General features: G+C 39.8%; 1 protein-coding gene and 1 pseudogene across 1 annotated transcript; both read left to right on the forward strand.

Annotated features, from left to right (window-relative positions):
• Positions 1–887: 887 nt before the first annotated feature.
• Positions 888–2,666, forward strand: LOC113092603 (uncharacterized; annotated as a pseudogene).
• Positions 2,667–31,885: 29,219 nt separating this feature from the next.
• On the forward strand, positions 31,886–107,312 carry LOC113092605 (NACHT, LRR and PYD domains-containing protein 12-like). Its single transcript, XM_026258269.1, has 12 exons — positions 31,886–32,012; positions 33,609–33,687; positions 33,888–34,001; positions 34,165–34,278; positions 38,057–38,170; positions 38,274–40,058; positions 66,430–66,606; positions 67,758–67,934; positions 68,038–68,214; positions 70,833–71,006; positions 104,926–104,972; positions 105,048–107,312. The coding sequence occupies exons 2-12, from the start codon at positions 33,638–33,640 to the stop codon at positions 105,599–105,601; spliced, it is 3,483 nt and encodes a 1,160-aa protein (XP_026114054.1). The 5' UTR covers positions 31,886–32,012; positions 33,609–33,637; the 3' UTR covers positions 105,602–107,312.
• The last annotated feature ends 24,343 nt before the right edge of the window (positions 107,313–131,655 follow it).

Here is a 131,655-nt window from a genome sequence, read left to right on the forward strand (position 1 = left end):
AAGCAACAAGTGTTTGCACATGTGAGGAGCTAGTGTGAGGCACTGATGAATTAGTGTGACTTTTTATAAAAGGAAATCAAGAAACTTCCTGTCAGATTGTTGTGTGTTGAATGGAAAATTGTGTTATGTTTTGCAAAAAGTGTTTAACGAAATTGAAAACTGAGTAAAAGGCCAAAAATGTGTGTATGGTTTTGCAGATTTAGTGTGTGGTTCTGGTGTTTGAGTGTCAGGTTTTAGAAATTGTGTGACAAGTAATAATTTTGTGTGTAAACAGTTGAAAAAAACTGTAAACACACTAATTACATAAAGAGCGGAATCGCACGGGATATACCCCGTATACCCCGTATAGCTATATTTCTCTCACCGAGTTAGACTCGGGAGTTTTAGTATAACTACTAGAGAGGAGAAGGCTACTAGCATTTTGACCAAAGGAGGTAGCAGAACGGTCTTCATTATTTATGTAACACACACACACACACACACACATGTTGCGTGATATCTCTGTGCCGAAGTAGCAGTGCTTCGCCTAAGCAGCAGTGCTTCGCCTGTGCTTCCCCATAATATAGTCCCAAGTCAATATCTGCCTAGGAAATTGCCTAGTGTTAATCTGGATCGCTATTTGTACTCGCTGTGAATACGCAGGCCACAAGAAGTAATTAGGTGGGGTTTTTTTTATTTTTTTGATCACTTTTACTCAGGCCATGCTAGCTGGCAACAAAGGATTCCTTTCATTGTGCTAAGCTAAGCTAACGCCGACCAGGTCAAACTAAAACAATGCATGCACTGACACAAAAATGCATTTGCCCACCTTTCTAAATGTAGGAAATAATGTGAATAAGCCCTATTTCAAAAAACGGTGGAGTGTTCCTTTAACAAAGCGGCGTTGGATGGCCTGGTTAGTGGCAGTAAGAAGGAAAACTATCACCTTCAACAATATTTCCCGAAACACGCTTGTTTGTTCACGCCATTTTCACAAAGGTAAGTTATAAACAAAACACGTTTAACCTTTGTTGTTGTATTTTTTATTTTTTTTACCACTACCAATGGAGTTGTTGTTACACCGCAAACTTTATTAGCTTGACTTTATTATTGTGAGGGTTGTCACTTTGGTCTGGTTTATTCTTGGTTATGTGACAGAGCCCTGACACTGGTGTATATTGTTTCTGTGTGAAAGTGCGTGCGCTCTCCTCTGTGTGTTGATTTTTCATTTCCTCAACCATACGCTCTTGTCTCGTTTTCGTTGGTTGTGTTCTCGTGTCTGCTGTTTTATTTGTTTTTGTTTTGCTTTGCTTTATTATTCAATAAAGCCCCTTGCTTTCTGTTTGAGTCCTTGCCTCATCTTTACCCACATTCTTGACAATCACTGATAACTGGCTGAATAACTACATAACCAATAAAATAATTGTATCTTTTATTTTTAGGAAAACCAGCCTATGAAATGCTGGAGTGTGATCCTGACTGGGTGCCATCGTTGCATCTCGGGCACAAAGAAGTTAAAGCAACGCACTCTGTGCGGTTTAACCGGAGGACAAGGAGACTGCAAGCTGTCACAGGGGATCATGCTGCACCTGCACCACTACATGTAGCTGGACGGATGGATGAAGCTGCAACAGCAGATGATGCCTCACAAATGGACGACACAGGCTCAAATAACAACTTTGCAGAACAGCAAGAATGCCATCTTTGTAGCTGCAGGCGTGGTGAAATTAACAGTTTGTTGGAGGAGAACAGGAGACTGAAGGAAGAGCTCGCCCAAAAGAGAATGGATGAGGATTCTTTTAAAGATGATGATGCAAAGGTGAAGTACTACACTGGGCTTACATGTCTTGCGCTTCTGATGGGTGTGCTGACACAGCTTCTTCCCTGCCTGCCACAGACTGGCCGAAAACTCTCACCTTTTCAAATGCTCCTTTCAACACTTATGCGCCTCAGGCTGAATCTCCCAATTCAGCACATTGTATACCTCTTCTCGTGGATCGAAAGACTGTGTCCACTACATTCAGAGATACCATAGGTACAATGTTTAGACATCTCAAACCCTTGGTGCACTGGCCAGAGAGACATTGCTTACAGGCCACCATGCCACATCAGTTTGTAGAGGCTTTTGGCAATCGAGTAGCAGTTATTGTGGATTACTTTGAAATTCGCATTGAAAGAGCAGCAAATCTCAAAGCTAGAGCACAGACATTTTCCCACTACAAACACCAGCACACCCAAAAGTATCTCATTGGCATTACACCACGAGGCTCTATCTCCTTCATTTCCCAAGGTTGGGAAGGTCGTGTCAGTGACAAACATGTGACTGAGAATAGTGGCCTTCTTAATAAACTATTACCTGGAGACTTGGTGTTGGCAGATCGTGGATGTGACATCAGAGACAGTGTTGGACTCGTGTGTGCAGAAGTGAAAATACCTGCATTCACAAGAGGACGCAGCCAGCTGGATTCAGAAGATGTGGAGGAAACACGGCGGATAGCTCACCTCAGGGTTCATGTGGAGAGGGTGATCGGATGTGTACGCACAAAGTACACCATACTGAATGGAGTTGTACCAGTCAGAATGGTACTCCCATGTCAAGGTGAAGACATGACGTTCCTGGACAAGATATAGTGACTGTATGCTGTGCACTGACTAATATGTGCCCCAGCGTTTTTATGAAACCATAAACTATGGCTGTCAAATTATTTGATCACAATTAATCACATCCAAAAAAATCTAAGTTTGTGTTTATCAATGTTTGTGTACTGTGTATATCTAAGTGTATATATATAAATACACATGCATGCTTGTATAAATAAGAAATATTAACATATATATACTGTATACACACACATGTAAATATGTACACACGCATATCCTGCATTATTAGTGTTATGCATATTGCTTAACACCTGTTACAATAATAAACAGCAAAATTGATCAATTTTGTATCGCTTTATTTGTGCTTCATTACACACTGACATAAATGTGTACAGTTTACAGTAACGCATATAAAACAGGTAAAGGGGCAGTGTAAAACAAAAGATAATTAGGTAAACATGTATCAAGACCACATGTAAGGCAATAAGTAAAAAATTAAACAGAAAAACAATTATGTAATTTATACGTTCAGTGCACTTGTAGTGCTCATAAAAAAGGACTAACGTGTAACAACAGTCTTAACCTTCAAGTATCAAGAACAGATAATGTGATAAGTTAAAGTTAAATGGAAAAACAATTAAATGTAGAGGTTCAGTGCAAGTGTAGTGCAAATACAACAGGTGTAAAATTTAAGTATAACCTTAAAGTATAAAGAACATTGATAGTAAAAAGTTAAATAGAAAAACAATTAAAGTAAGAAGTTCAGTGTAACTGTTGTGCAAATACAACAGGTGTAACATGTAATAGTATAACCTTTAATTATCAAGAACATAAATAATGCAATAGTAGAGATCGACCGATATGGGTTTTTCTATAGCCAATGCCGATGCCTATGTTTAGAGGTCAGGGTCAGCCGATGGCCGATATGTGCTGCGATTTTTAGGGCTGATATCTTGGAGTTTTCCCCTTGATTTGCATGCTAAAATGTCACACTAATAATAAGTGGATGCACAACCTTTCTAAACTTATCATTTATTGAGCACTGACTTGAACCATCTCTCGAATCTTAATGTAGTGCACTGCACGGTATTAAAATAAAAAATGTGTCCAAAGTTAACCAAACAAATCAATAAACTGACCAAGTATTGCATATATAAAACAGGTAATATATATATATATATATATATATATATATATATATATATATATATATATATTAGGGCTGTCTATAGATTAAATTTTTTAATCGCGATTAATCGCACCCTTTTTGTGCGATTAATCGCACTCTTATTGTGAAATTAAACATACACTATTTATCAGTGTTTAAAACATGTTTATTTTTGTCAATTCACAAAATTGCTATATCTAGCAAAGAGAACCATCAGAACAGTTTCAATCTCAATTCAATTTTAAAAGTTTTCTGAAGACATTTAAAATTGTAAACTAGTCTGCCTAGAGACCAAATTCAGAATTAAGTCACTTTAATATGAACAATTAACATTAAATTAAAAAGCAAATGACCTGAACATACATTTGGACAGGAAACACACTGAGATTTTACAGATATCATCTCAGTTGATTCTAGACAGAAATTAACTTAACAAAAAAAGGCACAGAAACCGCAGTATTTCATCAACTTATTCTAAAATCAAATGATCTGAACTGAAGAACAAAATTCATATCTCTGTAGGACAACCATTTTTATGTCTTTCTTTCAGAAGTATCTTGTGCAAAGTTAATACTTCACTATTCCTGAGCAATGACAGAGAAACCTTTGAGCAAATCATATTACATTTGCAATACAAATATCTCTGTTTTGAATGTGGTGTTTTTTGTATGTGTGTGTGTTTATTTCATGGACGTAGAATGTTTTTTAACACATCTAGCAAATCTGGTTCCCCATTCCATGTCTGTGTGCATGTCTTTCTCTCAAATATCTCACTTTTCTCCATTTAACCCATAATCCAGAAAATCTCACCAGATTCTCTTTTTTCTACTCTCAAAATTAAATTTTTGTCCTGAAGTGGTGCTTATTTTTCTAGTCAGCATTCAACCAACTGCTAAGGCATACAAGTTTGTTAACATTCTCAGGTGCCAGAGCAGCCCTCTTCTTGTGCACTATGTGCCCTTCAAGTGAAAATGGTCAGTTACGATGTTGAATGGACAGCAGTCCTTAGCAATCCACTTTGCTATGGAAGTAGTAAGCCTGGCTGACGTTTGAGTATTCACACGCCGTGGTATACACTGATCCAGTGTGGGTTGTTGCACAAGACACATCAGATTGCTAGTAACTTTAGAACCTGTTAGATGTTTTGCTTTTAAATGATATTTTAAACTCGATGAGCTTCGATGGTAGGCCAGTTCTTCCTTACAGTTTATGCACACAACTTTGCATTTATCCAGAGTGCCATCCAATTTTCTTTTAAAAGAGAAATGTCCGCCTACCAGAGTTACTGCTTTCGCCATTATAGATGCTGATTAGACTTCTGCCCTCGCCCAATATCATCAACTGTGTGACGCAAATTACGTTAATGACGCACGTTTGTGTATTTCTGTTTTTTTTTCCGTTAATTTATTTGCGTTAAATTATTTTAACGCGATAAGAATTTTTTATTAAATCGCATTTTATTAAATCGTTGACAGCCCTAATATATATATATATATATATATATATATATATATATGTGTGTGTGTGTGTGTGTGTGTGTATCAATCATTTACATAAAAGTTTTAGAGCATTTACATTTATCAAGTACAATTTTTAAAGTTTGTTGGAACATAAACTTAAATATACATTTAAATAAATAAAATGTTAGAAATAAAAATCAATTAAACTGAAAAATAAAAAAAATAAATATATAAAAAATAAATAACAGTAGTGCTTTAAACACCCTAGCAACTAGCAACATTTGTGTTTGGTATAAATGGCACAGAACATCTAAAGTGCATTCTAATTTCAAACTTACATTGCAGTCTGTTCATTATTAAAATAATGTCCAGTCAACCAAACATTTAAAAGGTTACACTGGTCAGTTTAAATACACCATATACCGGTCCACTCTGCTGTTATGCCAAGGACGTTTTTGCTCATGTGAAGAGGATGATTTTTCCGTCTAGTTTACATTGAAAAAATATATATATATATATATTATAGTTTAACATTCAGATACATTGCGAATATAGAAACATTTGGATATGTGCAGACAAGACGTAAGCAATAACCTCCAAATACATCTCGTCAAACCTGCGCTCGCTCATCCTCGTATGGATCAGATCATTTTTCGGATCAGCAAAAAAAAAAAAAGGGCAAGACAAATAAACATACATTTTGTCTTTTTTTAATTAACATTACATTATTAAATTAAAATATATGAAATCAACTTATTGCACATGGCATACTATCTTCTTTTTAACATAATACCCCGACTTCTCATCTCCCAGTCTGCTGTGATGAAGTGAGCAGTTATCGTCACATAGCCCTCAATCCCCTGAAGCGCAACAGGGGATGCTCGGGATAGTTCCTCCACAACTTTTTTCTTCTCCTGTTCATAAAGATCTGGCACAATCTTTTCACTCTGACCTCTTTCCTTCATCATTATATCTGACAGGGAAGCCAAAATGCGTGGGGCGTTCAAGCTCCTCCGCTCCGCATTACCACTGAGTGTGGACTGAACATGCGCAACTCTTTTTTTTTTTTTTTTATAATTCAATCCACGGGTCACGTGTGTGCTGAACCGAAGATATTGAACCGATCAATGATGATCCGTTGCACCACTACTATAGTGTCATTTGAAAACACTGCATTTTAAAATACATGAAAAACGAGCACCACGAAACCATTTAAATATGCGCATTCAGCGGTCTCCTTGACGGGAAACGGTCAACAAAGTAAAATAATCTTAAACGTATGGCACGCTCTCTTCAATTTATCAAATGATCATAATCACATTTATTCATTTTACAGTCCTGCTACTAGCATTTTATTCAGACTAAAAGCCCTTTAATTCGTGTGAGAAAGCTTTTTTTCCAAGTGGCTTTTGCACATAATAATAATGAAACTGCTGCAGACGCATTTTGCAGAATTAAGGTTATTACTTGATCGTTAATTTAAAAGACGATCGATCATGGAAATGTTGACATCCCTAAATACAAATGAGTTGGATGGAAAACTGGTTATTGTCTGCATCAAACCATGCTTCCAAACAAATGCTATTCACCGTTCTGGGCAGCTCCAGGACAGCTGTCTCTCCGAGCACAGTGCTGTTTGTGAGTGGGGCGGAGTAACGGAACCCTCAATAACGCTGCAGTGTTTGTGAGAGCTGCCAACTTATCCACCCCATTTACAGAGTGAAATTCTCTGACTACCTTTATCTCCCAGGTCTGTTGTTGAATCTTCCAAAAGTTTTGGGGTATATAATAACACGGGGTTGCCCGCCGACGTGCCTGACTTTAAATCGGTGCTACTAAACACTGATATCGGCCGATGCTGATATGTTAAAAAATGACAAATATCGGCCCGATATATCGGTCAACCGATAGCAATAAGTGGAAAAAAGGTAAATAGACAATTATTAAAACTAATTAATTCAAGACAACTATAAGTACAAAAGCACACTCCAATGTGTCAGTGTGTCCAGGAGGTACAAAGCCATGACTCAGTTTCTGAAGGTGCCTGACTGAGTCCCACACAGCTGAGGTGGAACCACTGGACTACACAATTCTCATTGTCACAAGTCATCCAGATCAGACTCTTTGCATATTCTCACATGTATGTGTTCTTGTTCTTTTTGTGCGAGATGGCTGTAACTCAGATGAAACAGGTGTCTTTGTGGAGGCTTGTTGAGTATAGTAACAAGACACAAGCTCAGGTAGAGAAACTTGGTGGAAGAACTCCTGTGCCCTCTTTAGAAGTGTTGTCCAGTAGTCTGCATCTGGTAAGACCCGAACCACAACACAGTCTTTCTCTGTCCACACAACAGAGTCACAAAACTGTGATCCAGTAATGAAGATCTGTGTTTGTAATTGGCTGTACTACATGTGTGTCTGTTTCAATTGTAACTTCCCATCAGTTACCTGGACAGAAAGTGCTGTCATCTGCACAAGCCTGCAGGATGGAGTTGCTGTTTTTTTTTTGGATGGCACACCCTTGTCACAGTTGATGTGGCTGGTTTCTCAACACTAGCAGATATAACAGCATGCATATCTGAAGCTGTTATTCTTCCTGCTCTTGATGTGTACCAGACAGATGATCGATGATGCAGTCTCGTCTGAGCTTCAATTGCAGCTCCCTGTGTCTCTGTTACTGCTACCATTTGTGTGAGGGTGTTGCAATGCTGGAACAGGATGGGTAGATCGCATCCATCCTTTCCTAGGTCACGAAGATGCTGTAGGGACTTTGGCACTACTTGTGGCTTAACTGGGTCGATATAATGATGCTAATACTCCTCCATCTCAGAAAGACCAACGGCCTTGCTTCGAGTGTGCAAAATCTGAAGCAGGGGTGACAGGTCTGAAAGTGTGGGCTCATGTGCACAATGACTCATGGAGCCTAAACGAGTTTGTATCCCTGACATTCCCCTCTCTCCACTGATGCACTTGTCAAGTGCCACTCTCTTAGCTGCACCAGTGGTGAAGTCGATCTTGTGGCCCACTTCTGCTTGGACCTTATCAACATTAGCAGGCATCATCCAGTAGGCTGGAACATAAGTGACAGTCTTGGTCCCCCGTATTCGAACAGCTGCTTCGATTTTAAAAAGGAGAGCCCCAACATGTGTGCAAGACTCTGCTATGCCAGCCATGCATGTGCAGTGTGTACACTCTACTTGGCCAATGGAGCTGAGGATTACCCATGGCTTGAGCGGAGGTTCATTAAGGCGTTGAGAGTGCAAAACCTATGATACATAGAAAATACTAAGGTAAGTACAAAATGAAATGATTAATAAGACAAATATCTCAAATCATGTTATATGAATAGGCCTCACACTAGAGACACACACAGTGAACACACCCACCAGTGCTGTGCAATTAATCACATGTCCCATGTGCATCTCATCAGTAAAGCCGGCTCCATGATTAGTAGTAAATCTTCATCAACTGCTTTCAGAGGGAGCGGCATTTACTACACAGAGCCGCAGTTCCCTGACAATAAGGCATTATTGCGTTCATTACTGCAGATTGATTCGCATGCGATTTATTGCATAGCCCCGTGAACACACACACCCCGTGGGCAGCCAGCCAGCAAATCAAACTCAAGACTAACATGTGCTGCTGATGTTAATTTCTAGCTGGATGAATGACCATCACCTTCAGCTTAACCTTACAAAGACTGAACTACTGGTGATTCCAGCTAACCCATTGATTCATCACAACTTCTCTATATAGCTGGGCTCGTCAACCATAACTCCTTCGAGGACAGCCAGAAACCTAGGAGTTGTGATGGATCATCAGTTAAGCTTCACTGACCACATTGCTACAACGACCCGGTCCTGCAGGTTTGCCTTATACAACATTAGGAAGATTAGACCCTTCCTGTCAGAGCAAGCAACCCAACTTCTTGTCCAAGCTCTTGTTCTCTCCAGACTGGACTATTGTAATGCTCTCCTGGCTCTTCCTGCATGTACTGTCAAGCCTCTGCAAATGATCCAGAATGCAGCAGCGAGGGTTGTCTTCAATGAGCCAAAAAAGCTCACGTTACTCCTCTCATCATCAGGTTACACTGGCTACCAGTAGCTGCTCGCATCAAATCAAAGTACAAAGGTACTGATGCTTGCCTACAAGACGACCACTGGCACGGCACCAACTTACCTAAACTCACTGGTTAAATCTTATGTGCCCTCCAGAAGTTTGCGCTCTGCAAGTGAACAACGCCTTGTGGTGCCATCCCAAAGAAATTCATAATCACTCTCACGGACCTTTTCCTGGACTGTGCCCAGCTGGTGGAATGACCTCCCAATCTCAATTCATACAGCCGAGTCTTTAGTCATTTTCAAGAAACATCTAAAGACTCATATTTTTCGCCTGCACTTAACCTACTAACACCAGTACTTTTCCTTTTCTTGTCTTTTTCATTTAATAATAATAATAATAAAAAAAAATATATATATATATATATATACATAACGTACCTTTGTGCGAACAACCGTTTTCTGCTCGTTGACGCAGAAAATCTGAAGGTCCTGCACCCATCCATTTGTAAATTGCAGGTGGGCCTCGAGAGATTTATGATTTTTAAATTGATCAGATGTGTACGCACTGACACTACTAACAAGGTATGAAAATACATCGGGGAACGTTACTTGCGGCAGCTCGTTAAGATCATCAGACCATTCTTTGTGTTCGTACGGATCGAGTTCGTGTATTGTCTTGATTTTTTCTAAGTACCGCAACTTTGCTTCCTTCTTGAGTTTTTCTTTATATGTGATCTTACACTTGTTCATTGTTCAGTCCATTGTTCTTCCTATTTATTATCGCTGTGTACTGATATAATGACAGCTGACGAGCGTGTCCCCAAACATGGCCGCGACTACCCAGAATGCAATGCGCAGTGACGTAGTTTCCAAAGCTCTATATTCACCTTATTGAATGAGTGAATGAGTGAGCGATTTCAGACACATCACAAGAAACGGTCATCCTCGGTGGGAAAGCGCAGACGACGTGAGAGAAGAGGGAGAACAAAATAAGGAGGAAGCCGACGTCCAGCCGCAGCCCGAAAGAAAAAAAAAAATCTGCAAGCACTGTTAATAAATGCCAAATTAAATGTTTTTATTTTTATTTTTTTTGAGTGCTGACTTCTCATTTATGTAGGCTAAGCTCATTTTGGAAGTTTTGTACACATTAGAATTATTGCGCTTCTATTTCACTGAGCTCTGTCTGTTTGGCACGCATGCGCACTCGTTCGTCTGTGGAGATTAGCAGAGAATCGCTAAAGCAAAAGCTCATGCACTTCTGACAGCAAAATGCGAATATTTCCATTGTTTTTTTAGCATTTAAAGATGGAGAATGTACCTGTGAAATGTAAGTTATGCATTAAGGAAATCAGCACATCTCAAACACATGCAGAGACCTATTGAGAGTGAGGAGTCACTTGCCGATTTGGGAGGGGTCTGAGCCGATCGACCATTATGGCAGGATACGCTATCGGTTGCCAGGGGCAATGCCTTCAGAACTTTACAGAGGCGCAACTAAACATTTCAGAGATCTTTAATTTTTGCGCATTTATTTTGTTGGCGGAACAGATCGAGACGGATCTACGAATACGAGAAATAAAAGGGAGAAAGTAAAGCAATGAAAAAACATAAGGCGAAAGAAAGGGGACCTTACAGGAACAAGCTCACATCAAGCGCAAAACAGCGGTGTTTGGAGAAGCTCTAGGGCATCCAAAATATTGACCCATACGAGCTCCCTGCAGCGGCACAGAGACCTGAACAATTTACCTCAGTGCTCACATATGGACATTGGGAATTATATTGTTTACGATGTAAGTCACCTTGCATTCACGCTGTTAATGGCTTTAATCTAACCAGGACATTTACATCTCGCAATCACACATTTAACTACCCTAGCTAACCCAGAACTGGTTTATCCACTTTGCAGCCCCCAACACAAACACCTGGTACAGTATATGTCATCTGGTTAAAATCAAATCATAACTAAACATACACAGCTTTAGCCTATATCAAAACATGTTGGAAACGTTCATATACATTGAACATCTTGTTACAATCTAGTGTTTACGAAACAGTCGCAGTTAATTACTTTGTCATTTTGGTCAAGAAGTGCATTCTAAATGCAATGTAATTACAATACACTAAAACGCATTTGAATAAACTTACTTTAGCCAGTACAACACTGTTTTCTTCACCTGCTGTAGATGGACCCAGCCACAGCAGAAAGCCTCGTAACTTTCCAAAGACTTGTGACTTTTAAACTCCTGCATTGTGTAGTAACTTAAACCAAAAACAATATAATTCCCAATGTCCATATGTGTGCGTAGATGTAAATGGTCCAGGTCTCTGTGCTGCTGCAGGGAGCTCGTATGGGTATATTTTGGATGCTTGAGAGCTTCTCCAAATACCGCTGTTTTGCGCTTGGTGTAACCTAAAAAAAACTGTATTCCATTGTTCCTATGTTTTCCATATGTATCGTGAGAGGTACTGGAGCAGTTTTTAACACAGCAGTAACTTCAAGGCATGGTTAAACAGTGCAGAATTGCGAGGACCTCCTCTACTACCGAGTTAACAACACATGTAAACAATCCTGTTTCGCTGCCGGTATCCTGCCAACATGGCGGAGACCATGATTTCGAGGGAGGGGCTTTGTGCTATGACGACAACTTTTCATTCTCAATACTTATGCGTCACTGTCAGCCTCACATGCAGCCTTTCTGTCAGTGCATCTGACTGGGCGAGCACGAGCCGCTTTGAACTAAAACTATAGAAACTATAGGCTACTAGGAGAGAAATAAAACGCAGAAATTATTTAAATGCAAAACAAACACCACAAGCAGCTATTGACTGACCACGAACAGGAAATAGAACTTATTTGCTTAATTTTTTATTTGTTTCTGTCTTGCTGGTTTTTTCTTTTCTTTTCTTTTAGAAAATTACATTTTGGGCAAAAAGTGTGTTGTAAAGCAAGCGTTACTGAACATGTACCGAATAAAATATTACTGAAAAATTGATTAGTAATGCCTTACATTACTGCGTTAAAGCAAAAAGTAAACTGTTACTGTAATGCATTACTTTTGTAATGCGTTACTCCCAACACTGTTCAAAAGTGAAAGTATAACGCGTACACATTTAGAAGCTATTTAAAAGCAAGGAAGCTAGGAAAAGAGGACATTATTAAGTACTTTGATAATGAACAGACTGCAATGTACGTTTGAATCGCTAGAATATACATGCACCAGTCTCCAGGGCGATCGAAAAAGCGGAGACAGTTTATATATATATTTAAAAAAAAAAAAGTTAGATCGTGACTTTGCCTCTGAATGCCGTGTGAGATATAGACTTTATTAATGTGTCTTTGTTCTGGTTTGATGGTTTCTTTTCTTAAATCTTTTAATTTCGCAGGTTTTTTTAAAAATCATCTTTCACTTTTAATCGCATCTCTTACCCTGTGTGGTAAACATTGTTTCAACGTCGTACCTTGCACCTTGTATAAATACAAAATTGTATGTTCAATTAGATCCTAGTTTGCATTTAGATCAACACGTTACAGGCAAGGCTAAAAATCAAATGACTGGCAGCAAGGGCTTTACAATCAACTTAAAAAAAACTACCACATGCTCAAAATTGTAAAACAGCAGTTATATTTTGGAAAAATACTGTATAAAACAGATGAAAGTAATCCCAAACTTTATTATGCAGAGTATGCATGAATGTACTGTTTAAAACATAGTAGATCAATCCTAATACAATAATATTTAAGGGTTTTTGTAAAATGTTTTTGCATATAAATGCATATTTTTGCAGCACTTGCAAGACAAACCCTTGTACCTTTATGACTGAATCCAGTGGATCTTTTATCTTGGTGGAAAACTACAGTTTCTGTCAAAAACATGTTTGAGTAATGTGTCTCATTTCAAGTTGTGCACATTTGTGCAGTGAAAATGTGTTGCACAGTACGAGCAGGGAACCTTCCACCAGTTGATTTCTAATGGGAACCCCCCCGGACTGTGTCTTCTTTACCGTGGGGAATGCAGAATGAGATTTCTACCGAAGGGGACTCTAAAATGTTAGAACCAGCAGCCTCGTGTATACAGTGTGGTTGTGCTTCGGGTGATCCTTGAAAGTGTCCCAGCGCTAGGTCCATTCTGATGCCATCCCCTCCAATCTCTCCCACTTGTGCACTTTCTGTACCGTCCTGTATAAACATTTACATTTAATCATTTAACAGACGATTTTATCCAAAGCGACTTAAAAATTACAACAATAGAAACAGTCAGGTCAACAAGAAAACAACAACAGTATACAAGTGCCATGACAAGTCTCAGTTAGTCTAGTATAGAACGCAGAGGTTTTTTTTTATGAAAGACAAGAAAATAAGGAAAAGTGCTACTATTAGTTGGTTAAGTTCTGTTGAAAAAGATGAATCTTTAAATGTTTCTTGAAAATGAGTAAAGACTGAGATTGGGAGGTCATTCCACCAGCTGGGCACAGTCCAGGAAAAGGACCGTGAGAGTGATTTCGAACTTCTTTGGGATGGCACCACAAGGCGTCACTTGCAGAGCGCAAACTTCTGGAGGGCACATAAGATTTAATCAGTGAGTTTAGGTATGTTTGATATTGTGAAATATATTTAACTGAAAACTGAATGCAAAATAAATCACAATATTTTCACTTTACAGTTCGGTAACAGTGAGGTTGGAAACAAAGTGGACAACACTATTCATTAAACACTTATTTAATGTATTCAGATGAAAATGTACAATATTAACAAATTATTCACAAGCAGTGTTTTCAGAGCCCCCAGTTACACTGTTTTAATCAGAACACTAGCAATACAGTGTAGTAAAATAAGTCAAATCTAATTCAGTACATTTTTATTAAACTAAGTACATTTAAAACCTATCACAAAAGGTCAAAGCATCTCTAGCAGAAGTGACAGTGCAATGTAGCAGAAGAACAATTTCTTACCAATGTTTCAAGAACAAGCTGGATCCTTGATGACTCTACAAGGGGAAAGAAGAAATGGTTTACTGAAAAGTTCTTAAAAAGCAGGATTTCATATTATACCATTTCTTTAAACCACTGGTTCTCAAACTTTTTATACCAAGTACCACTTCAGAAAATATTTGTTATTAAATATTAAGTTGCACCATAATGACCAACATTACATTTCAGCAGCGTAGTAGGCCAAACTATTCAGCTACAGGTCTACAGTTAAAAAATGAGGCAGTTTTATTCTAATAAGAATATTAATTGTTGTCAGACACTTTACCATGGTAAATACAGTTTAAACATTAACACTACAACTGTGCTTACATACACAGGTAAATGAAAAAAAAAAAAAAAAAAAAAAAAAAAAGTTGTGTCTGCTCAATTGAGCACCTTCCTGCATAAAAATGATTTGTATGAAGAATTTCAGTCAGGTTTTAGGCCCCACCATAGCACAGAAACTGCACTTGTTAAAATTACAAATGACCTGCTCCTTGCGTCAGACCAAGGCTGCATCTCATTTCTAGTCTTACTTGAAAAAAAAGTTTAAATTAAAATGTAATTTTAAATGTAATTATGTAACAAAAGTTACAAAACTGTACTGTACATTAAATGTAACATACTTAAATGTGCACAAAAAAAACCTTACTCAAAGATTAAATTAAATATTAACATTAATTAGTTTAATTTATTGATTCCCCTGTGTAACCACTAGAAGGGGGCCTGACACTTTGAGAACCATGGCTTTAAACAATCCTTTTTTTTTTCATTCATTTTCATGAATTCATTCAAATTGTACTGACATTTGCACTTATATGTTTCAGAAAACACTTTGAAACTATTATAAGAATACAAACATATATAACACACCTAATGCATGGGATTCATATCAGGAAAATATGGGAAAATCTCTAAAAGACAGACATTAACACATAACTTACCAGCAACACATTAGGTGAGCATCTAACTTGATCAGCTGTGATAAAGCAACGCAAAAATACACACACGGGTATTTATTTATCTGCAGGTTACATATCCTTTAAGCTACCCATTTGTAAACTCTGGTTATACTTTTACTATTTTCAAAAGATACTAAAGATAGCGATTTTCTTACCTCATTTTGCCAGTATGTTTTCAGGACCTCGCAGAACACCTGACCCTTCTTGTGTTCACAGTTTTTGTTCTTCATTGACATGTCACGACTCAAATTCGCTCAAAAAAAAATAAAAAATGTACAGGCAAATATGAAATAATTCGGGACCGACCGAGCAGTCAGTTATAACGAGCAGCAGCTCACAGTTAGCCGCCTCACTCACAGAAAGACGACAATAACGGTCATATTTTTAAATGTAGAAAGGCGCGAACCGATTCATTGTCCAGTTTCCTGAATGACAGCCAGATTAACCAATCATGATAGAAGTAATAAAATAAAACTACCAATGGGAGTTGTTTCAGTGTGATAAAGCAGCGAAATGTATATAGTTTTATTGTTGTTAATGATGATAATATTTAACATATACCTTTAGATTTTAGAATAGGTATCATGACTAATATTTTAAAATGCTATAACAATAATAATAATAATCTTAAATAATTTTATATAAATAATGTAAAAGCTCCTTAACCTTTTTCAACAATTTAGCATTAAACATTATTTCAACCATATTTCAACGTTGAAAGTTGGTCATGTGCTGGAAGTTTGTCAACCGTTCATCTTTAAACATTGAACAACGTTGTTTCAACGTTGAAACCAAAACTGACCTTATTTCAACTATATTTCAACGTTGAAGGTCGGTCATGTGCCGGCTGGGATGAGGCAATGCCATTAAAGAAAACTTAAAAGTGATTGTCGAGTTTTAAAAGGGTTAGTTTATTTGTAATTCAGTCAATATAATTTCTAGTTGAGTGAACAGAGTTTAAAATTCATGATGCTGTTAAACATGTGAAGTGTAATCTTGATAGATTTCCTAGGCTTAGCTGGACAATGTGCTATATTGAGTTTAGTCAATCCATCCTGTTTATATGGAAAAGTTGAAAGATAAAATTATAAAATGGTGATTTTCTGTAGAATTTGCACTGGTAATGCTTAAAAGACATCATACCTGCATCAGTTAAGACTGTTTATTCTTATTAATTGTTTATTCCATCAAATATTTAGTGCTGTTGCATTGTAATGAATCAGATTTATCTTTGTGTAGAACTTAATTAGATCTAAATTAGACAAAATTAATCATTCAAGTAAAATTTAAGTGTTGAGTGAACTCATATGGAGATGGTAAGACACACAACAAGTTTTTAGTTGTATCCAGATTTTTATTGTTGCTTAAAAATGTACAATAAAAGATAAGAGTACAAGTCTACTACTTTTGCGGGCTAAATGGACAAATTAAAATGCTGTGAAATTGATTGTCCTGAAAGCATGTACTGAAAAGGAATATTGTTAATAGTTATCATTTCTGATGTCTTATACTTGCCTGCTATTTGCAAGAAAAATAAAAATAAATAATAATAATAAGTAAAAAACCCATTAAATAAAGCGCCAGAATGCTGCAGATTCTAATCTGTGTGTTTATCATAATTTCCTACAGTTTCTAATTCTCATCCTTCCCTGTTTGGGACAGGTAACATAATTGTTGTGGTAATTGTGCATTTTACTATGCATAACAAGGTTAAACTACAGTTACTGGGACCCACTTTATATTAAGTGGCCTTAACTACTATGTACTTACATTTTAATTAATAATTTAGTACAGTGTACTTAGTGTGTACATACATGTTTTTACATTGTACTTATATTTTTTAAAAAAACTACATATAATTACATCTATATTTAATTTCTGTAATTACATTTATAATTACACTGTTGACCCATACTTTACACCTTAACCCACCCTTAAACTTACGCATACCTCCAAACCTCTCCCTAACCATACCCATATCCCACCTCAATAGCAGCAAGAGTGTTTTACAATACAATATGAACACAATAAGTACATTGCACTTATTTTTTATGTAAGTACATAGTAGTTAAGGCCACCTAATATAAAGTGGGACCAGTTACTGTGATAAGAGCATAAGGGGTGCAGTTTCTGTGCTATAACTACAAAATACAGTAGTAGAACTATGGTTACTGTGGTGAAGTGTAGCAAGGGTTGTGAAATATTTGTCAGCCAAATACTTGACCAAATCAGTCTCGTCTCTCAAGACCAAACTTTAAAAACTGCTGTCATGGTGAGGTGTTATTATTATTATTTTTTCAATCAGGTTTGGCAACCTTTCTGACAAAATGAAAGTGAATGCAGATTGTTTTACAGGGCATGTTTACACTTGCTTGTAAGAATTATTTTTTTTCATTTTCCATTTTGAAAAACTGTCCTTTTTTATTTGCTCATGTTGGAATTGACTTGTACATAATGCGAGCCCGAGGACATTCTGAAAACTTATTGAGGCCGAAGATTTTGATCAAACCAAATCTTCAGGCGTGGAGCACTAAGCGACGTCCTTATTAATGTATGTAAGCATGAAATACTAATTTAATTATGAAGCACTCAAGAAATATGATTAAGTATGGACATATGTAATGTAATGTAAACATGTCTTCAAACGTAATATAATTATCAGTGTAAATGAAAGTAGCTACAGTAGTTAAGACCTAACCTATAGTTTTGTAAAGGTTGAACAAGGTTGTTTTACACTACGTAATATGAAATGTAATAAATGTATTTCACTCTTATATATTACTCATGCATTTTCTTTCTTAATTAAAATAAGGAGAATATCTCACCTTTTATGTTCTCTTTGTAATCTTAAGCCAGAATCTCTTCTACCATCATTCTTCTTTTGTAACTACTGAAAATAAATATCTGCATCCAGAAGATTTTAATAACATTGTATGTTTCATATACAGTAAGTAGTCATTCAAAAGGCCCTTTTTAGTGCCGCGCTGTTTGTAAAGTACATTTGCAGCCTTTGACTGCAGAGTGGCGCTTTAACCACAAGTTATCAAACAAGCGCATCAAAGCACATTTTCGCAAATAGACGTCAGTTTTGCCTCGCTGATGTGTTACACTTGACTGCTTCAGTCACGGAAAATGAAAGAAAAACACTATAGTTTAAATATTTAATATATTTCATATCCACAGACGAAAGTTTGGTACTTATGAAGTTATGTGCATTTCTTAGAACTAATTGTTGCATGTTTAAACATGAAGCACTGTATAATTTCATTCCCATTATTTAGGCCTAATTTGCCTAAAACAAAAAACGAATAAAATTAAACCTGCACGATTAAATCTTTGAAACTCTAATAAATGGACGGATTAATAAAATGTCCTCACGATTAAACTCAAGTTCTCTCATTATAATCAACAAAATACACACAATGTAAAAAAGAGCTTTAATAATTGACAACTGAAGTGATTTTAAAAGGAGCCTTCTTTACTTGCTTTTAAAGTTGGGCAATAGCATATGGCCTAAAAAAAATGTTTTAAACCTATTTTTAAATCAATATTCAAATGACAAAGACATTTTACAAAACACATTTTAATATAGTTCTTTATCATTAATTTAGATTGCAAAAAAAACAAACAGTAATTTTATTACCTTATTGCTGGAAAGACATTTATTTTTATTTATTTATTTATTTAATACTAGCCCATCATGCATCTAACCATCCACTCAGCTTTAAGAGCTGTTCAGATTAAAACTGGCAGCTCAGCAGTGAGTCAGTGTCATGGATGGAGGACCTGTTAATATATTTTCTAGTTTATATTTCCATCTCGTTATGCCGCTGGTTTAGATTATTATTCAATTTAATTTTATTTTATAGAACTTGTTTGTAAATAGAACAGAAACTTTCTGTGTGTCTACACTGGACGCGAAAGTTGTCATCTGTGTCCCACAGCGAAAAGTGTGTCTAAACTTGATGACATCACACTATAGTGTCAAATCATCTGAACGCAGTGTCAGAACATTTCATCATAAACAGAACGAGCAACAGTTCACTGATGGGGATCGTGTCCAGTCAGTGTATCCATCACTGGGTTCTGCTGTCTTTTGTTGGATCGCTCCACTTGTGTCCAGTGTAGATCTGGCGTGCGTTTTTATTGTTTTATTTTACAGCCCTGCTTGTTTTAATGTTTTTATTAAATATCTGTATTGTCTGCATGGTCATATTATCGAATTGCTGTGCGACCTACATAAGTAAAGCTTGGCGAGTCGATGAACGAGCATTACTGCAGGTTGATTTTTGGCTGATGTTCCTTTCGTCAGCTGAAACATCTCTCTCACTCGCAGCAGAGTCTGTGAGCAACAACAACTTCCCCTCCGCGCGAACTGATACCAGAAACACGCTCCGCCTTCACCCAGTGAATAAAGTATTTCAGTATGTTTGAAATTTCATGTTCATAACGTAGCATATAAAATAATAATAACAATAATAATAATAGTAATAAATAAAAGGAGAGTTTCAAAGTGGTTTAAGCTATTTTGTGTTAACTTTTTTCCCTATATCACATGCCAAACCAATAACATTGTAAGCATTAAATCTTTAATTGCTGCTTTCTGCTGTGAACAATTTTGTTTGTGATAAAAATAACAGTACATTTTTGTCAGTTATTTTATCTAAACAGATCGATTAACTTCTTCAAGATTTCAAAATCAGATAGCATGCTGATAATGTAGTAGCACTGTAAGATTACATTTGTTTGAACGCATTATTTCAAAAGCGATTGAGTGTGAATCTGTTTGTATCATGCTTTAACCCGAAAAGCAGTAATCAGTAAAAGAAACAGACAAACTCTTAACATCCCGCTCGACTCTTGCAGTCATTATAACCTTCTGATCAAGCTATAGCTAAACATGAATTCTTGCTGAATATGCAGTTATATTATGGGTTGTTGGCATGAATTGTACTCATGATGGAGCGCTCTTGGAGCGGGTGAAAACCACAACGCTCATATTGAAGTGTTTGTGCAAAAATTATTAATGCGCATTAATGCGAGGGAGGCACCGTCTCATCACTTTAATTTTTTCCTGGTAATGAATTTATATTAAAAATATATCTACAGAAAGCTAGAAATGTATACCGAAATGTTTAAACGAAAACGAATCTGTGAATGTTGCATTTCTCTCGTTGGAGAGAGCCAGCACTGTGAATTTCATCCTGCAGCCGACAAGAAAACGTTTGTTTATTAATAAATAATTAAAATGTCTAATTTTTCACAATTATTAGGCTACTTCTGCATGTGCTTTGTTGCAAACTTAATGCATGTGCTTGAGCGCGGAATATTAAGATTTGCCAGAGGCAGCCCATCGTTAAAATACGCTACAAGTAAATGGGCCAGCAGATGTTAAATATTTTCTCATATTCCTCTGTTTTGCTATTTAAAGCATGTAATTTGATAAGTATGTCGTTTGAAGTTGTGTATCATATGGTGGCACAAACTTGCTCACTGTTTTGTAAAACTGTAAGGTGAGAAATAAAGAACGATATAAAAACTCTTATGAAGTAACAACTATTTAACTTTTTTTTTTCTCCTTAAAAAAGGCGTCACATGGAAGTGCAGCCTACAGTTCATGTGGAGAAGCTTACAGTTTCTCATGTTATATATGAGGCATCTATTGCACACATACATAAAGACATGGGAAAACGTTCTCACAATTAACGTTTGGTTTTTTATCTGATGAAGGGGATGGTGGATGATGAGCAACAGAATGTGTACTTTAGTGTAATAGTTAAATTATATGCAAAATAAAAAATTGTAAAGCCTACAATTTGATACAAATGTTGTTTTATTTGACCAGTTATAAAGCCTTACTCCATTTTGTTCCTGAAATCCACACTTTTGAAATCAAGATATCCAAAGGTAATCAAACCAAGCACAACTCAAACCAAGCACAACCTAATGAAATAAGTTTCATGGAAAAAGAGTTTTGGCAAAAATATCATGTTGGTGGATATTCTACTAATATTAAAAACATGTGGGTCATTCTTGAATGGCTTAAGGCGGGCATTCACTGTGCGATTTTGGCAAGGTGCGAACTCACACTGTGCGGGTAGATCGCATACGATGTAAAGCCAAAGCTCGCGATTTTTGTGTGCTCACTGTACGGTCCGATCGTCGAGTTGCGATTTGACTGCTCACACTATACGTGAGGAATCAACCGAATCAACACGTAGGATCCCTCAGAACCTGGATATTTGTGGCTGTTTCAGAATAAACATGCTTTCCCGTGATAAACGCACTGCTCTGGTGATATGCGCAATTCTGTGTGCTGAAACGTCAAAAGAAAAAAAAAAGGCATAGGTATATCTAGACGCGCAGGTGGCTCGGAGGCTGTGGCCAATATGGTTTATCCATTTTGCAACGTGAACTGGAGGTAAGCAGGTGTTTTCTTCTCTCTTTTTTTATTTTTCTTTGTCACAACTCCACAAGTTTTCCCTCCATCATTTCAGTCCATGTCACATGCCCTGTCAGCATGGGAAACGTGAAAAAACGGTTCGTAGCCCTGCTTCAATAGTGCGATACCTCACGAGAGGCGACCAAAATTTCTAACATGTCTGAAATCCATCCGCCCAACCGGTTGCCGGTTGGGAGATGTTAATCGCCTCTCGTTTCCCCTTGTACACTGCACGAACACTGCATGACAAATGACGCACGAAATTGCTGAAAATTGTCCCGACCCAAAAAAGAGTCGCACGAGTCAGAATTCGGCTCAAAATCGGATGAAAATCGCACAGTGTATGCCCGGCCTTATTCTGCAGTGTGTATCAACAATCTGGTCCCATTGATTTGGAAGCATGTTTCTTCTCCCATCATTTAGACTGATTTATTTGAGTTTGTTCATGGTGTTTAAATTTCTGTTTGCCATTTGTTGTTCACAATGTAACAATGTATTTAATAATTTACTTGCAACAGAAATCTTATAACATGTGCTTGCTTGTGTTGATCAGTAGGTCTATCCCAAAACACGAGTAAACCCTTGTGTAGCTTTCAGCAGTTTTTTTTTTAAACATGTATTTTATATTTATGCAGGTATGTAGTAAATGATGTTTTTATTAACAAGATTTGGGAGGAGCCCGTCAGATACTTAGCCTAATCAACACAGGTGGGCCATAATGAAGTAATCAATCCCATAGTATAAATATCGCTGACTTACCTCTATCCATTGACGGTTTATAAGCATGCTACCTCGCTTCGTCTGTCACTTTATCATAGACCCAATTTTCCTACCAACGAAGAGAGATATACCAGGGATTTATCAGATCTGCTGCTCTTGCCGGACCTGTGATTATTCCCACCCAGCCAAACACGGCCGTTAAGTACCATTAAGTGTCATCGCGACAGCTGCTCTCCTCGTCAAGCCACATGTCGTGGCAAATAGACCGTGCAAGCCCCGAGCTCGACACAGCGATCGTGCCGCGCAAGACAGATCTCTCCTCGAGCGCTGGATTGCAGCAGCAGTAGCAGCCATTCAACAAGATTTGGAAGACAGACAAAAAAAAACAAAAAACGCTAGCGCGAATGCACTGTAAGTCGCTTTGGATAAAAGCGTCTGCTAAATGAATACATTTTTACATTTTAATTTCCTTGCAAGTATACTGGACCAATTTATTTAGGGACCTATTTCACCATTTACTGGTGTGATCACTCAAAATTCATCCAAAGCGCAACTGCCCTCGTGTTTTGATGCAGGAGAGCAAGTGTGAGTAAAATATGTGTTGCCTTTTTAGGACCATAATACAAAAACAGGCAAATAAATATCTTTAGAAACTACTTGGAAGCGAATAGCACACAACTGTTATTAACCCATTTGCTCGTAAACATCGCCAACGGCCCCAGTTTATCATCATTTCACTTTCACAGCTCGTTTAACATCACTCTCTTACTTGATCTGGACTAACCGTGCATAAATTGAAAGTCTAAAGACTCTGGCTTCGATATTTGACCAATGTTTTGATAAAACATCGTTTCAGTGACAGTTATTTAGTCATTTATGTCAGGAAAATGATTCAGATTCCTGAATGGTAAACGTCGAAGTGTCAGCTCATGAACAAATGTTGATCATGTATCTAGTCAGAAAGAATCATGAGCAGAAACATTTTTATTTTGGGTATGTAATTTATGTCTCCATGCCAAAAAATGGGGGGTGATTGGTAAAGGGCTAAAGTTACTGCTATAATCATGTCTTTCGGTACAACGTCTTACAAGACTAAACATGCTTCATCGTTTCCAAAAGCCTCTGTTTCCACAGTCCATACTACAATATGAAAACAACATACCAAATGTATCGCTCTGGAGACCGTCTAAAAAGGCCGGAGAACAAATGAGAGGAAAGATGCTTTTCCAACAGGAAAATAATAATGTGGAAAAGGCTTGAGGAATTATAAAATCAGGCAACCAATTTCTAAGCTGGCAACACAGTAGGCTACCCATTCATTTTTAGCTTGCCCCATCAAATGTTACTATCCCTTTTTACTCTTCCCACAGCCAACATCTACAGCAGCCGAAGCAGCTATCTCTCCTCCGCTCCGCTTCTCATGCTCCCCTTTACTTCTCTGTTCTTAGCATCTCCCCACTGCTGCTGCAGTGTCTGCTCCCACAGGAGCCTTTTCCATATGTCCCTATCTCAGTTCAACCGAACTCACTCCAAATATATGAACTTACCTGTTTTTTTAATACCTTATATTTAAAGTATTCATTTACGTCCATATTAGTGTTAAATTGTTGGATTTTAAATGAAATCTACTATTGTTTTTGCACCGTTGACTGATTTTGCAGAACATTTAGACTGATAACTTCCGTGCGCAGATGCGGAAAATTTGTCACAGGACAAGTGAGATGACAGTGGTGCCAACTACATGAACTAGCTGTTTTAAATATAGTATTTTATATTTAATACCAGTTTATCAGTATGTCTAAAAGTATATTTTCAATTATTGGTGATTCCATAGGCTCTTTTTCGTGCACCTGCATGGTTAAATAGCAAATAGTAAGCTCTGACAAGAATAAAGAATCTTTTCTCTTACTCCACCCATGCACGATTACATCGTCGACATGTACCATCGATCTCACATGCTGACAATTTGAAGATTTGACAGTGACCACATCGCTGATTCATGGCACCTATTCGGGGTACACTGGTACAGGAAATTCAATTTATTTTTTGCATGCTTAATTTCAAATACAAAGACTGCACCAAGATTTTTCTGACTCATTATCAGAAGCAGCTCATCGGATTTGCTAAGCAATTATTCAAGTAAGCCTCATGGAGTCTACCCTCGTAGACAACCAAATCGTCCTTAGTATTGAACTCCCTGTCAGGCGGTGCAAGAGTGCTCCTGGTTGAGCCAACCTTTGCCTTCTCCGTTCAACTATCAGCAAAGCTTACTCGTATGAAATCGCGAGTATTAAACTCCTGTCAGATGCTGCATGAGCTTTCCCGCTTAAGCAATCTTGGACTTTCCATCCGAACACCAGCAAAGTTTACATGATTAAAAAAAAAAAAAATATATATATATATATATATATATATTCTTCAATTTGCGACACGTACCTATCGAACACCAAGTACATCTCAGCTAAAACAAATTTTCCCTCCGATGGCAAGACGTACCCATCCAATACTACAAATTAAGCTTTTGCCAAACACCAACTGGTGCTTCCGGTGTCTCAAATAAAAAAAAACAAAAAAAAACACTGGATGCTGTCCATAGCCTCCCGGCCAGATAACCTTAACTTTTCTATCCTATGGTCGGCGAGGTTTCTCTCTTCGATGCCAGGAGCTCGAGCTCCCATCGGATGCTGACGAGAGCCTCTCGGCCAGACAACCTCACCTTTTCCATTCTGCGGCCAGCAAGGCTTACCCGTTTGTTGCCAGGAGCCACACTCCCTTCGGACGTAGGTGAAAGCCCCCGGCTACCTCTCTTGCCTTTCTGTCTTACGTACGGAGAGGTTTACCCATCCAATGCATGGAGTCGGGGCTCCCATTGGATGTAGGTGAGAGCCTCCTGGCAAGACAACCTTACCTTTTCCGTCTTTTGGCTAGCGAGGCTTAACTATTCGATTCCGGGAGCTAAGCTCCTGTTGGACGAAGGTAAGAGCCTCCCGGCTAGACAACCTTTTCCGTCCTTCAGCCAGAGAGGTTTACCCATTTGATTCCTGGAGCTAAGCTCCTATCGAATGTTGGTCAGAGCCTCCCGGCTAGACAACCTGATCTTTTCCATCCTTTGGCCAGCGAGGCTTACCCGTTCGATGTGAGTGCTTCCATCGGACGATGGTGAGAGCCTCCTGGCCAGACAACCACTACCATTCAACGTGGTCTAAGTCGCTAAACCCAATAAGCAAGCCGTCCAATGTCGCAAGTACCAAACACACAATTAAACCCTCCTTCCTTCCTACAGTCGTCAAGGCTTACCCGTCTCATGCCGTGAGTAGCAAACTCCCATAAGATGTCGACGAGAGCCTCACGACCACACAAACTTACCTTTTCCATCATACGGCCTGCGGGGCTCACCCAGTTGTTTCCGGGAACAGGAAGTCACTGTTGGTTGCTGGTGAGAGCCTCCTGGCCACATAAAGTTACCTTTTCTGTCCCACATCCAGAGAGGCTTATCCGTTCGATGCGTGTGCTCCCTTTGGACGCCGGCAAGAACCTCACGGTTAGACAACCTTACCTTTCCACTCTACGGTCGACGAGACTTAACCCGTTCGATGCGTGTGCTCCCTTCAGGCGTCGTTAAGAGTCTCTCGGCCACGCAACTTAACTTTCCATTTGACAGTAGACGAGGCTTAACTGTCTGACGCTACGAGTTTTGACCTCTCGTCAAATCCTGCAAAAAAAAGAAGAAAAAAATAAAAAACTTCTCAGCTACCCTCATATCTTTTTACCCCGCCTGGCGAGGCTTACCCGTTCGATGTTCTGAGTTTAATGCCCCATCATATGCCGCGAGAGTCCTCCCAGTGGGTTTTCCTTTCCACTCTCCCCATCCGGCGAGGCTTACCCGTCTGATGCGTATGCTCCCTTCAGACGTCTGGAGAGAGTTCTCCCGGTCGGGCTTATGCTTGCCGGCCGCAAAAGAGTCTCATCCATCCGATTCCGTGAGTTGGGATCTCCCTTCGGATGTCGCCAGAGTCCTCCTTGTTGGCCAGCCCAAAGCTTTTTATCTGCTAAACCGAGAGGACCCAGACGTCCGTCATCCTGAGTCTCAATCTCCCCTGTCAGAGGCTTCATGGGCCCTCTCGGTCAGCATTAGGCCCTTAGCCCACTGAATAGCAGGGGCTATCAGCCAGTAGTACGCCGACACTGTGACCTATTCCGGGTGAGGCAACTCGGGTCCTCCCGGTCGGGCACCACAACCATGCTGCTCCTCCTCATCGGCCGGTGGGGCTCACCGTTCCAACGCTACAAGCTCCCGTTGAGCATCGGCTCAACCAACCGGGGGCCAACAACCACATAGTTCACTACCTGCAGCCGGTAGGGCCTACTCTTCCAACGCTTAAGTCGCTCCCACCGGAGTACGTAGGCCCTTCCGGCCTGCCAACGAGACGACTTCTCAGAAAATCAAATCAGCGCCCACCAGTACTGTCCTCTTGTACATTTGCTTTTTGGGGGGTACTCTAGGTACGGAGCCCTTACCTGGACAGCACGCCAAATACACATGCCATACCTCAGCTAATTATATGTAAGCGTGAACTTGTGAAATTATGTTTTTATTAACAAGATTAGGGAGGAAATGTACAAATATACTCATTTAGCCATTTGTTATTAAACTACAAAACATTTATTTGTTATAAGTCTGTAGAAAATAAGCAAAACATTGTTAAAGTACTGCAAGGTTGTGGATTTCAAAACTTGACCAATACACATTTGAGTCAAAATGATTTTCAAGTGCACCACAATACAGTATATGATTAAATACAAAAATAAAGTGTATCAAGAAATGTGTACATTTATTTTAATTATATAGAGTATTTTTATCTACAAAATTTCAAATTTTCTGGGCAAATAAAAAAAAAATACAGAGATTAAGAATGTTTATGTTCCAGTTCATGTGTGCACTTTCGTTGTTAAAAACATTTTTTGAATGATTGAGCAAACGTTTTGGAATGACAGAATATTCATCACACATTTTATTATGGCACAACAGATATATTTTGGCAAAGTTATTAAACGACACATTTTATGTCAAATAAGGATAATATAAAAACTGCTTCATTGTAGGCTCATTTGGAGCATAGCCTACCTCAGGTAAATCATTACGAAAATCACTAACCATGACACAATCTTTAAAGTATAAAATATAAAAGTATTTAGCATATTATGAATAGTAGTAAAAACAACAATAAACTAAGCATAATGTCATAATGTCTAAAACATACCTTTTTGAAAATCGTTTATGTTTCAGTGACAACGTACAAATATTTTCTGAGTCACTTTAACACAAAACAGGAAACTCATGAATGAATCATTGGATGTGACCGGATCTTTTTGAACCAGTTCACCAAATCGAACTGAATCGTTTTAAACGGTTCGCATCTCTAATACGCATTAATCCGCAAATGACTTAAGCTGTTAACTTTTTTAATGTGGCTGACACTCCCTCTGAGTTCAAACAAACCAATATCCCGGAGTAATTAATTTACTCAAACTGTACACTGACTGAACTGCTGTGAAGAGAGAACTAAAGATTAACACCGAGCCGAGCCAGATAAAGACTCGTTCACGAGTCAAGAACCGGTTGCATTGGTTTTCGGATCACCAGTAGTTCTTTCTGACAGTTTGATTAAATAAACCCGTTGAAGAAAACGGTTCACCGGTTCTTTTGGGCTCAACATAATGGCGTCATTGGCGACGATTGCCCTTCATTCAAGCCTTCGGTTTACCTGGGCTCATAACATTAGCACAGAATCAGTTTAGAATCATTAATCAAAAAAATCAGTTCAGTTCAGATGCTCTGTGTGTCAGTCTGCTTCACGTTTAATCACACATGCGCAGTATTATCAGCTCCTCAGTTCTCGAATCAGACGCGTCTGATAGAAATGGTTCTTGACTCGTGAACAAGTCATTATCTGGCTCGGCTCGGTGTTCATCTTCAGTTCTCTCTTCACAGCAGTTCAGTCAGTGTACTGTTTGAGTACATGAATTACTCAGGGATGTCAGCCACATTATATAAGTTAAGAGCTTAAGTCATTTGTGGATTAATGCGTATTGGAGACGCAAACCTTTTATAACGATTCAGTTCGATTTGGTGAACTGGTTCAAAAAGAACCGGCTACATCGAATGATTCGTTCGTGAACCGGATATCACAAACTGCTTTGTTTTGAACTCTCTCACAACAGACACAGAAGAGAAGACAATGCTGAATAAAGTCATAGTTTTTGCTATTTTTGGACCAAAATTTATTTTTGATGCTTCATAATATTCTAACTGACCCTCTGATGTCACATGGACTACTTTGATGATGTTTTTCTTACCTTTCTGGACATGGACAGTAGACCGTACACACAGTTTCAGTGGAGGGACTGAGAGCTCTCGGACTAAATCTAAAATATCTTAAATTGTGTTCCAAAGATAAACGGAGGTCTTACGTGTTTGGAACAACATGAGGGTAAGTTACTAATGACATAATTTTGCTAATTGTGCGAACTAACCCTTTAAAGTGGGGGTGAAATGCTATTTCATGCATACTGAGTTTTTACACTGTTAAAGAGTTGGATTCCCATGCTAAACATGGACAAAGTTTCAAAAATTAAGTTGTACGTTTGAAGGAGTATTTCTGTTCCAAAAATACTCCTTCCAGTTTGTCACAAGTTTCGGAAAGTTTTTTTCGAGTATGGCTCTGTGTGACGTTAGATGGAGTGGAATTTCCTTATATGGGTCCTGAGGCACTTCTGCCGGAAGAGCGCGCGCTCCCGTATAGCAGAGCACTGAGAGCACAACAGACTTCACTGATCAGAGCGAGAGCGTCGCGAAATGTCACAAAAGGAGTGTGTTTTTGGTTGCCAGGGCAAGACAACCCTGCACAGGTTACCAAAGAAAAAACAGCATTAAGGGACCAGTGGATGGAGTTTATTTTTACAGAGCATCAACGGAGTTGTGCAAGTGTTTGTGTTTGTTCCCTGCATTTCTAAAATGCTTGTTTTGCAAACAAAGCCCAGTTTGACGACGGATTTGCGTATCGTTTATTTCGTAAGGATGATGCAATCCCAACGAAAAAGGGTCACGATCGTGTGTTGGAACCGCAGGCGGTGAGTAAAACTGCTTCAAATATCTCTGCCTCCTTGTTAGTGCGTCGGTACAGACTATCTTTCTCTTATGAATATAATAAAACTAAAGACTTTTTGGAGTTATGAAGGATGCAGTACTACTCTATAGGTACTCAAGATCAACATGATATTGAGTGAAAACGAGCATTTCACCCCCCCTTTAAGACCAAGCAGAGTCCTCTGTTTCCGCCTCACAGCGCGTGGAACTCGCTCTCAGTGACGCAGCTTCACTGTCTGTGGTTTGACTTTACTAAATCAGATTGAGGCGAATACAACTTATTAATCATGAGCCCAACATTTAGCAAACAGGAAAACATTCATTCTAACGGAAGGATTGAGCTAATGCTGTTAGAGAGAGAGAGAAAAGTGAATGTGATGAACGAAGTCATTTTCAGATGCAATGAAAAAAAACCTGGATAGCCTAGATCAGGCCCAGTCTCTGTACTGAAGTATAAAATAATTATAATTACTGTTAACCCACAGTAACAAATTTTAACGGATTAATCGCCTATTTTCGTTTGCTGGATGTTTTATTAATTTTTTATTTTTTAAAAACGCTAAAAAATTAAGTTTGTCAGAGGAAAAAAATATATGAGTCATGTAAAGTTTTCATTTTAACGGATTAATCACCTATATTCGTTTGCTGCAATTTTTTTTTTTTTTTTTTTTTAACATGCTAAAAAATAAACCAGAGTTTGTGAGAGGAAAAAATATAAGTCAGTTGCATTATATTACATTTAGAAGTAATAACGGCTGGCCTAATAATGTTATAATGTACCAACAGGATATTTTTAGTTCCCTTCACTTTACAACAAATCCTTTAAATTTAACAAATTTATCAGAACAAAACAAGAGTTAAAAATATATAATTCTAATGGATAAATATAATTGCAGTATATAATAATATAGGCTTATTAATAATAATAAAAAATATAATAATAATTTAAAGCTAAGCATAAGATATGGTTGGGCTTTCTCATTCTGGAGTAATCCAAACGTTTCCATATATGCTCTGTCAAAATGTTGACATTCCCTTTAGCACAGCTCCATCTAGTGGATGCATAACCCAAACCCAGTCAAACGTTTGACTGCAGTATCTTCTATTCTATGCGCCTTATAATCCAGTGCACCCTTTGTATGAAAACAGTTCTAAATAATAATCCTGTGTGAATAGGGCTTTACTCTGACAAACGCTGCTCTCCTCGGAGTAGTTGTGTGTTCTGCGTCTATACCGGTATATCGTTACACCCCTAATAAATAATTACAATTAATTATGATTAATTACAAGCATTTATATCCGCTGCCAGTAGTAATTGTAGCAGAATTAATATTACCATCAGGTAATCTGTTCGTCCAGCAAACATTCAGTGTCATTTCACATCAACTCTAAGAAATGTTATTTTCGAGGCCACAGAAAAAAATCCTACTGCATTAGAACATGTAGCAAGATAAGGAATTGATCAGTGACAGAATCAGAAACTCGTGTAATTTGTGCACAAAAGTTTTATTAACTAAACACTAACACGTAACTAGTCTAACAAACATACACTCACTCACGCACAGTGGTCAAAATGTTAAATTCAGGGGGGGGGGACTCTTTTTTCTTTTTTTTTCTGTGGTCTGAATGGGGAATTTGGGTCAATACTGCTAATTAAACAATTTTTGGCTGAATGTGTTTATCTGTGCTGACACCTTGGCTGGTTTAGGACCGTCATGGATAAATAAAGATGATAATAAAACCGCCCGTAGATGGCAGCAAATCCCTGTTTGAATCAATTATTTATTGAATCATTAAAATCAGACAATTTGTTTAAAACTACTTGATTCCTTCAAAAACAGATTCAAAGAATGAAACACAGGGTTGCTCTACACTGTTGTATAAACTGAGTAGTATATTATATAATATCCAGAAAAGTACATTGCTTGTGCAATGAATATAAAAACATAAAAAACTCATACATAGGTGTTTTTTTTTTTCATTGCTTGAATTATTGGGGCATTCTAACTGCATTCTAATGGACTTCATCATGAAGTGAATGCTTCTCAAGATGTATTTTTGTTTGTTTTTTTTTAGTCAGTGACATACTCGTCAGCTCTCCTATCTATCGTCTCTCAGTCACACATACAGCACAATGACATTGTCACTCAGGGGAATGTCTTTAAAAAGAAGAGAAAAGAAGGTGTGATTTTTCCTTGATTAGAATTGAAAGAACATCAAAAGTTGAGCTTGAACCATTTTGCATGAAAAATTATGGTAAACTTGACAGATGTTAAACATTCAAACCATGTTCACAAACTTGTATAGCAACTTCTGAGTTCAGCAGCGTTTCCTGACAATCAACCTTTAATCTGAACTGACTGAATAACAACAGATGAGAGTTTAAATGACTGACTGTCATTCTTCTCATTCTCACGTCTCTTCCTGACAGAAGTGACAGAAATCTCAGAGCTGCTGTTCAACACGACACTTCAGAGGAAGACAAAGACAGAAGTACAAACATTCAGGTGAGTGTTTAATCTTTCTCTAGTTGTTTTCGTGTTTTAATGTCATCTTATATGTGTCTTTGGTCACTTTGTGATTCTTTATTGCTGTGCTGAAGTTGTTTTGATGGTTTTATTTAAAGCTCTTCATGTTATGATCAAACAGATTATCAAGGTTGTCTTTGTCAGAGACTCACAGAAAGCTACAGATTCTGATATTTTTGTCACATGGTGTGAAATCACTGTTTCTCCTTTTATCATCAGTTTGTGATTCTCATACAGTATTTGTCATATGCTCTAAACTCTTTGAGAGAGATACTATCACTATCACAGACATCTTTGATTAAACATTGAGGTAAACTCTATAACCGGCTCATTCAATGAAATCAGCAGCATTTCTGCTTCATTAACTTCAGCATTTCTGCTTCATTAACTTTTTTTTTACTTTAGTTCATGCTATAGTAAGTGTTAAACAGCAGTTTCTGAAGGAAAGTAACCCTGAAACATGATTCAGAGACTGCTTTCTGGAAACATTGTTTGAGTATAGAGTCAAACCGGTTTCATTTGTTTTCCTGAAATGATCCTGGTTTAACTGGTTCTGAAGATAAACATCATTCTGCAGTGATTTCAAAGTCACCAGCTATTGGCTATTACAGCAAAAAAAAAAAAAAAAATCCCGCACAAATTAAGTAAATAGAAATATCAGAAGCAGTAAGAACATATTTTAATGGATAATTTCTGCTCATTCTTTCCATGTTTTACTGTTGAGCTGCTGTACTTCACAATTAAAACAAGTGCTCTTAAACTGCAGAAAAGCTTCATATGTGTGAAGTACACTAGTGTTCAGCTGCAGGTCATAATGATCTTACACTTCACACAGACACACAAAAAAGAAAATGTCTCCTTTCAGGTCAGTCTCCAGTGAACAGGTTGACAAGATAAGGACTAAGGATAAGGATTTTCAGCATCTCTTCTGCTGAAAAAAAAAAATAATATAGCAGTGTTATGATTTATGCTGACATTATGTATTGTGTTATCATTAGTTATTATTTACAACATATGTTTTTTTGTTCCAGCTCATGAAAAAAAGTATAGCATTCAAGCCCATTCCACTCCAAAACATCATAAATATGCTAAAAGTCATACAAAAAAGATTCATCTGTAAATATATATATAAAACTTTGCATAGATTTCATCCTTAAAGTGTGTTTGTGCAAAGAAAGGAGATTTTGCACAAGCACAAACAAATGCTGCAGAAGATTGTTTACATTCATCCGCACCCCATCTCCTCCCTGAAACATCTAAATATGGAGCTTATAACGCCTAGTTTTTTATGCATTACCTCCTTTGAATACAATTTACATATGCATATTCCCACCTCACACTTCAGCATTAGGGATAGACTGTAATGTCACATCACATTTGCTGAAGATCATTTAGTTGTGATGAGAATGGTATAAAAGTGACTGTAAATGAACAATGAGGCCATTTTAAACATACAGAATTAGTTATTTACAATACTGGATATGTTTAAATGTTTAATAAAATAATTTACAATAATATAAGGCTGTTTAGTTACTGTATTTTTTGTGATTGTTTGTCTCTTAACTTGTTTGTCAGTGTTGGAGATCAAACTGTTCAGATCCATCATGGATGAACCACAAACATCTGGAGATGACTGTTCTTTCCCAAGACACAGGTACTTTGAGTGACAAATTAAATAACCTTTTATGTTTCAAAAACATTTTTTTTATAAGTGTAATATTCCTTTGAAACAATAAGACCATAAAGCCTCCAAAAGTATTTTTCATAAAAATATCCTTTGAAGTTTATTAGGATGATTATATTATTTTATTAAGTTTATTCTCACAATAAAGGGCTAAATATGTTTTGTTTTAGTTCAGTTCATCAGAAGAGATCAGAAGCAGAGTTCAGCTGTGTGTCTGTGAAGAGTGACGTGTCTATGATTCAGCCATTAAAGTTTAACAGTGGAGATTCACAGCCTGATCTCAGGTATAACATTTGTGTGAAAATATGATTTTAACATGACATTCAACATGATATTATAACAGTTCAGTTCACTATTTTTGCATAAATTGATTACAAAATGCTGTTTACATACAATCATTTGCATATAGTTATTTTAAGGATTACATTTAATCTCTCTCTGTTTTAGTTCAGTTCATCAGAAGAGATCAGAAGCAGAGTTCAGCTGTGTGTCTGTGAAGAGTGACGTGTCTATGATTCAGCCATTAAAGTTTAACAGTGGAGATTCACAGCCTGATCTCAGGTATAATATTTGTATGAAAATATGATTATAACATGACATTTTACATCATCATATTATAACGGTTCAGTTCACTATTTTTATATATACTATATAAATTGATTACAAAGGGCTGTTTACATACAATCATTTGCATACAGTAATTTAAAGGATTTGTCAGGGATCTGCAAGAAATGGGATCCAAATGCAGAATGAGCAGACAAGGGTATTTTATTAACAAAACTTAGACTGGAACAGCTGTGGGAATTTGCAGTGAAGCAGTTTAAACAGATGGGCAGGGCAGACAACATCATGGGCAGGAGGGATGACCACCGAGACAGTCCGAGAAGACCACGGTCTCAAGCACAGAGGAGGCAGCTCCAGAGGAAGGGCCAGGCAGACACAGGAAACCCGTAGCTTCAAGTGAAAATCTCACCTGTCTAGTCGCCAGGTAGAGACCAGAGACTTGAGAGGTGAGCTGCTTCCAGGCAGTGGGGTTCAGTGGCCAGGAAATCTGAGTGTGGGCAACACGGGACAATAAACGAAAACAAGACTAAACTCAAAATGTCACACAGACAAATAGAAAACAAATAGTGAACAGAAAAGCAAGATAAATAACCAAAACTATCCAAAGAAATGTGTAAAACAAAAAGCCAGGATCCAAAAAGGAACTGCAATCTCAAAAACCGAGTAAATGAAAACCTAAACCAAAAAGAAAAAACAAAAACTAGAGTAAGATGCGCACAATCAAAAAACAAGAACTAGATAGAACTAGAAGGCCAAAAAGGAACCAAGGATATAGAATGACTAGACAAGAGATCAAAAAATAACTTGAGCAAGATCAAAAAGATAAATTCTGGGCCAAGAAACAGGTAAACACCAAAAACGAACCAGCCCAGACACAAGGAAAGGGAACCCAGTATTTAGAGCAGTTCCCTTTCGAAAGCTTCAGTCGATGCTGCGCTGCTCAGTGCACTGGGAAATGTCTTAGTCGTGACCAGCTGTGAATAATTTGTGTAACACGTCGATAGACTTGACCCGGTGGCAATATAGCCTCGGTTGATGACGTCATCGGGGCGTGCGCCCCTAACACAGGGCTATAAACAGATATGCCACAGGTGCATCAACAGGTCTTTTGTCTTCAGATCATTCTGTACATGTGTGCGTCAGGAAGATTCTTCTCATCGGCTACAGATCTTCGTAGGATGAGTCAATGAAATGGTAAGTGTTGTGTTTCTCCATGCTCTCGTCCTATGTATGAGCTGGATACACATGTTTACTGTTTTATTTGTTTGGGGGAAGAGCACGCAGTTCTGGCTTTAGAGACAGGTGAGTGCGAGCATTGTGTGCTGCTCTAAGTAAAGATGCTTAGTGGTTGTCAGAACTATTTTCAGACTGCACCCACCTTTTCATCTGAGGACTCTCGTGCAGATTTGCATGACGAACGAGCAACGGGCTCGTCCCTTCAAAGCGCGCTCCGGTGCTTCTTCGGTTCACAAGGAGGATGAGATATCTCTTGGGTCTTCAGGCCATGAGCAGCCCGCATCTGTTATGGCAGTGTTACAGGTGTAACAGGCTGATCTATTGAGAACTTGAGTGTGGGCGGTACAATCGACGAGAAAGCATGGTTTACAGCTAGGTATTAGATTAAAACATCTCTCAGTTACCGCCTGGAAACTAGCGGTGCTAAGAGGCTCAATACCTCTACGGAGGTCTCTAGAGCAGCTAGTACGGTTGTCCCCTGCCGGTCCGCCGATTCAGGGCACTGAGCTAGTGGCTCTAGGCGCACAAGGGAGTGTTCGCCCCTTCCTGTTACCCTCACAAAACCCCTCCATCCCCGCCACTTCTTGTGCTTCGTGGGGCGGTGGTTTTCCAGCAAGATGTTAAATGTTCCAGTGTTTCCTTCCATCATTCAGGACACGGAACATCTAACATCCCCTTAAAAGGAAGTGTTAAAATTGGTACCACTCTCAGAGTGTCTGGCATTTATGCGTGGGTATTGAGCAAAGTACAGATAGGATACAGGATTCTATTTATTCGTCAGCCTCCACGTTTCAACCGCGTGGTCTCCACTTCCGTGAAACCAGAGCTGATGCGCAGGTACTGTCTCGAGATCTACAGACTCTTTTGGGGAAAGAGGCCATAGAACATGTTCCTTGTCCAAGGAGAGAGTCGGGCTATTACAGCAGATACTTCCTGGTTCCCAGAAAGGGTGGGGGAGTGCGCCCAATCTTGGGTCTTTGAGCAGATGCCTCCTTGATGGGCTGGGGAGCGATCTTGGATGGCCACCCAGCTCAAGGGGAATGGGGGGGTCATCAGCTTGATTGGCACATCAATTGCCTCGAGCTGATGGCCGTATTTCTGGCTATGAAATAGTTCCTCCATCATTTGAGGCACTTTCATGTCCTAGTACGGGTGGACAACACCAGGTTACATTCCAGGGCGTTCGAGACACTACCCATGGGGGAATGGAAACTCCATCCAGAGGTAGTGAAACAGATTTTGAAAAAAAAATTATGGAGCAGAGGTGGACCTCTTCACCTCCCATCAGACAGCGCAATGTCCCCTCTACTTCTCTCTAAGTCACCCAGCCCCCCTTGGGTCTGGATGCGATAACGCACACATGGCCCAAAATGTGCCTGTATGCGTTTTCTCCAGTTTCCCTGCTCCTGGGAGTCCTAGCCAGAGTTCGCCAACAAAAGTCTTGCCTCTGATAGAACCACGTTGGCCGAATAGGCCATAGGCGATTCCGGAGAGGAGAGACTTTCTGTCTCAGGTAGGGGGCACGATATTCCATCCCAGGTCAACCTGTGGAATCTTCATGATTGGCCCCTGAAGGGTAGCAACTGAGGAACACAGGGCTTTTGCCGGATGTTATTAATACCATTCTTAGTGCTAGGGCTTCCTCAACCAGACAGAGTTCTCGAGGGTCTGGTTGAAACCCCATTTGAAAGGTCAGAATCAGCGTCTGATAAGACTTCTGACTCTAAAATGGTTTTTCTCATGGCAATAATCCTTACAACAGGTTTGTGATGCAGCAGGTTGGTCCTCTCCACACATATTCATAAGATTTTATAGTTTGGATGTCCATGCTACTCTGGGCTCTCATGTCCTTGAGTCAACATCACAAGCTAATGTCTGAGGCCTTCTTGTGGTTTGATAGCAGACCTGCACAACCTTAGGGGTCCAGACATTTTTCAAGCACGGCGGCCCGGGTATTCTCATTCCTAGTGCGCTGAGCAGCGCAGCATCGACTGAAGCTTTCAAAAGGGAACGTTCCCGGTTACTTAAACTTATTCCCTGAGAAAGTGGAATGAGATGCTGCGCTACATTGCCGTACTCAATATGTCCCAGGACTGCTCTTCAGACAAAAATTCCTGTTGATGCACCTGTGGCATATCTATTTAAACCCCTGTGTTGCGGGTACATGCCTGATGACATCATCAACCGAGGCTATATTACCACCAGGTCAATTCTATCGATGTGTTACACACATTATTCACAGCTGGTCACAAATAGATGTTTCCCAATGCGCTGAGCAGCGCAGCATCTCGTTACACTTTCTCAGGGAACGTACACATGAGGATCAGGTGAAAAAAAAATCAAGTCGACAAAGGCTAAACAAGGGGACGTGACCAGGGGTAACGAGGTGGGACAAGAGGAGCACGTGGCAGACACGAACAAAGACAGAACCATGTGCTTAGACACAAAACAAACAAAGAAACATGGAACAGAGACAATATGGACAGGACTGTCAGGGCAGGATCCTGAGAGGATTAAATTTAGGCTCTCTCTGTTTTAGTTCAGTTCATCAAAAGAGATCAGAAGAAGAGTCCAGCTGTGTGTCTGTAAAGATTGATGTGTCTATGGTTTGTCAAGAACAATTCAAGAGTGGAGATACACGGCCTGCTCTCAGGTATAATATATCTGTAAAATGTAAGATTTGAAAATATGATACAGAACATATGATACTTTGTGTTTTTTAATTTGTGTAATAATGTGGAATTTCTATTTTACAGCCATGAAGTCCTCAAAACCTTTAGATCAAATCTGCTGAAGAAGTTTGCGTGTCTGTATGAGGGAACAGCGATGCAGGGAACCCCAACACTGCTGAATGAGATCTACACAGAGCTCTACATCACAGAGAGTGAGAGAGGAGAGATCAGTAATGAACATGAGGTGAGACAGATTGAGACACAATCCAGGAGAGAAGCAACAAAGGACACAGCCATCAAATGCACTGACATCTTTAGACCTTTACCTGGACAAGACAAAGCCATCAGAACTGTGCTGACAAAGGGAGTCGCTGGCATTGGAAAAACAGTCTCTGTGCAGAAGTTCATCCTGGACTGGGCTGAAGGGAAAGAGAATCAGGATGTCCAGCTCATATTTCCACTTCCTTTCAGAGAAATCAACCTGATGAAGGACAAAACGCTCAGTCTTTCAAGTCTTCTTAATTTATTTTTCAAAGAAACTAAAGAAATGGAGATATTCAGTGATGAATATAAAGTGTTGTTCATCTTTGATGGTCTGGATGAGTGTCGTCTGTCTCTGGACTTTAAGAGTAAAGTGAAACTGTGTAATATATCTGAATCAGCATCAGTGGATGTGCTGCTGATCAACCTCATTGTAGGGAATCTGCTTCCCTCTGCTCTCATCTGGATCACCTCCAGACCAGCAGCAGTTGATCTCGTCCCCTCTGAGTGTGTCCATCGAGTGACAGAGGTACGAGGCTTCAATGAGCCACAGAAGGAGGAATACTTCAGGAAGAGAATCAGTGATCAGAGTCTGGCCGAGAGGATCATCTCACACCTGAAGTCTTCAAGGAGCCTCTTCATCATGTGCCACATCCCTGTCTTCTGCTGGATCTCAGCCACTGTTCTGGAGAAGATGTTGAGTGAAGCAGAGAGTGGAGAGATTCCCAAGACTCTCACTCAGATGTACACACACTTCCTGATCCTTCAGACCAACATCAAACATCAGAAGGACTATGAGAAGAAGGTGACAGATGAAGAAATTATCCTCAAACTGGGGAAACTGGCTTTCCAGCAGCTTGTGAAAGGGAACCTGATCTTCTATGATGAAGACCTGAGAGAGTGTGGCATTGATGAGACAGAAGCATCAGTTTACTCAGGATTGTGCACTCAGATCTTCAGAGAAGAGTTGGGCTTGTATCAGGGGAAAGTCTTCTGCTTTGTTCATCTGAGCCTTCAGGAACATCTAGCAGCTCTATATGTGCACCTCTCCTTTACAATGAAGAGGAGAAATGTGTTTGACCAAACCAAACAGAGTCTTGTGTCTAAGATTTTTAACCAGAAGAAATATAATTCATTATATGAGCTGCATCAGAAAGGTTTAATAAAGGCCTTAAAGAGTAAGAATGGTGAGCTGGATCTTTTCTTGCGTTTTCTTCTGGGTCTCTCAGTGGAGTCCAATCAGACTCTCTTACGAAAATTACTGACACAGACAGGAAGCTGCTCCTTCAAAAAAGATGAAACAGTTCAGTTCATCAAGCAGAAGATCAGAGAGAATCACTCTCCACAAAAATCCATCAATCTGTTTCACTGTCTGAATGAACTGGGTGATGATTCACTGATGCAGGAGATCCAATTTTATCTGAAATCTGGAGAAATAAGAGAAACCAAACTCTCCTCTTCACAGTGGTCAGCTCTGGTTTATGTATTGCTGTCATCAGAGAAGAAGATTGATGTGTTTGATCTCAAACAGTTTATTGGAGCACAACACACAGCAGATGAAGTTCTTCAGAATCTGTTTCCTGTGGTTAAAGAATCCAGATCAGTTCGGTGAGTAACACTGAAAACAATCACTGCACTTTCAAAACATCATCACATTTATGATTTTAGCATGTGCTTTTTTTTACCAAAGCAACAAATTGCGGAAAATCTCAGATAATCACATATCTGTCAGTGAGCAGGATATGTGTAAGATACTAGTTGTAAGAAAGTTAATAAAATTTATAGCCTGGGACAACATTTGAAAGAAAAAATTAATAAAATTAATAATATACAATTTACATATATTATGACAAGTACACAGAATTCAGCAACTCTGCCCATAAGCCCTGTGCCGGATCTGTCAGAAGACAGTCCATAAATATGTGCCAGTTACATCAACAGTCCAGCTTTACAGCCTGATGTAAGCATGTTTTAAAGGCTCTTTTCCCTTCAGAGACGGCCTTTATTTTAATGGGGAGGGTTTTTATTTCCTTGTATTTCTTTACTTTTTTTTTTACAGTGCCAAATCATACTAGAGTGGCCTACTAAGCAACCCAGGGGAGCATAATCTACTTCTTCTTAAACCCCAAGAACCTAAGAGTAGAAAACATTAAGTTTTTATCATTTAGCAGACACTTTTATCTAAAGTGACTTAAAAATTAGTTCAATAGAAGCATTCAAACCAACAAAACAATATTATTTTTTAATACTAAATAATAAGAATGAAAACTTTTTTGTGTATTATAAAAAACAACAACAAGTTGACAGAATAGAAATAAAATAGAGTGCTAGTATTAAGGAACACTGCTTAAGCCAAGTTCAGACTGCACGATTTTCAAAGTATTCGGGTCACTGTTCTTTTCACACTGCATGACTATCTTTGCCAGCATTCAGTCACTGCTGTGTTCACACTGCACGATGGATCAGCGACCGAAGGTTTCACACTGCATGACTTTACAATAGGAAGAATCGCCGACATAGGACAACTCTGTCTGGCACGCAAACTACTTTTCACAACCCAACATATGCAAGATGTGACAAGAAAACAACGCGATATCACGCGTGCAAGACCGGAGTTCTCACGTAAGACTGTGATTATTATAAAAAATGGTAGCTCGCAAGAAGCTTGCAGTAAGAATTGCCTGTGCGCTGATTTGCAGCGAAAACAAGAAAAAGAAAAGTAGATTATTGAAGGAGGAAATGGTTGAGGGGACGCGAGGAACAAGGATTGTGTGTTCTTATATCATGCATGCTTGCTGATATTGTGGTCTATAACTCCTCCCCGAACTCCCCGCTGCTCTGTATCTTGCTCTCTCATCGGCTGTCGGTCATCGCCTATGTAGTTTTCAGTCAGAACACTTTTCAGACAGCATGATTTTGAATCGACTCGTCAGTGATTCTCTCAGATCGCGTCTTTGCTCATTCACACTGAGTGATTGTCACGTGCGTGGACGAGCACCGATTTGCCGGTGATTTTGGCATTTGTCGGCGATTTCTCAAAACCCGTCGGCGTCCTGCTTTGCATATGTCTTGCAAAAAATCTGAAGGTGTTCAGCAGAAGTGTTCTACTCAGCCCACCTAGAAGCCCAGAACAGAAGCTGCTTTGTTATTTTTAGCAGTAATTATTATTATTATTAATGTTCTTATTATCTCATCACACTGGATAGAATAAAGCAAGAACAGAGTTTACCATGTGTAAAAAAGCCCATGTTCATACTCAACCTTGTAGAACAAGAAGTTAGTTTTCCACAGAAACAGCTCACGTTCAAAGATCAACAATCCGATATGCTCAATTGTATACATGAAATGATGGAGGAAAATAGGAAAATGAGACAAAATTTGCAACGCCTCTCTGATATAGTTGCTTACTCTCCTGTGTTAGCTTCAGAGGCTTCAGTCTCCAGCTTCAGGCTTCAGTCTCAAGCTTCAGGCTTCAGGCTGCAGCAGCCTTTGGAAGAAAGAGCTGGGGTGTCATCTACACCAAAGTCTACTTGTATGCAGGCATCATTAGAGGATGATTGGAATCCTAGCCGGGCTGAACATACTCCTTTGTTGCAACCTAGTTATGAATCTTTACTATTGCCACTCAAGCGATAGAGTATGTTCCTTACAGGAAGATGCTATGATTGATTGCTTTGGTCATTCTCCAGGTGATTGGAGTCAAGAGTGCAGTTGAGATAATAGACAGTTTTGTACACCTGATCATTCTTACCATTTTTTGGGTCATTTTGAGAGTTATTGCCCTTTGCATCCTCCACCAATGCAATATCGAGTGCCCACTCCTGCAATCCAACATTTCAGTTGTGATGATCCCCAAGGATTTGCTCGGCTTAAGTTGTTCTTTCTGATGACGCTTCTTTAAGTTCCAAATAATTTTGGATCATCTTAAGTTGGAAGATGCATTGCTTGTCATGACTCCTATAGTCACAATTCTACTCCATTAAATGAAACACTGATTCAAGATTTTTATGTGTCACATATATTGTTATATGGAGAGCATATGACTAGCAGTAAAATGTAAGTCAGGTCAGCCCCATGGACAGTGCAATTATTAAAGAATACAAACACAAGAAAATTATACAAAATACTTGTCTCCCCTTTCTTGCCTCTTCTACCCCAGGCACCACAGATCTATGACCCCCCCCCCAAATCCCATATACCCAGGTCCTTTCACTCCCCCCTCCCACTAACATGCGATGGCATGCACCAGTCACTTTGTTCAGCATTGGTCTGCTCACTACCTCATTCAGCATAGAACTGATGTCATTCTACTACCTCATCAGTCAGTTTAAATAAAATAACTGCTTTTTGAGCATTGTTTGTTCACTTCACTGGTTTGCACTCTAACTGCCATGTGCCTTGCACTGCTTTATTTAACTTTATTTTTATTTATTTATTTATTTTACATGCTCCCATTGTATAGTGTACTGTATAGTTGTATTTTATATTTGATCTAGATTTTTATGCTCTACTGTAATCTGTATGCACCGTGGGTCTGAGAGTAACACAATTTCAATTCTCTGTATTTATGTACTGTACATATGGAAGAACGGACAATAAAACAAACTTGACTTGACTTGAGATGTGCTCAGCTAAGCATACAACTCTCTGCAGGGCTTTGCAGTCTTGACTGGAGCTGTTCCCATACCACACTGAGATACACTGAGTCAATACACTTTCTATGGCCTCTGAATAGAAAGTTTTCAGGATTGCTGGTGAGATCCTGAATTTTCTCAGCTGACGCAGATGGTACCTTCTTTGCCTGGCTTACTTAACCTGAGTTTGAATGTGAGTAGTCCAAGTCAGGGCCTTGGAGATGTTTACACCAAGGTACTTGAAGCTGCTCACCATCTCCACAGGTCTCCCGCTGAACATAAGAGGACTATAGGGCTGCAGCTGTCTCTTCCTGAAGTCCACAATGAGCTATTTAGTTTTACTCACATTAATAGAGAGACAATTGTCCTGGCACCATGATGTGAGTTTCTCTACCTCATCCAAGTATGTGGCTTCACTGTTGATGGAAATGAGGCCCAGAACCACAGTAACATCAGCAAATTTGATTATAGATGTGGAGCTGTGCAAAGACACACAGTCATGTGTGTAGAGAGAGTAGAGCAGGGGACTCAGGACACAGCCCTGTGGGGCTCCTACGTTCAGGGTGATGGAGCTGGAGGTGTAATGGTCAGTACTTGTCTTTCGAATATCTAGAGATTGTGATGAAAGGTGCTCCACACATTCCGTTTATTATTATTTACAGGCCTCCAAAATACTCTCCAGCCTTTGTTGAAGAGGTCACAGAAATGTTATCAATAATTTCTTCAGAGTTTGACTGTTTTGCAATTGCAGGGGATTTTAATATTCACATAGATAATGCAGAAAACAAAACTACAAAAGAAATGATAACTGTTCTAAACACCTTTGACCTGATTCAGCATGTGCATGGACCCACACACAAAGGTGGACACACTCTGGATCTAATCATCAGTAGGGGTCTAAACATTTCATCCATTGTTATTAAGGACGTAGCACTATCTGATCACTTCTGTATTTTCTTTGATATACTGATCTCTGCTACCACTGAATCTAAATCGGTCTCTGTCAGAAGGAGATGCAATAACGAGAACACAAGAGTACTATTTATGGAGGCTATATCTTTAACACCAAGCATGCCTGCAGACTCTGATGATATTCTCCTTGATTCCTTCAACTCAAAAGTTAAGAATGTTATTGATGATATTGCACCAATAATAGTCAGTAAGAAAACAAACAGACAGAAATCAGTTTGGAGAAGATCAACAGCAGTTCAGACTATGAAAAGACAATGCAGAAAAGCAGAGCGGATGTGGAGGAAGACAAAACTTGAAATTCACTATAGCATCTATAAAGACAGCCTTCATGCTTTTAATGTGAAACTAGCCACAGCTAGACAGAACTTCTTCTCAAACCTTATAAACAGTAACTTAAATAACACTCGTACTCTTTTTGCCACTGTTGAGAGACTGACAAACCCCCCAAGTCAGATTCCCACTGATATGCTATCAGACAGCAAATGCAATGAGTTTGCTTCTTTCTTTTCTGAGAAGATCATAAATATCAGGAAGGCGATTAGCACATCCTCAAGTAATGCAGAGGTCAGACAGATTCGGCCAAAATATCAAAAAGATACTATGTCTATTTTTGTAACAATTGATAGCAAAATTCTGGAAGACATAGTGCAGCAACTAAAATCATCAACCTGTTGTCTTGACACACTTCCCACATCTTTTTTCAAAAGTGTGCTTGACTGCTTAAAAGCAGATCTCTTAGAAGTGGTGAATGCCTCATTTCTTTCTGGGACATTTCCAAACTCCCTAAAAACTGCAGTTGTAAAGCCCCTCCTGAAAAAGACCAATCTTGATAACACAATTTTGAGCAATTTTAACCAATATCTAATCTTCCTTTTATAGGCGAAATTATAGAAAAGGTAGTTTTTAATCAGCTGAACAAATACTTAAACTCAAATGGATACCTGGACAATTTTCTATCTGGTTTCCGAACACATCACAGCACAGAGACAGCACTCATTAAGATAATAAATGATATTCACTTAAATCGTGACTCTGGCAAAATATCGGTGCTGGTATTGCTAGATCTCAGTGCTGCGTTTGACACTGTCGATCATAACATACTACTAGAGAGACTGGAAAACTGGGTCGGGCTTTCTGTGATGGTACTCAAATGGTTCAGATCATACTTAGAAGGGAGAGGCTATTATGTGAGTCTAGGAGAGCATAAGTCTAAGTGGACGTCCATGACATGCGGAGTCCCACAAGGGTCAATTCTTGCACCGCTCTTGTTTAGCCTGTATATGCTTCCACTAAGTAAAAAAATGAGAAAGAACCAAATTGCCTATCACAGCTATGCTGATGATACCCAGATTTACCTAGCCTTATCTCCAAATGACTACAGCCCCATTGACTCCCTCTGCCAATGCATTGATGAAATTAATAATTGGATGTGCCAGAACTTTCTTCAGTTAAACAAGGAAAAAACTGAAGTCATTGCATTTGGAAACAAAGATGAAGTGTTCAAGATGAATGCATACCTTGACTCTAGGAGTCAAACAACTAAAAATCAAGTCAGGAATCTTGGTGTGATTCTGGAGACAAGAATTAGATGTTTTGTTTCCAGTCAAGAATTGGAGAAACTTGTTCATGCCTTTATCACCAGCAGGGTGGACTATTGTAATGGGCTCCTCACTGGCCTTCCCAAAAAGACCATTAGACAGCTGCAGCTCATCCAGAACGCTGCTGCCAGGATTCTGACTAGAACCAGAAAATCTGAGCATATAATACCAGTCCTCAGGTCCTTACACTGGCTTCCAGTTACATTTAGGATTGATTTTAAAGTACTTTTACTCGTATATAAGTCACTAAATGACCTAGGACCGAAATATATTGCAGATATGTTCACTGAATATAAACCTAACAGAGCACTCAGATCTCTTGGATCAAGTCAGTTAGAAATACCAAGGGTTCACACAAAACAAGGGGAGTCCGCCTTTAGTTAATATGCTGCCCGCAGTTGGAATCAGCTTCCAGAAGAGATCAGATGTGCTAACACACTAGTCACATTTAAATCTAGACTCAAAACTCATCTGTTTAGCTGTGCATTTATTAAATGAGCACTGTGCAATGTCCGAACTGATTGCACTATATTTTTACTGTTTTATGTTTTATTATTGTTTTATTATTATTATTTTTATGTAAAATCATTTTCTAACTGTTTTTAAATGTTTTAATCATTTTAAAAGTTTTAAAATTACTTGTTTTATTTTTGTTATTATTTTTCTTCATGATTATTTTACTTTCTTTTATGTAAAGCACTTTGAATTACCATTATGTACGAAATGTGCTATATAAATAAACTTGCCTTGCCTTGCCTTATTGGGGTGATAGGTGTACAGAAGAGGGTACAAAGTATCAGGGATGAAGGAGCAAATGTTTTTCTTTTTAAGTTTCTCAAAGACTTTCATGACTGTTCACGTGAGGGCAACCGGACAATAGTCATTCAGGCTAGAGGGGTTATTGTTCTTAGGCACAGGGATGATGATAGGTTTTTTGAAGGAGGTGGGAACCACAGAGGTAGCAAGAGACTCATTAAAAATAGATGCAAACAAAACCAGCGAGCTGATCAGTACATGTCCTCAGAACACGACCAGAAATCCCATCAGAACCTTCTTCTTTTACAGATGTTCACTTACTTTAGGGCCCTCTGAGCCTCATCCTCAGACACGGTGATAACAGGATTATCGCTGCTCGTGACTGCTGCTTCTTCTGGGCAACTAACTCACCTGCATTATTTTTTATTTTACTTATTCTAGCAGCATCAAGTGTCATAAATCATTTTAAACAGGAGAACCTAAAGTTTCAGCCTCATCTCACTTACAATTACAATTTTACATTTGTTTTGTCTGAGAATAGATACAATTTCCAAAATGTTAAGAAAAATGCCTTCAAAAAAAGACTTTTCTACTGTTAATACAAACAAAACCTTTTGAAGTTTGATTTTTTTTCTTTACAAAGTTATACTTGGATGTTTTACACTACATCTAACATTCCCTTATCAAGTTATAGCAATTTATTACAATATTATCCTAAGGCATTTTTCACTGAAAAACAGGTGCATTTTATTCTCTGACAATGTGGATGTGTCCAAAAGATTAGAGAATATAATAAATAGAAAGAACATTACATAATAACAGAACACTGAAGCAAGTGTGATTCTTTTCAGATAAATATATTATAAATTGACCATGAACAACAATTCCAAGTGTGTAACAATTAGTGAAAATCACATTGTTCAACAAAAATACAAAGTGTAAATGAGGGAAAATAGTGCAAAAAACAACAACAATATACCTATAGAAAAATATGTGTGAGTGCCAATGAACTATTGGTGCAAGTAATCATCACCAACAATTTACAAATAGAAAAAAAATAAATAGTTTCAGTGCAAATGAACAAATGGTGCAAGTAATCATCACCAACAATTTACACTTTTTGGGAGAAAACAAACAGATTCCCCTGATACAGAACTCGCTCTAATTTCTTGATAGCAAAAATGGCAGAAACATACACACTCTCTTTGCGGGCCGAGGACCGTGAGAGGTACTTAAAGAAGCTACTGGATACGTTGTTTACAGAGGTTTTCCTTTGAAATTGTCGAAAACTAGATTAATAACCCCACGCAGTGGCCAAATATGGACATCTAACTTTACCATTATCTCGTGGAATCACCAAGTAGCCTATTTTTGTCATTAACATACTCACAGTATGATAAACTAGACGATAAGGCCATGTCAAGAGGAGTCGGTGGTTTACTTGGATCATATTTCACTTGATTTAAGCTATTGACAGTTTTCAGGAATCCGTTTGTTTTCCCCCAAAAATGGGCGTTACCCTTCGATGACGCAAAAGTAGGATTGGTCTATAGAAAAAATATTTTGGAGTGCAAATAAACAAACTGCAAATTATCTTCATCCACAATATACAAATAGAAAAAAAAAAAGTTGAGTGCAAATGAACAAATGGTGCAAACCTTCATCAACAATATACAAAGAGATAAAGATACACTGAATTCTAATGAAAATGGTGCAATGGTCTTTAAAAACTATTAAGTATTTAAATAACATTCAGTAAGGACAGTCCTGAGGTTTTATGTGCCAGCTTGTGACCCACTGCTGCTATGCCACTGACTGAAACAGTTTCTGTGGGCAACAAGTCCCACATCACATCGGGCACACTTCCATATGTTGTGCTTCTAGCAGAACACGCAGTCCTGCCGCCGCCGCTCCTCTTGGTGGTACATCACTGCCTTTTGGGACTCCACACAGCTCTGCAGACAGCTCCTCCATTAATTTGCTTTGAGACGAGGGCACAGTCTCTGATGACAGACAGATATCTTTGTGCAAAATAAAGCTGTTGTTTGCAGCTATGTCAATGAAGTGATACAGCAATGTCCTGTACCACCTGTTGGACCTCTTGAGCACTGATTAGTACTGGAGGAGCTGGCCGGTAAGGTCTACATCCTCCCATCTATTTGTTGTAGTCAACCACACAACGAGGTGCCACAATGTTTTTTTTTTTTTTTTGCCATGAGACAAGGATAGTAGGATAGTCTTAGGCTACAGTCTACATATCAAAAATTAGAAGAAAACCTTTACACAAAGGATCTTATGCATGCTATTGTTATTAAACAGTATATATATATATATATATATATATATATATATATATATATATATATATATATTAGAGGTTGGCATAGATTAATTTTTTTAATCTAGATTAATCTAGATTAAAATGGCTCATTCGAATTCTGCCGAAGGCATTCAGGGTATGCGTGTTACCCAAATAAAATTGACAAACAGTAAGTCATGGAGAAGGGGTTTTTCAAGCTAGGTGGTGCAGTAGAAAAGGGGCTCATCTCCTGTTTCCAAAATGCATCACAAAGTGCTTGAAAAAGTAATTCCACATTGCACAAGGTGCAAACAACCTTACGCCTGTTTCACACTAATGTTTACGTTTTTTTCAAGTTTGTAGGTGTCAAGGTACAGAAACCAAATAATTAAATGTAAAATAGCACTGGATAGTCTTCAATGTAAAAATGAAATATACAATCAAACCTACATTTATTCAGACACCTTCAACATTTCTCACATTATTACAGTTTTGCTATATATATATCAAAAATTATATCTGGTGTCTGAATAATTTTTGGGTTGACTGTTAAAACTACAACAACTATTTTCTTTCATGTTCTTGGATTAACATTACAGCAGCCAGCAGCTAAATTAGGCGCGGTCCCTTTAAGAGACGATGAACGCATCCAATATAATACACATCCCATTTTCTTCCTCAACTGTTTACTTTCACTTTAGAAATAACTGACAGTTTTTTTGAGCATAATTTCCAAGGGGGATATTGACATTTTGTATTTATTTGTCGGCACAAGAGCAAAAATAAGCAAATTCGATGTTCAAGTGTTTTGAGACGCCTTTCTCTTTGCAGAAGAGAGCTCGGTTCAGTGTCGCTGTCCGTGATATGCGTCTCTCTCTCTCTCTCCGCACCAACCACAGCGCTCCATTCAGCTACTCCGTTCAGCTTTTCCGCGTCTTGTTTTTGGATGCTTTAATGTTTAAATCGACAAGCGGTAAGGCGTAAGAACGTGAAAAAGATAAGCTTTCAGACACACATACAGTTGCATAATAAATGAAAAGAAAATAGAATACAAAAAGATTAGAAAGGTAGTTAGATTTTTTTAAAGAATATAATTAGAATAGTGAGTGTTAAAGTTAGAGGGGTCAAATAAAGATGGAATAGATGTGTTTTAAGCCGATTCTTGAAGATGGCTAAGGACTCAGCTGCTCGGATTGAGTTGGGGAGGTCATTCCATCAGGAGGGAACATTTAATTTAAAGGTCCGTAAAAGTGACTTTGTGCTTCTTTGGGATGGCACAATCAAGCGATGTCCACTTGCAGAACGCAAGCTTCTAGAGGGCACATAAGTCTGAAGTAACAAATTTAGGTGAATGGGTGCAGAACCAGTGGTAGTTTTGTAGGCATACATCAATGCCTTGAATTTTATGCGAGCAGGTATTGGAAGCCAGTGCAAATGGATAAACAGAGGTGTGACGTGTATTCTTTTTGGCTCATTAAATATAAATCTTGCTGACGCGTTCTGAATTAATTGTAAAGGTTTGATAGAATTGGCAGGAAGACCTGCCAAGAGGGCATTGCAATAGTCCAGCCTGGACAGAACAGGAGTTTGAACAAGGAGTTGTGCAGCATGTTCCGAAAGAAAGGGCTTGATCTTCTTGATGTTGAATAAAGCAAATCTCCAGGATCGGACAGTTTTAGCAATGTGGTCTGAGAAAGTCAGCTGATCATCCATCATAACTACAAGGCTTCTAGCTGTTTTTGAAGGAGTTATAGTTGATGTGCCTAATTTGATGGAACGATGGGTTTACTGGAATCACAAGCAGTTCTGTCTTGGCAAGGTTGAGTTGAAGGTGATGGTCCATTATCCAGGAAGAAATGTCTGTTAGAAAAGCTGAGATGTGAATAGCAACCGTTGGATCATCAGGATGGTATGAGAGGTAGAGTTGAGTGTCATCAGCATAGCAGTGGTATGAAAAGCCATGTTTCTGAATGACAGAACCTAATGATGCCATGTAGACAGAGAAGAGAAGTGGTCCAGGAACTGAACCCTGAGGCACCCCAGTAGTTAGATGTTATGACTTGGACACCTCACCTCTCCAAGATACTTTAAAAGACCTATCTGATAGGTAAGACTCAAACCATTAAAGTGTGGTTACTGAGATGCCTTTTGCCAGTAGCGTTGATAGGAGGATCTGGTGGTTAACCGTGTCAAAAGCAGCGGACAGATCAAGCAGGATAAGTACTGAAGATTTGGATTCTGCTCTTGCCAGTCTTAGAGCTTCAACAACTGAGAGCAAGGCCGTCTCAGTTGAATGTCCACTTCTGAAGCCAGATTGGTTGCTGTCAAGGAGGTTGTTTGTGAGAAATGTAGAGACTTGGTTGAACACAGCTCATTCAAGTGTTTTTGCAATGAAAGGAAGAAGGGAAACTGGTCTGTAGTTCTCTAAAAGAGATGGATTGAGGTTGGGTTTCTTAAGTTGTGGAGTTATACGTGCCTGTCTAAATGATGAGGGACAAACACCAGTGTGGAGGGATGTGTTGATGATGTAATGAGTGCAGGTACAACTGCAGGAGAAATGGCTTGAAGGAGATGAGATGGAATAGAATCAAGCAGGCAAGTTGTAGGGTGATTAGAAAGGATGAGTTTTGAAATTTCTGCCTCAGAGAGAGAAGAGAAGGATGTAAATGAGTGTAAGTTTGCTGGTGATATGAGCTTGACTGATTGTGGTGTGGAAAATTGTGCACTAATGTGTTTAATTTTATTAATGAAAAACGTTGCAAAGTTGTCAGCTATTAGAGATGAAGCAGGAGGGGGAGGAGGAGGACAAAGAAGTGAGGAAAATGTTTTAAAAAGGATGCGAGAGTTAGACGAATTGTTAATTTTGTTATGGTAGTAAGTCATTTTAGCAGTGGAGACATTAGCAGAGAAAGAAGATATGAGTGACTGATACATATTAAGGTCAGTAGTATTTCTGTATTTGCGCCACACCCCTTCAGAAGCTCTAAGCTTAGAACGGTGTTCGCGTAGAACATCAGATAACCTAGGGGCAGAAGGGGTGTTACGGGCTGGCCTGGAAGATAAAGGTCAAACAGTGTATAAACAAGATGTAAGAGTGGAGCAGAAAGTATCAGTAGCACTGTTAGTATCCATAGATGAAAACGGTTTAGGGGAAGGAAGTGAAGATGAAACCATTGCAGAAAGCCGGATGGCAAGATGGCAAGGCATATGCAGCAGCAGGTCAGGCTGTGGCTTTGTTACACACAATGGTGGTGCTTCAAGCATATCAGGCTGATCTGCTAAGAGACCTGGGGCCGGATTGACGAAAATCTTCCAAAATACATTAATAAATGTCTTAAGATAAATTCCAAAAAGTTCGTAAGAATGTTCTTAAGTGCAATTCTTGAAAAATTCTTAATAAGTTCTCAAATATATTCTTAAGAAAATCTTAATTTTTAATACCTGTTATTTGAATGAATACATGACGCGCTGCTAAACTCCCACTATTGTCACCTTGTGCTTCCTGTAGATTACTCTAATAATCATAAGCATGCATCATAGACTGTATATTTTTGTCGCGACCTTGACTGGAGCTAAGCTTCACGTTTTTAATGCGGCCTGTTTTTGAAAAGTTACTTTTAAAGCAGTATGTCTCAAGCTGCAGCGATATGTTTTATTCATTTTGTGCTGTTTTTGCGCTTTCATCTGAGTGAATGCTTCCGGTATTTGAGTCTGCACTCTTACAGCAAATGTGTCCTGCGCATTCATATCAGTGTTAATTTTGACACGAAATTTTAATTTAGTTTTTGTCTTAGTCTTTTGACTATAATTCTTTTTAGTTTCAGTCAAGTTTTAGTCATCTGATTTGTTTTAATTTTAGTCTTATTTTAGTCGACTAAAATTGCTTGGTATTTTAGTCTACTAAAATTCCTTGGTATTTTAGTCAACAAAACTAAGACTAAAATCAATAACAGATTTACTAGACAATTTTTTACCGCTGGTATAGGAAACAAACTTAACCAAAATATATAAAAAACAAATTCAACTTTATTTCAACACAACTGTGTCTTTATTTAAATACAAAAGCTTTTATGCAGCAACAAACACTGTCATGATATTGTAAACAATGACAATAACTATAAAGTTAGGTCCAGGTCCTTAAAGCTTACAGCTGAGCTGAACAAAAAGTGCAAACATTTTTAATTAAGTTTAAGTTGGCAGCTAGGTGGATAAAAAAAGTAACAAGATTTTATAAGGTATTCATTTGTCTAGCAATATTGTATGTTTCAAATACTACACTATTGCTAGATTAGTATGTATAATGATAGGATGTGAACATTCACGTTTCACATGAAAAATCTAGAAATATTTGTGATATTGTCAACAAGTAGAACATTATAAAATATACTAAATATTAGTATTAGTATGTATGCTACGAATGATCGCTCTGCATGCTTTACACTTAGTTTTGTTTTGTTCATCGTCAAACGTGAAGTGAGCTGTGGACATTTTGTCAATCTTTTAGACATCACCTCTTCCCGGGAGCTCAGTCAAAAACGGAATACTTTCGTTTCACGTCTCAATAAGTCAGGCTCTGATTGGTTCTCTTCTCTCATGCAGTCTGTTCCGTTTTGCCGGTTCTTTTGTTCATTCCTCGAATCTCTCCCGTCTGCTGATTTGATTTTCCTTACAGTCTATTTTCGTCTCGTCCTTTATTCGTTGAAGATAATGTCAATCAATTTAGTCATAGTTTTTGTCTCCATCAGTGACTTCTTTTTTAGTTTTCGTTTTCGTCCGCAAAAATATATTCGTGACAAAGGAATGACGAAAATATTTAGTCAACGAAATTAACACTGATTCATATGAGCTGAACACTGCCAAGGATTATGTATTTATAAGCTCAAATTAACGCGTTCAATTAAAGCTCCCTATCTGACTCGTTTTAGAGTTGTTAATGAGTTTTGAAGTCAAGAAAGCCTGTTCTTAGCCTTAACCCTTTAAAGGAATCTTTCCTGATTCCAAGCCTTCAGCTCTACCCTGGGCCGAGGCCCTAACAATTAAGTTGGGTAAATTCTAAATGTCCCAGGGGCAACTCCCGTGGAAATGGTGGAGTTGGTACTTAGTGCTGCACTCCTCTCAGCATGGCAGCGTGGGTTTACTGTTCACCATAGCGGCCCCTACAGGATGCAGAATGTAACCATGGTTCCCTGACTAGGGAATGAGACACAGCTCCCTGCCATGCTTTGGATGCAAGCTTCAGACGAAGAAGTGAATGACGTGTTACCTCAGAGGCTGTAGCCGGCCAACAAGTTAGTGTTTTGTAAATGTATGCGATGAGGTGTTCCCCATAGCAGCCCCTAGAGGACGCAGTGTTTTGTTCCCTACTCAGCAAACCATGGTTACATCCGTAACCTGAGACGTTTAATCGTGAGGATGTTTTATTAATCTGTCCATTCTATTGAGTTTCAAAGATTTAGCTAAAACTTGCAGGTTTAATTTATTTGTTTCTTGTTTTAGGCTAATTAGGCCTAACAAAAATGCATGTTGTTTTATTAAAGGAATTGTTTCATATAAATTAAAATATAGGCCTAATATATGAAAATATTAATATTCTGCATATTTATCCATGTAGCCTAGCTCACTAAAATAGGCTATCACTTTTAATGCTCCGATGCAAAGTAAACCACAATATCATTTGAATATTATAACACATAATTCATATAATATAAATAATACTGCATACCTATTAAATGTGTCAAATCTAAAATATGTTTTAATGCCATGTAGCTTAGAGAAAATATAAGCACAGGCTCCGGCAGAGGCTTGACATTTATCCTGCTTGAATTTGTTCTAAGAAATGCACATAACTTCATAAGTACCAAACTTTAATCTGTGAATAAATATTAAATATTTTAACTACAGCGTTTTTCTTTCATTTTCACTGACTGCAGCCGTCAAATGTAACACATCAGCAAGGCAAAACTGCATCTATTTGCAAAAATGTGCTTTGATGTGCTTGTTTGATAACTTGTGGTTAAAGCGCCACTCAGCGGTCAAAAGCTGCAAATTCACTTTGCAAACGCCTGCTAATCTGCTAATTTGATTATGGTGGCGGAGCCATAAACGGGGACGCAGTCATGTGTGAATAGGGAGTGCAGAAGAGTGCTCAGTATGCAGCCCTGTGTAACACTGGTGTACATGGTGATGATGGAGGAGGAGAGGTTATCTAAATTAACAGGCTGAGGTCTGTTAGTCAGAAAATCTACAATCCAGTTGCAGATGGATGTGTTGATTCCAAGATGGCTGAGATTGGAGATCAGCTTGGTGGGGATTACAGTATTAAATCCAGAACTGAAATCAATAAACTGCATTCTCAGAAGTGTATTTTGACTTTCCAGGTGGGTGAGGGTAAAGTGAAGTACCATAGAGATGGTGTCCTCTGTTGACCTATTGCGGCGATAGGCAAATTGGAATGGGTCTAGTGTAGCTGTATCAAGGAGTCAGACACGTTATAATCGATAATGGTCAAACAGGCAGAGATCAGAAAACAGCTTCAGGTATGTTAGGGGATATCCAAAATCAGAAAAAGTAACAAGCAGAGATCAGAAGGGGAAGGAACAAACACAGGAAAAATGCTCAGAAATGCCAGACAGAACTAAACAAGACTTTGCAATCATTGAGAGTCCAAACACAGTATAAATAGGGGAGTAGTAATAGGGAACACCTGGTGGTGATTAGCCCTAAGCATGGGATTCTGGGAATGGGAGTTGGAAATGGGAATGGAGCCAAAATGCCAAAATGAGCCAAAATGAGTCCTGAGTGGAGTGCCCTCTATTGGAGTTCATGGGCACTCCAGCTGATGACCGTGACAGTAGCAGGGAGACAGGATTTTAAATGGGATGCAACCAGCCTCTCAAAGCACTTGGCAATGATGGGGTCGAGTGCGACAGGATGGAAGCCGTTAAGGACTGAGGCAGTGGAGTGGGTCCGGGTATCGTTCGTTCATTTGTTTTTGCTTTCACATATAAAAAACAAGAAAACGGCTCATATTTCTGTTTTATAGTTTTTTTTAGGAAAACTAAAAAACGAAATTATGACTTGATTTTTGGTGTACCCGTTCTTGCACGGAAATCAGAAATACCACTAGATATTCAGATTTTCCCCTGTGGGTGGTGCTAAATCTGATTGGCAGGAAATGCATTCATTATTTTTCAAATTAAGAGTTTACCCACACTGTATTTTTTAGCCTCTACAATTAATAGTCTATAAAATAAATAAATACCAAATTAATAGTCTATATGCATGATATTTGTTACCCAATTATTTGGCTAAACTGACTGAAAAAATCTATTGAAATAGCCTAAATGTAAACACGGTTATCAGACAAAAGGCAGAATGGAGAGAAGGCCCTTCTTAGTGCATTCCTCGCTATATAGGTTTCTTTTGCCTTCCCTTGCCAATATATTTTGCTATCCCCTTTATATCTTCCCGATATAGGCTCATGCTCAGGCCATCCTTAAAAATATTTTGATTTGTTGTCATCAAATAATAGTATTAGAAAATTGGGCAACATTTCCGATCGTTTTTTAATTTGTAATATTTATTTGTACGTTTATTGTATTTCATTTGACTGATCCTATCTTTACTGTGAAGTAAATTACACCCTCATGCTAAGTCATATAATATATATTACACTAGATGTCACCTTGGCTACAGCAGTTTGGAACGAATGCAAATATATATATATATATATATATATATATATATATATATATGAGCAAAACACTATATATTTAGTATTCAATTATTTTAATGATCACAATTAAAGTTTTAATTTTATTTTATTAAACTGAACAAGCGCAACATTCAGCATTCAATCAAATATTCTAAAAGATGTATTAATCACGTTATTTCAACATAATATCTTGTTATTTCGACATAATATGCATGCGTGCATTTGTTAATCTGGTGACGTGTGCCTTGATTTTTATTAATAACTAGTGTTTTCTGACAGTGTCGACTCGGGCAAAGATGAAGTTGACCAACACCATCTCCGTAGTGAATGCGCCTATAGAGAGAAATGCACATAATGGATTACATACGTAATGCTATGTTCAGAGAGTAGCCTTTTTCTTTTCATTTGAAATATTTAGTTTAAAGACATTTCAAGCTTTGTGTATTTGATGTATTTCTCAAGTCTGTGTGAGGCATACACTGCATTTTGGTTAAGGATGAGATGCGCTCCAGTTCACGTTCAGTGAGACCGCACGGGCGCCTCCATGTCTGTTATATTTGCTCCTTATTCATTAAATCCAGGAAATTGGTTGATGAAAAATTTATTAAAATTAAGATACAATTTATACAAAACGAAACTCACTTTAAAGAAAGGCTTTCTACAAAACTAAACTTAATGAAGTGGTCAAAATCATGTCTGACCCGCGCCATGTCTCAATATATTGCAATCGTGCTGTTCACTTTTCATAAATCAAGATAAATTAAAAAATTATAATAATAACAACATGATAATATTTTAACAAATATGAAACTAAATGTGCTTAGCCTATTTAATGACTACAACAGTATAGTAGGCCTATTTGTACAAATTGCTGCACATTCATTTAATTCTGAATTTTGCCCACACAAGTTGAAAGGCATTTGTTCAAATCAAGTTCACGGATAATTGTGCGTGCATTTATTAATCATTATGATACTAAAATCATAACAAAGTAGGCTGAAAGGCTGCACCCTTATTTAAATTTCATCTTTCATTCCGAAATAGAATAGGCCTAATGAATGAACGAAAAAGTACACAATATGAAACTAAATTGTTTTTAATGACTAGGCTACAACATAAAGGCCTATTAGCTACAGAAAAATTTAATGTCTGAGCGTCTTTCCGGTGAGCATGTGGGGGAGAGAGATATGATTTTCGATCAATCATCGAATATTATTTTGCTTGATATGCCAATCCTTAATATTTGGTGTTTTAAATGACTATTTGAGGTCTCTGTGAAAGTTTTAAAGCAGTAGCCTATTTTAGTGCCGCTTTCACAATGCTCACGTCTTTAACATTGTTTCTTCCTCATCAATGCGAAAATTAATAGACTATATTATGTTCTGTGGAGAGTCAACCCTTCTTCATCCGGTGAGTATATTTTGGTTTGCGCAGTGTAATTCATAGAATTACTAAAACATAGCCTATTTTTACCACCTTAAGTTTTTTGTGTCATGTTCGCAAGTGTAGGCTATTTCCCTCATATTAAATATAAAACGTGATATTTTTCTAACGTCTGGACTGCTTTATTAAGGGACTATATGGATATAGACATTTCAATATATTAGTATTAAACCCTTTTTCTGATCATTTCAAGTTTTGACTGCAAATGTCACGTCCATAACGCTGGAACTGCCCAATAGTAATTTAAAGATGTGGTAGATTGGAGCCTTTAATAAAACGACTTTTTATTCTGCCTTCTCACACCGCGACACAGGTTCGTGGCACAGTGATTTTGGTTTCATTTCGCATATACAGCCCTTAAGGCTCATAGATGACTCCACTGTTTTTTTATTTAAAAGAAAAAGTTTATGTAGCCTATGGGCAATTTATATTCATAATAGGCCTATAACTAAAATATAATTAGTCTTCTAATTTTATTGCATTTCATTCACAATATTTCTTAAATATAGTTACAAATTTTATTGCATTTCTACGGTGACGCATTGCTGCCACATAGGCCTACATATTAATTTTTTTTCACTCAATTTTTTAGAGAGACCTGTCTGTTGCCCCTGAAAACAATATAAGTGTCAATTTTTTTAATGACCCAGTTGCGGAAGATTAATAAATTTTCTCTTCAGGGAAAGTAAAACAGGCTAACCTATATCGCTGCCTGTCTGTGGTTTCCGGTAATGCATCTCTGTTCAGAATATCCTACCGCAGGGGTTTTCAAATGGAAACACAGTGAGCCTCCCTTCAGAGAACATCAGGTCACCTGGGCCTCCCCGTTTGAATGAAAGACATGATATTAATATAATTAAAAATTATAATAACAACAACAACATCAAGAACACTGTGTTAAAAATAAATAGTTGCAACCATAAAGGGTTTGAAAAAGTTTATTTTGAATACAAGTCTCTTGTTTTAATAAAAATCGGTAACACTTTATTTTGATAGTCCACTTTAGACATTTTACTAGCAGTAAGTAACTTTGCAACTACATGTCAACTAGCAGTTAGTAGAGTATTAGTAGACTGTCTGCTTAATATCTTCTAACACTTTCTTTGTCAACTTATTGTCAACTTATACTAAGCCTAACCCTACCCCTAACACTAACCCTAAACCTACCCTAACAGTCTACTCTGAAAGTTAGTAGACATGTAGTTGCAAATTTCTGAGATTTAGTTGATATGTAGTTGACATGTAGTTACAAAGTTACTTATAGTCAGTAAAATGTCTAAAGTGGACTATCGAAATAAAGTGTAACCTAAAAAGCAATAATATGGTTGATGGTTAATTTGTATGTAGGTCAATGCTTATTTGTGCGTGTTTCTGAAGAAAAAAAACTAACAAAAAGAAAATGTAACTTATATCCATCACAAACCCTTCACAAAACTGAACGGAGAACATGTTAATGTTATTCTCTACCTTAATGGGAGCAGTGAGTCTGCGTCTTCGCTGCACACAGACGGAGGATGCGGGGCTTTAGTGATGAACAAGCGCAGGTCGCCCTCCACCTGCAGCTTCAACACCTGGTTAACCATTAGGGCTGGTCACTTGCCCAGTGGCACAGGACATCTAAGGGGCCCCTGGGCACCGTCAAATACTATGTTAGATCACGTTATAAACGCAGTCCTCACTTTCCTAATTATATGCAGAAGCGATATGCCATATGAAACCGAAATCACACGAACCTGTGCTGTGCGATGTGAGAAGGCAGAATCGCGACACACCCCTTCCAACTTCCAGAGCTCTTCCCGTCCATCCAATGCTACCACATGCTATTAGTATTATTTGAAGTTAGTAAATACACCACAAAACTAGTTGAGGATGAAAAAATTGGTATTATAATTGGTACAATTCCAGCATTATGGACGTGACATTTCAATGCATTTAATAGCCTACCAATATATTCAAACCCCTATTTATATAGCCTAGCCTAATAAAGGTGTCCAAACATTAGAAAAACATAAGTCTACACATGCGTTTTATATTTAATATGAGGTAAATACACATGCTATGTGTGTGACAAACGTGACATGACATGAAATATTTTTTAGTAGGCAAATTCAGTGAATTACACTGCGCAAACCGAAAGTAGGCTAATACTACCCCCCGGATGAAGAAGGGTCGGCTCATCACAGAACATAAAATATAAATTTTCTTTTCTTTTTCGTGTTCGCATTTATTAGGGAAAAACAATGCGGGCGATTTTCTCAAAATCTCTCCCTTTTTCCAAAGTGACAGATTTTATCTTTGGGTTTATTTTGACCCAAACAGGTGTTACTTTATTTAAATGTATTTTTACATTTTTAAATGGTTTCTAAACAAATGTCCTTGGTAACTACCCAAAGTAGTCTTTGATAAACAGCTGTGCATGTTGCATCTGCTTATTTATTGTAGTCAAAATAATCCAGCAATTATGTTTTGGATATCAATAATGAGGCATAGCTACAAGTCATAAATAACAAATAGACATAACAAAAATTATATCATTCATAAGAATTTAAGTTAATAAAAACATCAGAAAACAAAGAAAAAATTGTTTTTTTTTTTTTTATGAAGAGTAGGCTATTAATGGAACGGGGAACAAAAAATTGTTTAACATGACATTGAACACAACAGGGTTAAGCGATGTGATGGGTCTTCCTCTCTCCAACAAAAACAGAGTGACTTTTGTCTGACAACTGTCAATGCGTGAACATGTTTACATTTAGGCTATTTCAATAGATTTTTTCAGTCAGTTAACAAATAGCATGCATATATATATATATATATATATATATATATATATATATATATATATATATATATACAGTGTGAGTAAACTCTTAATTTGAAAAATAATGAATGCATTTCCTGCCAATCAGATTTAGCACCACCCACAGGGGAAAAATCGGAATATCAAGTGGTATTTCTGATTTCTGTGCAAGAACGGGTAAACCAAAAATCAAGTCATAATTTCGTTTTTTCGTTTCCCTAAAAAAAAAAGAAATATGAGCTGTTTTCTCGTTTTTATATGTGAAAGCAAAAACAAATGAACGAACGATACCCGGACCGGAGTGCTGCTTCTGTGCATTCACCTTACACAGGGTGTAGTAACTAATGTAATTAACTAAAGTTAAGTAAACTTTTTGTAGAATGACTGCAGACTGCAGGCATCAAGTCCATGGCACTGTGACCAACTTAAAATATTATGGAGTTTAATGTAGCAATGGGGTCGCTCAGTTTTTCAAGAACAGTTTTAATTGTGTAACTGTTAATAGATTTGAACAAGGAAATCAAGGTGTCACTATGCACAGGCAAATACAAAAATAAGACAAGTAAAGAAAATGCAGAACATAAAATAATTATCCTTTACTTAATTATATAAAAATAGAAAAGTGTTGTTAACTGTGACGGAGGATTGAGGAAAGTCTGGAAGCAGATGCGAGTTAACAGTTTTAAGGAGCTGAGAGGAATACAAAAGACAAATAAACAAAGAGGCTGAGAAGATGACACTCCGTGGTGGTAGTGGTGAGGAGGTGAAGAATCCGGATGATGGCGGAGAGAAGGTGAGTTGTCTGGATGATGACGGTGAGTAGGCAGCAGGAGAGGATGGCACAGGAACTGCGGGGAATAGAGCCAAAGGTAAGTGTCCGTGGCTGAGTGAACATGCGGAGAGTGGATGAGGTTCTGGGGAAAACACAGACATCCAACGCAGAAAACCACTTAAACCAACCAAAAGGGAAACCACATCAAACATGAAACAACGATCTCACAAACACAAGACGTGAGACAAGCCAATAAATAGTGGATGAGTAATGAGTGGTAGCTGTTGCTGATGACAATTAACGGAAACACCCACAAGCTAATCAGTGCAGACTCGAAACACACAGATATCACCACAAAGTGCAAACACCCCGAGATCACGGTTTACCAACTGTGACATTAACAGGTTAATATAACATTTCCCATTCAATGCCTTGTAAAATAATGGCAACTTACTCTGATGAACACAGCTCTCCTCAGAGTAGTTGTAAGGCACAATACTGCCACCTGGGAGATCAACCAGGCACTGGCAATGGAGTATTTACATGTGGTGTTATCACAAGAGAACTGTTCATTTTAAATGTTGCGCTAATACCGGTATATCTTCACACTAAATGAACACTATATCGATAATTTTTGATTTGAATATCATGGTTATCGTCAATACAAGTATATAGCAAAACCCTTAATGGCAGCCATCCTGAACATGAGAAATCCAGTGCTCGCAAAGACAAGTGAACTGGCTTTGAGCCCCAAAAGTAGACTACTGTTCTTCATGGTGGAGTGCAGAAAGTAGGAGCAGTAGAGAATCTGAAGGCTGTACAAGCAGGCTCAGACAGACTACAGGAGAAGCCTAAGAAGTATTGTCCGTTCTGTGACACAGTTCAGCACTACGTGTATCAGTGCTCCAACTTCAAATTCTTAACTAATAACAGAGCAGATTGAAAGTTGGATTAAGACAGGCAACAGATGTTGGCGCTGTGGACGAGGGCATTCATTATCCAACTGCACATTGAAAGCAAAGTGCAAAAGATGTGGGAGAAGGCATATTGATGTTAACATCATGTTAATGCCAGCACAGATATACAGAGTAGAGGCAACATCAAGGTGTCAGAGTAAACGTCTCAGGTTACGAATGTAACCATGGTTCCCTGAGTAGGGAACAGGACACTTGTCCGATTCGAGAACCGAGGAGCTGATAATACTGCGCATGTGTGATTCAGCGTGAAGCAGACTGACACACAGGGCATCTGAACCGATCTGATTCTTTTGGTAATTGATTCTGAACTGATCCTTTGTTAGTGTTATGAGCGCAGGTAAACCGAAAGCTTGAATCAGGGGCAATCATCGCCAATGACGGCATTGCATCGAGTGCAAAAGAACCGTTGAACCGTTTTCTTCAACCGGTTTATTAAATTGAACTTTCCGAAAGAAGTACTGGTGATTCGAAAACCGATGCAACTGGTTCTTGACTCGTGAACGAGTCAGTCTATTTTTTATTATCTGGCTCGGCTCTGTGTTCATCTTCAGTTCTCTCTTCACAGCAGTTCAGTCTGTGTACAGTTTGAGTACATGAATTACTCAGGGGGAAATTGGTTTGTTTGAACTCAGAGGGAGTGTCAGCCACATTAAAAAAGTTAACAGCTTAAGTCATTTGTGGATTAGTGTGTATTGGAGATGCAAACCATTTAAAATGATTCAGTTCAATTTGGTTAACTGGTTCAAAAAGATCCGGTAACATCGAATGATTCATTCGCCAACTGGATATCACAAACTGCTTTGTTTTGAACTCTCTCTCACAACAGACACGGAGGGAAAGACAATGCTGAATAAAGTCATCATTTTTGCTATTTTTGGACCAAAATGTATTTCCGATGCTTCAAAATTTTCTAACTGACCCTCTGATGAGTCACATGGACTACTTTGATGATGTTTTTCTTACCTTTCTGGACATGGATAGTATACCGTTCACACAGTTTCAATGGAGGGACTGAGAGCTCTCAGACTAATTCAAAAATATCTTACAATTTGTTCCAAAGTTTAACGGAGCTCTTACGGGTTTGGAACAACATGAGGGTAAGTTATTAGTGACATAATTGTGCTATTTAGGTGAACTAACCCTTTAATGTTGGGACTATCCTCTATCAGTGTGCCAAATTTCACAACTTTCCCGCAAGCAGTTCTATGGGCTGCCATAGACTTGTGGCGGAAGAATAATTATAATAATAGGAATCCTAGCAGATACAATAGGTTCCTAAGCAACTTGTGCTTGACCCCTAATAATACTTTTCAAATCAGCAAATCAAAATATTTTAATGATTTCTGAAGGATCACGTGACTGGAGTAATGATGCTAAAAAGTCAACTTTGATTGTTCCTTATAAACTTGTTTAATCGCAAGTGAATAAGTAATTTTGTATGCTAGCAAAATATATTTTAAATAAATTTAAAAAATACATAACAAATTTATTTTGTTGTCAGATGCTTTCTTGTTACTCATTGTTACTCTTGTTGCTCATTATGTGGGCCTTTGTCTCTTCAGGTGTGAATCACAGCATTATGCATGATAGTTGACACCTTCTCGCATATATGTTTCCTACTCAAAAAGTGTCTTAAAATCTAAATCAATCTATTGTTTTCTGTGAGCATGTAATCAAGATGATGTTATACTTGGACTGGAGTTATTGTGCTAAATATAGCTTTGATTAAATGAACAAATTACATTTTAAAATATATTAAATAAAAAAAAATCTTACTGTTCAAAAGTTTTAGACTGGTATTGTGTCACGTTGAAATACATAATGAACATCACATACCTGGCATTTACAAAGTATATATTGTTTATTTTGCATTTTAAAAATACTCACAGGAGTGTGACCCTCACTTGGTCTTAGCTGTGTTCCAGGTTCCTGAGTGGGCTACTTATTTGCATTGGCTCGCTTTGCAACAGGTTCTTTTGCACTGTTATCCTTCCTCACATTTGAAATAAAAAAGTAAGCATGCTATTTAAAGAAATAAACATCCACACTAAACAGCATGTGGATTTCAGAAAGCACACAGAGCTGACTGAGCATGTGTACTTAAAGCTTCCTAGGCATCGGAGAAGTGCTGAACCGAATGGGAGAGGCAAGCTCAAATACAACCCTCTAAGGTGAGGGGAGCAAGGTCTGAGACAGCATTATACAAGAAGATTGATATTCACCCACCCTGGTTCCTGCGCTGCAGCCCGCTCAAGGGGCGACTCCCTTTAGACCAGACTATCAGTAAGGTGGTCACTATGAAACCATAGAACCAACCAAAACATCATAGGTCCAGAATAGGAGACTGGCATGCAGGAAGTTCCCACCTAACCTCCAACAGGTGGAGAGCTTTTGTTCATAGGGGAATTAGGAAAGGGAAAACAAGGGCAGATGTAAAAACCCCTAAAAGGAATGAGTAGATACTCAAGTATCACTCTGATTCTGACAAAAATGCTGATGCCTTGTCTGGATCACATCCCTTAGACCTCCCCATAGTGGAGGCGGCCTGCTTGGTATCACAGAGAGAGAGATCTGTGGTGCGACACAACTCAGCTACCTGATCGGGGAAAGGCCCTTGCCTTTATCCAGGTCTTTCAGGAAATCAGCCTGATACTCCTGAAACACCACCATTGTGGGCAATGAAGCCACAACCTAATCTGCTGCTGCATATGCCCTGCCATTTAAGCGAGATGTATCCTGAAGGGGCTTAGATGGCAAAGAGTGATATTTAAGAGATGGTGTCTTCCCATAGAGAGATATTGCTAGCCAGCTTCTCTTCTAAAGGGGGCATCCTCTGCGTCACCTTGTTAGCATGCTTCCAGGCTAAGTCCAATCTTACCGTTACGCAGGGCAGGAGGATCGAAAAGGCTCAGCCTCAGCTACTTCCCACACTTGTTACTGATCTATTTGCAAAGATGTTACAGCTTCAGCCTGTAGTACCCTTTTAAGCCAAAAGTGTTTATGTGTTTTGTGACGCTTCTGAAAGAGCTTACGGTTTGGTACCTGTGTACCTGAGTTCTGAAAATGATCAGGGCAATGTTCTGGTAGCCTTTATGGCTGCAAGGTTGAGAGTTGCTCCAAAGAAACAGATCTCCATTGCTTGTTTGGAGCTCTGTGTTGCGTTAACACGAGCACAGCAAGGAGGTGTCTAGAAGAAAGAACTGACTGTAGACATCCATCAACTTTTATACCGGTCTGACTCGACCATAGTTCTATTTGGCTGCATTCTGATTATTGCAGATAAAAGGTATTCATTGGAGTCAGAGTCACTGAAATTCAGGAATTGTCTAACCCTGGACCTTGGCATTATATTATATGATATTAAATTATATATAAAAGTTGTGAATTAATTGGAAATAAGATGTCGTCCTGCAGTGATTTGATGTTGTGAACTGTAGGGAGAATACTTGTGTTTTTGATCAAAGGCTGATGGTGCATTCCCGTTAATAATCTCTGATCGAAGTTTGACTCATGAGGATTTTTAATGTGCGTCATAGATTTTAACTGCTCATCAGTTTTCATTGATATACTTCTAAGCTAAATTTTGTCTAATACATGCATGATTAATTTATTATGTGAAATATTGTGTTAATTGTGACAAGTATGATCACCATTACAGAGCTGTCGTTTTTCCTGAGCTGTTAGCATAAATTGCACATTTTGTACTTTCTGTTTCTAATTAGTTTCATTTGTGTATTGTAGAACCACACTTAGGACAATCATTTGTTTTAACATACAAACTTGCTGGAACTGGATCCACTATCCCTTCTCGGCCTTGCTGTGACAGGTGTTTTATGAAGGACTGAATTACCGAAACATATATTTAAAATCTTATGGTTTTTACTTTTTTGATGTAATGTAATGATGTAAATTGTTCTCAATCAAATAAATTCACACAATATTCACTGTGTTTATCAATTTGTTAAGCTTGTGATGTAACTGTATTTATTACTGTTTTCTTTGTTCTTTACACAGGCTATGTGGATGTAATCTCACTGCTCAATCTTGTGGAAGTTTGTCTTTAGCTCTACAGTCCTCAAAATCAAACATACTGAGAGAGCTGGACCTGAGTAACAATGACCTGCAGGATTCTGGAGTGAAGCTGCTTTCAGATGGACTGAAGAGTGCAAACTGTCAGCTGGAGATTCTGATGTAAATGGTTCTCAATCAAATAAATTTACACATTATTCACTGTTTATCAATTTGTTTAAGGGATAGTTTACCCAAAAATCTAAATTATGTCATTAATAACTCACCCTCATATCATTCCAAACCAGTAAAACCTCCAGTTATCTTGGGAACACAGTTTAAGATATTTTAGATTTAGTCCGAGAGCTCTCAGTCCCTCCAGTGAAACTATGTTTACGGTATACTCTCCATGTCCAGAAAGGTAAGAAAAACATCATCAAAGTAGTCCATGTGATATCAGAGGGTCAGTTAGCATATTTTGAAGCATCAAAAATACATTTTGGTCCAAAAATAGCAAAAACTATGACTTTATTCAGCATTGTCTTCTCTTCCGTGTCTGTTGTGAGAGAGTTCAAAACAAAGCAGTTTGTGATATCCGTTTCACGAACTAATCATTAGATTTAACTGGATCTTTTTGAACAAGTTCACCAAATCGAACTGAATCGTTTTAAATGGTTCGCATCTCCAATACGCATTAATTCACAAATGACTTAAGCTGTTAACATTTTTAATGTGGCTGACACTCCCTCTGAGTTCAAACAAACCAATATCCCGGAGTAATTAATTTACTCAAACTGTACACTGACTGAACTACTGTGAAGAGATAACTTAAGATGAACACCAAGCCGAGCCAGATAATGACTCGTTCACAAGTCAAGATCCAGTTGCATCAGTTTTCAGATCACCAGTAGTTCTTTCGGACAGTTCGATTCAATAAACCAGTTGAAGAAAACGATTCACCGGTTCTTTTGCGCTCGACGTAATGGCGTCATTGGCGATGATTGCCCTTGATTCAAGCCTTCGGTTTACCTGGGCTCATAACATTAGCACAGAATCAGTTCAGAATCAATCACCAAAAGAATCAGTTCAGTTCAGACGCTCTGTGTGTCGGCCTGCTTCACGCTGAATCACACATGCGCAGTATCATCAGATCCTCGGTTCTCGAATCGGACACATCTGATAGAAACGGTTCTTGACTTGTGAACGAGGTCTTACTGGTTTGGAACGACATGAGGGTGGGTTATTAATGACATTATTTTGATTTTTGGATGAACTATCCCTTTAAGCTTGTGATGTAACTGTATTTATTACACTTTGCTTTGTTCTTTACACAGGCTATGTGGATGTAATCTCACTGCTCATACTTGTGGAAGTTTGTCTTCAGCTCTACAATCCTCAAACTCAAACATCCTGAGAGAGCTGGACCTGAGTAACAATGACCTGAAGGATTTTGGAGTGAAGCTTCTTTCTGATGGACTGAAGAGCCCAAACTGTAAGCTGGAGATTCTGAGGTAAATGGTTCTCAATCAAATAAATTAACACAATATTTAATGTGTTTATCAGTTTGTCAAGCTTGTTATTTAACTATTAACATTTGTTTTGTCCTTTACACAGGCTTTGTGGATGTAATCTCACTGCTCAGTCTTGTGGAAGTTTGTCTTCAGCTCTACAATCCTCAAACTCAAACATCCTGAGAGAGCTCGACCTGAGTACCAATGACCTGAAGGATTCTGGAGTAAAGCTTCTTTCTGATGGACTGAAGAGTCCAAACTGTCAGCTGGAGATTCTGAAGTAAATGGTTCTCAATCAAATATATTAACACAATAGTCAGTGTGTTTATCAAATTGTGATGTAATTTTATATAAATACACAGCACAGTAGTATGTTATTTTACATGCAAGCAACTCTTGATCCAGTGTTTTCAGTGTGTATGAGTGGATTGGTTCACAGTCAGTTCTGCTCCACACAAACTCAACCTCATGCAAGTGCTGAGAGTTTGGGTCACTTAAAACATGGATTTTTACTGTTCATCTTAATTAATTTGTTCTTGATAAGCGCTGTTAAATCGCTGCGGCAGACCAGATTAAAAAAAATAACTTTTAGATTTTTTTTAGACATCTAAACAAAAACCCAAGTATGTAATGGGTTGCAGAAGAGTAGCAGGAAGAATTTGAATTATTCGGGGTTGAATTGGCTGTATAATTGATAGGGATGTGTCCTGCTCAGTGTCTGTTGTAGTATAAAATATATGAGTACATTCCCTCTGAAAATTCTAATTCAACATTGCTTTTAACTTAAAAGACATGTTAAGAGTAATAGACTGTACAGAGAAAGCTGAGAATCCAAATGCATTATGTATTAAATGGTAATCAAAGTAGGTATTTAAGAAACAAGCAAAAGGTCATACACAGGCAATCAACTAAACAATTACAGTGCATTCAGCACAGGCAGGAAATCAAAAACCAAGAGACATGAAACAAGGAAACATTCAGAACTGCAGCGTGATATACAGCAAGACTTCACTGTCTACATTTACATGAAACCAAATAATCCATTTGTAATTGGATTGATTACTCAATAAAACTGAAAAGCCTTCATGTAAACAACTTAATCGATCCAATTGAGCTCACAATTGAGATTTAAGGGGGTGGTTTATTCCTTTTCTAATATGATTAAGACTGCATGTAAACACTTGATCGGATTGGACCTCAAAACTGAAAGGACTGTGCATGTGCAATGACGCAGAAACAGCATAATGATGTATGATGCACAGATGAGTGGATCTTCTATTTGAATAATGTATAAATGTGTGTCCTGTCATTATAAAACTATCCTTTAACTTGCCAACTGTGATGTGGAGCAGGACAACCTCCCACCAGTCTTTGTTACTGATTCTCATCCACAGGCAAGGTGGGCAGTGTGCACATGTAAAAACAAAAATCAATTCAGATTTGAAGCTTGTGACATATAAACTTGCACATCAACCCAATCACTTTATTTTCCACATGGAGACGCATTTCTGTGCGTCACAGTTTTTATCGGATAGGCATTTAGTCCAGACGGATCTGGCATTTTGGAAGAGTGAAACCGATATTTTTTTAAACCGGGTCCCAGACTGGATAAATCTGAAAACGCTGTCTTTGCGTTTTCATGTTTTCAGTCACCGCTACATCACGTAACAGTAACAAAAACATGAACAAACACTGAACGATTGTCTTTTCATAAACGAATATTAACACAGATGAATAAATGTATTGTTCCATGTTCGTTTGAGTACCACGCGCAAGGATAATGTGCATAGTTGATATTTCTTGATACAAGATAAAAAAAGGTCGGATTGGGGTAAGCTCCATTTCATGTGGATGTAGCCTTAGTATTCATCTAAGCACTATTTTCAGATTCATCAATCAGAATGAACAAAGAAATTGTGCATGTAAATGTAGCCACTGATCGTCACTGAAGTTACTGAATAAAACAAAATATTTATTCTAGTATAAGTTTAAGGCAATATATATAAGGCAAAATATAAGTATGTTGAACCAAGACAAGTAAATATAGCAAAGATAACAGACATTCAAAAACAGTGGACTTGTGACAAGGCCCCTGAAACAATAAGCACTTCATTTTCATTTAGTGATGAGTGATTTTTTTTGCTATAAAAAGAGCAGAAGAAATACCAAGCAAGTATCTCAGTCAGTCTATTCATAGCTTTTGCAGGCTCTGTGTATCTCACTGAGTAAGATGCAGCCTGCAGAAGTGACATGCATGGTTGTTGTTTTCACTGAAACTACCTACTGCAGCCAAAGCACAATAAACTCATTTAGCTTTTTCCATAGGCCCATATTTACTAAATATAGACCTCTGGGAATCCATACTCAAGTCTCAAATCTATCATTTTGGACTTAAAAGGTGCTGCTAGAGGAGGAGTACAGTGAGAATACCTGGTTTCCACAGTTAAGTTTGGTGATAGTAATGCTCTTTTATATGGATGCATGAGTGCTAAATGTTTTTTGTGATCAATGCTGACATAAATTCACACAACTTCTCCTCATTTGATTGCATTGGTGGGCATTTTTTCAACATGATAATGACAATATGTATTCTACCAAGTTGAAAGGACAGTAGAAAGTGATGTCAAATAGATGTAAATAGGAAGCCTAAATAATTTTCTTAACAAGTGTTGTTTGTTCCACAGTAACAACAGTGACACAACTCTGCATGGTGTTTTATCTTTTTTTGTTTTGTTTTTATATAATTTACTGATATTGACATTATTGCATTTCTAATTAAGGAAAAGTTTATTTTTAACAAAGTAAACTTTCAGACATGACCACATGGTAAAAATTAATGGCTGAAATAAGTATAAATGCATTTAAGAAATGCCACATGGACTATTTCTGTATTTGTAGATTGTCTGGCTGTATGGTGACAGAGGAAGGCTGTGGTTTTGTGTCTTCAGCTCTGAGTTCAAACCCTACACACCTGAGAGAACTTGATCTGAGCTACAATCACCCGGGAGATTCAGGAGTCAAGCTTCTCTCTGGAAAACTGGAGGACTCAAACTGCTCATTGGACAAACTGAAGTATGTCAAGCACAATGTTTTATTATTTAATTTCCTCAATGTATGTGTGTGTGTGTAGACAGGAGTGTTCTTTTTTTTTTTAAATAGAACCAAATTATACATATACATTTATATAGATAAGAGTTATATAAGAGTTTGTTTCCAAAATGCGATAAATGCAATGAGAAAAAAATGAGTTCCCGCCAAAATCAGTATTGTATCTGGTCAGTATTGAAAAGCCTAAAAATGTGTTCTGATTTTGTCACACCACAGAAAATGTTTTTTATTAACCAGCCAGCCAAATTTAAATGATATAAGTAAACAAAAAAAGTTATCAAGATCTTGGATAAATAAGGAATATTCTCTGCTCTCAAATGCTGGTGCTGCTGAAAACACGCCCATTCGAGGGAAAGCTGCTGCCACTCCCAACTGTCAAAGCAGGCATTTTGCAGAAGCTTTTACCCAAAGCAATTTACAATTGGGGAATACATAAAGTGATTCTTCTTAAAGAGGCAAAAAGATATATGAAGTGCTCGTAATACCAAGTTTTAGGCATTGTTCAAATAAGTAAAAGCTAGAAAGAGGGGGAATAAATACATTTTTAATTAAGGATAAAGTGAAGTAGCATTGAAAGAGATGAATTATCAGCCATCGCTTAAAATATTTTGGGATTCTGCATTCCAGATGGGGTGGGATGATCATTACACCAGCCAGGAGTAGTGAACGAGAATGTTCTGGAAAGTGATTTTGAGCCTCTCTGTGATGGTACCATGAGGCGTCACTCACTAGCGGATTACTGAAGGGGATGTATATTCATAGTACTGAGTGGAAGTAGGCAGGTACTAAGCCTGTGGCTATATGCAAGTGTCACAGGTCGGAGCGGACCACAGATGTCATGAGTCTCGCCCCTCCCTAGTTTCCAGCTCGAGGAGGTCCCAAGAACACCCCAATGACCAGACACACGAGAGAGAGTGGGTATAATTAAAATAAACTTTATTTAAATTATCTAAAAGGTGTGAAGGGAAGGGAAAAGGGAATCTAAAATCCACTCTCGGGGCCAGCGATACACTGGTATTTCACTCGGGGCGTACAGGTAGGTATGCAGAAGGACAACTGGGTCTTTACTTTGGACGTACAGGTAAGTATACAAGGGCAATATGCTGGCTCTTAGCTTTAGGCGTACAGAGGGGTATACAGGGGCAACTGGAGCTCGCTCTGGGCATGCGGGTGGGTATACAGTGACAATACTGAATGGATACAACTCACAGACCCTCGAAGAGGTGGACGTCAGGCTTAAGCACTTTTCAGCTCGGGAGTCTAGAGAAGGTGTATATGTCACGACAACTGTGGTCTTCTTCACCGGGGCAGACTTCCCAGACCAACACTCAACACGGTCACCTCCAACAGTGGAAACACTACCACGACGACTCAGAGACTCAAGCTCAGACCTGTAGGACTGGTAACAGACAGACAGAGTTTCTTCACAAATTTACTTAGCTTCAGTGAATATATGGAGAAAGACACCACCTCTCGAATTTGACCAAGAGTGGATAGAATTACAGATTGAAGTTGCTGCACGTTGGGCCTCCCACGGCCTCAGCTGGTGCCACCACGCTGGGTGACTTCAAGTAGGTTTGTGCCACCGGGTATGTACCTCAGGAATGACTCAAACGCTTTCCTCTCCTCTCTTCCAGACAACGGACCAGAGTTCTAGACAGGGGCGAACCTCTGAAAGCACTCCACAAACCGGTATTCATACACAAGGGCTACACAGCTGGATATTCATATAACAGCAATATGCCCCACAATATGCACACTGTTCCTTACTTGCTATTGTTGACACGTCACCACTTGGCGGAGTAGGGGTCCAAAGCCACTAGCGGGCATGTAGATAAAGAGGCTTATAGGCTTATACTCAGCCCTGTGTGTGTATCTCTCTTTGCCCAAGCTCCACAGTACACCATACACTCTCTCTTCAACTCTCCCCTCTGCTCCATTGCACCCACAATAACTACTGGAAATCACCAACCACTTCCTGTGTTTCTGATGCCCTATTTATGTGTCTCCTCTTCACCGAATTGCCCAATCAGTGATCGCCACAATCAACAAGACACCTGTTCCCAATAACACGCCGATTTGGGTTCGCCAGCATTCCCGGAAGCGGCGGTGTTTGCGATATATGGTCCGCGGAACTGATCTAACTCATTTTTGGTTCCGCCCCGTCACAGTGACTCCGTGACACAAGTGTCAGTGTCTTGAAATTGATGCTAGCCGCGACCGGTAGCCAGTGCAAGGAGATAAAGAGACATGGGTGTAACATGGGCTCTTTATGACTCATTGAAGACCAGTCATGCTGCTGCATTCTGAATCATTTGTAGAGGTTTGATTGTGCTCGATGGAAGTCCAGCCAGAAGAGCATTGCAGTATTGTAGACTACAAATGACAAGGGCCTGCACAAGAAGTTGTGCAGCATGCTCCGATAGAAAGGGCCTGATCTTTCTGATGTTGTGCAATGCAAACCTTCATTGAAGGTCAGTTGGTCATCAAAGATTACACCAACATTTCTGATTGAAGTTAATGGGGTAATTGTTGAAGATGCAATTAAAGAGACCAAGCTAATTTGTAAATTATTGCAACCAGGTAATGTATTTAAATGACGATGGCATAGCTAGCTCGCAAACTGTTGGCCATAGTATCTAACAATAATGACAGTAACTGGCAATTGAGGGGCGAATCACTGATGCTAATGTGCTCTAGTTATTGTAGTGTTAGGGGAGGGTCCATGCTCGAGACATGTTATCAGCCCTGCCCACAAAATCCTGAACACAAAAATGGTGAAAAACCTTTTGACAAAACTGCCTCAGGAAGTCCAAATGATTCTCTATCACTCATAAAGCTCTTTGAAGATACATTGCAGCCTCTTTCACTGTGCTTGGAAATTACTAGGCATTGGAGTCAATGTGGATTGGGGCCTTGTTAATGATTGACTCTCCCCTCTGATGCTTTTATTCATTTGCTTGCTGTAATAAATCAGTTCAAGTTAATTACTTCCCACACCTGGTTTGATGCTTTCTCAAGCTGAACCCGCCATTACTGTCTTCAAGATAGTCCTTTGCTACACTGCTCTTTCAAAGGAGACTCGGTCCAAAATATTTTACTCATTATTTCCTCATCCTCATGCCGTCTCAGATGTATATGACATACTTTTATCAGATTAACACAGGTTGGTTTTTATTCCATATAATGCATGTGTACACTATGGTTAAAAAACACACAAAAATTAACACAATATTCAAGTTTAAAACATTAGTGTTTTTCTCACAAACACCTATCATTTAACTCCAGAAGACATTGATTCATCAGCTGGGATCACATGGATTACCGTTATCTTCACTTTGTCTAGCTTTTGAAACATTATCTTTAAAAGTCCAAAACACTTGCATTATCTTTTTCTGTTCCACTGCAGCATTTAAATTTTTGTTATTCCCTACATAGGTGTTTTTGGCCAGTACTCATTATGTTCACTTTACAATGTGAATATGATTCAATATGATGAGGCAAGAAAATAATTCCTTTGTTTTTAATACCCAAGTACAATTTTAAAGTTGTACTTTATTTACTGGTTTAGATAGTTTAGTAAAATCCAGTATCGAACCGTGACTCTTAAACCTAGTGCCTCTCCCCATATCCTCATAGCATAAAGAACAAACTACCAGCATAGCTTACGATGTTCTCTTCTGAAAGTCATCTTTGACAATTCCACCTCTGAAACAAGAAACTATTCCAGTCTTAAGGTGGTCACACAAGTGCAGTGCTGCATCATCCCGCACAAGTGCAGTCCTACATCATCCCATACAAATTTTTGCACACATGGTTTTCTATGAGTACACACACCCGTGATGCCACCGGCAGCTGTCACTGTTCATAATCCTGCCATGCCACAATGCGTCTCAGCGCCACTCAAATCATTTTCCATTAAAATACATTATATTAGTCGTAAGTTAATCGAAGTTAAGGATTGTGTATCTTTCTTGCATACTTACCTATACACCGAAGGCCAAGACCCCAATATATTCACCTGCATACTTACCTGTGGACCTTTTAGGCGTTTCCAACCGCGGACCCAGAATCTCGTGGCGAACGGCATCAGGTACGCACCCCACCCAATTCATCAGAATTACTTACCTTCTTTACTATGCGTGCAGGGACTGGAAGGGCCCCACCGACGGTTCTCCTGCAGGAGAAACACAAAGGCACTACTGAGAAAAACCCTTTTGAGTCACGTGAAGGAAAGGACACAAATTACCTACAGGCTTACCTGAGAGTCCCCGTGAGAAGCGACTTGGACCTATACTCTCTGGCCCCAAGAGTGGATTTTAGATTCCCTTTTCCCTTCCCTTCACACCTTTTAAATAATTGAAATAAAGTTTGTTTTAATTATACTCACTCTCTCTCGTGTGTCTGGTCATTGGGGTGTTCTTGGGACCTCCTCGAGATGGAAACTAGGGAGGGGCGAGACTCACGATATCTTTGGTCCGCTCCGACCTTTGACAGATTTTGGCGTAGTCGGCAGGGTTCCACCTCGAGTTGAGCGACCAAGGTCCCCCAATGGCCGACAATGAGTTGCCCGAGGCCCCGCCCCGAGTCATGCCTGTGTTCATGGGGAACCCTTGGATCCAGATATATGGAGGTATAGAATCTGAGTTGAGGTTATCCGAGTGGGAAGCTCAGATTGAATATCTTGCTGGGATCCAGGGACTAACGGCAGCACAGCAATTACAATTCGTCTTGAACTCCCTAGAGGGGGAGGCTCGTCGAGAGGTTCAGGCTGCCCCAGAAGCAGCTCGAACCACAGCCCAGACTGTATTCCACTTCTTGTCCGAGCAGTATGGGGATACCACTCCAGTAGCCATCCTCAGAGCGCAATTCTTCAGTTGTAAGCAGGGACCCCGACAGCCCATTCGAGCTTTTGCCTTACGACTTCGGGAGCAGTTCACCAGGTTGCAAAAACATCAAGATCATGGCCTGGGAGATGCTCCTGAGAGACCAGTTCCTGCTGGGGTTGCGGGAAGGCCCCGTGCGTCAGAGCTTACGTGTCCAGTTTCGAAGAGACCCAGATCTGACATTCGAGGATCTGAAGAAAGAAGCAGTGGCTCTAGAATTAGATCAGGCTGAAGTCAAAGACCCCCCGGTATGTGCAGCTGTGAGTAGTACCGCAACTGTCGCTTTCGAAGGAGTAGATTGGAAGCAAACGTTGAAGATGTAGCTTTTGAAAGACGTCCGTGAACAGATAAGGGAATTGTCTAAAATGCTATTGGAGGAGCTGCGTCTTGGGGCACCGATGCACGAGGTAAGGCCTACCCCGCGAGAACGGGCCTACCCCGGGAGGCGACCTAGTCGGCCTGCCTGCCCACGATTTGAATGGGACGAACAAGGGCGACCTATCTGTAATCGTTGCGGTGAGCCTGGACACTACAGCCGCCAATGTGGCTCTCGAAGAGGTTCGGCAGGGGGTTTTTAGAGCAACCGGCCACAGTGGGTCATGTGGTCGGGACCCCTTTAGAAGACCCAGCATTAGCTACAGGCTCGAAGGACGGATTGATTGGACACAGTCCTGTGGTGGAGGTCCAAGTATGTGGTACCAAAGTGCCCTGTTTAGTAGACACTGGATCCCAAGTCACCCTGTTCTCAGAGAGCCTTTCACGAGAAGTATTTGGAAGACGAAGCATGCAAGGAACCTAGGGAACTAGGGAGGGGCGAGACTCACAATATCTTTGGTCCGCTCCGACCTTTGACAGATTTTGGCGTAGTCGGCAGGGTTCCACCTCGAGTTGAGCGACCAAGGTCCCCCAATGGCCGACAATGAGTTGCCCGAGGCCCCGCCCCGAGTCACGCCTGTGTTCATGGGGAACCCTTGGATCCAGAAATATGGAGGTATAGAATCTGAGGTGAGGTTATCCGAGTGGGAAGCTCAGATTGAATATCTTGCTGGGATCCAGGGACTAACGGCAGCACAGCAATTACAATTCGTCTTGAACTCCCTAGAGGGGGAGGCTCGTCGAGAGGTTCAGGCTGCCCCAGAAGCAGCTCGAACCACAGCCCAGACTGTATTCCACTTCTTGTCCGAGCAGTATGGGGATACCACTCCAGTAGCCGTCCTCAGAGCGCAGTTCTTCAGTTGTAAGCAGGGACCCTGACAGCCCATTCAAGCTTTTGCCTTACGACTTCGGGAGCAGTTCACCAGGTTGCAAAAACATCAAGATCATGGCCTGGGAGATGGGGAGATGCTCTTGAGAGACCAGTTCCTGCTGGGGTTGCGGGAAGGCCCCGTGCGTCAGAGCTTACGTGTCCAGTTTCGAAGAGACCCAGATCTGACATTCGAGGATCTGAAGAAAGAAGCAGTGGCTCTAGAATTAGATCAGGCTGAAGTCAAAGACCCCCCAGTATGTGCAGCTGTGAGTAGTACCGCAACTGTCGCTTTCGAAGGAGTAGATTGGAAGCAAACGTTGAAGATGTAGCTTTTGAAAGACGTCCGTGAACAGATAAGGGAATTGTCTAAAATGCTATTGGAGGAGCTTCGTCTTGGGGCACCGATGCACGAGGTAAGGCCTACCCCGCGAGAACGGGCCTACCCCGGGAGGCGACCTAGTCGGCCTGCCTGCCCACGATTTGAATGGGACGAACAAGGGCGACCTATCTGTAATCGTTGCGGTGAGCCTGGACACTACAGCCGCCAATGTGGCTCTCGAAGAGGTTCGGCAGGGGGTTTTTAGAGCAACCGGCCACAGTGGGTCATGTGGTCGGGACCCCTTTAGAAGACCCAGCATTAGCTACAGGCTCGAAGGACGGATTGATTGGACACAGTCCTGTGGTGGAGGTCCAAGTATGTGGTACCAAAGTGCCCTGTTTAGTAGACACTGGATCCCAAGTCACCCTGTTCTCAGAGAGCCTTTCACGAGAAGTATTTGGAAGACGAAGCATGCAAGGAACCGAGGCCCCATGGTTAACCTTGAAGGGAGCGAACGGGCTGGACATCCCTTATATCGGGTATTTAGTCACTGATTTAGAGATCCATGAGATTGTCGTACCACAGAAGGGGATTGTCATTGTCCAGGATTATTGCTTAGGGACCCATCGAGCCCTCTTGGGGATGAATGTTATTGCTGAGTGTTGGGAGGAACTGTTTCGGGCAAGGCCCGTGAAGACAATTCCATCGGCAGACCAGCAGGAATGGAAATGGATCGTTGCTCATTGCCGCCGGATCCAGACGGCTAGGGCCCGAATGGACCGAGAGGACACCGGCCGAGTGGCCTGTCGATTTGCTCTGTCCGTGCCAGCAAGGAGCGAGGCCATTGTATGGGTGAGGGTCCCCCAACAGGAGTATGGACCCGAAGGCTGGGTACTAGTGGAGCCCCAACTGGACTGTCAAAATGTGGAGGTGGCCCGAGGATTGGGGGTAGTCCGCCGAGGACGAGTCCCAGTAAAAGTACGCAATGAGAGTCCCTACCCGATTCAGTTGCACCGGCACCAGCGATTGGCCAGAGTGACGATGGTCAGCCCCCATCAGGTGAGAGAGGAAGGTGACGTAAGTTTTCGGCAGGTATGCCCCACCGTAGTCGAGGTAGCCCTAACCCAAGTGGACTCGCCACCGAACAAGGCGGAGGAGGGAATGCCTGGCCATCTACGGGGCGAGTCTCTACAAGGAGAAGGATTGGAGGAGGCTCAGGCGAGTAGACTAGAGGGGCTCTTGACGAAATGGCAACATGTGTTCTCGAGACACGATGAAGACTATGGCTGCATGAGTGTGGTAAGACACCAAATCCCCACTGGAGGGGCTGGACCCAGCCATGAGAGGTATCGTCCCATTCCACCCACTCTATACTCAGAGGTACGTACCTTGTTGCAAGGCATGCTCGACAGAGGGATCATCCGGGAGAGTAGCAGCTACTGGGCAGCACCTATAGTACTTGTACAAAAAAAGACAGGAGCCTGGATGTTCTGTTTGGACTAACGTAAGTTAAACCAAGTCACCAAGAAGTATGCCTTTCCTCTGCCAAGGATTGAAGACTCGCTAGACAGCTTAACTCAATCTGCCTGGTATTCCACACTGGATCTGGCAAGCGGTTATTGGCAAGTGCGGGTGGAAGAAGCGGACCGGGAAAAGACTGCCTTTATAACCCCATTTGGTTTATTCGAGTGGGACCGGATGCCCTTCGGCCTTTGCAACGCTCCCGCCACGTTCCAGCGACTCATGCAGCGTTTCACTTGCAACATCTTGAGAAGGTATTCCAAGCCATGGAGAAATATGGGTTGAGATTACAACCGGACAAATGCCATCTGTTGAGGAGGGAAGTTAAGTTCCTGGGCAATTGTGTCAGTTCTGCCGGGGTCGCTGTGGACCCAGAGAAGGTATCGGCCGGGGCCCCGAAGACGGTGAGACAGGTCAGATCTTTCCTGGGTTTTGTGGGGTACTTCCGGCGCTTTATTAAAGACTTCTCAAAGATTGAGAGGCCACTGAACCATCTGTTGGCAGGAACGGGGCGACCTTGAGGTCGTGGGTCCCCCTCGATAGCATGGGACTCCGAGTGTGAGACGGCCTTCCAACAGCTAAAACAAGAGTTGCTGCAAGCACCGATCTTAGCTTATGCCGATTTCAACCAACCCTTTGTGCTGTACACAGATGCCGGTAATCTGGGCTTGGGGGCAGTGTTGGCCCAACATCAGGAGGGAGTGGAGTGGGTAATCGCCTACGCTAGCAGGAGCCTCCACCCAGCAGAGAATAACGATGCTAATTACAGTTCCTTCAAGGTTGAGTTGCTGGCACTACAGTGGGCATTGAGCAAAAAGTTCAAGGATTACCTGTGGGGTGCGAAGGTACAAGCCGTCACAGACAACAACCCTCTTGTACATCTATAGACGGCCAAATTGAGTGCCGTAGAGCAGCAGTGGGTGGCCCAGCTGGCTAATTATGACTTTCAGCTCCAGTATCGGCCGGGTAAAGAGCCTGTCAATGCGGACGCCCTGTTCCAGGCTCCCTGAGGAGCAGGGTCGGAAAGACTCCATGGAGCAGGTGCCTGACCTGGAAGATGGGTACATGGTGGGCATCGTGGAAGCGCCAGGAGGCCAACAGGAGGCGAAACCATCAAGCTGGGGTTGGGACCCCGACCGCTGGAGGGAGCGGCAGCAGAGCGATGACAGGTTAAGAACATTAAGTCGCTGGCTGGAACAAGGCCGGGAGCTGACACCAACGGAAAACAAGCTCAAGATGGGACGGGCCGTAAGTTGCTGGGGCAGTGGATGAAACTCAGAATACGAGATGGAGTAATGTGTAGGACCATCAAAGATCCAGGGTCGGGTGATGAGAGCTGCCAGATTGTGGTACCCGAAAGCCAGGTGAAAGCCTTGATAACGGCACATCACGACCAGTTGGGACACCAAGGGCAGGAAAGGACTGTGTCTTTGATACGCAGACATTTTTACTGGCCCGGGCTGGAAACATCCGTGAGTACGTTTATTCGGGCATGCCCCCGCTGCACTTTATTCAAGTCCAGGAGAGAGCCACGAGCACCGATGGTCCCAATAAAAGCCAGGGCTCCCTTTCACATCGTGGCTATGGACTTTTTGACATTGGGCAGACCTATGGATCAGTACCAAAACATCCTCGTGGTCACTGACTTATTCACCAAGTACTCCTGGGCTATCCCCACGTTAGACCAAACGGCGAACACTACCGCCACCGCATTGTGGAGGGCCGTCTTCCAGCCGTTTGGATGTCCTGAATTCCTGCACTCAGACCAAGGGCCCAACTTTGAGTCTCGGGTCGTAAAAGAGCTGTGTAAGTTGTACCGGTGTACAAAGACCCACACCACGTCCTACCACCCCCAAGGAAATGGGGGGTGCGAATGATTCAACCAGACCCTACTGGGCCAATTGGGCAACTTAGACCAGGAACAGCAGGGCGAGTGGGTGAGTGCCCTACCGGCTTTGATCCAAGCTTACAATAACAGTGTACATAGTACCACGGGGTATGCCCCAACCAACTTGATGTTCGACAGGCATGTGCGACTGCCTGTAGACTTGCTGCTGGGGACGGCCGCGGTCGAAGAGGAGCTGAGTTTGACAGAGTGGGTGGACCGCCACCATCAACGTCTCCATTATGCTTATGGGCAAGTGTCGACACGGATACGGGTGGCTGCGGAAAAAAGCAAGAGGCTGTACGATCGGAACGAGAAGCCCCCTTACTCCTGGGAGAGCAAATTTGGTGCGAGACAACCGACGGCAAGGTAAAGGCAAATTAAGTGACCGATGGGAAGGCACTCCTTATGTGATCCAAGGACAGCAGCGGCCAGGGCAACCGGTATACACCATTCGCCCAGAAGGGAAGGCGGGACCAGACCGAGTGGTCCACCGTAACATGATCCGGCCCTGCCCGAACTATCCCAAACCTGTGGAAGAGGCTCCAAGGGAGCCGGTGCCGGTAGTGCCATGGATAGGTGGATGGGCCGTGGTCCCAAGGGACTTTGTGAATGTGCCCGTCCGGATTGACCCCATCTCACCACCCCGTCGGACCCAACAGGAAAACCGAGGACAGTCCCCTGTACGTTATGGCGAGTGGACAGGTGAAGGACGTTCTAGGGACTAGAACAAATTGGCGGGGGAGGATGTGGCAGAGTGACTGTGACGGAAATGAGGAAGATTAGTTCCGCCCGGACCATATATCGCAAACACCGCCACTTCCGGGAATGCTGGCGAACCCAAATCAGCGTGTTATTGGGAACGGGTCTTGTTGAGCGTGGCGATCACTGATTGGGCAATTCGGTGAAGAGGAGACACATAAATAGGGCATCAGAAACACAGGAAGTGGTTGGTGATTCCCAGTAGTTATTGTGGGTGCAACGGAGCGGAGGAGAGAGTGGGAGAGAGAGTGTATGGTATACTGTGGAGCTTGGGCAAAGAGAGATACACACACAGGGCTGAGTATACGAATATCTTTATTGGAGCATTGTGTTCAGATGCATTGTGTGATGTGAAGTTAACACACAGAAGATCTGCTAGGATTGCAGGAAGGAGATCGTGCTGCCAGTTGTGTCGCATGTCGGTTATCTGGAAGAGAAGTGGAAAGATCCAGTGTTAATGGAAGTGTGAGTACACTGAAATATTCATCGAGTCAACAGTTATTTTGCAAGTGTGGAATATCCATATACCTCTTGTGAGTTGTGACCAGTGTGAGCGGCCCCACCGTAATAGGATTGGTGGGTGAGCCGGAACCAGCGAAAAAGGAGTCTGGTGCCTTGTCGTGGATGTGACGTTTCCTCTGGCCGTTTGCTGCATCGGTGCCCCCAACGTCCAGTAACTAATCCCCGGTCCTATGGGGTTTTGACCCTAATTCACTGTATGTGGATTGCAGTGGGCGAGTCCTTTTCTTTGCTGTGTGTACACTTGAAGTCTGCAGTGTCGTGCTGTGTCATGTCGTCAGTAATCACCCTCTAGGCTGGGAGAGAAAACCCTGTGGAGAAGAATGTGCACCGGTGTTGTGAGACGACCGTCTTTTATATACATGCCCGCTCGTGGCTTTGGACCCCTACTCCGCCGAGTGGTGACGTGTCAACAATAGCAAGTGAGGAACAGTGTGCATATTGTGGGAGACGACGACTGAGAGAAGTGTTGGCTGCTATATGAACATCCAGCTGTGTAGCCCTTGTGTATGAATACCGGTTTGTGGAGTGCTTTCAGAGGTTCGCCCCTGTCTAGATCTCTGGTCCGTTGTCTGGAAGAGAGGAGAGGGAAGTGTTCGAGTCATTCCTGAGGTATATACCCGGTGGCACAAACCTACCTGAAGTCACCTAGCGTGGTGGCACCAGCTGAGGCCGTGGAAGGCCCAACGTGCAGCCACTACAATCTGTACTTCTATCCACTCTTGGTCAAATTCGAGAGGTGGTGTGTCTTTCTCCACATATTCACTGAAGCTAAGTAAATTTGTGAAGGAACTCTGTCTGTCTGTTACCAGTCCTACAGTTCTGAGCTTGAGGTTTTGAGTCGTCGTGGGAGTGTTTCCACGGTTGGAGGTGACCGTGTTGAGTGTTGGTCTGGGAAGCCTGCCCCGGTGAAGAAGACCACAGTTGTCGTGACATATACACCTTCTCTAGACTCCCGAGCTGAAAAGTGCTAAAGCTTGACGTCCACCTCTTCGAGGGTCTGTGAGTTGTATCCATTCAGTATTGTCATTGTATACCCACCTACATGCCCAGAGCAAAGCTCCAGTTGCCCCTGTATGCCCATCTGTACGCCTCAAGCTAAGAGGCAGCGTATTGCCCTTGTATACTTACCTGTATGCCCAAGTCAAACTCCAGTTGCCCTTTGTATACTCTTCTGTACACCCACAGCTAAGAGCCAGCGTATAGCCTTGTAAGCTTACCTGTCTGCCCGAAGTCAAACTCCAGTCGCCCTTTGTATGCCCTTCTGTACGCCCACCGCTAAGAGCCAGTGTATAGCCCTTGTAAACTTACCTGCATGCCCGAAGTCCAACTTCAGCTGCTCTTTGTATGCCCTTCTGTACGCCCACAGCTAAGAGCCAGCATATTGCCCTTGTATACTCATCTGTACGCCCAAAGCTAAGAGCCAGCGTATTGTCCTTGTATACTTACTTGTATGCCCAGAGTCAAGCTCTAGTTGTCCTTGTACACTCACCTGTACGTCCAAAGTAAAGACCCAGTTGTCTTTCTGCATGCTTACCTGTACGCCCCGAGTGAAATACCATTGCATCGCCCTAGCATACTCACCTGCAAACTCCATCCGTAGGGTTTACCTGGACAAAAATCGAAGTTAAGGATTGTGTATCTTTCTTGCATACTTACCTATAGACCGAAGGCCAAGACCCCAATATATTCACCTGCATACTTACCTGTGGACCTTTTAGGCGTTTCCAACCGCGGACCCAGAATCTCGTGGCGAACGGCGTCAGGTACGCACCCCATCCAATTCATCAGAATTACTTACCTTCTTTACTCTGCGTGCAGGAACTGGAAGGGCCCCACCGACGGTTCTCCTGCAGGAGAAACACAAAGGCACTACTGAGAAAAACCCTGTTGAGTCACGTGAAGGAAAGGACACAAATTACCTACAGGCTTACCTGAGAGTCCCCGTGACATAGTCAGAAGCGACTCGGACCTATACTCTCTGGCCCCGAAAGTGGATTTTAGATTCCCTTTTCCCTTCCCTTCACACCTTTTAAATAATTTACATAAAGTTTGTTTTCATTATACTCACTCTCTCTCATGTGTCTGGTCATTGGGGTGTTCTTGGGACCTCCTCGAGGTGGAAACTAGGGAGGGGCGAGACTCACGACATCTGTGGTCCCCTCCGACCTGTGACAATATTGTGTATTGTGGAATTTGTATTCTGTTTTTGGGTCTAATAAATTTTGTGACTGATATTAGCAAAATAAAAAAAAAACAGTTAAACTGAAGTAAAATGAAAACGCAAATCCAATTACAAATGCATCAACACACAAGATGTACAGACACTCAATCCCTCCAACCACAAAAAAACTAAACAAATGTAATGTGTTTAAGACTACACCATGACAGCAACAGACACTTAAAGACAAACTAGAAATGTTTATAATAAATAGTATCGGCACAGCAGACTAGTAATTGTCCTTATTTATGTTTTTTGTGGCTTTCATCTTGATGTGAATAACAGCTATTTAGTTTATCAGCGTATATCTTTTTTTCAGAGAGTCCACAGTGGGCGGAACTTGTCATGAAGAAAGTGATAACAAGGCCCACCCATTGAACACAATTTATCTTTGGCGGTATGGTTCCTTATGGGGGTTCTTGCTCCCAGAATAATTGAACATACAAGAGCGTTAACTTTAACCTCCCGGAAACATGAATTTAGAAATACATAACAATTGTGACTTTTAATAGCAAAAGTTTTTAAAGCAAACAGTGATAATCATGTAGATATGGCAGTGGGACGTCTATCCTGTAGCCTGGTTATGAAGATGGGTGTCTCTCAGCAGTGAGGTCCATACCAGCTAAGATTTGGAAGCCTCAGTGATCTGAAACAACAAGACGACTGCCAGAAGGTCCGCAGTAATGTGCTCATGCTTATAATTGGGAGGGAGGGAGGGTTGCGAGCTGTTGAGCATACTTACCGGGCAGTAGTGCCACGTATATATATGTCCCGTGTCTAATAGGAGAGAGGTGATGATTGGAGCAATTTGACAGCTGACCGCAACAATTGTTCACAGCCTTGCCTTCGTGGCCTGACTGAACTCACGCTGCACTCGATTAGCAGCAAAAATTTTATAATGCTCTTTTTGATTAATAGTATTTACATAAGAAATTTACAGATCCGTTATGCTGATGTAAATTTGATATTTTCTTTACTGTTTAAATCTTTACTTAAGTCTGTTTGTGCACTTCACATGTGTGCATGCATGGTGCACATAGAAACACTTTATCACAGCAAGTGAGTAGCACACTGAGACCTTGGGCGTAAATGGCTTAAAATGTTTAATCTGACAAAACTTTCAACATGTGAGAATAAAAAACTTTCTTGAGGAAGCAGCACTGGCCTGACTGTTAAGATTTTTGACTCTGCAGTGTCCTCCCTTATGGCAGCAGGCCGAAGAAGCTCCTTGTTGAGTGGGAGGAATCACCTGCGATGCATAGGGCTTTACGGGTAAGACAGGTTCCATATATGTCCTAGAGGGAGGAGAGAGAGACATCAATGATCTTATCAGCTGCTCTCACTATATGTGGAAGGGTCTTCCGGCAGGATGCATTGCAGGCACCATACCACACAGTGATGCAGCTAGTTAAGATGCTCTTGATGGTGTCTCTGTAGAAGGTGCACATGATGGGGGCTGGGGCTCTAGCTCTTCTCAGTTTGTGGAGGAATTAAAGATGCTGCTGTGATTTCTTTGCCAGTGCTGCTGTGTTTTCAGTCCAGGAGAGGTCCTCTGTGATGTGCACACCCAGGAACTTGGTGCTGCCCACTCTCTCCACAGTCGCACCGTTGATGGTCAGAGGAACATGCTGAGTGTGCGCTTTCCTGAAGTCAACAACAATCTCCTTCGTCTTCTACACTTTCATTGAGAGATTGTTGTCACTGCACCTTTCGACCAGGCAGCTCACCTCGCTCTTGTAGTTTGTCTCATCTTTTTTGCTAATGAGACCAACCACAGTCGTGTCAACGACAAACTTAATGAAGTGGTTGGAGTTGTGTGATGGTGTGCAGTCATAGGTCAGCAGAGTGAAGAGGAGGGGGCTCAACACACATCCTTAGGGGGCCCCAGTGTTCAGTGTGATGGTGCTGGATGTGTTGCTGCCGACCCGTACTGCCTGAGTTCTTCCAGTCAGAAATTTCAACAGCCAGTTCCACAGCGAAGTGTTGAGCCCGAGCTGGACCAGTTTGTAAATGAAATGTTGAGGGTTGATTGTGTTAAATGCTGAAATCGAGCATCACATTAGTTCAGTCAGGCCATGTTAGTCATGCTTGCATCAGCTGACAGTCAGCTGTTCCTGACGTGTACCAATCCAGTCTTGACACCTATCACCTGCGGTCTATTTAAATTCCCATTATTCAGTGTCTCTTCCATCCCATTGCTGCTTGCAATTAACTTACCACTGGTGTGGTCGGGGCCATTAAGTATACCCACATGTTTTGTTGCTTCTCAAAATCTGTAATTTACTATCATGAATAGTTCCCTTTAATGGTGTACCATACAGTTGTGAAACTAGTGATTCTTTGTTGTAATTGGTGCATTATCAGTTCTGTCATCTCACATTTCCCCACCCTTCATCTACTGAGTGCGCGTGTCCGCTGCAGCGAGAGAACTCCGCTCAAATGCCATCGGGAGCACCGGGACATTTCTGGTCCGGTTGAGTGAGAGCTGATCGCCTAAGTGAGGGAATTCTCCCCCACTTTAGGCACCATTTCTAAATTACACCAAACTGCAAAAAATTGTGAAGCGGCGCTACGCACTGTATCCGCCAGCTGCAAGCAAGAGTCTCCCGCACAGCGCTGCGTTTGCGCAACAATGTAAAGTGATAAACCGCTTATCCATTTAGATGTTACACAGAATTATTGATTGTGTCGTGTGGTGTGACACATGATAACATTAAAGGTTCTGTAATGTTGCTGGCTGAAAACATCCAGAATAATGTTAATGGCATGAAGAGGAAAACTGGAAAACACCAAGGCATGTCAATTCAGCAGGGGGAAATAACTGGAGCCTAATACCTTCTTTAATGCAGCTCTGAAATGAATTGTATTATGATATAAAAACAATAAATTAAAAATGGTAAATTTAAATGGTAAAATACATGATTCCCACCTAGTTTTGTTAAAACCTGAATCACGAGGGGCAGCTTATGAATGCGGATAGTGCTTGCAATGAGCTATCCTTCAACATTTACAAATGGGTTTATGAATCTGTAATAATTCATACAATGACAGGCAAATTTTGGTCAAGTGTTTTTATTGAGCTGTTCACTATCATAGGCTGCATCCCTCACTGAAAAATGCTGTCTTCGGAGGATGCGTTCCAAGGTAGGAAGGCATCAAGGCACGTCCGAAATCAATCTCAGCCTTATTTCCTGTCTCCTGAGATGACTTCATCTGGCCGGTTTTTGAAGGCAGCATAGATGTATCCTTCTCTGCCTTTGATATTCCACAATCCCGTGCATTCCATTCTGTGACGTTAAGCTAAAAAATAAAAATGGCGTCTTAAAGTTGTGGTCGGTGGTCAGTTTGTGTGTAAATGTATGTTCTGAACAATGTTTTCCACTTATGTAATTTCTAGTGAGAAATTAATATTGCAGTAACGAAAAATTCACTTAGTTATAACCAAAGCTCTCTATATTGTGCTGTAGATCTTTAAACCATTACTCTGCCTCAGAAGCCTGTCCGAAATCTGTTTCATGAGGTGCCTTTGGGAAAAAACGCTGCCTGCAAAGTCATTCACTGATTAGACGGCAAGGCAGCAAGTCACCTGCCTAAGTTTTCAGATGCAGCCATAGTGTTGTTTTTAAGCTGAAAAGCAGTTAATTGTGCTTCACTTATTATATCAGCTTTCTGCTCTGGTCATGAGATTCCAGATTCCATTCTAATGTGTGTTATTGTATAACTGGAGTTTTATCATCTTTGTCCACTATTTCCCAGTCTCTACTGTAATGTCAGTGTCTAATAATCACTGAATGCACAGCATTGACAACATCACGTTCCCATTCTGATGACCGACTATTGATGCGATTACTTGGGTACAAGCAATCAGTTTAACATGTTTACATGGCAGGATTTTAATTTAGTTTGGTTACAGAAGGTTATACTACCTCTCAACAGATTACTATTTCGGTTTAGGCATTTTTATTCTGACGGAGGTGTGTGTATATGGAGCATTTTCATTCATACTGGGTGCATGCTTCCCCTGCTGGACTACCACCGTCCATTATGCAACCTACAGCATTAATGCATATTACATGTTCCTCATGCCGCAGCAAGGGGTCGTATGTATCACACGTTTGCTTAAAAGGGGTTACAATGGTGTTTCATGGATTCAGAGTTGTTCAGTGTTAGAGAGATGCCAATTTGGATGAGTGGAGAAATCTTATTTCTGGGTGGGACAAGTTTCGGTAGTTTTTTCGATGATGGATCTATGACCTAGACGATGGTGGAACTCCCTATGAGCATTTCTCTTGGGGAAGCACGTCCATTCACATCTCGACCAGAGGAGAGCAAGACCTTGCCAGTGAACACGCTTCATCAGGAAATCGTTGGCAATGCCATATATAGAATTTGTTTGAGAATGTCTTCAAATAAGTGTGTTTTGGATGTGAGGGGAACGTTTCCCACGTTCAGCTTCTCAAAAAACCTAGTGTTACATGGACCGTGGATGCAGTTGCTTTTCTGGGGCAGCATTGGAGTGTAGCAAGTGGTGTTCTCATCATTTCAGTGAAGAAAGTTTCATAAACAAGACCAGGTTGACGCTGAATTTGCACATCGTTTGCTATTAAAACATGGTGGAAGACCCCAGTCAGGTAAGTACAACTGCATCAGATTTCTGTCTTTTGTTGAAAATCAGCACATAAGTGAATATATGTTATGGAAACAACACAAAAATCAGTATTATAACTCCGCCCACAGCATGCCTCCAGGAGCTTGGTTTTTCCAGAGAGAATCGGAAGCTGTATTTTTATTTTGCAGATATGACCAGGCTGGGGACTTCTGGAGATGGGGATTCGTACTGCTCTGTGGGTACTCGGGATTGGCATGAGATTTAAGCATTTTAAGAAACATGCTTGTTGCACATCCTCAGTTGCTTAACTTGGGGTGACGCTTCCCCCTCTGTGATTTTTACAGCATGGTAGATACATAAAATTAAATAATACTGCCATCATATCAGACTGCTGCTGCTAGGGGCGTATGCTTCCCCCTTTACAATCACAGTTGCTTAAGCATTTTAAGAACATACTTGTTGCACATCCTCTATTGTTTAACTTTGGGTGAAGCTCCCACCCCCCACCTTAATGTGATTTTCAGCATGCTAGACTTAAATTGCATGATATACAAACTACCATCATATTAGGCTGCTGCTGCTGCTGCTGCTAGGGGTGAATGCTTCCCCCTTAATGTGATTTTTTTTCAGCAAGTTAGACTTAAATTGAATGATATACAAATCCTATTAGGCTGCTGCTGCTAGGGGTGTATGCTTCCCCTATACAGATCTCTCAAAAATTTTGCATAAGCAGCTAATGCTTGTTGTATGCTTCTCTTCAAGTTTGGGTGATGGTTTGCCCATTAAATATAGTATCAAGCAACATTTCTCATTCCTGGCCATTCAAATTGCATCAGTTGTGTTGGGGAGTTTTGGCATATGGTTGTTTTGAGGGTTTGTCTTGCTGCTCTTCCCGCTCTGTCCAAGCAGGGCTGCATGGACAGGCGTGTGGAGTGTTGCCCAGAACATAACCATACTGCCAACACTAACTGTATGCAATTATAATTGTCATAAATATACTTGACCGAAGTGGACCTGATTGAAATCGAGCATTGCGTTAGTTCAGTCAGGCCACATTAGTCATGCTTGCATCAGCTGACAGTCAGCTGTTCCTGACGTGTACCAATCCAGTCTTGACACCTATCACCTGTGGTCTATTTAAACTCCCATTATTCAGTGTCTCTTCCATCGCATTGTTGCTTGCAATTAACTCCCTCCTCCAACCCCAACTGAACCTGTAATCCAGTATAACTTCTTTCTTTACAGTGTCTTCATTGGAAGCAGTCTCTATCACATTTTGTTTACAACTCATGTAATTGTGAATTGTAATTTTATATGCTTATAATGGTTCTGTTCTGTACCCCAGGGGGGTTTGACTAGCTGCTCTCCCCACTCTGTCCAAGCATGGCTGCATGGACAGGCATGTGGAGTGTTGCCCAGAACATAACCGTACCGCCAACACTAACTGTATGCAATTATAATTGTCATAAATATACTTGACGGAAGTGGACCTGATTGAACTGAAGTCAATGAACAGCATTCTGACGTATGAGTCCTATTTGTCCAGATGTGTGAGCGCTGAGTGGACGGCAGTGGCAATGGCATCATCAGTCGACCGGTTGAACCGATATGCAAACTGGAAGGGGTCCAGGGAGGGATGGGGAGGGCAGACTTGATGTGGTGCATGACTAGCCGTTCAAAGCACTTCATGAGGATTGGAGTAAGTGCAATAGGACGGTAGTCATTGATGTAGGACGGAGATGGCTTCTTCGGAACTGGAATGATGATGGTAGTTTTGAAACATGTGGGAACAACAGCCTGACTAAGTGAGATGTTGAAAATGTGTGAAGACATCAGTGAGTTCTGAAGCACAATCTCTCAGTACACATGGGGATGTTGTCAGGACCTGGAGCTTTGCGTGCATTGATCCTGCTGAAGGATCTCCTCGTGCTGTCTGGGGTCAGCGTCATCACCTGGTCGCTGGGAGGAGGTGAAGTCTTCAGTGAAGTGGTTGTGTTACGTTGCTTAAAGTGAGCAAGTAGGTGTTCAACTCATTCAGCAGAGAGATGTTGTTGTCACAGGTCTGTGGTGGGGGCTTGTAGTACGTAATGGTCTGTATTCCCTGCCACAGGCTCCTAGTGTCTCTGCTGTCGCTGAATTGATGGGCTATCCTCCTGGAGTGATGTCTCTTAGCCTCTCTGATGCCGCAGGATAGGTTTGCCCTGGCTGTTCTCAGGCCCATTTCATCTCCAGCTCTGAAGGCAGTATTCCGAATCTCTGGCAGTTTGTAGACCTCCCCTGTCATCCACAGCTTCTGATTGGCCCGGACAGTGATGGCTTTTGTGACTCTTTTACATGGAAATGGGGGAATGTAAACCGAAATAAGCAGTATGGCAGTATCCTCCCTTGGCAGATAGAATGGCCAGCACTTGATAATCATAAACTCCACCAGGTGTGAGCAGTGTTTGCAGATCACAACAGCATCGCGGCACCACGTGTCATTGATGTAAACACAAAGTCCACTTGATAGCACGTCAGCTGGTGGAGCTGAATAGCGCCGTCTAGAAAGCTGTTGCAGAGCCACATTTCCATGAACATGAAAACACAACAGTCTCTTACAGTCCTCTTGAGTTTAATGTAGTAATCGAATGTAGTCCCGTTTATTGTCCAACAAGCATGCGTTAGCCAGTACGATGGTGGGGATAGATGGCTTGTATGGGTTAGCCATTAGCCTAGTCTGGATACCTCCGTGCTTACCCCTCTTCTGCTTCCTCTCACACCGCTTGTGGCACCTCAGCTGTGGGCGAGATGCAGTAGTGGGGGTCGGTGATGGTGTAGGCCTACGTGGCAGAACAAGATCCCGCAGCTGTTCCGCGTGCGCGGAGTTTAACTGTAAAAATGCGCTTCTGCCGACATCGAGCAGAAACTCATGACTGTTGCACGCTTACAGACAGCTAGACGCGATGATGGCGTACAAAAACACTGCGACTCACAAGACAAAAAATACGAAAACACCTTTCTGCCGGGACAGAGAGAAGCCACTTCGTGTGGACGCGCCGCCATGATTATGTGTTATTATTATTGATATTGTTTTTATTATTGATTATTATTGAATATTTTTTCAGATTTTTTGGGATAAATTGAAAGAACAGCATTGTTTGTTATAAGTGTTAAATTCGCATTTATTTGTTACATTTATATTATTTACATCAAGCTTTTGAATGATATAAAGTGTAAATTGTTATTGAAACTTCATAATGTTTCATTCTATTATACATTAAGTCAGGAATTATAGTTAGGAAAAAGTCTAACTAGTAAAATGTTTACACGTTATGTGAAAATTAGTAAAAGTATATAAATAAATTAAAAAAGACTTACTCATGTTTATGATCTCTGCTGAATAAAGCGCTTCATTCTTTTTTTCTGAGGAAATCTTAAATCCTGAGGTAATCCACATCACATATTTTTGGGGTGAATTATGTCTTATTCCTCTCATCGCAAAGCAAACAGTAAAATAAAAAAACGTGAACAGTCTCACTGCATTGTTTACTGTTGTATGGGCGTATTCAAGCCACACGCTTCAGTGAAACATAATCTCAAAAGCATGTTCAGTGCATGGGCAGGGTCGCATTAGAGATAATGAACAGAGACATGAAAAATGGACATCGCGTTGTTTTCATATTGATTACTTTATCACAGAATATTTATTTTCGGCAGAACTTGTTTAGTTTAAAAGTATGAGATATGTAAAGCTTTCTATAGATTATAAAGTATATTTCAAGTACATTTCTCATGTCTCTTCGTTGAGTAATTACTGAGTTGAAGTTCATTTTAATGACGCATGTCTAAATGAAGATCACCGCAGACAGCACACCTTGTTTGATATCTTTATTTTATAAATGCACAAAGTTTTGTTGTTATTATGTCTGTATACCAAAAGGTAGACCCTTTACAGATTTGATTGATGTATTGCTCTTATCTGTACGATCAAAACTTAAAGTTTAATATAATTTTTTTGGGGGCTTATCGGGAGAAAATGCCTCATAAAGCGTATACGTGTTAATTGACTCCAAAGGGTTAAACCAACATTACGAGACATTTGTCCTATTTTGCCTAAACCTGCTCTGTAAGTTTGAAACCCTCATAAGACACTCTCCATATGAGAGAGCAAGAGATTCACACCTTTATTTATTTTATCTTATATTTAAATAAGCTAGACAGAACTACATAAAAAAAAACTCCAGCTGATCTGAATTCTGCCTTTTTTTTGCCGCGAGGAACTGTGTTTTGTCATGCTACTGAGTTGAAATATGCTGTCTGAACTCTTTTTATTCATTAATTTCTTGCAGCACATGTTTTTATTTTCAAATAACTGTAATAATAACAAAATATCGATTGATAATTAATCATTATTTTTACGAAAATCATTGTTATTTGTGAATGTAGGGGGAATGCTTTAAGACCAAGCGGAATCCTCCGCCAGCTGCTCCATCTTCACAGCAAGCACGACTAGCGCTAACTGACCCAGGTCCACTGTCCGCGGTTTGATTTTACAAAATCGGTTTGAGGCGGATACAACATACTGATCATGAGCACAACATTTAGCAAAGCAGGAAAACATTCAGCCTACCTGAAAGAAGACGTATTTCATTGTAAGTTAATGCTGTTAAGGTCGATTGCACCTTTTAAATGACATTATTTTCTTTATTTTTTAATAGTAATTGTAGCCTACATAAATGACTGAAGTAAAACAAATATAACTTTTTAACTGCACGCAGATATGGGCCTATATTATTGTACATTACAAATATTTGGATCATCCCTTATTCTTTCCCTTATTTTTTTAAAGAATAAACAATTATTTTCTACAATAATAAACATTATTAACAATAATAATTCATAGAAATAATTTAAGCAAATAAAACCATTTTTTATACTAGATTCAACTTGAATTTAAATACCATTAAATCAACTTTAAAATCGGAAATGTTTGCTGCATGTTTTTTTTTTTTAAATCACGCAAAAAAAAAAAAAGAAATTAATTGTGAGAGGGAAAAAAAATAATGTATAAGTTGCATTTTATTACATTCAGAAATAATAACGGCAGGCCTAATAATGTTATAATGCATCAACAGGATATTTTTAGTTTCCTTCACTTTACAACAAATTGTTTAAATTTAACAAATAATGAAAAATATGCCAAAGTGGATCGCTTCTCACGCCAAATAACACTGCACTATTTCTAATGAATATGTGCATATGAGGCACCAGCATGATCAGACAACTGAAACAGAAAATACTAAATTTTTGGTCACACAGTAAAGGCATAATTTGAAAATGCAAACTCTTAGTAGTTTGAAAAATCAAGAATAATAACAGACTTAAAGTTATTTCTAAATAATGGACCGGTCTCATTTGGCTCTGCATATGGAACCTAAAGGATTATAGTTTGTATTATTTATTTCTTTACCAAGAATGAACCGAAATGAAAACATTTATCTTTTAATCCATGTGTGTGTATATATATGTAGTTTCATAACAAGGTTCGGGAGAAGCACGTCAGATACTTAACCTAATTAGCACAGGTGGAACCATTTAAGATAATCAACCTTAGGGTATAAATACAGCTGAATCAGCCTACCTGTCTCCATTGACTGTTTATCAGCATGCTGGTTCGCTTCGTCTGTCACCTTACCACGGACTATTTTCGTACCAACGAAGAGAGCTTCACCGGGGATTTATAAGACCTGCTGCTTTTGCTGGACCCGCAATCTTTCCTACCCAGTCAAACATGGCCGATGAGCAGCATTAAGCGTCATCGCGACAGCTGCTCTCCTCGTCATGCCACAAGTCGTGGCCAATAGACCGCGCAAGCTCACCTCACTCGACACAATGATCATGCCGCCCGAGAAGCTCTCCTCGAGCTGGAATCCAACCAGCCTGGGCCACACCAAAGTTCTCACTGCAGCAAGCCTCTCCCTTCCCGCCACCGATCAGCCTTTCACCCCGGCCGAGTGGCAGTTTGAGGCCGCTTCCTCTAGCGGCGCAGACCGCGCAACGTTAACCTACACATTTTCAGGCGAAAACGCTAAAAGCAGGTTCTTCTTCTTCATTGGATTTTATGGCAGTTTGCATCCAAAGTGTTGCATCTAAAAGTAGGTTTGTGGTTAAAGTTTGTTAAATGACGTCATGACGCAGTTCCATCTTCTTCTACTGGTGTTTTTTGGCGGTTTTGGCAAACCAGCGTAAAGATGCATTACCTGCTGATCTGGAGTAAGGAGTGCGCATAGATTTGGACTACAGATACAAACCTAGTTCTGTCGGATGATGCCACATTTAACCACGAACAAAGGCATTATTTCCAGTCTTCATCCACACTGAAATGTCCAAGACATTATATTTGTCTTACCGTGCTCGTTTAAACCTCATTGATATGATACAGACATAAGTTCCATGATGATAAAAAAAAAAAAATGACTGAATGCACCTTAAGTCGCTGGATAAAACCGTTGGCTAAATGCTTAATTCAATTTTAAATTTTTATTTCCATGCAAGTTTTGTGGCAGGACCAAATTATTTAGGGACCTATTTCTCCATTCACAGGCGTGATCACTCAAAATTCATCTAAAACGCATCTGCCCTCGTGTTTTGACGCAGGATAGCAAGTGGGAGTAAAATTACTGTTGCCTTTTCAGGACTGTAATACGAAAAACAGACAAGTAAATATCTTTAGAAACCACTTAGAAGTGAATAGCACATAACTGCTCTTAACCCATTTGCTTGCAAGCATTGCCTACGGCCCCAGTTTATTATCGTTTCACTTCCACAGCACGTTAAACATCACTCTTACTTGATCTGGATAAACCTTGCATCAATTGAAAGTCTAAAGACTCTGGCTTCGATATTTGACCAATATTTCGATAAAACATCTTTTCAGTGACAGCTATTTAGTAAATTTCGTCAGGAATACGATTCCTATTCCTGAACGGTAAGTGTCAGCTCGTGGACAAACGTTGACCATGTATCTAGTCAGAAAGAATCATGAGCAGAAACATTTTTATTTTGGGTATGTAATTTCTATTTCCATGCAAAAAAAAAAAAAAAAAATGGGGGGTGACTGGTACGTTACTGCTATAATCATGTCTTTCGGTACAATGTCTTGCAAGACTAAACATGCTTCATCGTTTCCAAAAGCCTCTGTTTCCACAGTCCATACTACAACGTGAAAACAGCCTTCCAAACGTATCCCTGGAGACGGCCTAAGAACCCGGAGGCCAAATGAGAGGAAAGATGCTTTTCCAACAGTAACATAATAATGTGGACAAGGCTTGAGGAATTGTCAAATCAGGCACCCAATTGCTAAGCTGGTAACACAGTAGGCTACCCATTCATTTTTTGCTTGTCCTATCAAATATTACTAACCCTTTTTACTCTTCCTGCAGCCAACATCTACAGCAGCCGAAAGCAAGTAGCCTTTCCTGTACCTCCTCACTGCAGTATCTGCTCCTACAGGAGCCTTTTCCATATCTCCCCACTGCCACAGCAGCGTCTGCTCCCGCAGGAGCCTTTCCTGTATCTCCCCACTGCCGCAGCAGCGTCTGCTCCCGCAGGAGCCTTTTCTGTATCTCCCCACTGCTGCAGCAGTGTCTGCTCCCACAGGAGCCTTTTCTGTATCTCCCCACTGCCACAGCAGCTCCTGCTCCCAGGAGCATATATAAAATAAACAAATAAATAAGTAAACCCGCATTTGGTCTTGTAGCGAGAACTGTCCTGGTACAGCTCTTACGATTTCTCTGCAGTGTGAGAAAATCTCCCAGTCAAGCTCTCATTTTCCTCTTTCCTGTTTTCTCTTTCTGTCCAGCGAGCATTTGGTCTCACAGCGAACACAGTGAGAACTTTCCCGGGAGAGCACTTACCTTTTCTCTTCCGTCCAGCGAGCATTTGGTCTCACAGTGGACACAGTATGAGAAAATCTCCCAGTCAAGCTCTCATTTTCCTCTTTCCTGTTTTCTCTTTTTGTCCAACAAGCATTTTGTCTCACAGCGGACGTAGCAAGAACTTCCCGGTAGAGCACTTTCGTTTTCTCTCTCATCCAGCGAGCATTGGGTCTCTAAGCAAGACGCAGTGTGAGAAAATCTCCCGGTCAAGCTCTCATTTTCTCTCTTTCCTGTTTTCTCTTTCTGTCCAGCGAGCATTTGCTCTCACAGCAGACACAGTGAGAACTTTCCCGGTAGAGCACTTAATTTGTTCTCTTCCGTCCAGCGAGCATTGGGTCTCTAAGCAAGACACAGTGTGAGAAAATCTCCCGGTCAAGCTCTCATTTTCTCTCTTTCCTGTTTTCTCTTTCTGTCCAGCGAGCATTTGCTCTCACAGCAGACACAGTGAGAACTTTCCCGGTAGAGCACTTACTTTGTTCTCGTCCATCCAGCGAACATTGGGTCTCACAGTGGACACAGTATGAGAAAATCTCCCGGTCATGCTCTCATTTTCCTCTTTCCTGTTTTCTCTTTCTGTCCAGTGAGCATTTGGTCTCACAGCGGACGCAGCGAGAACTTTCCCGGTAGAGCACTTACATTTTCTCTTTCGTCCAGCGAGAATTGGGTCTCACAGCTGATGCAGTGTGAGGAAAATCTCCCGGTCAAGCTCTCATTTTCCTCTTTACTGTTTTCTCTTTCTGTCCAGCGAGCATCCGGTCTCACAGCGGAAGCAGTATGAGAAAATCTCCCGGTCAAGCTCTCATTTTCCTCTTTACTGTTTTCTCTTTCTGTCCAGCGAGCATTCGGTCTCACAGCGGATGCAGTATGAGAAAATCTCCCGGTCATGCTCTCACTTTCCTCTTTCCTGTTTTCTCTTTCTGTCCAGCGAGCATTTGGTCTCACAGCGGACGCAGCGAGAACTTTCCCGGTAGAGCACTTACATTTTCTCTTTCGTCCAGCGAGCATTGGGTCTCACAGCGGACGCAGTGTGAGAAAATCTCCCGGTCAAGCTCTCATTTCCCTCTTTCCCGTTTTCTCCTTCTGTCCAGGGAGCATTTGGTCTCACAGCGGACGCAGTGAGAACTTTCCCGGTAGAGCACTTAATTTGTTCTCTTCCGTCCAGTGAGCATTTGGTCTCACAGCGGACGCAGTGAGAACTTTCCCGGTAGAGCACTTAATTTGTTCTCTTCCGTCCAGCGAGCATTTGGTCTCACAGCGGACGCAGTGAGAACTTTCCCGGTAGAGCACTTAATTTGTTCTCTTCCGTCCAGCGAGCATTGAGTCTCACAGTGGACGCAGTATGAGAAAATCTCCCGGTCAAGCTCTCATTTTCCTCTTTCCTGTTTTCTCTTTCTGTCCAGCGAGCAATGGTCTCACAGAGGAGAAAGGCACAAACTCGCCTGATCGGTCGCTCCAAATTACAATTGCTCCCCGTTGCAGGCCAGCAGGGCCTGTCAGTCCAGGTACAGTGAGCCGCCATCACAGGCCCACTGGACAAACATTCAGACCCTTTCTCGAGATGCCAGCCTGCCAAACGCGGCACTCAATTCGGGGGGTCTTTAGTTTGGTGGCTGTCCTCTGGTCTATAGCTTTTTGGGGGGTACTCTAGATTCGGGCCCTTCCCGAGCTCGGAGCCCCTTCCCGGACGGCACGCCAAATACGCATTATAATACTTCAGTTAATTGTAAGTGTGAACTTGTGAAATGTAGTTTCATAACAATGTTCGGGAGAAGCACGACAGATACCTAACCTAATTAGCACAGGTGGAACTATTTAAGATAATCAACCTTAGGGTATAAATACAGCTGAATCAGCCTACCTGTCTCCATTGACTGTTTATCAGCATCCCCCCTCCACCCCATCTCCTCCACTAGAGTTCATTTTACACTTTTATATACAGGGGGGTACTCTAGGTTCGGGCCATTCCCGAGCTCGGAGCCCTTTCCCTGGACAGCACACCAAATACGTATTCTAATACTTCAGTTAATTATATGTAAGTGTGAACTCGTGAAATATATATATATATATATATATATATATATATATATATATATATCTCGTTTGGCTCTCAACTAAGGCAGACGCATTTTCTCTCCCTCTCCTCCCCCTTACCATACCTGCTTGCTCTCTCGTCTCGTCTATTGTCCAATACTTGGGAGACTCTCATTGCACTGCTCTCCAGACTGAAAAATCATGGATTTGAACAACTGGTCTCTCAACACAATTGAGACTCAACGAGAAGATGTAGTGTATTTCTGTCTGCCATGCATCTGAGGAATCACGCAGTCTGGGGGTTTTGTTTCCAGAAGATAGACTTTATTTCAGAGAGAAGCAAAGCTGAGATATTCTCTGTGAGAAGATCTACCGAATGCTATGTAGCATCTCATTATATACCCTATACAGGGCGTTTCCAAATAGTCAGACTCTTTCCTTATGCTTGCAATTTTAATACCTCCCTAGAGAGAAGAGGCCCTCTACTTGTTTTGGTATAAAGAAAGGCCCTTTCTGTATGTCTGACCATATGTTTCTCATCAGTTCTGAACATTCCACCACGTAGGCATATTCCTTTCTATCCTTTACCTATAGGATTATAATGGAAAAACAACTAGCAACAAAAATGGCTAGATTCACATTGATTATTCTTGATTGATTAAAATCTTATTAATAAAAATCTTCCACAAAAAACCTGGGAACCTGACTGCCCTGGTGGAACGTTCACAGCTGGCTACACAATGGACACGTGGGAGAGGAGGCGGGTTGTGTGTGTCTGGCGGCTCTTTCCATGGAGGACATTGAAGATGTACCTATTCGGAACCATGATAACGGGTCTTCTGCTGATTGGATTAGGCTTTGCCCTGGGTTATCGAATTCAGAGAATGGGAACAGCTGGTAAGGCTGCCCGTCATGATTGAAGCAGTGGGCAGAGCGGTCAGCACTGAGACTGACACTATTAACCACAATATGGAAACCATCAGGGATGTAGTGGAGGCTAAATGCACGTAAACGCTGTTTACGCACCTCCCAAAATTTGGAAATAGCGTTTACCCACCTCCAAAGTGCGTTTATCCACCTCTAAACTGAGTTTATCCACCCTTAAATAGCCTACAGTTCCTAAGACATTTTAAATTAAGCTTATGTCATTTTAGTTTCATATTGTTCATTATTAGTTTCATAGGTTGTTTGTTGTTAAACCTAAGACGAAGTCTTTCATATTGCGCTGCAACTGTCAGTGTTGACCAATTGCTTGTGGTGTTACCAGTAGTAGTGGGAAGTTCAGATCATTTTACTGACTCTGATCTTTGAGTCTCATTTAGCAAAAAGAACTAATCTTTTCTCTTTCCGTCTCTATGGGACTGACAGGTAGAATAAAAGACTCATACCTCACCTATAGATTCAGAACCCATATGATGCGTAAATGCGTATGTGCGGTCAACACAAAATGAATGAATCACTCGCTGATACAACTCGGTAGTCCCGAGTCATATTAAAGATTTGTTCAAAATGAACGATTCGTTCATTAACCACACGCAACAGATTGCATCAATATTTAAAAATGGATATCTGGCAATTTTTTAAGCACCGTCAAGACACCAGCCCTCCTCCTGATGCCAGCAAACTGCCTCGGCTGCAAGCCCAAAGTGAGTGAGCTCGGAAAACAGTACTAAACTTCATGTTTTTGAGGTTAATTTGGTTCACGGTAGATTCATGCCACTGATTCAAGTCACCTCTACCTAGATAGTTAATGTTATCACTAGCCGTTCACGGTTTCGTGGGTACGGTAAACGTCAGTTAATAATAATAATAATAATGTTCGTTATTTTGAATAGAAATCATCATTCATACAGCAGCCATTCAGCATCTCCGGTTTATTTGTGTTTGTATACATACAATATCCACGATCCGCCAGGGCTATATGGTCCAATGGTGCGCACATTTGGAGAAATAATAATTTTATGACATGTTTGTAAAATATTTCGTCATACAGAATAAAATTTATATTCGTTTTGCACTGATTTATGCAATCTGAAGAGCTCAAACAGCTAACAGAGCTAGCGAATACTCTCCTCTTATTGATTCATATCAGCTATGACATCAGTGCGATATCATTAGTTTGTAAAGTTGTCAATCATCTCACATGAACCACGTGACCAAAAGGATGTCCTTCTGCAATGACGCTGTCTGTGTCAATGCAGTCTGTGTCATTGATAAAATATATGAAAGCATCTTATCAGCCTTTTCTAAAACTTCTCCAAAGCCTCCCATTATATGGTCTTACAATTGCATAATTTTAGAGATATCATCCTCAGAATTTAAATGAAGCATGACCACACTTGTAGCTACACTTTAGTTGTGGTAAGTGTGTAGTTGATATCCTACATTAATTTTTTTTTTTTTATATATACATTTAATAAATAGATTCTTAATATTTGTTGTTTTTGTTTTGCTATAGCATTCAGACTGGGTACCTAAACATTGAATGTATACTAAATAATTTATTTTAATGGTTTGTCTGAAAGGGTTAGTCTATAGGCCTTATAATGTGACCAGCTACTTGACAGGATGTGGTGTGCTAAGCTGTTTTTTCTCCATTTTAACTTACTTTTACAGACAGAGGTGAGACAGACAATTATGGAGAGAGCACAGAGAGAGGAGATATAGAGAGGAGAGAGATAGACAGAGATGAGATGAGGAAAGAGGAGGAAAAGAGGTAAGACAAAAAGAGAATGAAGAAACAGAAACAGGACAATTTGAGGGAGAAGGAACAGAGAGAGGAGAGACAGAGAGAATATGCCACCAACACATTTGGACTGAAAAGCAACACAGTCAGTTTAAAAAAGCTTAGTCCTTTGCTAATTGTCAATGGTGATTTTCTAGGGTGTCGTACTTGCCAAACTGTCAAATGCCTTGGAGTGTTTAAAGAGACAGGCATGTCTCTCTCAAATGAATGGTGGCAGACTAAAGTTACATACAATAACCAATATCAGCTGTCATGCTTAAAGAGCCACACAGATGGGAAATCAAAAATTACCTGTATTACAGTGTATAATGTAGCTGTCCATCAGTGTAAACAATGTGCAAAGTAATTAAACCAAAAATTACACGATTTATAAAGTTATTGGCTTCTAAAGTAAGGAGTCGACTCTGAATCGCGGAAACGAGTCGTTATAGATTTCAAATCTTTTGCCCATCTCTATGTACGTCACTAGAACACTTTGCATAATAATCTCCTCCTACCGTCTTGGGAGAAACGGAACTCTGACCTGCCCCCCCCCCCCCCCCCCCCCCACAGACGCTCTGGTTGGTGTGATAGCATCATGTCGAGGAGACAATGTGTTTTTAATTGTAAAGGCAAGTTTGTTTTATTTTCACTGCCAAAGAATGAAGATCAGAAGAACCAATGGCTAAAATTCATTTTTAACACCATACAAGAGCAGTACAACAAATCCCTTCTGTTGTGTTCACAACATTTCACTGATGACTGCTTTTCTAATCTTGGTGAGTAACGTTACAAGGCGGGATTTTCAAAGCATTTGGCCATAAAAGAGGGTTCATTACCAACTTTATTTAGACCAACAAGCATCTCCGAATCGCAACGCGAAGTATGATTATGAAGTTATGTGTTTGTTTTCTCCCAAGCGTCTTATCAGTATGTGTGCTGTCTGCAACCTTTGTCTGTGCTGCTGATCTTCATTTACAAACACGTCATTAAAATGAAGTGTAACAAGTGCTGCTAACAGATATTCTGTGATAAAGTAATCCATATGAAATGTTTTTCACATCTCCCTTGATTATATCTAATGTGACCACACCCCTGTGCTGAATGCGCTATTCAGATTCAAACTGAAGCGCGCGGCTTCAATACGCACACACAGAAGAAAAAGCAGCGAGACTGTTCAAGTTTTTTATTGTACTGTTTGCTTCGCGATGAGAGGAATAAGACATAATTCACCCCAAAAAGATGCTAACGCATTGTTTACCATGAAGTTGTGTGGGGAATAACCAATCAAAAATGTTAGTTGACCAATCAGAACACAGTATGCTACCAAAAGGTGGGGTTTAAGGAAACTGAATCTTTTGAACAGCTTCGCGCGAACCGTTTGGGGATCTCTGAGAATTGAGGTAATTTTAAAATGATATTTTGACAATGTGACAATGTTTTTAACCTTGGATGGATTTAAACCTATTGTACAGGACTTATAAACAGTGATAGGAAGCTTAGAATTTTCATCTTACTGGCTCTTTAAGGAGCAAAATCTACAAACATGGGACATCAAAAAGTCACAAGGCAGCAGAAAATACAGTGAACACAAAAAACACAATTGAAGTTTCCATACAAAAACAAGTGGAGGAGGAAGCGGAGAAGGCAGCCTCACTGTTTCGAACAGCATACATCCTAGCAAAGATCAACAGGCCATACAACCAGGAGCTGGTGGCGCTCCAGCAAGAAAATTGTCTTGACATGGGCACCACTCTCCATTCAAAAAATATGATAAATTTATGACAAGAGTGCACCCTCAGAAATCTACATTACAAAAGGAGCTTTGACCTTTGTTTAAAAAAAAGACTTCCTCGTTGCCTTTTTCTCTATCACATTTTAGAAATCATCAGAAGTTATATATCACTTGAAAACATAAAATCTCAAAATTCATCCTTCAAAACCCATTTTAAAATCAGACATTGCATTACCATGTAAATGGTACATCAAAATCATGTTACAAAATGTTTTCAGTCATGAATTATAAAAATTTAGGTTTGTATCATGCACATTCATGTCTATCTTCAAAAACGTGAGTGACAGTTAACAGGTTAAAGCAAAAACAAAACAAAGATAAGCAGGTATCTGTATTCATTTCAGCTATTTGTAGCAAAGGACAATCCTACCTGAATGACGCTGGCGTCCCAGCATGCAATGTAGCATGATGTAGCTTCACATTCTCTATAGAAGAGCTCTTTTCATTTGTCTCCTCCTGATCATTTTAATTTTCATTTGCGTTTTACTCTTTTGTTTTTTCATCCAATAATTCACTGAACTCTCTAAGACTCTCTATTTTATTTTCCTCCTCAAATCTTCACGTCTCTTTCCAGGTTTTTCTTTTACATTTTTAAATGTAATCGTCTCTTATTAATTTCTCATCTGTTATCAGTGTTTACCTGAATTTCTCATCTGTTATCAGTGTTTACCTGAATGTTTCTAAAGCAGGAAATACAATAACATGAACATTTCGGACTTAGATATATTTTTGATAGTAAAGTCAAATATTACTGCGTTGTTTTCGTGGTCTGGTTTGAATCTCAAACACGCATTTCAGTGCTGCCATTTCTTCAAGCTCTTGTGAAGTTCAGGAAGAGATTTTATTTCTGCAGAATATCTGAGCTTTGAACCAGTTCAGTCTCTGAGAAACACCTGAAAATAAAGAAAAAAATTACAAAGATTAAAAACCCAGACTTACATTGTCCTAATATTCAGAAGACTATTTAGACTCCAAGTGACCAAATTCAAATCTAAACTCCCAGAATCCCTTGAGACTCACACTGCGTCTACACCGGACGCAACAGTTGAAAATAATTTGAAATTTGTGTAATAAATAGAATGCAGCAGCAGTTTTCTGTCAGGGATTTGTTGTGTCGTGCCGTGCAGCATCCAGTGTAGACAGTATCACTGATTATAATGAGATCTATAGTATTTTGATGTGCTGCAATCAAGCCTTTATATGCCAAATCTTTCCAAAAATATGATAATACAAACAACTTCATAGCGAGACCCTAGCAACCACCCTGTGTGCCCTAGCAACAGCCTAGCAACCACCCTGTGTGCCTAGCAACCACCCCAAGTACCTTAACAACTGCATAGCATTTGTTAAGCCCAGTATTTTTACATATTTTTTAAACCTGTCAAATGATTTTAAATTTACCAAGCTAAAACTTTTGTTTACTGACTGGATGTGACTGTCTTTTCTAGTGTGTATCATGGAGGAGAATCCAGGATTACAGCAGGACTAAATAAATGTACGTCTGTACACACACACACACACACAGTTGTAGTGATTGTTGTGTTATTAATGTCTCTGTTCTTGTGTTCAGATGCCTGTTTTCTCACACTGGATCCAAACACAGCACACACTGATCTTAGTCTGTCTGAGAATAACAGAGAGGTGACAGGTGTGGAAGAGAAACAGCCTTATCCTGATCATCCAGAGAGATTTGATGTGTGTCAGGTGTTGTGTAGAGAGAGTGTGTGTGGACGGTGTTACTGGGAGATTGAGTGGAGTGGATATAATGGTGTGTGTATATCAGTGTCATATAAGAGCATCAGCAGGAAGGGAGCTGGTGATATGTGTTGGTTTGGATATAATGATCAGTCTTGGAGTTTGACCTGCTCTTCCTCCAGTTTCTCATTCAGATTTAATAACATAAAGACTAATCTCCCTGTGAAGTCCATCAGCAGGAGAATAGGAGTGTATGATAATGATTATATCAGTAGAATAGGAGTGTATGTGGATCACAGAGCAGGAACTCTGTCCTTCTACAGCGTCTCTGACACAATGAGCCTCATCCATACAGTCCAGACCACATTCACTCAGCCGCTCTATCCTGGGTTTGGTGTTTATTATGAATCATCAGTGAAACTGTGTTGATGAATCAGAGACTGATGAGAGATTCTACCCATAATGCTTTGAGCTGCATGATAAATCAGTGATATGAATCTATTTATGACATTAATACTCATTGAACATTCCAACATCTGGCATGAAGCATTATTAACCATTACCCCTCTGTAAAAAAGTAGGGCATCTGCAATGGCTGGAAAGTCAAAATCAGAGAACCATGTAAGCCCCACAACACAGAGATAACTGTTAACTTATATAAAAATGGCACAGTCATGGTACAGGGAAATTTTAAAACATTCCAGACTGACTACAGTGCAATGATGAAACAAGAAAAAGCCCTATTATCTAAATATCTATCATCTGAGCAGAATACACAGAGCAGTAGCCCAGATCTCAAGCCCATGCCTGCAGAGAGCCCGGCCCAGCACCCTTCATCTCCCCTGCTCAAATCTATACCTGTACTCCAGGAGCACTTCACAAGGCTGGAGATGGTGCAGCTCTGAGAAACCGTACTCAGACAGGACCATCACCCCGAACTCGGGCAAAACTCAAGAGCACATTACACAGAGACTGCCAGCCCTCACACAGCAACTCAAATGTTTACAGACAGAGAAGGACAGTTATCAGAAAGAGCTGGCCACACTGAGACTCCAGATACAGGAAAGAGAGCATCTCACACTAGAGATGAGGCAGACACTTAGAGAGATACAGGAGGAGAGAGAGCAGCAGCACAGTGAGATCCAGGCCCTGAAAGAGCAGGTGAGAGAGCTGCTCCTGACCAGACAAGAACTAGAGCAGATTCACAGAGCTCAAACACTGCCCTCCAGCCCAGAGACACCTGACCCAGAACATTCACAGTCACCACAGCGCCTCCGGTCAATCACAACACCAGCAGCACCCATCTAACAGCAGCCCAGCACCCACCAGCACACAACTGACAGAAATAGCCCTGCTCATCGATTCAAATGGGAAATTCATTGACAAAGAAACTCTTCCCCTGAAACAGAGCTGTGAAACACTGGTGTCCCAACACAGACAAAGCCCTGGAGCTTCTGACAGAATCTCAGCTTGGCCGTCCCAGCTACATCATCATCCACAAGGGCACCAATGACCTGCGGAGCCAGCAGGACAGAGTGTCCGATTCCCTCAGAGCTGTTGTGGACAAAGCAAGACACACTTTCCCCAACTCAAAAATCATCCTCTCCACTCTGCTTCAGAGAAAAGACTTCCATCCAAACACAATCAATAAGATAAATGCTCACATCTCCAGACACTGCCCTTGTACCTAATGTCTACTTGGCACACCACCCAGACTTAAGCGAAGACCGTCTATACGATCATGTCCGCCTATATATAAAAATCTAGTACATATCCTGGCAAAAAGACGTCACTCTAAACAGGACAAAAACCAGACCAGCCCCAGGTGGAGCAGAACCAGCCCTAACCCAGCCAAACCAGCAACACAAAGCTCAAGAGAGAGCATCCCAGCCAGCACTTTATCTAGAGTGTTCCGACAGACAGAGGCTGCTCCACAGAAACTTGCTGTGTCGCTATCACAATCTATAGACTGAGGCACCTATATTTGAATGCCAGCTCTCCAGGCCAACAAATACACAAACTCTTAAATGCATACAAACATACATGTGACTAACCACGGAAAGTAGGGACACAAGTCGGTTCTGGGGCATTTTGAGTCATTCACAGATTCTGAAAGTGTAGTTTGTCAGTAATTTATCTTTTTTGAATTTTATAAAAATGATTTAGAGGCTGAAATATGTGAGTTTTATCTTTTTATAAAAATCTTTAATCTTTCAAATGTGTCCATCATTTTTAATGTTATTATTTTAATGTTTATGTAAACAAAAAGTACATATTGATGCTAATTTTATTTGTTATTTGCTGGTTTTCTACATAAAACTTTGTGAATTGATTTCATTGTGTAGCATTAGGACTTTTTGAACAGGATTCTGTGATAACCGATGAGCTATGAGCTAGCTAACAATAGGTAGATATGGGAAGGTCTAAACATGGACTAAACATGAGATAACGTCTACGTGTTCTTAGAATGAACACAAAACGACAAACTTTGATATTTATGGAAACTCACCCCATAAGAAACAGAAAAGTTTTCTTGCAGATCCGAAGTTTACACTGTGCGTCTGTTTGCCTCTAAATGTTACGGATTTTCCCCATTTCTCTGTCTTTATCCCCATCAAATGTTACTATCGATATAGCCTCTGATATCTTACGGTCCAACTCATCTGACGCCAGTCCAATACATTCTTCCTCGTCGTCATCTTTGCTCAGTTGTAGATTAGGGATATTATACAGTCTTATTATGCCGCTTTCATCGTCACTCAGATCGTCTTCAGAATCAGTGAGCGCTTGTTTATAAGCATCCGGCTTGTCGAAGAAGTACTTCAAAACATTTTCAGTGTAACAGCCATGGTTCAGCTCGTCTGCGTTCATCTTTGCGGCGTACATCTTCATTGAATTTTGATATCAGCTAGAGCCGGCCAGAGCGCTGCATAATAAGTAGCCACGCTTCCCTCGGAGGGCGGGGGCAATAACAAAAGAAACAAAAGCCGGCTTATCCAGTATGGAAATACAGACAGACAATGAAACGCCCCTACTGCGTGCTAGAATCTCCGACAAACAACCTGATTTCAACCTCAAAATTTCAACCTTTAAATATACCGATACTGCTATCTCAAACACGGAGAGGCTTCTTTGTGATATCAACTAACAGATTCTGCAGAAAAATCACCAATTTTGAAAAAAAATAACGCTTCTTTCTCATTTTGCTCGAAAGTTGTGCTGCCGACTTGTGTCACTGGTTTCCGTGATGGGTCACATGTACAGATATGCATTCACCTCCCCACCCCCAATCCCTCGCCTTCACCGCATTGTACCACCAGTCTGACAAGCGGGTCTATGACCCATCATATCAACCTCCCAGACTGCCTTCCTCTGTGCCATATACATACCATCCCTCGAGTCTCCCTATTTCCAAGAATAAATCTTCCAAATTTTAGAGCAAGATATCACCAATTTCCAGGCCCAGGGAAACGTGCTGCTTCTGGGTGACTTCAATTCTAGAACCGGTGACAAATTAGAATTTATAGAATCAGAAGGCACCAGATTCCATCGTCAAAGGAGTATAACTTGGTCGATTCACCTACAACTTAGCTCTTGGGAGCAGCACTGTAGATTTATACAATCACAGGTCTAGAGCTTTCCTCTTTGAGAGCATTCACATTCAAACCCTTGAGACCTTTCTCAGACCACAGCAAAATCACCCTTTATAAAAAGCAGTTTGAAAGACTACCCTATCCAATTAGAACACCACATCAAATGCACAAATGTATGTCATTCAAATGGACAGAAAACAGTAGCACTAATAAAATTGATGCACCTGAATCTTCTGAAATACAGTCCATCTTACATACTTTCCAAATACAGGAATACAGTAAAAATCAATTTTGCATTGTTGTGTCAATTCATGGTTACAAGTTGTACTGAGCACTCCAGCCTAGATTCACCCAGGATACTCAGAGCACTCCCAAACTGCAGGGGGCAACCATACAACAGGATGTGGAATCAACTTCTCGGAGGTGCTCTTGGGACCATATTTACCGGCGCACCCACTGGGAGTGCATGGCATTGAAATATTTAGTAAGAGCTCAGTTGGCTTTCTCACCCGTTCCTGGAAAAAGATACCCTAACCACAGCTCCTGATCATCCAAAGACGCAACTGTTAGGACAGAATGTGATTGTGTTTGAATGTGTTGAGTTCAGGCTATGTGAGTTTTTGCTTGGTTGTAATGTGCAATTTGAATTAAAAAGCGAAGACTTTATTATGTGAACATAGAACTTGGCAGAAGTAACGTTACTCTAAGCATGTGTATTGTTTAAATTATATAAGTTTAATTATGGGATTGGTATTTTAATAATTAACTATTAGAGATCCTAGGTTAATCTAAATTACTTTGTTTGGTTTGAGGATTCAGTAACATCTATTTATTATTACTTTGAGAAAGTGGTATTGAGATTTATTTGTGATTTATTTGTAATTAATTCATGGTTTTGGTTTGTGTATCTTAAAGTTTATCAACCTATTCTGTTCCAACCCAATTTATCAAACAAAATCTTTAAGAAAATAAAAGAAAAGAAAGTGAACAGTTTTGAGTTGCCCTTTGGGTTCATCAGAGATAAATGCCGTTTTCAAGTTTGGGCAAAGCTGTGGTCAGTCATCAAACACACAGAACTTGACAGGCATCAATCAAGCAGTGAAAGATATAAATTACATATTCTATAAGACAGCACAAAGAAGTGATATGACAATTATAAAACCAAAGAAATTGGACACTGACAGATGGTTTGATTCAGACTGTTAGGCTCTGAGGAAAAAAAAAAAACTCAGAAATGTATCCCACCAAAAACACAATAATCCAGAAAGTCAGGAGCTCCGTCTTCATTACTGCGAGGCACTGAGGAAATACAAAGCCACACTCAAAGCTCAGATTCTGCATGACCAGTTTGAAGAAATTGAAAAATCAATAAAATTAAACAATTTCTGGGATAAATTAAAATGATTAAACAAATCAAATCAAGAAGATCTGGCTATCCAAGATGGAGAGATATGGATTTCCAAGAATTATATAGCCCAACTGAAATTAAAAACTGATCAAAATGAAATAATTAAAAAACTAGACAATTTAGAAAGATCAATAAAAGCAAATCAAAACTCCTTAGATTTCCCCATAACACTAAATTGGAAGATAAATTACGGGCCCTCGAGCCCAAGAAAGCCCACATAGAGCAAGGCTCCAAATTGACCATACTCAAAACTCCACAATGATGTTCTGTGTGTAGGGTTCTTCCCTGAGATCTGGAACCAGGGCCTCATCAGCCCCATTCACAAGAATGGAGACAAACTGGATCCCAACAACTACCGAGGCATCTGTGTGAACAGTAACCTGGGGAAGGTTTTATGTAGCATCTTGAACACAAGACTCTCAGACTTCCTTATCAAACACAATGTCTTGAGTAAATGTCAACTTGGGTTCCTTCCAAAATGTCGCACTTCTGATCACATTTTTACACTACAAACATTGATTGATAAATATGTACATCAAAACAAAAGTCTTCACCTGTTTTATTGATTTCAAGAAAGCATTCGACTCAATCTGGCATGAAGGACTATTCCTAAAACTAATTGACAGTGGAATAGGAGGTAATTTCTATGATTTGATCAAACCCATGTACACAATCAGCCAATGTTCTGTTAAAATTGGAAACAAAAGAACAGAGTTTTTTCTTCAGAGGCGTGAAGTGGGACAGGGCTGCAGTTTAAGCCCCACCCTCTTCAACATTTACATCAACCAATTGGCCAGTGTTCTAGAACATTCCCCCATTCAAGGTCTCACTCTCCATGACACAGAGATAAAGTGTCTCCTTTACGCAGATGATCTGGTTCTCCTGTCGCCCACTAAACAAGGGCTTCAGGATGGCCTGGATCTGCTGGAGGACTACTGTCAGACCTGGGCCCTGACTGTAAACCTCCAAAATACTAAAGTCATGATCTTCCAGAAATGCTCCAGCCTCAGGGAACAACACACACATTCACACTATCACACAGAACCACTGAAACCGCAAAAACATACACTTACCTTGGCCTAAAAATCACTCCAACAGGTAACTTTACTTTGGCTGTGAATGAACTCAATGAGTAAGCTCAAAGGGCTTTCTATGCAATAAAAAGATCAATTAAAATTGATATTCCAATCCAAATCTGACTCAAACTTTTCAAATCAGTAATTGAACCAATCGTACTTTTTGGCAGTGAAGGCTGGGGTCCATCTATAAAATTCGATTTTTGTAAACTGGAAAAAACATCCAATTGAAAATATGCATTTACATATATGTAAAAGAATACTCAAAGTCCAAAAAAAACCACCAAACAATGGATGCAGGGCAGACTTAAGCTAATACCCTCTCCTCCTAAACATGAAAAAAACAGCCATAAAATTCTGCAAACACCTGATGACGCGTGAACCCAGCACATACCATTATAAAATCCTGAAACACGAAGAGCTGAGCCCCATGATGAGTCCTATTCTTCAGCTGGAGCTGAGACTGACTGAGATCACACTGTCAGAGATCAGCCAGCCTCAGGACTCACAAAAACTTTCAACCATTAATTAACATCATTAACAGAGAGAAAGACAAGTATATCACCCATTTGACAAACACCATTAAAAACCAACACAAACTACAATGTTATTCGGCACTAAATCGAGAGTACACCATGGCACACTACCTGAGCACAGTGACTGATGTCAAACTCAGGAAAACATTGACGATGTACAGACTCAGTGAGCACAGTCTGGCCATAGAGACGGGCCACCGCAGACAAACCTGGCTCTCCCGTGACGAGAGACTCTGCTCCCACTGCATTCTGGGAGAGATCGAAACAGAGCTGCACTTCCTTACACAATGCCCCAAATACCAATCCATCAGATACCACTACTATCCCAAAATTAAAAAAAATATTTCCCCAATTTAATATCTGCACCCCAACTGAAAAACTCACCTTCATTCTTGGTGAAAATTCTGAATGTGCAAATATAGCTGCAAGATTTATAGCAGCCTGCCAACTCCTGAGACACAGCCAAGTCACCAACATCCAGAGAATATACAACTAACTCACACCAAACCAACCAACACAGATGACTACAGATAATGTTGAATCCAGTTATTCAGTTTATTACAGTTTTTCTCGATTGCTTAAACACTATAAGCAGGCTTTTAAACTAAAATTTCAAGACCATAACGTCATTTTTCAGAAAGCACACTCATTTTGCTGAACTATAAACACTATTCCCCTGCTTTAACACATGTGAACTCTTACTGCAAAACTCTACACACAAATTCCTACATTTCTCAGTGCTTACACCATGTGGTCATTTAGAAAGCACTAACATTCAATATTGTTCACTCAAGTTAACATAGCCTGAGCTCAATTAACACACAGATACCCACGTGGAAACACTAAGAGTCAAAATGTATCACACACCAGTCAGAACCTTGGATAGATAAAAGAGCCCCATTCAGTTTTGGAACAATGGATCCAGAGATACGTGATTGAAAAGGTCTAGGACACCAGAGAGGAGGAAGAGGAGGAATTAGATTAGCAATAGCAGTAAGGAGTGGATGAAGAGGTGAAGGAAGAGGAGGAGGTTGAGGATGAGGGGCAAAGAAACGAGGAGTCTCAGATGAAATTTGTGCCACTAGTTGAACCTGTCCTTGCCCATGGTATGACTATTAGGGAGACTGGGCAATGAGTTCAGCGAAACTAAAGTTGCTTCACTGTTGCGTCGTTCATAGAAACATATAGGTAGATGTACCTCAGTGTACTCTACTGTAACTTTTGAGAGTTGTACTCTGTTACAACACATACATCAAATTGCCTTAAATGCAGACAAAGTTTCTGTCTGCTTCCATTTTGTAAAAAGTACTTTTGTAAAATCAGTACTTCTATTTGTGTAGGACACAGAGACGATGGAATGGAAGAAGCCGGACTAGACATTACAGTTGATGTGTGACAGGGATGGATCAGTCATGCAAGAGGATCTTGCTGTCTGTCAAGGGCCAGTATAGCCTGTGATGTCTGTCCCAGACCAAAGATGTAATGCTGGGGCAGAATATTTTTTGTTGTTGTTTGGTGTATTGTGCTGTACAATACATTAATGAATAGAAAATGTGCAAATGTATACACGTGTTCATCATGTGAAAAGTTCCTCGAGGGGGAGAACCACAAGGAACACAACTTATTACTGTTTTTTTGTTTTTGTAGTATTGTTTTGAATTTATCTCACCAGTGTATATGACTATGTTGCAGTGTGTGTGTTTTTGAGGGCTTGTGTGTGATGTCTGAGGGCAAACTTTGGTTTTTCAGCAAGAGTGAATGGTTTTGATTGTAGAGTAGGGCTGCATGATTAATCACATGCAATTGTCATATGTGTCTCGTCAGTAAAGCTGGTTCTGTGATAAGCGGCAAATGTCCATCACCTGCTTTCAAATGGAGCGGCACTTACTACGCAGAGCCGTAGTTCATTGACAAGCTATGCAATATCGCATTCATAATTGCAGATGAATTGCATGCGGTTATGAACGCGATATTGCGTAGCTTGTCAGCGAACTATGGCTCTGTATATTAAGTGCCGCTCCATTTGAAAGCAGGCGATGGACATTTACCGCTAATTACAGAACCAGCTTTACTGATGAGACATGCATGACAATCGCATGTGATTAATTGTGCAGCCCTAGTGTAGAGCTTAACCCCTTTGCGTGCAAACATCGCTGACGGCCCCAGTTTATTATTGTTTCACTTTCAAGCACATTAAACATCACTGTCTTACTTCATCTGGACAAACTGTGCATCAATTGAAAGTTTAAAGACTCAAGCTTCGATATTTGACCAATATTTTGATAAAACATTGTTGCAGTGACAGATATTTAGTGATTTATGTCAGGAGTGCAAAATAATAAATCCGTATTATGCCACATTTTGAATAGAAATTCACAACTCCCTCATATTCAGTCACGTCAAGAGCGGTTTATTTGTGTTCACATAGACTCACTGAACAGCGTCAATAAGGATTTACAGACCAAAGATGCATATCTGCGGAGATATATGGATATATTTACTGATGTTTACTTCATATTTCTTCAGACAGAATCGTCATTTCTATTCATTTTCCACGGATTTACGCGATCAGATGATAAACAGCCTCTCCCAGCGATCTCTGTGTGCGTGCAGTAGTCACAGCTTGTGCGGTGTGTGACTCAGACTCTGATTGGGTCTTTCAAACGTCAATCTTAAGAGTTTCATATCTGGACGCCGCCCCATCGTGTCACATGCTTCCTGCACACTTCCTGGTAGTTATCTGGCCAAAACAACACTGAAACACCTCTGTACACACAAAATATCCGAATAATAAACCCGCGATTACGATAGTAAAGCTTGGTATGAGAATTTCTTGAGATCTGGGGCGTTTTTATAAAAAAAAATTGAAAATGTACATCGGAAATGCTAACTTGTGCAGCGATGAAAAAGGCTACAAATAACATATTTTTACAACAGTAAACGACCAAATTCCACCCCTGATCGCTAAAGGAAGTTATTATAAACACTCGATCGGGGTTTAAAGTGAGTTTTGAGTAAAAGTGTACTAATAATTTCATAAATTGTCAGATGTAGCTTGATGCTAACGTTAGCACCAATGCTACTAATAGCAGGTGCTTTTCTTCTTCATAATGGATTTTTGTCTCAATAATTCACGTAAGGTCGTAAGAAAATGTTTTGTTGTATTTTTATAGTAAGACTTTTGATAAATAAGGGCTAAATGCAAAGAGAGACTGAAGTGAGATCGCTGCTTTGTTGCTTTGTAAAGCCTGAAAAACCACAATCAAGGCTAATAAAGGTGGAATAAAAACAAAAGAATAATGATAAAAGAATAATGCGGATAATGTGTCATACTTGGCGGAGGTGTGAAAGAACCGTTTGGTGAGAACAATACAATCATGATTCGGGCAGTTTTCAACAGTGAAACATACACAAAGAGCACAGGAAAGTTTACATGTGAGATCTTACAGAGATGACAAGGGCCATAAATCAATCTGATTAGCCTTCTCTAAAAACACACATGACATGGCCTTAGAAAATATTTCATAAAATTCACAGATTTACAGATTCGATTATGAAATTTTTTATGAAGTCTTGGAAGACTTGTGGCCTTAGCTACACTGTGTTTTCAAACTCATTTCCTACATCAACATTTTTTTAAATACATTTAAAACATATGTTTTTAATATTTTTATTTTTGTTTTTATGTTTGAGCTTATATATCTCTATTATCATAACAGTCTGAGTGATTCTGATTCCTGAACAGTAAACTTTAAAGTGTCAGCTTTGTGAACATATGTTGATTATGTATCTAGTCAGAAAGAATCATGAGCAGAAACCTTTTTATTTTGGGTATGTAATTTCGGTCTCCATGCCAAAAAAGGGGGGTTACTAGTAAGGGGTTAATTATGACCTGAAAATAGGTTGTTTGGGGAATTGGGTAAGAAGTTATGGATTTGTGTTTACTGTTTTGAGAATATGAGGCATAGTTTCAAGAAATGTAACCTTTCCTGAGGATGATACTCCCCTAGTTATGCTTGGATATTTCAATATCCACCTAAATAAACCTCTGTATGCTGATTCTCCACACTCTGCTTGCCTCTTTTGATCTCAACCGAGTGTCAACTACTGCTACTCACAAATCAGGCAACCAACTGGACCTTATTAATACACGAAACTGCTATACTGATCATGTTCTGGTTACTCCACTGCACACGTCGGATCACTTCCTCCTCACTCTTAACCTCAAGATGGTCACTGACACATCACTTACCCTTCCACAAGTCATCTTTCGACATAACCTACGCACACTTTCACCCTCCCGGCTATCTGCAATGGTTTCATCTTCACTTCCTTCCCCTAAACTGTTTGCATACTTGGATGCTAACAGTGCTACTGATACTTTCTGCTCCAGTCTTACATCTTGTTTAGACACTGTTTGCCCCTTATCTTCCAGGCCAGCCCGTAACACCCCTTCTGCCCCTTGGTTATCTGATGTTCTACGCGAACACCGTTCTAAGCTTAGAGCTGCTGAAAGAGTTTGCCGCAAATCCAAAAATACTACTCACCTTAACCCTCTGGAGTCTAAGGGTATTTTTGGGGCCTGGAGAAGTTTTGTCATGCCCTGACATTTGTGCTTTTTTCAGTTTCTTATAAATATCTAAATGGGTAAAGTTTAATCTCACTGTAATCAGCACAAACTGGGCTATAATAATATGTGAAATGCATGTATATACATTAGGGCTGTCATGATATTAGATTTTTCATATCACGGTTATTGTGATATCTATAGAAACCTTGGGGTGGGGAAGATATCAGTCAAATTATTTTTTACTTTGTTTATTGAGTTTTTCTTTTTCACCCAACGAGCATAATATTGATAAATGCTGATAAATGCAGGGCACAAGACTCTGGCTTTCTCTGTCTTCTTTGAAGCACTTATGAAATAACAAGAGAGAAAATACTGTTCATACAGTTCAACTGTATGCTGAATTAATATTAATGGTAACTCTTTACAATAAGATGCCATTTGTTAACATTAATGTATTAACGAACGATACAATGAACAATACATTTATTACACAATTTATTAATCTTTGTTAATGTTAATAAAAATCGAGTTATTCAATGTTCATAGTACATTAATATTTACAAACACAACTTGTGATTTTAACAATGCATTAGTAAATGCTGAAATTAACATTAAAATTAATAAATGCTGTGGAAATATTGTTCATTATTATTTGTTATTTATATATGTTAACTTATGTAATTAACTAATGTTAACTAATGAACCTTACTGAAGAATGACCACAGAAGAGGCATTAAGTGCATGGCACTGTGACCAACTTAACATTTTACAGAGTTTAATGTAGCAATGTGGTCGCTCAGTTTTTCAAGATCCGTTTTGATCGTGTAACTGTTCATAGATTTGAACAAAAAGAAATGAAGTGTTACTACGCAGGGCCGTATTGATTGCAAATACAAAAATAAGACGAGTAAAGAAAACGCGGTACTTATTAAAATAATCACCCTTTACTTAAGTATATGAACACAGAAAACCACTGTTAATAGATTATGTAATATTTACCAGTCTATGACTAGTAAAATAATAACAACTTACTCTGATGAACACAGCTCTCCTCAGAGTAGCTGAGAGTGCTGCGTCTTCTTCTTGTGTGACAGGTGTCAGAGTTAAGGCACGATACTGCCACCTGTGCACTCAACCAGGTACTGTTACCAAGTATTTACATGGGGTGTCATCATAAGAGAACTGTTCATTTTAAATATTGTGGTTATCACTAATACCGGTATATCCTCATACACTAAATTAACACGATATCGATAATTGTGTATTTGAATATCGCGACAGCCCTAATATACATGATTGTATTTTTGAGAAAAAAAATGTTATGCATGGTTAGTGAAAAACTAAAAATGTTAAATCACCTGAACAAGGCAATAAAACATATACAGAACATTGGTTCCCGGGATTGTTGAGAAGTGGAGCGGGTAGCCTAGAATTTTTCTTTCTAAATTATGTGAAAATCATCTTGTTATACTGTAAACAATATATTGATTTAAATTTTCTAAGACACTTTTTGTTGGTAAAAGTCATATGCGAGTAGGCATCAACTATCATGAATATCATTGTGATTTACACCTGAGAAGACAAACCCCTGCATAATGAGCTGCATAATGAGCCATTCAGTCAGTCACTGAGTGAGGAATTACAAGAAAGAATGTGAGAATAAAATAAATCAATATATTTTAAATAAACTACAAACATAAAATTATATAATTATCCCACAACATAATTTAATATCCACTTGGGGAAGCAGTTAAACAGTTTATTAGGAACAATCAAAGCTGACTTTCACGGAGTTACAGTTCATTTTAATGACGTGTTTGTAAATGAAGTTCAGCGCAGATTAACCCACATAGCAAATGTCTTCTGGCCCAGATCCGGGCCACACAATGACTTTTCCATCGGCCCAAGTACCGCAAAGATTGATGGGCCTGAAGTGGCCCAGAACTGGATTAAAGACGCGGGCCACACATGGGCCATAACCAGCCCGAATCTCAGCCACTTAATCAGCCTTAGGTGGCCCTGATCTGGGCTAAAACAGGTTTTATTATTGGTGCCAATTATCAGCCTTAAGTAAACAGAATCCCCAAATCTGAGCCACACCTGAGCCTTATATAGCCCAGACCCAACCCAGACAGCAAGCAGTGTTGGCCCAGATTCACGTGGGCTGGATCTGGGCCAACACTATATTGCTGTTTGGGAATATAAATTTCATATTATCACCTTGTATATTGCTATGTTTGCAATTATTAATTTTGTGACATGCTTTAACTTAGACACAAACTATGCCAATAAAGTACATTAAACTGAATAGAAAATCAGACTTAAAACCCACACATAATAACTTTGCAATAAAAAAACGTATTGCTTTGGTTTTTCTATTTATTTTTATAAAGAACAAATAAACCAATAAAGAGTAAGTGTATAAAGTATACAGTATATAAGAGAAACAAAACAGATAGACACATGTAACTTATTCATAATAATTTATTACAGATGAGACAAAAAGCAGTACCACAGTAGTCCAAATGACGATGCATTGCAGTTGCAATCGTCTCTGGCAGAATTTTATAGTGTGAGGAGCAGGGCATAATTTAAGTTGTTAAACGCTGAAAATACTATCCCGATCCACTCCCTCAAGGCGCGCATTTCTCGTTCAAAAGACACATCACCGGAAACATGGCATGTCGCAATCTCAGATGAAGCCGATGAGAGCCAATGAGGATTTGATATCCCTGCCGTAAAACTTGTTGTAAAACTTCTTAACTGCACATTTTTAAATAGTTACTATAAGCTACAAAGGAAAGAGATACATATCACCAATAATTGCGGTTTGAATTTGGATCTGTTCCTCACATCAAGAATCAAATGGATACAGGATTTTGACAGCATACTAATAAAAATGATGTGCCCCCACTCTCTATTATAGATCAGTGTGTGTCCCATAAACCAAATAAATATTACACAATATTGGTTAAATGGACACTAATGGAAAAGATGGGTAGGTTTTTGATAGCAACTTAGTCTTAGTTTGTTGCTTTGAAGGAATCAACAATTCACATAACTTACCAAAATACTTACCAATCTGCTGACTGTGAACGGGTGCAATTCTGCTGAATTCTGCTCAATTAATTAACTGATATTAATTAATTGAGCGTCTTTATATCTACATTTGTTTGCTACGTGTTGTTTGGGTATGCCTCTCTGGCTTGGTGCGCTTTTTCTTTGCATCCGTTTCTAAAATGACTCGTCGATTCGTCGCTCTGTTGAGAATGTCTTGAGTCTTAACCAAGAAAATACTCTGAGTTGAATGAACTTACTCCCGGACGCGTTTTTGGAACCACATACCTCGAGTAAGCAAGGTTTGGGGTTAATCAACCGAGAGTTCAGGGTTTAGTTCACGGTAAGTTAACCCTGCTTTCTGGAATACACCCCTGGAGACTTGGGTTAAATGAGCAAGCGCATTAAAACATCCAGTGAGTGACAGAACTTTGGTTAGGCTAACAGAATCAAAGTGAATTTGTATGATAGCAGGACAATGCAATAGCTACAATAACAGTCAGGTTAATGTCATTTTGGTATTTGGTGTTGGAAAATAAATACTTCAAATGTTGTGTTTCCAAATGAGAAACCAAGTCCATTCAGTGAGATCTGTACTCCATCATTGAAATGGGTATCCGTGTGTGGACCACGGAAGATGAGTGCCATTGACTTCTGTTGGGAATTATAACTGTGGTCTCAGCACACACTCACTCTGTGCTCCTATCACATATTTTAGTTCTGACTAAAGCCAAGCAAGCAATAGGTGTAAAACGCCATCCAACTAGATTTTATGATGACAGGACGAGACAAAATGTCAAGTTAATTACATGCCATTGCAACACAGTCGACATAAAGATTTTACATTTCTAAACAAGCCAGCAACATTACAGCGTCCATGAGTTGAGGTCAGGGCGTTGAGGTCCCTGGTGCCATCACAGGACTTCAGTTAGGCTAACAGAATCAAACTGAAGTTTTATGTTGACAGTACAATGCAATAGTTTCAATAACAGAGTTTAACGTCATTATGGTATTTGGTGTTAGAAAAGAAATAAAAATGTGTTTCCAACTGAGAAAGCACGTCCATTCAGTGAGATCTGTACTCCGTCATTGAAACGGGTATCCGTGTGTGGACCACAGAAGGTCAGTGTCATTGACTTGCGTTGGAGTTATATCCATGGCTCCACGGATTTTGAGTTAAGGGCCCGTGGACATTTCACTGAATCCTGTGAGACCAGGTTGGCTGCTGCTGGGTTAAGGGAGAAATGTCTTGCACTCCAAGGTGTTTAAGGCATCATGATACTGAACAAAGATTTAGTAACACTAACTTTCATTGTTGAACATTTATTTTGTCTTTCTCTCTGTTTCAGGAAGTGAAAGAAGTAACATGAATTCAAAGAATTCCTTTTTGCTGAGTTTCCAAAACTCAGACAAGGTTGTGGTTTTTAACCCCTTACTAGTAACCCCCCTTTTTTGGCATGGAGACAGAAATGACATACCCAAAATACAAAGGTTTCTGCTCATGATTCTTTCTGACTAGATACATAATCAACCTTTGTTCACAAAGCTGACACTTTAAAGTTTACTGTTCAGGAATCAGAATCACTCAGACTGTTATGATAATAGAGATATATAAGCTCAAACATAAAAATAAAAATATTAAAAACATATTTTTTAAATGTATTTTAAAAATTGTTGATGTAGGAAATGAGTTTGAATGAGTTTGTAGCTAAGGCCACAAGTTTTCCAAAACTTCATAAAAAATTTCATAATCGAATCTTTAAAACTGTGAATTTTATGAAATATTTTCTAAGGCCATGTCATGTGTGTTTTTAGAGAAGGCTAATCAGATTGATTTATGGCCCTTGTCATCTCTATAAGATCTCGCATGTAAACTCTTCTGTGTATTTTGTGTGCGTGTTGGCTTTGCAAAACTCCCCATTTATGATTCTATTGTTCTCACCAAACGAGTCTTTCACACCTCCGCCAGGTATGACACATTATCCGCATTATTCTTTTATCATTATTCTTTTGTTTTTATTCCACCTTTATTAGCCTTGATTGTGGTTTTTCAGGCTTTACAAAGCAACAAAGCAGCGATCTCACTTCAGTCTCTCTTTGCATTTAGCCCTTATTTATCAAAAGTCTTACTATAAAAATACAAAAAATACAACAAAACATTTTCTTACGACCTTACGTGAATTATTGAGACAAAAATGTATTATGAAGAAGAAATGCACCTGCTATTAGTACCATTGTAGCTAACGTTAGCATCAAGCTACATCAGACAATTTATGAAATTATTAGTACACTTTTACTCAAAACTCACTTTAAACCCCGATCGAGTGTTTATAATAACTTCCTTTAAGCGATCAGGGGTGGAATTTGGTCGTTTACTGTTGTAAAAATATGTTATTTGTAGCCTTTTTCATCGCTGCACAAGTTAGCATTTCTGATGTACATTTTCAATTTTTTATAAAAACGCCCCAGATCTCAAGAAAATCTCATACCAAGCTTTTCTATGGTAATCGCGGGTTTATTATTCGGATATTTTGTGTGTACAGAGGTGTTTCAGTGTTGTTTTGGCCAGATAACTACCAGGAAGTGTGCAGGAAGCATGTGACACGATGGGGCGGTGTCCAGATATGACACTCTAAGATTGACATTGGGAAGGCCCAATCGGAGTCCGAGTGACACACAGCAAAAGCTCACACCACTGCACACACACACACAGATCGCTGGGAGAGGCTGTTTATCATCAGATCGCGTAAATCAGTGGAAAATGAATAGAAATGACGATTCTTTCTGAAGAAATATGAAGTAAACATAAGTAAATATATCCATATATCTCCACAGATATGCATCTTTGGTCTATACGCCTTATTCAGCCCGCCGCCATTTCTGTGAGGGATAGCAGTCAGCAGCGTTCACTATGGCGTATTGTTGTGTACCTGAATGCCGGTCGTTTAGCCGTCAAAATAAAGAGAATACATCGTTTCACAAATTTCCACAGTGAATCGTGATATGCAAGTTGTATAGTTCAATCAATGACAGAACAGAGGTTGCACAAAATATTAATACCTGCAAAAAATAGCTAATATTTCTTTAAGTTGTTTGTTCACAATCTTTATTAGTGTTTGATGGCCCCCATCATTCACTTTTTTGTTTTATATTCTTTTTCACTGATTTAGTCATAATAATAATTAGTCATAGGCCTAATCTTAAAATCTGTTTTTTAAATGCACAACAACTGAGCTTAAGGTTACAGATGTTTTTGTTAAATAGGCTCTGATAATTAGCTCTATTTGGATATCTAACCTGTTACCAAATTCACACTCAGCCAGTACTAAACACTGCGTAAAACCAATAATAGACAAACAAGAAAATATAAACAAAAATATGAATAAATGATATTCACAATATCCCCCCACAACTTACATACATGTTATTAACCCCTATAATAATTGGTGTTCACATTATTTTATGCAACCAAGTGTGTACTATTGTTACATGACTGTTCTCTTCTTTCTCTACAATTCTACAAAGGATGGACCAAGCAACGAAGAATGGTTAGTAGAAATCTATCATACAAATTGTGTACCATATTTTTTGCACTATAAGGCGCACTTAAAAGCCTTTAATTTTCTCAAAAAATGACAGTAAACCTTATAATCCGGAGTGCTTTATATATGGATCAAGGCGCTCAAGGCATCTTTATCTGACTGTTTTGTTGACATTCCCTTTATCACAGCTCTATCTAGTGAATACATAACACAAACCCAGTCAAACGTTTGACTGCAGTATCTTTTATTCTATGCGCCTTATAATCCAGTGCGCCCTATATATGAAAACATTTCTAATAGGCCATTCATTGAAGGTGTGCCTTATGGTGCGCCTTATAGTGCGGAAAATACGGTATATAAATGCATCAAGTGAAAAATAAACATGAATATAGAATAGGTGTATAAAATCTTACTTGCCTGCTCTCATTCTCTCTCTCTCTGTAAAGCCCTATTCGGACGGGACTAGTTTTACAGGGGGTCATTAGAGAAATCTGCGTTTCACAGACGTACTTGGTGATTTTAATCCCGTCCGAATCTGCCACGTCTGTTTTTTTCTCACACAACCTCTGTGATAATTCCAGAGCAAATTACCTACCGTTTTTCAGCAAACTCAGTGATCCTCTGAGAAAACTAATCCCGTCCGAATGCGAATGTCTGTGATTACCGGTGATATTTTATTTCACAACGCGTTTCCTTGTGTGTTTTGGCCGACGTGAATTACCGTAGATGCTCTTATCGCGGATATTTGATGTATTTGCTTAGCGGCAAATAAATAATAATAAAAAAATAATACAAATAATAAAATCAAGAGCAAGATCACGTAAACTGTTAATACCGGCTATTGTAATATCAGCATCAGGTAAGATTACTCACGTTCATTTATGTAGGCTACTCAGTTACATAATGTTTTAATTACATTTAATTTAAAAACAAAATATTAATAAAGAAAGGAAAACAAGTTAAACTAAAGGAACCACACATTAATATGGTTTTGCTATACTAGCTATTTAGTATTTATTGTGTAATAATACTAATGAAATCATTCTGAATGAATGAAATGCACGCATACAGAGCGCGTCATCTCTGTGACGCCCAGATGCACAAATCAGACCCTCCCACCTCTGTAATAAACACAGAGATACTAGTCCCGTCCGAATTGGTACATGAAAATCACAGGCGTCAGGTGGTAAGAATCGAAACTCAAACGTAGTTTAGAAAACTAGTCCCGTCCGAATAGTGCTTATGAGCCATATTGCATAATTCATTATTTAAATTGAGTATCACAACTATTTGTGTTATGTTGCATGTTCTGGTTATATTATGTTGTATACTATATATATATATATATATATATATATATATATATATATATATATATATATATATTAGTGCTGTCAAAATTAGCGCGTTAACGCATTAGATTAATTTGAAATATTTAACGCGTAAAAAAAAAATAACGCAATTAACGCGGTTGCAGTTTTTTTTATTTCCGGTTGTGGCCTATGTATGTTCAACGTGCGAAGAAATATGGATAAGACCAAGGAAGGACTTTTAGACGGAAAGTTTCAGTATAAAACTCTGCCGGATTACTCTTCAGTCTGCCACAAGAAACAGCAACATTAAAATCATGAACTCAAATGTCATTGTTTAAAAAAACAAAAAAAAACAATGACTGTTGTAACAGTGCGTAAATCAGACCTTTCTGTAACGCTAACGTTAATAAGCTTAAACGAAAATAACGAAATAATTGTGTAGCAGAGTATTTTTTGTACACAGTGCCGCGAACTGTCAATCACCCCTGTACGCGTGCATCACTGTCCTCCTCGCAGCTGCAGCAACTTGCGCTCTCTCTCTTCATCAAGCTTAAAAACAAAAAGGGGACAAAAAGATCATATTGTCTTTGTGCATAGGCTATAGATTAATTAGATAAATGAATATCTAAATTTGTGCCTTGCCGTCTACGGTATTTTTTTAGAACTTAGAAAAAAGATGCTGCATCCAATGAGCAGCCAGCGGGGGCTGTTTATCAGACAATAAATACTCAAGATTTTGCTTTAGTATAACTTCCGGGACAATTAGGGCCAGATTCGGGAGTCGGGACAACAGTTTAGATTTCGGGACTGTCCCGAATTTTTCTGTCCCGTCTGGTCACCCTTCCTGAAAGAGCTGCATTACTTCATTAGCTTGAGTCTGACCTGCAGAGATATCATTCAGACTTGGTGAGGTGTCAGTCAGCGAATCATCTGATTCTGGTCTTGTGCTTGCAGTATTCAGAGTCTGAAGCCAAGAAAACATATTAAATGTTGTTGTTAACTGTATTTGATTTTTAACCGAACCGAGTGTGGTGTACACTCATAACGAGTTTCACACACCTTCTCCGGCCACGTTGAGTTGTTGACACTTAACAGTGGGAAAAGCGACACATGCGCTATTCACTTGTATAACTTAAGGGTGAATGGGTAATGTAGTTTCTGCTCTGGGTGGGATGAATTAGGAAGCTTGCATTGTGAAGGGCGCTCTGAAAATCGGCAGTGCAGGTAAACGATTAAAACCTCTATTAAAACAGATGTCCAAATGAGCGTACCGGTACGCTAAAAGCACGTTCTGGGCGCACGGAGAGGTGGCGGTACGCTCAAGAGCTATATTTGAAGTGGCTGTACTGAGTACCGGTGCATACCGGCCCACTTAAAGCACTGGCAATGACTATACTTTGGAATTTTTTTGCAGTCCACTTAGAATTCAACATGGAAATCATTTTTGTTTTTTATTGGCATTGATTGTTTTGAAATTTAAATGGTACCTTACATGCCTGTGTTTTTATTTCTGTAATAAATATGGCTTTCAAGCCAACAGTTAATTTGGAGGATATTGTTGGTTTATTGCAGGTATGTTGTTTACATGAGAAAATCTGTGTTACAAGTTAAACAAAAATTCCAATAAACAATCATATTTTGAATTGAAATAGTTTCTTTGTCTTGAGTTTACATTAATTATTTATATTTTTCATTTACATATCCAAAAAGTTTCAGTCATTTAATTGCGATTAATCGCGATTAATTTTAAAAAATTGTGCGATTAATTAGTTAATTTTTTTTAATCGATTGACAGCACTAATATATATATATATATATATATATATATATATATATATATTATAAGTTGTAAACCAAGTGGATTTATGTGAGAAGACTGTAAGAAGTGTTAAACGATTGATGTTGAAAATAAACTAAGAAATAAAAGGACATCATGGACTCTTGTGTCGTTGAAGGGGGGGGTGAAATGCTATTTCATGCATACTGAGTTTTTTACACTGTTAAAGAGTTGGATTCCAATGCTAAACATGGACAAAGTTTAAAATATTAAGTTGTACGTTTGAAGGAGTATTTCTGTTCCAAAAATACTCCTTCCGGTTTGTCACAAGTTTCGGAAAGTTTTTTTCGAGTATGGCTCTGTGTGACGTTAGATGGAGCGGAATTTCCTTATATGGGTGCTAAGGGCGCGTCTGCCGAAAGAGCGCGCGCTCCCGTATAGCAGAGCAGAGAGAGGCTGAGCACAGACATTCACTGCTCAGAGTGAGAGCGTCGCGAAATGTCACAAAAGGAGTGTGTTTTTGGTTGCCAGGGCAAGACAACCCTGCACAGATTACCAAAGAAAAAACAGCATTAAGGGACCAGTGGATGGAGTTTATTTTTACAGAGCATCAACGGAGTTGTGCAAGTGTTTGTGTTTGTTCCCCTGCATTTCGAAGATGCTTGTTTTACAAACAAGGCCCAGTTTGACGCCGGATTTGCACATCGTTTATTTCTTAAGGATAATGCAATCCCAACGAAAAAGGGTCACGATCGTGTGTTGGAACCGCAGGCGGGGAGTAAATATCTCTGTGTTGTTAACTTAGCTATCAGCATGTAAGCACATCAAGTAAACAACATGCGATGTTGTCATCAAACTGCACGAGTAAAACTGCTTCAAATATCTCTGTGTTGTTAACTTAGCTATCAGCGTGTAAGCACATCAAGTAAACAACATGCGATGTTGTCATCAAACTGCACGAGTAAAACTGCTTCAAATATCTCTGTGTTGTTAACTTAGCTATCAGCGTGTAAGCACATCAAGTAAACAACATGCGATGTTGTCATCAAACTGCACTTTCCACATGTACAGCTTAAAAAAAAAAAAGACGACAAAGTGGAACTTAGTCATTTTCCAAAACCGCTAAGCAAATATATACAGTTTCAGTACATACCACATAGAGAAGCCTTTGCTGATGCTGCTCTTGTTAAATTTCAGCCTCTGGATCTGTGTCACAGCTTCCAAACGCGCTCAACACAAAAGCCTACTGGCGCTCGTGATTCTTTAGCTCCGCCCACACATCACGCCTCTAGGCGGTCGTGTTTTTCCGGGAAAAATCGATACAGACTATCTTTCTCTTATGAATATAATAAAACTAAAGACTTTTTGGAGTTATGAAGGATGCAGTACTACTCTATAGGTACTCAAGATTAACAGGATATTGAGTGAAAACGAGCATTTCACCCCCCCCTTTGAATAAGGGAGTGCAACAAGACAGATATGCATCAAAACTTGTGGATTAATTATAAAAAAATGTACATGTCCCATTAACACTCTCAGTCTCTCAATCTAGTCATGTCACAGAGATGCCAAACACTGATCATGACTATTGTGTGGAGCCCATGACTACAGAGGAGAAGCTTGTGGCTGCACAAGAGGAAATTTCTCGTCTGTCTGCTGAAAATGAAGCACTCAGAAGTAATCAGTTTGGCATTCAGAACTTTATGGGTAATCCAAAACTCATACAGTTTTACACTGGGTTCCCTGACTATGACACTGTAAGAGCCGTTTTCTTGGCTCTACAGCCCACAGCACAGAGCATGGCCTCATGGGCTCAAGTGCAAAGAATCAATCAAACAAACCAACACTCACTGAGGGTTGGATTCTAGGCACAACATCTCTCCCTGTTTAATCAGTTTTTTTTGTTTCTTTGCCGGATTAGATTGGGCCTTCTTGAACAAGACCTTGCTGTGCGTTTCAGTGTTTCACAAAGTACAGTCAGTAGAATTTGTGTAACCTGGGCAAATTATTTGTACTTCTTGCTGGGGAGTCTGCCTATATGGCCAAGTAGATCTGCAGTTGATGAACTTATGCCAGAGTATTTTAAAGCTCTCTACCCCAAAACCAGAGTCATCCTGGATTGTACTGAAATTTGAGTCCAATCTGCCAGCTCTAAGGTACTGAACTCTGAGACTTACTCACACTACAAAGGCACGACTACACTCAAATCTCTGGTTGGAATTTCCCCGGATGGGAGCATGACTTTTGTGAGCAGTCTTTACACAGGAAGCATCTCTGATAAAGAGATCACCAAGTCATCTGGCATTTTGAATCTTCTCGAAGAGGGTGATGCTGTGATGGTAGACAAAGTCTTTTTAATCAAAGACCTACTTGATGAAATTCATGCCACAGTAGTTATTCCACCTTTTCTCGGCCCAAGTGGACAGTTCAGCCATGAGGATCTTGCACACACACACAACATTACTCGTTTGAGGATTCACATTGAACGGGCCATTCGTTGAATCAAGGAATATCACGTTTTTGATCGTGTGATTCCTTTGTCATTGGCTGGTTCTGTAAATCAGCTCTGGACTGTGTGTGGTATCCTCACACATTTTCATGGTCCACTGTTTTGAGTTAACATATAAAAACAAAATAAGTGCACATGGAATCACAAAAGTGCAATTTTGTATATTTATTATATAGTTTATACACTGGATTACATGTATATTTAAGAAAATGTTAAAAAAAATTAGATATTATTTTTTAAATAAAATGATAAATTTTTTATAATACTGAATTTTTACATATTGTAATTCTTACCACATTTTGGTTACAAAAACATTTCAATATAAAAATGTACCTTTTAATTAGTTTCTCTTTGTAATAACATTTGTACTATTAATTATTTACAGACATGTCTGAAGTTTGAGAGAATTAAAACATTCTGCATTTCATAGGAATACAGTTTCATTTGTCATATTTACATTTTATAAAGATGGTGAATTAAAATCAATACAGGTTTGACACTATCCCTTCAAAGGGTAATTTGAGGTCTTGTTTCGGTTTACACTCTCCTGTTGCAGAGAACAGGTAAGAAACAGCTGAAAAAGAAAAAATCAAGCTTACACTTCAGCCCCTCCCATTCATCTTTGTTGAAATGGATACGTTCCAGGTGGTAATCACTATTGCATTTGACAAAAAAGTCACACCAGGTAAACCCACTAATCCCCATTTGTCCAACAATCTGATAGTAGTACTCGTGGGTCTTTTTTAGAGTGAAGTTCCCTGCTGCATTTGTCAAATATGAGCAGTTTTTGAAGCTGTCTTTGTTTGGGCATTTGATCTCGAGAAGACCGTGGACAGGATCTGCTGTAAGGTCAACTACTTTCCTGTCAGGTGAGGCTCCTAGGTGAGGGGCATGATGATTAATTATTAAGCCACAGGGAAACAATTTGTTTCCAGTGAGTTTTTCATATTCTGCAGCAGCAACAGGCTCAAGTTGTATGCCTCTTTTCATAGCTTTGGTCTGAATGGTTTGTTTTGCACACATGTCAGCAGCTAACTTGTCAAAGTCTTTAACTCTAGAACAGACCCGCTTAAAAGATGTTGATGTGATCCTCTCTGCGCGTAGCCGATGCCAAGTGATGCTGCTTTGGTCCCTGGTTCCACTTTCCAGGTGTAGTGAATCTTCTGATGTAATTATCAGACCTCCGTAGAAATCATGTTCTTCCTGGTTTAATACAGTTGCGTAGGAGCATGGTTGTGGAGGAAGAGGCAGTGTAGGGTGCTCTTCAAAGGACACAGTCTGCTGGGGTAATTGGTAGGATAAAACAGACCCTAAAGGTAAGTCGCCGAACTCTGTGGTGACAAGTTGTTTTTGTTGGTTACTGGCAGTTAATATTTTAAACATGTGGCTTCTGCTGCCTGATGTTTTTAGGTTTTCCCTCAGATTCTCTTCAAATTCACTACAGGGCAATGGGACAGGGACTGGGCAGTAAACATTTGGAAGAATTCCCTCACTTGTGCGGTTTACTCTATGGGTACTGCTATTTGGTGGTTTTACTTTGGAAACCGATACTGTGCTGATTGGCTTTGGCTTTAGTCCTAATGTTCTTGATGGCACATGCCATGTTTGAGGCAAAGAGGTTTTACTTGCTCTTGGTGGTACAGATTTATGCTCCATTTTTAGGTAGTGAGCCAGTGTGTATAGTAGTCCTAGTAAATGATTACAGTGCCCCAATCCTGCTTTACAAGTGCAGTGGGTGTCTCGGATAAAAGGGTTTTCTGAAGCCAGCTCCACCTGCAAAAAAGCAACAAAATGTTAAGAAAAAGACATTAACTAATTTTTTTTTATACTTTGGTCTTAAAGTATTTCAAAACTATAACGGTTGTTGGTATAACTAAGTTACACTTATGTTACAACAAGATATAAAAAAGTAATTAGTTAGAATCTACTTATTACATCTGTGTAATAAGATACGTCAGTTAATGTTTTTTTGTTTGTTTGTTTTTTTTATATCCCAAACAGCTATCAGCCTAACCGTTTTATTCCCCCAGTAGTACTTATATAAAGAAATGTATATACAACATTAAAGATCAGAAAAACTACTTAAGACCATATTCATGTCAACAATAACAACTTGCATTTTAAAATGACGCTGCTTACTAGAAACACCTGGTATTTAGTATGAACGAACGAACAAACATACAAACAAGGTCCAAAAATGAACGAAGGACCAAAACTTGAACTCAACATGAACCCTCCTGAACATGGAGGATGTAACGTAGAAATTTCCTCACAATAACACAAAATACCTTCATGTTGTAAGGCGGCTCGTTCTTTCGCATCGAGCGAAAAGACCGGGCCCTAACACTACAGCCTGCTTCGTTTCTCTTCACTGTAAAACCACAGGTATCATGGACATCAAACACTACAGTTCAACACTTCGAGTTGGCTAAGAGGCTAATGTTAGCAGCACATACAATCAGTATGTAACGTTAGGTCGTTCGGCAACATTTGCGCTATCGTGATCTTCAATGCAGAATGCTAAGCTAACCTCACAAGAAAGTTGAAAAAGTAACTGTTTACCTTCAACATCGTGGATATAACCCTCGATCCAGTTGCTGTAACCCTTCAGGAGGATAGACCTGGGAATTTTTGATCCTTCGTCCGCCCATGACTCCACAATATTGAGCGTAAGAGGAGGAAGATATGACAGGTTCGTAGTCCACACAGCCATGTTTAGTTGTTGTTATTTCCGGTTTACCCTCACAGCCTCGTTTTCGATTCAAAATGGCGGCGGTCTGAATAAGGCGTATACCTCCCTCCACAATGACTGCAGCAGAGGAATGAGAGGTTCTTCTTCATCAATAACAGTCAGCACCCCAACGGACACTTGTGGCCAGCCTTCAACATCACATGCCTGAATAAAACCAAAAAAAATATTACAACAGGGAAACGTGAAAATCCAAAGTTTTACATCATATCTATCATCTATCTATCTATCTATCTATCTGTCTGTCTCTATCAATCTATCTGTGTCTATCGCTGTGTGTCTGTCTATATTGTTATTTATTTAGGTTTATTAAAAAGTTGATAATTACCTTTTTAATTTGTCCTTTTGTCATC

This window comes from Carassius auratus, unplaced genomic scaffold (assembly GCF_003368295.1).
Source record: "Carassius auratus strain Wakin unplaced genomic scaffold, ASM336829v1 scaf_tig00214667, whole genome shotgun sequence".
Lineage (NCBI taxonomy): Eukaryota > Metazoa > Chordata > Actinopteri > Cypriniformes > Cyprinidae > Carassius > Carassius auratus.

Bases quoted from the DNA above. Each gene is read 5' to 3' on its own strand.
- LOC113092605 (XM_026258269.1), top strand. From the start codon at position 33,638: ATGGATGAACCACAAACATCTGGAGATGACTGTTCTTTCCCAAGACAC. The intron at 34,279-38,056 runs GTATAATATTTG...TCTCTGTTTTAG, and splicing joins GATTCACAGCCTGATCTCAG to TTCAGTTCATCAAAAGAGAT. The intron at 66,607-67,757 runs GTAAATGGTTCT...TTCTTTACACAG, and splicing joins TGTCAGCTGGAGATTCTGAT to GCTATGTGGATGTAATCTCA.